This window comes from Mirounga angustirostris, unplaced genomic scaffold (genome assembly GCF_029215605.1).
Source record: "Mirounga angustirostris isolate CCGP_5_RB_7025 unplaced genomic scaffold, mMirAng1.0.hap1 SCAF_8, whole genome shotgun sequence".
NCBI classification, from domain to species: Eukaryota; Metazoa; Chordata; class Mammalia; order Carnivora; family Phocidae; genus Mirounga; species Mirounga angustirostris.
In genome coordinates, this window is record NW_026991716.1 from 85,909,357 (window position 1) to 86,053,535 (window position 144,179).

Sequence of the window (144,179 nt, forward strand, 5' to 3'; positions counted from 1 at the left end):
GAAAATTTTGAGGGAGTACCTACTCCTCAGATTTTAGGATTTTAATAAAATCTCAGATTTAGAGATTTTAATAAAATTAGAATATATGAATTAATATTAAATTTTATACATTTTACAATAAACAGAATAGTTTTTATAAAATTCACTATACTCTTGCAATATTAATATCAATCTTAAAACTTCTAATACATATTAGTGGTAAATTGAGTAAGGTATTAAAATATTACAGACTCACAAACTTACTGTTATCCTGTGGTTATATAGGTAAGATTAGCTATGGTTACTTATTATTTAAGTTATATGAAAATATTCATGTATGGTTACATAGTCATATTTATGTATACATACTTGTCCTATTATTTTCATATAAAGTGTTTCTAGTGAAATCTCAAGACCATTTCGTTACTCATATAATTGCATGTACAGATATTTACTAACAAAACTATTTTTAAGTTTTGGATGATAAAATATGCAATCTTCTTCATAAAAGTCCTAGTGGAGATTGTTTTAATGATGGCCTCTATTATTAAGATCTGGCCATGATTAGTCTAATATTAGAAAAAGTTTTGAGCAACAAAAAGACAAGGATAAAGAATTTCAACAAGGACAATGAGATGAGTGATTCTTACTTCTTAATTTTCTTGTAATATTTGAAATTCCAGAAAATTTTCAACTTTATTTTTATTCCTTTTATTTTATTTATTTATTTATTAATTTTTTATTTGAATTCAATTTAGTTAACATATGTTATATTATTAGTTTCAGGGGTAGAATTTAGTGATTCATCAGTTGCATATAATACCCCACACTCATTATATCAAGTGCCCTCCATAACCCAGCTACCCCATCCCCTTACCCACCTCTCCTCCAGCAACCCTCAGTTTGTTTCCTATAGTTAAGAGTCTCTTATGGTTTGCCTCCCTCTCTGTTTTCATCTTATTTTATTTTTTTCACTTCCTCTTGTTCATCTGTTTTGTTTCTTAAATTCTACACGTGAGTGAAATCATATGGTATTTGTCTGTCTCGGACTGACTTATTTCACTTAGCATAATACCCTCTAGTTCCGTCCACGTCATTGCAAATGGGAAAATTTCATTCTTTTTGATGGCTGAGTAATATTCCATTGTATGTATATGTGTATACATATATGTATATATATACCACATCTTCTTTATCCATTTACCTGTTGAGGAACATCTGGGCTCTTTGCATATTTTGGCCATTGTGGACTTTTCTGCCATAAACATTGGGGTGCATGTGTCCCTTTGAATCACTATGTTTGTATCTTTTGGATAGATACCTAGTAGTGCAATTGCTGGGTCATAGGGTAGCTCTATATTTAACTTTTTGAGGAAACGCCATACTGTTTTCCAGAGTGGCTGCACCCGTTTGTCTTCCCACCAACAGTGAAAGAACGTTCCCCTTTCTCTGCATCTTTGCCAACATCTGTTGTTTCCTGAGTTGTTCATTTTAGCCATTCTGATGGGTATGAGGTGGTATCTCATTGTGGTTTTGATTTGTGTTTCCCTGATGATGAGTGATGTTGAGCATTTTTTCATGTGTCTGTTAGCCGTTTGTATGTCTTCTTTGGAGAAATGTCTGTTCATGTCTCCTGCCCATTTCTTGACTGGATTTTTTGTTGTTTGGGTGTTGAGTTTGATAAGTTCTTTATAGATTTTTGGATACAGGCTCTTTACCCTGATATGTCATTTGCAAATACCTTCTACCATTCCATAGGGTGTCTTTTAATTTTTTTTTATTGTTTCCTTTGCTGTGAAAAAGCTTTTTATCTTATGAAGTCCCAGTAGTTCATTTTTGCTTTTGTTTCCCTTGCCTCTGGAGACACATCTAGCAAGAAGTTGCTGCAGCCAAGGCCAAAGAGGTTGCTGCCTATGTTCTTCTCTAGGATTTTGATGGATTCCTGTCTCACATTTAGGTCTTTCATCCATTTTGAATTTATTTTTGTATATGGTGTAAGCAAATGGTCCAGTTTCATTCTTCTGCATGTGGCTGTCCAATTTTCCCAACACCATTTGTTGAAGAGACTGTCCTTTTTCCATTGGATATTCTTTCCTGCTTTGTCAAAGATTAGTTGACCATATAGTTTGGGTCCATTTCTGGGTTCTCTATTCTGTTCCATTGATCTTTGTGTCTGTTTTTGTGCCGGCACCATACTGTCTTGATGATTACAGCTTTGTAATATAGCTTGAGGTCTGGAATTGTGATGCCTCCAGCTTTGGTTTTCTTTTTCAGTATTCCTTTGGCTATTCGGAGTCTTTTCTGGTTTCAGACAAATTTTAGAATTGTTTGCTCCAACTCTGTGAAAAATGCTGGTGGTATTTTGGTAGGGATTGCATTGAATGTGTAGATTGTTTTGGGTAGCATAGACATTTAAACAATATTTGTTCTTCCAATCCATGAGCATGGAATGTTTTTCCATTTTTTATGTGTTCCTCAATTTCTTTAATAAGTGTTCTATAGTTTTCAGAGTACAGATCTTTCCCTCTTTGGCTAGGTTTATTCCTAGGTATCTTATGGTTTTTGGAGCATGTTCCCTCTATCCCTACATGGCAGAGAGTTTTAATCAAGAAAGGATGCTGTACTTTGTCAAATGCTTTTTTTGCATCTATCAAGAGGATCATATGGTTCTTGTCCTTTCTTTTATTAATGTGGTATATCACATTGATTTGCAGATGTTGAACCACCCCTGCAGTCCAGGAATAAAACCCACTTGGTTGTGGTGAATAATCCTTTCAATGTACTGTTGGGTCCTATTAGCTGGTATCTTGGTGAGAATTTTTGCATCCATGTTCATTAGGGATATTGGTCTGTAATTTTCCTTTTTAGTGAGGTCTTGGTCCAGCTTTGTGACCAAGGTAATGCTGGCCTCATAGAAGGAATTTGGAAGTTTTCCTTGCATTTGTATTTTTTTGGAACAGATTCAGAAGAATAGTTATTAATTCCTCTTTACATGTTTGGTAGAATTCCCCTGGGAAGCCAACCAGCCGTGGACTCTTGTTTGTTGGGAGATTTTTGATTACTGATTCAATTTCTTTGCTGGTTATGGGTCTATTCAGGTTTTCTATTTCTTCCTGTTTCAGATTTGATAGTTTATATGTTTCTAGGAATTTATCCATTTCTTCCAGATTGCCTAATTTGTTGGCATATAATTGCTCATAATATTCTCTTATAATTGTTTGTATTTCTTTGGTGTTATTTTTGATCTCTCCTCTTTCATGCATGATTTTATTTAATTGGGTCCTTTCTCTTTTTGATAAGTGTGGCTAGGGGTTTATCAGTCTTTTTAATTCTTTAAAAGAACCAGCTCCTAGTTTTGTTGATCTGTTCTACTGTTTTTTTTTTTATTTCTATATCATTGATTTCTGCTCTAATCTTTATTGTTTCTCTTCTCCTCCTGGATTTAGGCTTTCTTTGCTGTTCTTTTGCCAGCTCCCTTAAGTGTAAGGTTAAGTTGTGTATTTGAGACTTTTCTTGTTTCTTGAGGAAGGCCTATATTTCTATATACTTCCTTCTTAGGACCACCTTTGCTGCATCCTGAAGGTTTTGAACTGTCCTGTTTTCATTTTTATTTGCTTCCATGTATTTTTTAAAAATTCCTCTTTAATTTCCTACTTGACCTATTCATTCTTCAGTAGGATGTTCTTTAACCTCCATGTGTTTGTGGTCCTTCCAAATTTCGTATTGTGGTTGACTTCAAGTTTCATAGTGTTGCAGTCAGAAAAATATGCGTGGTATGATCTTGATCTTTTTGTACCAGTTGAGACCTGATTTGTGACCCAGTATGTGATCTATTCTGGAAAATGTTCCATGTGCACTTGAGAAGAATGTGTATTCTGCTGCTTTAGGATGAAATGCTGTGAATATATCTGTTAAGTCCATCTAGTCCAGTGTGTCATTCAAAGGCCTTGTTTCCTTGTTAATCTTCTGCTTAGATGATCTGTCCTTTGCTATGAATGGGCTATTAAAATTATTCTTTTGGGGGCACCTGAGTGGCTCAGTCGTTAAGCGTCTGCCTTTGGCTCAGGTCATGATCCCAGCGTTCTGGGATCGAGCCCCGCATCGGGCTCCCTGCTCTGCGGGAAGCCTGTTTCTCCTTCTCCCACTCCCTTTGCTTGTGTTCCCTCTTTTGCTGTGTCTCTCTCTGTCAAATAAATAAATAAATAAAATCTTTAAAAAAAATTATTCTTTTGATTTTAAAAGTAACACAAATTCATGACCTTGTTTTGTTCACTGCTGTATTCCTGGTCCCTAGAAAATTCCTTGAGACATTGTAGGTACTTAATAAATATTGATTGAATGATTGAAGGTATCATAAATGTTCAAACAATATTGGGTAGAATGCTTAAATTTAGTCAGAGAAAATCACTGTTAGTAATATACTGTATATTCCTCTAAATTTTTAACACATTTATTTGTATACTAATTTTTGAAAAGAGACTATTCTCCATATACTTTGTGCAGCTTTATCTTTCACTAAAATATATATATCTGGACGAGTATATATATACCTGCCTTATTCTTTCTAATGGATATATAGTATTTAGTTTTACAAATAAATCATGTTAGTCAATTTTCCATTAGGACATTTGGTTTGTTATTAGTGTTTTTTTCTTTGTTTGCAAATATAGAATATGGTGCAATAAACATCTGTGTATACAAAATTCTGTGTGTATATGTGTGTGTGCCATTGTTCAACTAGAGGATATATTCATGGAAGTGGAGTTGCTGAGTTAAAAAAAAATGACCATTAAAATAACCATTATTGTTAAACTTCCACAATTATTTAACAATATGGGAATTCCTTTTCCCCAACACTTTTGCCAAAAAATGAGTAGAAGTTTATTTATTTATTTATTTATTTATTTTAAAGATTTTATTTATTTATTTGACAGAGAAAGACACAGCGAGAGAGGGAACACAAACGGGGAGTGGGAGAGGGAGAAGAGACTCCCTGCCGAGCAGGGAGCCCGATGTGGGACTCGATCCAGGGACTCCAGGATCATGACCTGAGCTGAAGGCAGTCGCTTAACCAATTGAGCCACCCAGGCGCCCTAGAAGTTTATTTTAACTGAAATAAAAATGAGTGGAATTATTATTACTTAATCTGATGAGTGATATTTCAACTCTGAGTATTCCATCTTAAGAAAAAAATTTCTGACGGCAATTTGCTTAGCCTCCTATATGAGGGTTTGTGAAATTACCAGCATTTCCATGGTAGACTAGCTTTTAAATTTATATTGTAATTAAAATTCCATGTTATCAAATAGTTTTTGATTGTTCAAGTTTTAGTTAATGCAAGTTTTAAAGCTTCAAAATATAAAATAATAATTTGCTGGGCTCACATTGTTTCAAAGAATACAGTAATTAATTTTGCACATCAATTTTTGCAAATTGAAACCTCTCAGCCTAAATGTTATTTTGCAAATGCCATTTACTGAATCCTTAAACTGACTATGCAATTTCTTGGAGAAAAAATTGGCATTTTATAAAAATAGATTAATTATTAAGAAGAAAGTCATCAGTTCTACTTTGCAATCTTGCTAAAAATCCGTAACATAAATAACATTTGCACTTATTATTCCTAATGCCTGTTTTCTAAAACACTGGATAAATATAATAAAGTGTAAGAAAAAGGTAAAGATAAAAAAAGACATTTTTGGTGTGCTTATTTTCTTGGTCTTGCAGTTTGGTGAGAAGCGTGACTGAAACATTTGCATCTTGTATTGCGTAATGAGACCAACGCAAAATGATTGCAGCTCATGTAAAAGACAGGGTGGCATGTTTTCAGTTTTAATGGGGACACTCAGAAAAGTTCCAATTCTTCCTGACATTTCTTATAGCCAAATAAACGTGGTCTAGGTTGGAGTGTCTATTATGAAAATAAGAGGAGAGCAAGTCAATTATATTTCAATGACTGAATAGCCAGGGGTCCTCATTAAAATGATCAGAAAGATTGCAGTGTTGCTTTCTTCTGTGTAGCTGCTGATTAAGTTGTATAAGAATGACATGGCCTTTTGGGGAGCAAGCCAGAGTGTGCCTTAGTATCTGGAGCCAGAAATTGTTGACCTCTCCCAGAGTGAAATGTGTGCTACCTTGAGAAAGAACAATATTTTTCTCTTATTGGATGATGGATTTTGGAACTATATATGTAAGATTTGTTAAGGTTATTGTATAAAAGCTTTAATTTGTGCTTTGCTGCAAGAAAAATGCCCTTTAACATAGTAATGATGAGGGATACTTCTTACATTGACATAAGTTAATTAGATCTAGTTTACATTACATTTATAATGCAAGTAAATTAATGTTTTGAGGGAATATTTAGTTTAAGAATCTACTACTATTCTCTTCTTCTAAAAATTTCTACTCACCAGTTTTTTGGGGGAGAGTGAAGTATAGAATATTACGAAAAATATAAAATATTCTCTGCTCCCCCTTTTCAACTTGCGTGCAGAGACAATATAGCTTAATATAGCAACATAGCTTAAGAAGAGCAAACCCATTGCTTAAGAGAACAGATCCTTGCTTTACTTTTATTTTTTTTAACAGTTAAGAATAACAGCCTCAGGTGCTAAGTCAGATCTCAATAGTTAAGATACAATGTACTCAAAGGCCTCAAGTAGGCATTGCATACATGTTAGGATACATAAGTCCCTGAGCCTTCATTTAGTCAAATTTCTAATATTGTGTGTTTTTTATTTTTTTATTTTTATTTATTTATTTTTAAAGATTTTATTTATTTTTTGACAGAGAGAGACACAGTGAGAGAGGGAACACAAGCTGGGGGAGTGGGAGAGGGAGAAGCAGGCTTCCTGCTGAGCAGGGAGCCCGATTCGGGACTTGATCCCAGGACCCTGGGATCATGACCTGAGCTGAAGGCAGATGCTTAACGACTGAGTCCCCCATGTGCCGCATATTGTGTATTTTTTAAATGAGAGAAGACATACATAATTTATAACAAGACTCAAGCTCATAGTATGAAGAGACTGTTTTTAGTTCTTTAATAGCGATGAAATGAATTATGACTGTGTTCTCTTTTCTTTTTTAAAGATTTATTTATTTATTTGAGAGAGCGAGAGAGGGATGCTTAACCGATTGAGCCACCCAGGCGCCCCTGATTGTATTTTCTAATACTGTCTCTTTTCTCAATCAATGAATTGTACTTTAATTGATTACCTATGATTTGCATAACATCCTATAAAAGAAAGGTGTCAATATTATAAACATAAATAGTACTAAGACATTAAAGCTATATCAATCTCAGCTGGTATGTTTCAAATAAGTGAAAAAACTTTCTATCCGATAGTTACATTAGATAAATAATTAGTTATTATTTATTTATTTTTTGCTAACTTCACTGGTCAACCCAATAAAAAACAATAAAACCCATTTATTAATCTAGAAGTGGCAAAAAAAAAAAGAGAGCTATAGCTGAATTTTGTTCTCAGTCTTCATAGTATCGTTTATCATTAAAATTACCTAAGATAAATGTTCAATATTCAATATTATATTATGAATGTCATCGTTACTTATAATGGGGTCAGGGGGAATTACAGATTTTAAGTGAATTATGTTTTGGGATTGATTTTTCTAATGCTAGTCAATGGGAGTGCAAGTAAGGACTCTTTTATGTTGTAATGTTATAATTTCACTCCTGCTAAGTAACCACACTGTAAAGTTGACTGCACCATCAAGCACATTTCAGAATAACAGTTAGAGAAAAACAGGGTTATCGTGATGCATTTTTTTTTGGTGGCTATTCTGACAGCAATTCACTGTGAGAAAAAGAACACAATGGGTTGCAGCCTGGATTAAAGGAACCCAATTATGTGCCTCTCAAATATACCACAGAATTTAGCAGTGCACAGATTTTATAATGGTATCATTCTGCTTCTAGTTTTGTTCAAATTTATGCCTTGACCACATGAAATTTGAAAAATGTATCCTTTTTTTTTTCAAAGGGAATAAAATATTTATGGAAAGTATTAATGTAGATTCCTTTTCACATCTACATTGTTTCTGGTTTTAGAATACTAATGCTTTTTGTTTTACGGAAATATATTACATAAAATCAAGCAAATTATTGCAGAATCACCCCTCAGGAAAATGCTAGTTTAAGCATGGACAAAGATGCATGCAAGGCTTGTATTTCTGCGAACCACCCACAATGTGTATTATAGACATACACATGGGAGTGAATACAGCTGTATCTGAAGCAGGTCTAGCCTCCTTTGACTGGGGTTCTCAAGCTGTGTCTCACTGCACATTCATGTACCTCAAAACCAAATTTTGATCAGCAGGTGGAATGTATTGTTGAACAAATGAATACACATAAGATGTAATCCTGTGATGCACAGGAAGAAACATTGAATTGAAACAGGATATAGCATGGTAGGCAACTTGCTGTGAATAAGGGCAAGAGGTATCATTTAGGGTCAGGCCAGTGCATGCTCACTGGGACATGTGAGAACTTTGCCTCATGAACATTTGAGAGACAGGTAAGAACAGTAGGTAGCTCCATCACAAAACAAGAGTCTATAATATAATGCAATAATTGTGAATGTATATTTAGACACTACAGATATTATGTTGCATTAGTGAAGGTTTGTAATCATTGGTGTCTTGTTTACTGCTCTGAGTCATTTAATTCCTTCAAGCCTGTTGCTGGGGATTCTAGTACTCAAAAGTGGCCTGTGGACATCCAAAGTTTGAGGGGCATTGCTCTGTGCTGCATTTCATTTTCAAGTATTAGAAGCATTTTGAGGGGAAGCATTCTTTCATAATAATATAGTCAAATAAGTCTTGGGAACAAATAAGTTAAATATGCTTCCTGATTCCATGGTTTCTTAAGTTTTATAGTATTCTAATATGCATTTTGATTCTGGTAAGGTATTTAGATTTTCTGAAATTTATTTAGCCCTAGACTCCTTCTTTTAGGGACAAGTAGTTTTTGGTACACAGTTTGGGAAACTGGCCAGAAATGACTGTGAAGTCTCTCTTTCCCGCTTCCTCCTTCCCACTTAATAAACAGAATTGGTGATGTGGGAAACCTTAACATTCTCTATGTACTTACAAATGGATCTCAACCCTGACTGCACAGTGGAATCACCTGGGAAGATTAAAAAAAATTTGTTTTATTGTGGTAAAAAAACATACCCCAAATTTTACCATCTTAACCATTTTTTAGGGTATAGTTCAGCAGTGTTAAATATATATACACTGTTGGGAAATAGATCTCCATAACCTTTTCATTTTGCAGAACTGAAACATTAAACAGCCCCTCCTTTCCCCCTCCCCTCAGCCCCTGGTATCTGGGAAGATTTTTAAACAAAACAGATCCCAGAGCCTCCCATCCCAGAGATTCTGATTTAAGTGGTGTGGCCATAAGTATTTTAAAAGCTCTGCTGGTAGGGGCACCTGGGTGGCTCATTCGATTAAAGCGTCTGCCTTTGGCTCAGGTCATGATCCCAGGGTCCTGGGATCAAGCCCTGCGATGGGCTCCTAGCTAAGCAGAGAGTCTGCTTCTCCCTCCTTCTGCCTCTTTCTTGGCTTGTGCACACTCTCTCTCTCGTTCACTCTGTCTCTCAAATAAATAAAATCTTAAGGAAAAAAAAAGATCTGCTGGTAATTCTATTGTGTAGCTAGATTTGAGAACCATTGACTATCATGGTTTTTAGGTCTTCATTTTAATGAATCCAATACACACATGTTAAGACTGGGGTCCTGGGGATAGAGCAACAAATAAGCTAGTCATTGCTGTGTGGGATACAGCCCACTGGGAGATGGACAGGAAGGTAGCTGGTGACAATCTGGTGGAGCAGTGAATAGGGACCCCAAGTAGCAGTGGGGAGAGAGTGGCTGTCTGAAACAATTTCTCCCTGAGCTAATATTTTAAATAATTCGATGCCAAATACAGGCAGAACCTAGGGAAGGAATTTAATATACCAGGGCCATTGTGCAGTTTTAATTCTGAGATGAAAGAAGACTGTATTTGCAAATATATGATCTCAGTTTTAGAAATGGCATTTTCTACTCCTGGTACTTATCTTAGGCTTTCTGTATGTGGTAGTTTAGTGCTTGTTCAAATTTGAAAACACTTCCTAAAATTTTTTTAGTATTCTTTTTTTTTTTTGTTAAGATTTTATTTATTTATTTGACAGATACAGACATAGCAAGGGGGAGTGGGAGAGGAAGAAGCAGGCTTCCCGCCAAGCGGGGAGCCTGATGTGGGGCTCGATCCCAGGACTCTGGGACCATGACCTGAGCCAAAGGCAGATGCTTAACGACTAAACCACCCAGGCGCCCCATTTTTTTTTAGTATTTTTTTTTAAAGATTTTATTTATTTGACAGAGAGAGAGACAGCCAGAGAGGGAACACAAGTAGGGGGAGTGGGAGAGGGAGAAGCAGGCTCCTTGCCAAACAAGGAACCCGATGTGGGACTCAATCCCAGGACCCTGGGATCATGACCTGAGCCGAAGGCAGACGCTTAATGACTGAGCCCACCCAGGTGCCCCAATTTTTTAGTATTCTTAATGGATCGTTCTAACATATCTTAAACCCATAAGTTCAATTCCATGTTGAGAAATCAACCATGGATGTGATTATTAAGTTGAAAGAAAACTTACCCTTCAATACCGAGTTTCTTGAGTTATATTGGTGATGGAACTGGAAAAAAAGGAAATAATCTAACTTAATATTTTCTTCTCTATTTTTCTTTTAATATTTTATTTGCATTTTAAAGGTAATATATATCTCTTCAAATGTTAATGATTTAAAATTTGGGGATAAGTTATAGTATATGAAATTATGTGACAAATGTTCTCACTGTGAAATTAATTTACTATAAAAAGGAACCGTAACTATCTCAAAAGACCTAATGCCAGCAATGAGCTTTCCATCCTGGGTATCCTCAGAATAATTGGCCTTTTAGTTGATTTGTGTACCTGACAGCTAAGTCAGTAATAATTACCTATGGCATGCTTTACTTTTGATTTTATATTAGAATACTCTGCTAATGAATGAATATATGGTATCTTTAAATATTATATTTGACTGTATTTGAATGCTTTGCTCTTCATTTAAATAATTCTCTATGGAAATATGTTCACACATCAATAACTACGGAGGAGACTTTTTAATTTAATTAAAAGAAAAGCAGCACACCCACGAGGCCTCTTTATGGTTAAACAATTGTGACTTAAAATTGTGTATTAATTTTGTCAATTTACCAGAATATCATTTCCAGTTTATGACAAGCTTTCAGGTTTATTTAGGGACAGTCACAATCTATAATATTATACTCTTAATAACTTATGCTTTATGGTATTTTCTAGTATATGCGGAATTCTAACCACTGGGAATCTTTTATTCATCTATGATAGGGGTTTTTAGTGGTAATGTTCTCTCAATAATCAGTAGATCTAAGCTGAACCCTGCAGTTGGTTTTCACTCAGTAGAAATGTCCGGCAAGGTAATCTATTATTGTATCGACTAAATCAGGAATGAGGTAAGTTTATTTGAAGAAAAAGAAAATGTTGGGCTCTTATTATTCATAGTAATTCTGTTTTATTTCATTGAAATGTAATTGTAGTTGGATATTTAATAGTGTTTTAATGTTAATTTGTGATAAGTGATTTTTATGTTAAGTATATACTTAGAAAAAATTAGTAACTGGAAAGAAATTTTAAATCTTAGGAAATGTATTGTTTACTTGATTGAAATCTAGTTCCTAGCAGAGTAACTGTGATGGTAGATGAAAAAAAGAACAAAACTTCTTCAGAAATTTGGGTGTTACAGAGAAAGTAAGTAACATAAGATATTTGTTGAGTTAGAAGTCATGGGAGGGTTCTATATAAATGGACACCACATCTGTTTTATCTAGCTTTCCCTTATAAAAGGTCATTTTAAAATTTATGTATTGATCATAACAAAGTGTACAGTATTCTAGAGTCTGAGTGTTAGATGGGAATTAAATGGTCATGTTGTTTTAAGGCATTTGCTGCCAAGAGTATGCATGGATTTATACAAATATTATTTATAGCTATATCTCTATATGTATGTATGTGTGTGTTAATATGCACCTTAATATTTTTAGTATATTACTAGGCTGTGCCTTATGACAACAAATTTTAAACATGTTCACCATATCATCTTATTACAAAATTGTTTTTGAAGATGTGTACAACTAGAAAAATTATGACATTAATTTTTTGTACTTATTTAAGTTGGATATTTAGAATGTGTAACAATGTTTTTTTTAACATATATTTTATATTGTTTTATGAATTATAAGCTCTTGGACTTGGAGGGAAATTCTAATCATTTAATCCAGAGGTTTTCAATGAGGGGTGATTTTTGTCTCCAGAGGATATTTGGTAATGTGTGGAGAGATTTTTGATGGTCAAGTCTGAGGGGGTGTTATGGGCATCTGATAGGCAGAGGCCAAGGTTGCTCCTAAATAACCTGCAATCCACAAGGAAGCCCCCACAACAATTATCCAGCTCAAAATGTCAGTTGTAGCAAGGTTGAGAAACTCTGACCGAGTTCAGTTACCTATCTTTAAAGTAACTCATTCTTAGTGTGAAACAATACATTTCAATGTTTAGAAAATCAACAAAAAAAGTTATAGAAAACACCAGTGGATGTTTATCTCATTCTTTTCCTTTCTTAATATATAAATAAAATGTTATGCATTTGTGAAGTAAGTTGTAAACAAAGATTCCAGATAAATATTTTTGTCAGGGTGACTTTCTTAGGAAGCTAAACACTTATTCCAATGATGCAAATATCTCAAACATTTCTAGAAACGCCTTAAAACATTTTGAGGAAGCACACAAAAATCAATTATATCTTATTTAAATATTTAAAAATTGCTATTGATTTGACAACTTTGGTTGTCAATGATGTATGACTTTCTCTAAATCAGATTTTTGTTCAAAGACTGAGATCTGCCACTATTGGGGAGAGGAAAGAATGTTCCAGTTGTTGTTCCAAAATATTTTGTGCAATAGCAAATCATTGCAGTAAGTGCAACCTTCTCAGACAACTCTGTAATGATAACAGAACTTTGATTACAGAAGTTCTGAATATGATTTGTTTTAAAAAGACTAATGTAATTTTGTACTTTTTATATGGTCAAATTTTTTTATACAAATGCATAAAGCTATATGTATTTGTGCTTATCTTCCATTTTATGCTAACAAATTTAGTGTTGCTTAAAACCTATAATTCATAAATAAGTTATTTTAAAAAACTACAAACTGCGTATGAACCTAACATATGTAATGATTTTTGAAATAAAAATTTAATTGTCAGGATCTCAAAGAATCTCAGAATCTTATGATAGAACTTTTTTCGTAGTGATAATCTTACTTTTTATTTTGATAATCTTACTTTTGAGTTTCATGTATTCTAGTCTTAAATAATATATTATGAAATATATTAAAAAAAAGTAATTTCTTATGGGATACTTGAGAAATGTAGATAAAAATAAAAAATATTAGTTTTTAAATTAATACGGTTTATGTCCTTATTTTATTGGTAACTTGAATATGTTTCTTGAATACAAAATTGTTTTAAAATTTTATTTTCTAAAATTATCAAGTTATGATTGCCTATGATTGATGTTTAAATATCCAAAGAAGGAAATAAAAAATTCTGAATCTTCTGCCTTATAAACCAACCAGGAGATAAATTTTTGAGTTAGGAATGTGTATAAGGAGTATTCAAATTTTCACATAATGGTCAATGTCTTTTGGTATCTGAATGTGACTAAATTTTCCACTTTTCATTAGTAAGCTCTGGCCTTGAATAACAGCCACTGAGTTTCTTGACAACCTTCTAGAAGAAAAAATTTCTATTATAATATTAGTAGGGAATTGAATAATTTTCAAGTAACATAAGATCAGCGTCTGAATATATTGCATTCATGCATATGTTGGTCCTAAATATGAATGTTAACATTTTATCATCAACCTCTTGGTTTTATACCTAAAATTAAAAAAAAAAAGTAAAATGATTTTAAGTTTGTTTAGTGTAGAGTAAAATACATCTAGGATTATCTAAATATATAGCTTTTATTTTTATTTATTTATTTATTTATTTTTAAAAAGATTTATTTATTTATTTGACAGAGAAAGGGAGAGAGAGCACAAGCAGGCAGAAGGGCAGGCAGAGGGAGAGGGAGAAGCAGGCTCCCTGAGGTGGGGCTCGATTCCAGGACCCTGGGATCGTGACCTGAGCCAAAGGCAGATGCTTAACTGACTGAATCACCCAGGTGCCCCAATATATACCTTTTAGATGGTACTATATATATATACATATATATATATGTATGTATATATAAAGAATTCTTAACAGAGAAATAATGAGTATGAAAGAGACATGAAATAAACATTTATTTTTTATTTTTTAAAAAGATTTTATTTATTTGACAGAGAGAGACACAGCGAGAGAGGGAACACAAGCAGGGGGAGTGGGAGAGGGAGAAGCAAGCTTCCCACGGAGCAGGGAGCCCAATGTGGGGCTCGATCCCAGGACCCTGGGATTATGACCTGAGCCGAAGGCAGACGCTTAACGACTGAGCCACCCAGGCACCCCTAAACATTTATTTTTTTGTTTCTATAGAAATAAATGCAATGAACATTTCATGAAGTTAAAATACAAATGTATATTTGCATTTATAACAACTTATTTATAGAGCTATATAGAAGTTATTGGCATTTCATAGCATTTTTATTTTGAAATGAAAATATGAGATATAATAAAAATTTTCATGAAAATTGTCTCTGAGATAAAAATATTGATGAATTGATGAGTGGAAAATGAAACAACCTATGTTGATAGAAAGCCAAACTAAGCAGATTTTTGACACATTTTCTTAAAATTTCAGGTAATTTTGAGTCTTTCATGGAAATGTCAGATATAAAAAATGGCAAATTTGAATTAATTTAGCAGTTTTTGACTTTGGTGTGTGAGATGATTCCAGAAAAAAAATTGAGAGGAAGGTATGATAGAAAATTGGTTCAAAACCAGTAGAGGAAGTAGCCTTCACTTACTTCTCTGTGATAGCAGACCATATATCTCACTCTCCTGTAAATCCACGTAGGTCAGTATCTGCAGTTCAGAGGTCTGCTCTCACAGTGTGTTAATGTATTTCTAACACCATCATAATATGCTATCATTGTGAAATAAGAAACTGTCATATTTATTTTTCCCCAGATGGGTGCAATGAATATCAAGGGCTTACAAGAGAAGACCATTTGAAGATTTATCTTCTTTCCAGAAAAGAAAAACAAGTTAGAAAATTGAGGTAACTTTTACATCTCCTAAAAATGAAAAATATGTAGGGCTTTCAAAACCACAAAAATAGACCTCTTTATATCTTTAAGCCTATAAGAATCATAAGGCAACAGATTTACAGAGTTTTAAGGGACCTGATCCAACCCCCACTCTGGTGCTTACATCCCCACCATAACCCTATAATTAAAGAGGTTGTCTGGTCTTTGCTTGAACACTGCTCATGAAAGGGAATCACAGATTCCTCGTGCAGATCATTTTATTTTGGGACGCTTCTCATCATTACGATTTTTCTGACTAAATCAAATATTATTGAAATGTCAAGACACTCACATTTCTAGACAGAGGTGCTGAGCAAGGGAATGTGATGTATGAACACATATACAAACAGCGGGCAATCAGGCTGCTAGTTATGATTTCCATTCCCAGGAGCTCCGTGAAGGATTTCTATCTAGACTGAGTTATTTTTCTGAACAAAATTATAGAAATGGTGTAAAATTTTTGTGTACTCCCCTGTTCTGCTCTTACATGTAAGAGTTATCTTTGATAATTTAATAAAAAAGATGTGAACATTAATTTATGGAGAATCACATCACCTTGTTTTTAATAATTTATATCACAAAAACAGCATGATACATTTGCTCACTCATTGTAAATTTAGATATTTTAAACAAAATTCAAATTCACTGCACATTAGCCTGATAATTTATGTGAGACTATCGTACAATTTTTATGTTTATACATTTCACAGTGGATGTAGAGAATTTTGGAATACTGTCCTAAAACATTACTCTTCCGACCTTTATGTCCTTGCCCCAAAAGACTATTTTATTCTAATGTATGTCTACTCCTTTAATTGAAATTCATTTTCTATAGTAAAAAGAATTCAGAAACTTGATCCCTGCATTTTTAGATAAACTGGAATAGCTTAAAACACCATGTTTTGGGTAAAACTGTATATACAAAGCAATTATATCTGTATGTACTATTTACCAGCAGCACTGATTACTGTGCAGAAAAGCAATACATACCTTGAGGAATATTTGCATGCACTCATGAATTTTATCTATACATTGACTCTTGTCCTGCTATATAGTTATATAGCTCTATATTGCATTGTGACATAAAAAAGGTGTACAATGTGGATCATTGTGTTTTATGTCTCTCCTCTCCCTTGTGCACTTGTTTAAACTCCTTTGTTTCATAGTTCGATCTAATCCTAATTTTTAGGCTCTTTACTGAAGAACATCTATATGTGGATAATATTGGTTTCTCTTAGAAAGGTTGATCTCTGTTGGACTAGTAGTGTCCTTTAGTATATGATGGTTTCATAGCAAAACTAAAACTAAAATATCAGTACAAAAAATTGTTCACATGACACAGAGGTAAATGGTTACATCAAACTTGGGATTCATTATCAAACTCCGTTGGTGAATGTGTGCGTAGCAGTGTAATACCAGTGCAGCACAGGGGAAACAAAGGGTACAAAATTTTCAACTTCAGATTTTTTAAAAAGATTTATTTATTTTTCGAGAGAGAGGGAGAGAGAGAGAGAGTGCATTCACAAGTGAGTGGGGGAGGGGCAGAGAGAGAGGGAGAGAGAATCTCAAGCAGACTACCCACGGAGCGCAGAGCATAACACAGGGCTTGATCCCACAACTCTGAGATCATGACCTGAGCTGAAATCAAGAATTGGTCACCCAATCAACTGAGCCACCCAGGTGTCCCTCAACCTAAGATTTTTTTCACCAGGCATATCCAGTACTTACCTAGAAAGCATGCAATGAATGTTCATGAATCTCTTCTATTTGTCATTTGAGCAGACTTCTTGTAATCTTTGCCATTCCATTTGAGTTAAAATTAGATGTAATAAAGAATAGAATATTTTTATTTTCCCAACTTTTTAGTTTGAAGATTTTCAAATATAAGGAATAGTTGAAAGAATAGTAGAATGAATATTTGTATTCACCTAAATTCAACAATTGTTCACATTTTGTTACATTTGAGTACTCTGCCTCCCTGTCTTTGTCGCTATGTGTGTGTGTATATATATGTGTGTATATATACATATACATATATTTATACATATATATACAATATAAATATCTCTGTATATATATAATTTTTTTCTGAGCCTTTTAAAGTTAAGCTAGTTGCAGATGTCAGGACACTTGCATTTCCTCAGAATTAGGAAATTCTCCTGAATAACTTGAAAACCATTATCATACTTAAGAAATGAAGAGTAGTTCCATAAAACAATTATCCCATATTTAAATTTTTTTCCATTTAGCTCCAGTATCTAATTTTGTCCTGATCCAAGATACAACCAAGGCTCATGCATTGCAATGATAGGTTTCTTTTTCCTAGGTGATTTTCATTGGGAGGACCAAAATAATTTTATGATAAACTCTGAGGTGATAGTTTGTTCTCAGGTTTTAAACCAATTATGTATTTGTATCTTGATTTTTTTTTAAGATTTTATTTATTTATTCATAAGAGACAGAGAGAGAGAGAGAGGCAGAGGGAGAAGCAGGCTCCCCGCTGAGCAGGGAGCCCGATGTGGGACTCGATCCCAGGACCCTGGGATCATGACCTGAGCCGAAGGCAGACGCTTAACCATCTGAGCCACCCAGGTGCCCTGTATCTTGATTTTTTAATACTTTCTGACCTTTGACAATATACCAAAATTTTGCTATTTTTCATAACATCTTTAGACTGAGAACAAAATTACACAGCAGAAGGGTGACACATATGGAGCTGATCATAGAACAGTGGCTTAATAGAGTTAGTCGTATTGCCTGCCAGAAGTTGACCTCATTTCAGAATTCCATTGGAGCACGATGCATCCAATTCCACGTAGAATTTGAAAATCATGCTAACATTAACGGTAGCTCTCATTTTGGCTTCAGTTCAAAGAATCAGGTATACTGGTTTTATACTTTTCCAAATAGTATTTCTACTTCCACTAATACATGCAGAAAAGAAACTGTTAAACATAAGACTGAAATTGCATTTATTTTGTAATTAATTTTGCCACAGTGTCTGGGTCCCATTCTTCCAGAGATACCACGAAAGGACCTGTACCACCTTTCACTTTCCTAGTTTTCTTAGTATTTTTTTGCACCCTATTACTTCTACATGCCCGTCCTCTATCATGATGGTCTTGAGGACGTATTAGTATATAAGTTTGAATTCCCTTCATGAGAAAGCCATTTTCATCTTTCAAGTGCATTTTCACCTTTCAATACCTGTCTTGAATGTTGCTTCTTTTACCACCTATGGTCGTATGGTGGTATAATTTTACCTTTCTGTGAACTTATGTAGTGCTTGATCTTTATTTCTGTTAGGGCCCCATCACATCCTCTTCCGGTTATGTACATAGACTTTACCATGCTGTTTCCCGCTCTTATCTCCCACATTGCCTAGTGAAAGAATGAGTTCACTGATCACCTGCTCTGAGCTAGCACTGTGTTGGGGGCTTGTATGCATCATCTCATTTAATTCTGACAAAAGTACTGCTTGATAGGTACTATTATCCCCACTTTATAGCTGAAGAAACAGAGAAATAGAGAGGTGAAATGATTTATTTAAGATCGTATAGCTGATCAATGGTGCAGATAATTTGAACTCAGATCTGTTTGACCTGACCAAATTTCACATTCCTTCAGTCACAGAAATTTGCCTAGATCAGGGCCTTACCTATAATTGGTGCTCAGAAAAACTGATGAGATTAACTGATGGATGAATTTTCCCTTGACTTTTTTTCTGATTGCCTTATTATGACCCGTGGCCAATGAAGCAACTCTGTCCCCAAATCTCAAGAGAGGTAGTGGTGGAGACAGGCCTGACAGGAACTGCTTGTGCTCTTTACCAGAAACCATGACTTATTTTCAGGCCACTGACAGCAAGAAATGCAATGTTCTTTCTGCCTGCTTTATATGCCAGGCCTCTGGCAGCCAAGCAACTCTTTATTTAACAAAGATTAACCCATGCTCCTAATTCTCCAAACTAATCATTGAACCAAGTAGAGCCTAAATAATACCTTCTATTTGTATTTCTTTTATAGCTGGCAGTGTACTTTCATACACATTATCTCTTTTGACCCTTGCAACAGCCCAGTAGAGAGTCAAAATGAGTGGTTAACTAAGCTGGTTTGTATTTGTCAATTGATTGTGCATGAGATCACCAGATTGTCTGCTGTTGTGAGGTCATGATTACTTTAAGCCCTGCATGTTTATAGGAGAAAATTGATAAGTTGAAATCATGTAGGACAAAGCACTGAAAACAACTAAAAACATATTGTTGATGCTTTCTTCCCCCCAATCACTAGAAACCTGCTTTAGCTAATTCTTGGATTATTTTTTCTTCTTTTCATTGCCAAAGACCCATCTTTCCTAAGCAACCAGACTACCATTCAGACTCTCAAACATTTTGACTGTTTTCTAGCTGGACCAGTGCCTATATCTTACAGCCTAATCCAACAGCCTAATATCTTAAGAGTAGCTTTTCTTTCCATTTTCTCACCTCTGTTCCTTCCCTGGACCAAGCTAAAACTTCAGCCCCAGAACCCACTAGTTTTTCAATATATAGTTGCCATATCTGAGGGTCTCTGCTCATCCTCTAGCTGATTTTTTCCACAGTATTTGACATTTTTGATTCTTAAAACTCTCTTTGGTTTCTGGAACACAACCATTCATTGTTTTTTGGTTTTTTTGATTATCTGATATTTTTCCCCCCAGGTTCCTTCATTGGTTCCTTTACTTCTTTCTACCCTTGGGAATAAATGTTGATATTTTCTAGAGTTTTATCCTGACATTTATTCTCAATTTAGACTCTTTTCTTTTTTCTAAGATTTTACTTATTTATTTGTCCGAGAGAGAGAGAGCACAAAGCAGGAGAAGTAGCATGCAGAGCAGGCAGAGGGAGAAGCAGGCTCCCCACTGAGCAGGGATCCCGATGTAGGACTCGATCCCAGGACCCTGGGATCATGACCTGAGCCAAAGGCAGATGCTTAACTGACTGGCATGCCAATTTAGACTATTTTCTTAAGAGCTCTAGCTCATTACTTCAGTTAGCACCTATATATGCTGATGAACTTTAACCATATTATCTATCTATCCATCCATCCATCCATCCATCCATCCATCCATCCATCCATCCATATGTATATCTATATCTATCTAGTTCAGACTCTTCACATTTTAAATTGCCCACTTGTTCACCATTCATTTATTCAAGAGAACTTTGGTCACTGATATAGCTTTTAGGATACAGTAGTAGATAAGATGCACAGATTTTGTCTTTCACAGATCTTAGTGGGAGGAGACAGTGAGGAAGAGAGATACAACAAAGCAAGCAAACATATGAGAAATATTTGTCAGTGATAAGTATTGTAAATAAAATATAGCAGAATGATATGGTAGAGAGTTACTGGGGGTTATCTTAACTGGAATTAGGTCTCTTTGAAGAGATAGTCAGTTGAGACTTGAATTGCAAGAAGGAACTAGATGAGCAAAGATTGGAGGGAAAACCATCCCATTTTAGGGGACAGTTAGTGCAAAACCTTTGAGGCAGAAATGACTTGGTGTGCTTAAAGAGCAAAACAGAAGGCCACTATTGCTGGAGCAAAGATATGAGCTGAAAAGAGATAAAGAAGTGAGGTTGTAGATGTAGGCAAGAGCTAGATCAAGCTAAGAAGATGTAATATTAGAGAATTTTATAGAAATTTTGACATTGCTGTGATGTTTTTATTGTATTTTACAAAAGTATCCATCTATAATTGTGGAATGTGGAAAAAACCCTGGTTCTTTATTACAGATATTTTGCTTGAAGTTTTCATTAAGACAAAAGGTCTTCTAAAAAGTGTAAAAGCATGATTCCACATTAGCCTGATATGCTCAAAGCACTAGTGGTTAAGTGCAGAGAGAGAAGGACCTATCTTGAAAAGGAGCGTGAGTGTGGTTTTTGGCACATGGAGTTGACTGGAATCAAATACATATTTGAGAGATTTGTATTGACAAAGTCATATCAATAGTCCCTAGACTACAAGAGACTAAGATTGTCAGAAATGAGCCTCCAACATTCTACAAACAAGATGTTCAGCTGCTCCAAAGGATATATCCTCCAGTGTCCTCCTCAAATTTGCCAAGGAAAATATAGAAGAGGATGTTTTTTCAAAGGTCAAATTGAGAACCATGGAAAATAATGAACAAAGAAGGCTCTCCCAGGGTCAGAGCCTACTCAAGGAACATTCTCAGTCTTCAAGATAAATGAACCTGACAACATTTGCCAAGTGGGATTTCAGGATTTCTATTGTCCAGTGATTGCTATATGTTTTGTATTCATCTTGCTTAAAAGGGAGTATTTAGGTAGATATGTTGTTCCTCTATTGTATGTGGAGTATGTGAAAAAGAAACTTGTCTTTATAATTTGTAGGTCTCCAGAGCAAGAGGAACTGCAACTGAACCTGAGTCAATCATGCAAATCTTGATTATTGAGTCTGATGTCATAATTTGGATAAAACTTTGGGGGTGTTGGATGTGGGAGAAAATATTTTGTATGTGGAAGGGCATAAATTTTACAAAAAAGAGTGTGAACTGCGGTAGATTACTAATACAAGCATTAAAAAATGTCTACTTCATTTCTCCCACTGCCATGGGGGAAGTGTACTTCCCCATCTCTTGACTTTGGACTCAGCATGATTTGCTTTGGCCAATGAGATATTAGTAGATGTGACACAAAAAAGGATTTTTTTAAAAATATTTATTTTAGAGAGAAAGATATAGAGAGCACGTGGGGGGAGGGCAGGGCTCGATCCCAGGACCCTGAGATGATGACCAGAGCCAAAAATCAAGAGTTGGATGCTCAACTGACTGAGCCATCCAGGCACTCCCGAAAAAAAGGATTTTAAATGCCCCCTTGTGTTTCTGCTGTTGTGATGAGAAGAGCTTCCCTTGGATGGTTAACTGCTGCACCTTTATCCTAGGTCCCTGAATAAGTACATGTGGTGCAGACCAGAGCCCAAGTGGGGGAGGTGACATTTCTACTCAGACTTGGAGCTCTTTGTCAGCTTTATTATAATGTAAAAATTGTCATAATAAACTCCATAATATTTTTAGGATACAATCCATAAGAAAACCATAAAAATGTATAATTATAAAAAAGTCTGTTTGAAATATGGATTTATATTTGCTAAAAGATGAATCTTGACCTAAGTGTAGAGAGTTCCTTAAGATATTAATTACAATATATTTTATAGCTTTATTTGAGGTATAATTGGCATAAAATTAACTACATATTAACTGTGCAGTTATTAAATTTTGATATACATTAGCTTAAATTTTCTAGAATTTATATAAATGGAATCATTCAATACTTTTTTCCCTGACATCTTTCACTCAGCATAATTATATTGAGATTCATCCAAATTGTTGCATGCATCAAGAGGTCATTTATTGCTGAGTCCTATTCTATTATGAAGGCTATCATAATTTGTTTATCCATTCACCTGTTGATGGACAGGCATTTGGGTTGTTTCCAGTTTTGATCTATTACCAGTAAAACTTCTATGAATATTCATGGACAAGTCTTGTATATGCTCCTTTTCTCTTGGAGTAAAATTTCTGGATTGTATAGTAGGTGATCAACTTTTTAAGAAACTATTAATCTCGTTTCCAAAGTGGTTAAGCCATTTTACATTCTTACCAGCAGTGTGTGAGAGTTTCCACATTCTTGCCAACATTTGGCATGGTCTGTTTTTATGCCCCCTGTGTGAAAACTTTCTAGTTTATATGGATGTCTTGTAATTTTTTATTGAAAACTATACATTTTAAATAATATAATGTCACAACTTTGGAAATACAATTTTCCTCCTTCCTCCCCACCCTACCCCAAGATTTGTCATTATTACTGTTTAATGGTTTTTATGAACTAATTTTGTAAAGTTTTTATTCTTTGTCATGTGTGGCCACTGAAATTTCTACTCAGTTTAGTGGTCAGCTAATATTGGAATGGTGATTTCCTTAAATGTCTGGAGCCAATAAATCTCCTGTCTTTCCTGAGGAATCCTGTGTACATGTTGAGGCATGCCTTCAACACAGTCAATTTTCAACTTGCCTTAGCCTTTACTTCTTGTGCAGATTCTCAAAGTCTGCTAGGGATGAGAGCTTATAGACTTCTCAGGTCTTTTCTGAACATGCACATGGCTCTGGGCATGGGAACACCTCACACATGTGCATGGCCTTCTAGATTTCCTAGTATTGCAGAACTTTTCAAAGCCCCCTATATTAGTTTGCTAGGGCTGCAATAATGAAACACCACATACTGAGTTGCTTAAACAACAGAAATTTATTTTCTCATAGTTCTGGAGGCTAGAAGTACAAGATCAAGTTGTTGGAAAGTTTGATTTCTCCTGAGGTATCTCTCCTTGTCTTGCGGATGGCTGCCTTCTCATTATGTCCTCATATGGCCTTTTTCTCTGTGTGTGCACCTCCCTGGTATCTCTTGCTCTCATTATAAGGACACCAGTCATATTGGATTATGGTCCCAACCTTTTGACCTCATTTAACCTTAATTACTTCTTTAAAGGCCCTATCTCCAAATACAGTCCCAGTCTAAGGTATTAGGGTTAGGACTTCAACATATGAATTTTGGGGAGATACAGGTCAGTCCATAATGTCCCCTATAGACAACATTCCCCAGCTTTCCTTTTAAGTTTTTTGATTAGCATATTTTTTTTGCCTAACTGTAATCTACTGGATCAGACAGCCATGATGTCAACAATTGCTGCTGATTTTTCTTGACAAATACCTTGGAGAAAAGACTGAGTAAGCTCTGAGTCAGGTCAAATAAAGACCAACCTTGCGAATGGGGTCCTCTAGGGAACCACAAAACAGTTAAAATAATGACAGTTTTCTCAGAGTGGGGATTTGGAGGAGCTCTAAACCTATTCTGTCGTCTCTGGTGACTTTCAGGTGTAATTGTGGGCTGTTAAATTTTCAAGGCTACTGCAGAACTGTGGAAAGGGGGAGAAGGCAAAATAGAGCAAGTTAAAATACCACAAAGCTCATTGTTCTTACTGATATTCAGCCTTTCTTGAGTAAATGTTCTGCAGATTATGATAAGCATTTGGTTATTTCTATAGCACCAACATGATTTTTGCTAGTATTTTTGTAGCTTTTTTAGAGGCAAGAATTTTTTGGAGGTTCACATTCATCCATTCCCATTGATTCCTATTTATTTCTTTGGAGTGAGCTTTTGTAGCTTTTTTAATCAAGTTTTTATTTTAATTCCAATATAGTTACCATATGGTGCTATATTAGTTTCAGGTATATAGTATAGTGATTCAACAATTCCGTATATCATCGTGCTCATTACAAGTGCCCTCCTTGGTTGCCATTACCTATTTCATCCATCCCCCCGCCCACCTCCCTCTGGTAACCATCAGTTTGTTCTCTATAGTTAAGAATCTGTTTCTTGGTTTCTCTCTCTCTTTTCCTTTGCTTGTTTTGTTTCTTAAATTCCACGTATGAGTGAAATCGTATGGTATTTGTCTTTCTCTGACTGACTTATTTTGCTTAACATTATACTCTTTAACTCCATCCATGTCGTTGTAAATGGCAAGATTTCATTCTTTTTTATGGCTGAGTAATATTCCATTGTATATATACATATCACTTCTTCTTTGTCCATTCATCTATCGATGGACACTTGGGTTGCTTCTGTAATTTGACTATTATAAACAATGCTGCTATAAACATTGGAGTGAATGTATCCTTTTGCATTAATGTTTTTGTATTCTTTGGATAAGTACCCAGTAGTGAGGTTACTGGATCATGGGGTAGTTCTATTTTTAATTTTTTTGAGGAAGCTCCATACTGTTTTTCAGAGGCTGTACCAGTTTGCATTCCCACTAATAATGCACTAGGGTTCCATTTTCTCCACATCCTCTCCATCACTTGTTGTTTCTTTTGTGTGTGTGTGTGTGTGTGTGTGTGTGTGTTTATTTTAGCCCTTCTGACAGGTGTGAGATTATATTTCACTATAGTTTTGATTTACATTTCCCTCGAGTGATGTTGATCATCTTTTCCTGTGTCTGTTGGCTATCTGGATGTCTTCTTTGGAGAAATGTGTGCTCATGTCTTCTGTCCATTTTGTAATTGGATTATTATTTTTTTTGGGTGTTGAGTTATATCAGTTCTTTACATATTTTGGATACTAACCCTATATTAGTTGTATCATTTGCAAATATCTTCTCCCTATCAGTAGGTTGTTTTTTTAGTTTTGTTGGCTGTTTCCTTTGCTGTGCAGAAGCTTTTAATTTTGATGTAGTCCCAATAGTTTATTTTTGCTTTTGTTTCCCTTGCTTTAGAAGACATATCTAGAAAAATGTTCCCAGGGCTGATGTCAGAGAAATTACTGCCTGTGCTCTCATCTAGGATTTTTATGGTTTCAGGTCTCACATTTACCATTTTGAATTTATTTTTGTGTATGACATAAGAAAATGGTCCAGTTTCATTCTTTTCATGTAGCTGTCCATTTTTTCCAACACCATTTGTTGAAGAGACTGTCTCTTTCCCATTGCGTATTCTTTCCTATTCTTTTGAAGATTAATTGACCATGTAATTGTGGATTTATTTCTGGGTTTTCTATTCTGTTCCATTGATCTATTTGTTTATTTTTGTGACAGTACATACTGTTTTGATTCCTACAGCTTTGTAATATAACTTGAAGTCTGGTATTATGATACTTCTAGTTGTGTTTTTCTTTTTCAAGACTGTTTTGGCTATTCGGGGTCTTTTGTGGTTCCGTACGTACAAATTTAGGATTGTTTGTTCCAGTTCTGTGAAAAATAATGTTAGTATTTTGATAGAGATTGCATTAAATCTATAGATTTCTTTGGGTAGTATGGACATTTTAACAATATTTGTTCTCCAGTCCATGATCATGGAATGTCTTTCCATTGCTTTGTGTGATCTTCAATTTCTTTCATCAGTGTTTTATAGATTTCAGAGTACAGGTTCTCCTCTTTGGTTAAGTTTATTCCTAGTATTTATTATTTTTGGTACAATTATAAATGGGATTGTTTTCTTAATTTCTCTTTCTGCTGCTTCATTATTAGTATATAGAAATGTAACAGATTTCTATACATTGATTTTGTATCCTGCAACCTTATTGAATTCATTTATCAGTCCTAGTAGATTTTTGGTGGGAGTCTTTAGGGTTTTCTATATATAGTACCATGTCATCTGCAAATAGTGAAAGTTTGACTTCTTCCTTACAAATTTGGATGCCTTTTATTTCTTTTTGTTGTCTGATTGCTGTGACTGGGCCTTCCAGTACTATGTTGAATAAAAGTGGTGAGAGTGGACATCCTTGTCTTGTTCCTGACCTTAGGGGGAAAGATCTCAGTTATTCTCCATTGAGTATGATGTTAGATATGGGTTTTTCATATAAGACCTTTATGATGTTGAGATATGATCCCTCTAAACCTTGTTTGTTGAGGGTTTTTATCGTGAATGGATGTAGTACTTTGTCAAATGCTTTTTCTGCATCTATTGAAATGATCATATGATTTTTATCCTTTCTCTTATTGACGTGATATATCACATTGATTGGTTTGTGAATACTGAACCACCCCTGCATCCCAGGAATAAATCCCACTTGATTGTGGTGAATGATTTTTTTAATGTATTGTTGGATTCTGTTTGGCAATATTTTGTTGAGGAATTTTGCATGTATGTTCATCAGAGATATTGGCCGTAGCTCTCTTTTTTTGTGGTGTCTTTTTTTTTTTTAAATTTATTTGAGAGAGAGAGAGAATGAGATAGAGAGAGCATGAGAGGGGGGAGGGTCAGAGGGAGAAGCAGACTCCCCGATGAGCGGGGAGCCTGATGAGGGACTTGATCCCGGGACTCCAGGATCATGACCTGAGCCGAAGGCAGTTGCTTAACCAACTGAGCCACCCAGGCGCCCTATTTGTGTCTTTATATTTGAACTTTGTTTTTTGTAGGCAGTATATAGTTGAGTTTTATGTTTTTATGTAATTTGACGATCTCTGCTTTTAACTGGGGTTTAGACTATTTACATATAATGTGATTATTGGTATGGTTAGGTTTAAATCTATCTTTTGGTGTTTGTTCTCTATTTATCCCATGTGTTCTTTATTCCCTTTTCCCTTTCTTGCTGCATCCTTTTGGGTTAAATAAATATTTTTTGTGATTCAATTTTGTCTTTTTTGGTTGGTTTATTAGCTATTATTTTTTGTTTTCTTATTTTAGTGGTTGCTTTAGAGTTTATAGTATACTTTTTTTTCTTACCACAGTCTACCTTAAAGTGATATTATACCACTTTACAAATAGTATAAGAACATTACCATAGTATACTTCCATTTCTTCCTTCCCAGTATTTGTGCTATTGTTGTCACACATTTTACTTCTACAAATCTTATAAACCCTACACTACATTGTTATTTTGTTTAAACAATTATCTTTAAAAAAATTTTTTTAAATTTAAAATCAATTAATTAACATATAATGTATTATTAGTTTCAGAGGTAGAGATCAGTGATTCATCAGTCTTATAAAATACCCAGTGCTCATTACATCATGTTGTCCTCCTTAATGCCCATCAACCAGTTACCCCATCCCCCCACTCCCCTCCCCTCCAGGAACCCTCAGTTTTTCCCCATGATTAAGAGTCTCTTATGAACAATCAGTCATCTTTTAGAGAGATTTGAATAATAAGAAAAAAATCTTATATATTTAACATGCAGGTGATATTTCTGCTGTTCTTTATTACTTGGTATAAACCACTATTTCCTTCTGATACCATTTTCCTTCTTTCTGAAGAACATACTTAATATTGCTTGTAATGTGGGTTTGTTGTTGGTGGATTTTTTCAGTTTTAGAATGTCTCAAAAGTCTTTTTAAAAATTTTTTTTTATTTTTTGGAAGATATTTTTACTGGGTATAGAATTCCAAGTTAATAACTTTTCTCTTTCAGTTCTTTAAAGATGCTGTTCTGCTATCTTCTTGCCTTTATTGTTTCTGATGAGAAATCCACTGTCATTCTTATCCTCATTTCTCTCTGTGTAATGTATTTTTATCTCTGATTGCTTTTTTCTGATTTTCTCTTTATTGCTGGTTTTGAGCAATTTGATTATAATGTGCCTTAGTGGAGTTTTCCTTGTTTCTTATGCTTGGAGTTTTTGACATTCTTGGATCTGTGGGCTTATTGTTTTCATTAAATTTGGAAAAATTTTCTGCCATTAGTTCTTCAAATATTTGTTATGCCTTCCACTTTGGAAACTTAAATTACACATATGTGAGGCTTATTGTGATTGTTCCACAGCTCACTGATGTTCTATTCATTTAAACGTTCTCTTTTCTGTGTTTCATTTTTAATTGTTTTTATTGCTATGTCTTTAATTTCTCTAATCTTTTCTTCTATAATGTCTAATTCACTATCATTCCCATCCAATATATTTTTCATCTCACACATTGTAGTTTTCATTTCTAGAAGTTCCATTTGGGCCTTTGACAATATCTTCCATGTCTCAAATTTTTTTGAGTATACAGAATCAGGGTAAGCTATATAATTTGTGGGGCCCAGTGCAAAATGAAAATGTGAGGCCCCTTGTTCAAAAATTATAAAAAGTTTCAAGATGGTGACAGAAGAGCATTAAACCAAGGGGTGGAGTCCTTCTAAGGATGGGGTTCTATGTGACTACAAAGGTCTCATGCTCATGAAGCTTGCCCTGTATGGAATAAAGTCATAATAACTGGTTTAATGTCCTTGTATGCTAATTCTAGTGTCTGTGCCAGTTTTGGGTTGGTTTTAATTAATTTTTCTCTTCATTTGTATATATGACAATTTTTAATTGAGTGCCAGACACTGTAGATATTACCTTATTATGCTGGGCATATTTGTATTCCCATAAATATTCTTGAGTTTTCTCTTTGATACAGTTAATTTACTTGGAAACATTTGATTTTTTTGCACCTTGCCATTAAGATTTGTTTGGTGGGAATGTGGATCTTGCTTGTCAATGGAGGAGTGGTAGCAGATGTCAGGTGCTCTGAGGATACAAACATGAAGAAGACATAGCTCCTGTTCTAATAAGAAGCATAATTAAAATACAAAGCAGAATATAACAAATGGTACAAACAAAATATGGGCGGTCAAATGGTACAAATAGAATACTATAGTGGAATTAATAAAGAGGGGATATTTGATAATTACTTTGAAAGATGATCAGGGTTTAGTCAGATGTTGTGAAGGATAAAGTGTTCCAGATGGAGGAAACATTATAAGCAGACACATTTTTGGGAAATAGTATATTTTTGGAAAATAGTACATTTTTGGGAAATAGTACATAGTTTAATATGGCTAGAGTATGTATATTCATAAATATTAGGGAATAAAGATTCTGATCTTTATCAGCATATCTTTCAGCGAGTGCTGAGGCTAGATTTCAATTTTATCGCTCTCTAGAACTTTAATAAAGGCTAATTTCTGGTAAAAAAAAAATCAAGGTATTATGTCATTATGGCTGAGAGTGAGAGCTCGAGCTGGGTATCCTTGGTTGAATTCAAATCTTAGCTCCACACTCTTAGGCTGAAGTCTGGTTAATTTGCCCTGGCTAGGCCTCAGTTTCCTTACTTGCAAAATGGGTATCATGCATTAACACTCAGGCCTTTTGGAATATGAAGTGAAGTAATGCAATTGAAGAACCTCATACACAGTTAGTAATCATACAAGTAGACTTTCCACAAGTTTGCACCAAATATTCTCTGTAATAGTTATGTGGTAGCACTAATGACAATTATGCCTCAGATGCATGGTGTCAGCTACATGGTGTTAAGCTCATGATTTTCAAAATACCTGTGATAAGAGCACTGGGTCTATTCCTGTGGCCTGATAGTAACTCATGGCCAAGTTTGGTTGTGGCTACTAGTGCTCTGCTGAAGTATTGGTGGAGATCAGTGGAAAAGGTCATAGGAGCATCTGTTAGTCATTTTTATTTCATTTTTTATTACCAAGTATTAGTTATGATAGAGATTTATTAACTGAGCTTATTTTTAACATCATTAAATCATACAATTTAGAAGAGGGTATGTCTAAACTAAATATGTAAAAGCTAGTGTATGTGGTAATTATCTTTGGATTATTTTACTTTTTACTTAATTAATCCTTTCTTATATTTTATTGCCATTGTATTTCAAAATAGTCTCTAATATCTAGTATACTTATTTACTTGTTTAAAAGCTCTCAAAGACACACTCAGCCTTGTCTCCATCTGGCCGTGTTGATGGTGATGGAAAGAGACATTTGATTCCCTTCCTCTGGGCGAGGGAGATAGGCCATCCCACTGGGTGCAGTATGTAGTGAGTCTGCAGTGGCTTGGGTAGGTCAGAACCCTGTCTGCTGTGGCTTGGGTAGGTTAGAACTGCAGGAATGCTCAGCTTCTCTCAGGAGACTGCTGGGATTCAGAGGGGCCAATATCCATTGTTGAGATTCAGAATCATCATGAAGTATTGATGTATATTTAAAAAATTGAACCTCATCACCCTAAAACTACCACTGGTATTTTGGGGATATTGCTTTCTAATATTTTTCTATTCATATTTTAAAATAATTTATTATTTTTTGATTTCAATTCATTGTAGAGAAGTTAGAAAATAAAAGCTCAAATAAAACATAATACACATTTGAAATATAAGTTAAGATCACTAAACATACTAATTTTTATTTATTATTTTATTTATTATTTTTTTAAAGATTTTATTTATTTATTTGACAGAGAGAGAGACAGCGAGAAAGGGAACACAAGCAGGGGAAGTGGGAGAGGGAGAAGCAGGCTTCCCGCTGAGCAGGGAGCCCGATGTGGGGCTCGATCCCAGGACCCTGGGATCATGACCCGAGCCGAAGGCAGACACCTAACGACTGAGCCACCCAGGCACCCCTAAACATACTAATTTATAACCTAATCTTTTTACTTCATATGTCATTTCTCCACTGTGTCATATATCTTTTATGAATTTAATGGAAATGAAAGCAAATATACACTTCTGTATTTTGCTTTTTTCAATCAAACATTCCTGAGTGTCCAGCTTTCTAGCTTATTTTCTTTTTATAAAACATCATTAATGCTAGTAATGCAACAGAATGGTTGTACTATAATATACATAAATATACTCCTACTAGTTAATATTTAGGTTCTTTCTAATTTATTTTATTTAAAATATAGTGGGAATCTAATTTTATGTAAACAGCCTTTTCCATATTTTGGATTATTTTGTAAGATACATTTTTAGAAGTGGAATCATTATACCAAAAATTATATACCCATGAAGTGATTTCAAATATTGTTAATCAATTTCCAAATTGATTATGAGATAGCCAGTTACACCATGTCCTCAAAAATTTTAAAAATAAAATTAATTTAATAGTTTAGAAATAATATCTTCTGGTTTTAATCTATAATTCTTTGATGATTAAATTGACTAGCATAATATGTTTTTAAGCAAGCTGTGTATTTGCTGATGTTAATTATCTGTGTCTTTTGTTCATTTTTCTCTATTGCATTTTTAATATTTTTATTATTAAATTGTATAATTAAGGAAAATATCTCAATGTCATATTGACATTGAGATGACAATAACAATTTTGTCATATTTCCTCTCAATCCCCATCCCTTCTGTATTTTCTTGTATTTCATTTCTTTTAAAAGGAAAATGTATTACAAATAATTTCAATTAAAATACACAATAAGTACTTGATTTCTTATTGAAAAGTGATAGGGTTTTTTTGTAGGGGGGGAATGAAGCATAAAAGTTTAGATTATACCACTGTGACATTTATGCTTTTTATCTCTAGTTCCTTTTTCATATGAAAGGTATGAGAACTTCATAGTTGGTTGCTAATCTGCATTTTAATAGTTTTTATTTTTAAACAGAAAGTATATATGTCAAATGTTATGTTGACAAATTAATTGACCATAATTGTTAAAATTGCTGGTTATTAATTTATTTTCAGTTTTTGTGTGTGAAAATGTAAACCTGCACAAGTGCCATGGTCAATTACGGCACATTTGATGTGACCTAATTAGTATTGTGAAGAACCAACACATGGAAAAACAAATGGGACACATGCTAGGGACAAAATTGAATGTGACATGAATACTAATTTTGGCTTTATATTGTTTTATTCATTAAAATTCCTCTTCTATAAAAGAAGAGAAAATAGAACTAGATAGTTATTGATCTTTGTGTGGTAGGGACTGGGTAAGGTGCATTCATGGACATTTATTTAATTCTCATGTGTCTGTGAAGGAGGAATATTACCCCCATTTTACAGATAAGGAAAAGGATTCAGTGAAGTGAATAAACCACCGCCCCCCCCCCAAACTGTATCCTGTGTGAAACAGCTAAGATTTCATTCCATCTATTCAACTTCAAGGTAACCTCAGTATTTTTTTTTCAATTTTAGTCTTAATTCTATCCCCAAATTAAGAAAAAAAAATAGAGAAGGGATTTTCATAGAAAACACTTTTTTTTTAAAAGATTTTATTTATTTATTTGACAGAGAGAGAAAGAGCGAGAGCAGGAACACAAGCAGGGGGAGTGGGAGAGGGAGAAGCAGGCTTCCTGCCGAGCAGGGAGCCCGATGTGGGACTCGATCCCAGGACCCTGGGATCATGACCTGAGCCGAAGGCAGACGCTTAATGACTGAGCCACCCAGGCGCCCGAAAACACTTTTTTTTTAAGACCTAGATATTAGTGGATGATATTATCCCCAATCCCTAGATGGGATATTATGAGAACAAATCACAGCTCTTTAAGAAAAGCTTCATATTCATCAGACAGTCTCAAGTTTTTATGTGACAAGTCCTAGTATGATACCCCACATTTAGACCTGGGCAAGTGGGGTTCCTGCCCTGGACTGTGGATCTCAGGAGGCCTGCCTTTCTGGAATTTTTCTAAATCTTCCTTTAGTGCCATCTGGGCAGGGTGTCCTTGCCCAGACTGATGCATGGGCCCTGTCCCATTTTTCACTTTAGGACACTCTGTAACCCTCTACTCCCTCTCCCCATACCATCCATATATGAGGTTGACTAGATGTCCAGAGGAGCTCTAGGACTTGAGCCTACTAGGTCATCCCAGGCTCTATTTTTGGGGGGCTTCTGTCTCAGCAGGGAAGAAATTAATTTGCCTTTTCCCTTTAGCTGGTCTGGTATTTCTTTGCAGGGTAGTTCCATATGGACACAGGGTGAGTTCACGATTCTGGACTACTGATAACCCACTGCCAATCTTTAGGCATGTATGGGCCCACGTGTCAGCCCCCATCTGTGTTCTGGTTGCAGGGCTGCCTTCTGGCTGCATCACCTGAAGGTGAGGATGGTGGAGGGGTGGCAATGAATCTTGTATCCTATCTATTCCCTGAGCCTGGCACCCAGGTTGTGACCCTATCTCCTCTGTAGGCTTTATGCTACCTGTCAGGCAGTCCTCTTGGGGTGATCTTGCCTATGTCTTTTCAAGATTGTAACTCTGCAATGCTAATAGGTCCTTCAGTCAATATCCTCTCTTGCCTCTAAGGTTGATTTCATGATGTTGCTCTTCCAAGTTTACTGTAAACCATGCCAAACGATGGACAGATTTCTTTGAGCAAATGGAGCCATTCTTTATGCTTTTTCCAAGTGTCCTTTGCCTATCCTTCTCACAGGTGGTATATATGGGAGGCAGGGGTACAGTTTGAAAGAGATCACACTCTCAGAATGTAGTGATCATGACCTAAAAAGTTAAGAGAAGATGGGATTGGAAGATACGTTGTTTTACATTTATCCTATAAAATTCTGAAGAGTAAATTTTTCATGGTCAGAAGATGAATTTTCTTCTATGTTCTGAGTAAGATTTGCATTTGTGGTTATTGTCAATAAGACATAGTAACAATTTTAAGAGAGTCATTAGAAGCCAGTAGTCACAGGTGGCAGGGTAAATGAAGCACCATCATGTGTGGGGGGTGTAACCAGCATTGGTTAGCAGTATTAGGAAGCTGCAAGGACAAGATCTATATTGTTTCAATGCAAGTATGTTCTGAAGAGCCATGTTATTGTGAGTAATAACAGTGCTGCTAATTTTTTCTCAGTGGGAGACATAAAATTAGTCAGCAATGGTGCATTTGACAATAAAGAACAGAGAGATGGTTCCTGAACCTGAATAAGAAGAGATGTTGACTAGACATTATGAAGACTCTTCTTGTATTAAATGGACAATAAGCAAATATATAAGTACACTTTCTCAGCCCTATTCTAAATCTTCATTTGTAAATCACCATGCCATGAATTTAATTATACTTTTAAAAATCAAATTGATTATATGTATATATAGGTGATTATAAAAAATATTTGGCCAGGGGCCTACACAACCTAGAGGCAGTCTTATAAGATACAGACGTTTAGTTTGAACCATAATAATTACTCTTTGTGGGGTGCCTGGATGGCTCAGTCAGTTAAATGTCTGCCTTCAGCTCAGGTCATAATCCCAGGGTCCTGGGATCGATCCCCACATCGGGCTCCCTGCTCAGTGGGGAGTCTCCTTCTCCCTCTCCCTCTGCCACTCCCCCTGCTTGTGCTCTCTCTCTTTCTGTCAAATACATAAATAAAATCTTAAAAAAAAGTTATTCTTCATGAAACTCTTCCTTGAAGTGAAGATTTCACAGAATATCCATTTTTTGAGGACAAAGAGGAAGTTATCTTCATCTCCATATATTAAGTGTCCTGCACAGTTGTTCATCATACATTTGTTGTATTGAATTGAACTTGCTCTAGGTTGGATCTTCCCCAACATGGAGCTAAATGCTGCCGCTGTTGAGAGAAGATCTCAGCCATGCCTATTGTTGTTCAGTTGTTATAAAAATGTGTTTGCCAGTCTTCATGTTTTCACATTTCACTGTATGATCTTGCAAATCCCAACTCAAGTGCTTCTTCATGGGGGGGAAAACACAGAGAAGGCCCAAGCCTACTGGTGTGAACTTGACAGAGCCAAACAATTTTTTTGGCAGATTTGCCTATTTCTGGTAGGTTGCTGGGCCTCTTCGGTTAACTTATCTGTCTAGATCCCAGGAAGAAGGAAGCACCTCTGGGTAGTCAGAATGTAAAGCTACATAGGTACCTTGGTTCAAGAGTGCGTTCTCTTCTTGGTTCTATCTGCTTAGCCCTGGAGCCCTGTCCTTTCCACTCTGGTTTCTTTTAGTTGTTCCTTTGGCTTAGAATTCTGACTTGACTGCTTATATTTCTGTCCGCAACAGGAGCTAACTTCACATTCAATACAACTCCATGGCATTTATTTTTAGTAGAGTACAGTTTGGCAATTTCAACTTTGGTTTTCCTTTTCTGCATGTTTTCCTATGGGTCTTAAGGATTTCCATCCATCATTAAAATAGCATTTATTGTCTCAGATGGAGGATGGACTCAGCTCAGAACAAAGTAATATTTTCTACCCTTGAGTTCCAAAAAGTTTTTAAAAACCCATAGCAGAGGTAAAAGATGGAAAAGTAAAGTATTATTGCTTTGTAAGAGTCAGATCCTTGAGAGAGGGAAGGTCTTTAGATTTCTGAAAACATAATTTTCAAATTTCTCTAGGGATTGAGTAGGTAAGGTTTTATTTTTTTTTGTCCCTGTTTTTATTTTTTTATGGAGGGAGGGGGTTGTGACTAGACATTAGGTACCAAAGGACAAGAGCTCTGACTCCATAGTTTAGAGGATAAAAGAATGAAAGGAACCCCCTCAGTCATGGGAACTGTTACCTGAACACCCAGGATACTGCCAGTGTCAAAAGAAAATATGATTTGCTTGATATGAATATTTTATTGAGGGAGAAACAAACTATTCATGAACAAGGAGCCTTCAAACCTGAAACTGGTATGGAGCTCAGAGGCATGACAAACAGAATAGCTTACAAAGAGAAAATGAGGGGGGCGTGTGTGTGGCGCAGTCAGTTAAGCATCCAACTCTTGATTTTGGCTCAAGTCATGATCTCAGGGTTGGGAGATTGAGCCCCGAGTTGGGCTCCTTGCTCAGTGTGGAGTCTGCTTGAGATCCTCTCCCTCTCTCTCTGCCCCTCCCCTGCTCTCTCTCTTTCCCTCAAATAAATAAATACATCTTTAAAAAAAAAAAAACAGAGAGAAAATGAGGAAGTTGTTTAACCTTTACAACAACTGGTTATTACCATTACAGTGGGGGTTTCCAGAAGACAAGGATTGGATAAAAGTGATTATCTTATACTGTTTTAGGAAGATGGCTTAAGCTTTGTTTATGATTATTAGAGGCATTTAGAAAAAGTAAGTTTCGCTCATATTCATGTAAAGGAAAAAGCATATATTTTCCTCCCTTCCTATGTAGGGAAAAACCTAGCTGTTTTCTACTGTATGCTTTTTTCATGTCTCTGTCTCTCTCTCTTTTTTTTATTTTTCACACGGAACATGTCACTTCTGACACTTCTGGTCACCAAATGTATTTTTTCCCACACCAAGCAATCCTCAGTGATACCAAATGGGTGTCCTACAAGTTAACTCAATTCTAACACTATCTGCTGAAGATAATGTCAGATCCCATAGGTAAGGACTCGGTCCTATAAGACTGTCTCCCCTGCTCCCAACACACTGTAGATGCCAGTCCCAAGCCCAGCCAGTTATAGATCACAGGTTCCAATGATCTCCTTCTTAGATTCTGTTAATTTGCTAGACAGCTCACAGAACCCTGGGGAACACTTAGTTACACATACCAGTTTACTGAAGTGTGATAAAGGATACAGATGAATAGCCACAGAGAGATACATAGGGTGAGGTCTGAAAGAGCCCTGAGCACAGGAGCTTCTGTGTCTGTGGAATTCTGTGTTTGCCCACATGTAGGCTCTCTGAACCCCACACTATTGGGATTTTATGGGAGCTTTATCACACAGGCAAGATTGACCATTAACTCCATTTTTAGTCTTTCTCCCTTCTTAAGAGAATGGGGGGGTGGGTGGGGCTGAAAATTCCAAGCTGATCATGGCTTGGTTTTTCTAGTGACCAGTCCCCAACAAGATGCCATCCAGGTACCCACCCAGAATCATCTCATTAAAACAAAAGATGTTACCAATGCTCTTATCACTTAGGAAATTACAAAGGTTTTGGGAGCCCTATAATAAGGAAGGGGTCAAAGACAAATATTAGAATAAGAGATGCTCCTACTGCTCTTATCATTAGGAAATTACAAGGGTTTTAGGAGCTCCGTGCCAGGGACTGGGGACAGAGATCAATATATATTTTCTATTATCTCACAGTTCATGAAATAAGCAAAATTAAATTTTGTTTACATGGCTTTACTGGGTTTGTCTGCTTGGGGATCTTCAAATCTGGTCTCTATTTTATTTTATTTTAACACCAGCAAGGGGAAACTTGGTGTATTGAACACCTGAATTTATCTCCATTCCTTCCTGACCACCTTCTTCCTCCCTACCTCCATAACATTAAAGAATAAAAGGGCATAGACCCACAAGGGCAAAAAGACAGAGAGGATAACCACAGTATATTAGAAGATGATAACTAGGAACCTCCAGTGGAATGACCCAGATATTTTGGTGAGGCCTGTCTCCACACATTAGTTTTTAATTTAGTTTTTAAATTCTTCTGTCTTCAATATGGACACCCAGGAATAAGAGTCATTTAAAGAACACCTCTAACATGCATGAAAGGACCAAAACATGAAAAAAAAAAAAAAAACCTCCAAGAAAAAAGAGATAGTGCAGGGAACAGAAGAAAACTTAAAAACATGCTATAATTCATATTCTCAGAGAGATGATACTTCATCACTGAAGCAAGAATGAGAGGCAATTAATAGAAGAGGAAGATTTGGGGGGTAACAAAGAGGTCCTGCCAGTTGAAAATATTCTATAAAAATAAAAATTTCACTAGGGATGACGAAGTTGAGTATGTCTCCCAGTAAGGGGAATAAAAAGACAAAGGGATGGAAAATAAGAGAGGAAAAAAACTTGTAATGGTTGGGAATATGTACAGGCAGATGGTCCAGAGGATCAAATTCCAGTCCCTCAAATACCAGTGTGGGTGGAAAGCAGCTGAGTGTGTTAGTATTCCCCCCTTAACACCAAAGGGTGCTGCATGAGTCAGTGCCTCCTAGTGGGCAGCCATGGGATTGGGAGAAGTTGGATGAAGGCTATGTGGACTGATACCTGAGGTTTATGTCAAAGTTGAGGACATTAGCAAAGATACAACTAACAAAGATGCTGTGCCCTGAATCAAATTAGGATAGAACAGCAGCTGGCACAGAACCAGACACCCTTCTCTCAAGCCCCATATGGTGGTGTCAAGCCACTCCACCACCCAGATGCCAACAAGGAGAAAAGAAGGAACAGGAGCCAAAGACTGAGTGGGAGTGGCAAGAACTTAAGAGACCAAGTTTAAATGGAAGAGCTTGGGTTACTTTGAATTGGTCAGTATATGTTTTTCTGTATGAGGTAGAAATATGGGCTTAAGAACTGTTAATTTAGGTATAGTGGTATAAAGAAAGTTATTTTTTCTCTACCCAACTTCTGCACCTGAAAACCATACCAATGACATAGTCAATAAGGATAAAGAAAATAATACGCATGGCTATCATACATATGTAATTAATAGAAGATAATCTTCCTTTTTTTCTAATAGCAAACATTAACTTTTTTCCTAATCAATGTTCTACCTGAATATTAACCAGTTGAAACAATTTTTTAATATCCAAAGCACATAAAATGTACATACATTGTGTTTCACACATTGCTGATGGTGTAGCTTTTATTGAGTAGTTATTATGTGCATGTTATCATGTAGTTATTGAAAAATGAAATTAAATGATCCTTGGTTTCAGGAAGCTTACAACCAAGAAGACAGGCAGTAAAAACTGTTAAACAAGAGCTGCACATGATAGAAACTTACAGGATGGAGAGCATTTCATGGGCTTGGATATTCAGAGAAACTAAGTAGAAGGCAGGAGACTTGAGCTGGATGTGGAAGGCTAGGGAGGATCCAGCAAGGAAAGACAAATTGACTCCAACCAGCATGGCAGCCTGGAAGGCTTTGTTGAGACACATTTTAAGATGAGTCTAATTTCAGTTGGGAAGGGCAGTGGAGAACTCGTGGTGTCTTCTGTGATTGGGAGAAGGAATAGGGACAGGGTAAGGGAATCTGTTCTTGAGATAGGTAGAGAGGCAGAGAGGTGAAAGGCAAGCATTCTGTGTAAATGATACTGGAATAGCAAATGCTCAGACTGAAGTATATATGGTGTATCCTGGATTCCACAGAGGATTTCCACTGGATGGGAGTAGCTGATGATAATAAGGTTGATAAGTCAGGACCAGGTGGAAGGAGGCTTTGAAAGTAAAGTTATGTAAGAACTTAATCTATAGGTGATGCAGAGCTATTGAGATTTTTTGAATAGATAAATGACATGATCAAAATGGGGGCAAGCAGGATGAATGGAGTTTCAAGATCTGAAAAGACCTTGAAGTAGTAAAAACAGTTAACATGGGGATCAAATATCTGATACATTTGAGTTTGTCTTGTATGTCTTTCTGATCTTCATCGATGAGGTGTTCAAAGTTCTTTAACAACAATTTGCTAAAAGTTCAACTTATCCCTCTTAAGTATTTGGAAACAAAATTCTGCCCCTCACTAGCTGTGTGAACTTAAGAACATTGATTAGTATCTTTGGGGCTTAGGTTTCTCATCTGTATAATAAGCTGGTAAAATATGTTATTTCTAAATCTTCTCCCACTGTTAATATTTTATCCGGTAACACTGATACCTGGTGACTTCATTTTCTTCCTCATCTCTTTCAGAAATAGTTCTTTTAAGAATAAATCTACTCATTATGGCCAGAAGGAGGTAAGTTTATTTACTTGTATGTGCTCATCTCAGTTAGCATTTGTGATATTTATTAATTGAATCCTTCATGGGAATCCAAATATAAAATGTTAGTAAACATGTTTGGTGATAATGTTCCATACATGTGTATATTATTAATTTCATAATTTCCAAGCAAATTTGAGAAACATGATTTATTGAATCCGTGGTCAATGTTCAGTTTCATTTCCTGGCACATGAAATGGGAGACCACATTGTCTCCCCTGCCTTATGTACCCCCTTTTCATTCCTCTATTACTACAAAAGCGGAACCATTTATTTTGCAAAAGGCTTATCAGATAACTAATTATAACATCAAGTGGGGTGGTGTTCAGAACAGTCTGAATGATAAATACTGAGAAAAAATAATCCAATAATTATTTAAAGTAGTGGGTGTTAGCTTCCACTGTGATCTGATGATGGTGGTGGCTGGGAAAAGCTTCAAAGTAACAATACACATCCAGCCATTGATGATATTTTGTTCTTCTATTCATAGTTTATTCCATTACAGGAGTCCAGTGGATTTTGTCTGTTTTTCGATTGCCCTGGCCACTTACTTGTGGGTATTGTGTGTGGTTGCTTCACGTGTGCTGTAGATGCTCTGCACTATTATCTTGGTCAACAAAAGGCAATTATTAAATTCTAAAAAAGCTTTAGATGAAACTGCCATGACAATAGGCATAGGTAATCAGAGGCATAATCATGTTCTGCGGGAAATCTGTGCCCTTGGAAGGAACAGGAACATAGTGTAGTCTTTGAAGTCCATGTTCATGTAAACATCAAATGATGCCGTCAGGTTTTTCGACACAGGTTTGAAGTGTGAATGTGCACCATCAGCTTCTGTTCAAGAAATGACTAATGGTCCTCAGTTTTAGCGTAAATGTATTTGCAAAATACATGATTTTCCAGCTTAGGACAAAATCTACTAGGGACATTGGAATTATGCCTTTTCGGTTTGTAGAGTAGAAAAGCATCATAATATCCCTTGCACAACAGATAGGTTTAGTGTGAAATGAATCACATGCTCAGAAAAATAGCAACTCAGGCAAATAGCCTGATAATAGGCTGGAGCCAGAGGCTGGTGCTGGTCCTGTGTTCAAACATGAGGTGCTACAAAAGGGTTTGTGTCAGTATGTTTCTGAGGAAAAACATTTTTAGAAACAGTTGTATTATGGTATTGTTAATGTCTGGGATGACTCCTGCATTCAGGTAGCCGGTGGGACTATGAGGTATGCTCAGGTGACTCAAAGGCTACTTTTTCATACTGAAAAGCAACAATGGCAGGTTCTGGGCTGTGCCATTATTGAAAGGAGTTCCAGTAGTTCCAGTTAAGTGTTAATTGAAGAATGCCATGAACCTCAATTGCCTTAAAATATTTCTTTTTGCCTGCCTGACACAGTCTTACATCTCTGCTGGGTGAGTTATTCCTTTAAGGCCTGGTACCTGCCTCAGTCTTGTAACTATTGACAATCTGGGCCAGATCCTTTGTTGTGGGGACTGTGCTGCACGTTGTAGAGTATTTGACAGCATTCTTGGCCTCTACTGATAGGCCAGTAGCATCTTGCCGGCCCCCAGTTGTGAACAACCAAATCTCCAGACATTGTTAAAGGTTCCCTGGGAGCAGAATCAGCCTGGTTGAGAAACAGCTTTACAAGAATCTCAGGCACTCTAACCAGTCCCTATGAAAATGCAGATGTTACCTGGTAGAAAATCCACCATTCCAACCAAGAACACCTTAGCCTTCATTAGCCACCTGATTTTCTGGCATGGGAGCAGTGCTGGGGATGGGATATAAGTCAAGCTGATGAGTGGAAGTGGGAGAGTCTTGGGGATGGGAGAAATGTCAAAGGTGAGGAAAGAATGGTGGCGGACTACTGCATCAGGGATCCCTGTGCAGCCTAGAAATTTCATGAGGCTCCGAAGTGAGAGAAGTGTGATGGCCGCAGTGGGGAGAATGGCTGGAAAAGAAGTAAGGAGTCATTCAACATGCCAAGGGGCACTCAGGTACAGTAAGGCCTTCATAGGGAAGAGAATGTTGGTCAATTTGTAAAATTATTTTTTGCTGTAACCCAGCAGACATGTTTATGATGATGATGATGTCTGTCAGTCTAAGACAGCTGAGTGGGTGGAGCAGCCTGCCGTTCCTGAGTGAGAGCTAGGAGGCCTTTGAGTCATGCAGGTGCTAAAGAAAGAACATGCATTGTCAAGGACTTCTTTACCTCTGGAGAATGTAGGAGCCCGGGGCCCAGGTGGGGTCCAGCAGCTAACTTTCACCCTTAAACAATTCCCTCCTTCTGCTCTGGTCAACTGAGCCTGCAGGAACACCCTGGGGGCAGATTCATCCTTTTGAGAATGCTGATTTAAACCATGGTATTTGAAAGCTTTCCAGGGACACACACAAACTCAATAAAGAATGGCAGCCACAGGAATAGGGGCTCCGAAGCAAACGTTGGCTATTTCAAAACATGGCCTGGCTAGCTGTGCATGGGAAATAGACTGGCTTAGAGTTTGAATGAGAACAACTGAAAAATTCTGCATTCCCCCTTCATTTCTCTTCCTTCTAACCCCTATTCTAGTTTTCACTCTATTTTTAATGGTTCCCCCCACCAACCTCATGATTTGGATTATTTTAGAAAATGTAAGAAACAAAAAATGAAAAATATGGACTTGTTGGGCACCTGGGTGGCTCAGTCATTAAGCATATGCCTTCGGCTCAGGTCATGATCCCCGAGTCCTGGGATCGAGTCCTGCATCGGACTCTCTGCTCAGCGGGGAGCCTGCTTCTCCCTCTGCCTCTCTCTCTCTCTCTCTGTCTCTCATGAATAAATAAATAAAATCTTTAAAAAAAAAAAAAGAAAAATATGGACTTGTGTTCTGCTTTACTCTTTTCTTATTCTCACCTCTCCTCTCTTCCTTATTCAGTTTTCCTCTCTGCCCCCATCTCCTCTATGTTGTTCAAATTTTCATTTTCTTCTGCGGTCTCCTTTTTCTCTGTTCTTGGAAAACCTGAAATAATCTAGTCTCCATATGTATGGTAACCTGGTGGCTTTGGAACACTCTCAAGTTCAAACACCGCATTATTCCCATGAAGTGCCTTTGTACCTGACACCCATGGGTCACAAATTTTGTTTGGGATATATTGTTATTGTATCCATCTGAAATGTGAAATACAGGGGAAGGGGGTTGACTGTAAAGTGTCATGAGGAAACTCCTTATGAATGATGGAAATGTTCTATAGCCTGATCGTGGTGCTGCTTACACAACTGTATACGGCTGCCCAAACTCATCAAATGTACATTTAAAATTGATGAGTTTTATTCCATGTCAATTATACTTCGAAAGAAGTGATGAAAAAAGTAAAACTAGGCACGTATTTTTGACAATGGCCACGTTCCCACTGAAGTTGCCATGTGGTGTGATTGTGCCTTACACATTCTCATCCTTTCAGGCTTTCATCTTTTCTAAGAACCGGTGTGTGAGCTGTGGTGTCCTTGTTATTTCCCTCCCATCCCAGAGAGCAGGCCCTAGAGCATCTGCACATCCTGCTCTCAAAAGAAACCACAGTGTATGCATCAAAGTAAAAAAGGATAAAACACAAATGCAGTGGTTTCTAACTAAGGCCTTGTAAATAATAACATATCTTTTAAAAGAGTATCAGTCAAAATGATGAAAGTAATGTCAGTAATCTTGATCTTTTCAACTCAGCTTCACCAACTGCTGAAAGATGGCAGCAGTCCACAGTCATATTGTGCAATCTGAAGGTGCTAGGGTCCCCCTCTGGTGCCAAACATGGCCCTAGCAACTCAGGTCACAGAGCCTTCTTTCTTCCCATTTAGAAGGAAACCTAGAGATCTCCCAACATTAACACTATGGGTCTGTACCAATCCATTCATGCATTCTGAGGTACAAGTGAGCCACACTAAAGGAGAAAAGGGGGGATTACTTAACAACTTTCTATTAGTGAAAGTGGAGTTATAGCAAAGAATGCCCCTTTTCTCTTTTTTTAAAATTATTTTTCCAGCTTTATTGAGATTAAATGACATATAACATTGTATAAATTTAATATGTATAACATGATGATTTGATATATGTGTATATTGCAAAATGGTTACTAAAATAAGGTTAGTTAACACATCCATCACCTCACATAGTTATTGCTTTGTGTGTGTTGAGAAATTTTAAGATCTACTATCTTAATAGCTTTCAAATATATAATACCGTATTATTAACTATGGTCACATTGCTGAACATGCGGTCTCCAGAATTTGGTCATCTTGCATAACTGAAACCGAGGGGGAATGGGGAAATGTTGAAGCTTGAATTTTTATAGTGCCATGAAAAAACAGATCCCAGGGCAGGACTTTAAGTAAGAAGGTCATTGCCTATATCATTTATTATTTTTATATTTATTTACTATTAACGAGATACAACTCTAACGAGAATGCCAATCATATTCTAAATAAAAATTTTCCTTTGATTATCAAAGCAAATTGGTCTTCTTGCAGAGAATTTGGACTTTAAAAGAAAGGTGCAAAAAAATGACAAAAACCACCTGTAATCTCACCATGCAGACGCAATCAATATCAACATGTTGATATATTTCCAGGTTTTTATTCTGTGTGTGTAATTTTTATAAAAATTAGGCAAAATTAATTTTATTGTGTTCTTCCCTGAGCATTTCTCCATATCATTAGAAGAATCTTCAAATATATAAATTTTAGTGGCTTCATATTATTCTATTGTACGAATGTATTGTAATTTATTTAACCAATTTTATATCTTTATATATTTAAATTGTCTCCTTTAAAATGCATAATATATGAATAGTTTTTGGTGAGTTGTTTTCTTTTTATTCATGTACCTTTGATAGGTTTTTATTTTTCTAATACTTCATTTTAATGTCTACCTGGATAGTATACATTCATAAATTATTTAAAAATGTCTACTTGGTTTCAATTTTGATTTTAGAATGCATATAGTTTGTTCTTTTGAACATACAAATTGAGATTAGTACAAGGAACAAAAAGAGTACTATTATAGATTATATGATTTACTATTAGAGCGCCACCTACTGGTGGATTTTAAAATGGCACTCAACAGATTTCAATTAGCTCTTATTATGAAGTTACTGTATTTGAAATATGACTGTTGTTTAAATTCTTTTAGTGGGCATTAAGGGAATTGATAGCAAGAAAAATGTCATAACTTTAACTATTCTTTTTAATTCTTTATGTCAATAAAAATATCAATATTTGCAGTATTTCAACTAAGAAATGGAAAACCTCATTGTTTTTATATATGTTAATTAGTGAATAGACGAACAGGCAAAAAATAAATTGAAAAGTTTGTAAAATATATATGGTGAATGAAGCCACTGGGCCCAGATAATTTTATGGGTAAGTTTTAACAACTTTTTAAGGAATAGATAATTCTATGCTATTTAAACTATTTCATAGCATAGATGTTGGAAATTACCTCTTTGATTTTATGAGTCTAATACACTGTAATATCAAACTAAAGAAAGATATACCACAGCAAGGAAAACTCTGGGCAAATCTCATCTAGGAGCATAGTCCTAAAATATCAAATAAAATATTGACATATTGAATGCAGTAGTATTTAAATAGTAATTGTATCATTAATCTGATATTTCATTTATACCATATCACCCAAATTTTAGAGTCTTAAGTCAATAATCACTCATAAGCCGGTGATTCTGTGGGCTGGCAATCTGTGCCAGGATCAACTGGACAGCTCTCTTGCTAGTCTGGCTATGGTCATTCATGTGGCTGCAGGCTCCTGGTGGCTCACCTGGGGCTAGGAGGCCTAGGATGTTCTCTGTCACCTGTCTGGCAGTTGGTGCTGGCTGTTGGCTGGGTCTCTCTCTCTCATGGGGTTTCTCATCCTTAAGGGTAGGAAGAGAGTGAGAGCAGAAACTGGAAGACCTCTGGAGGCCTAGATTTGGAAGTCACACAACATCCTGTGGCATGTTGATCAAAACAAGTCATAAGGTGGCCGAGTTTTCAAGGGATGGAGAAAGAGACTACCTCTTAATAGAGAGGATGACAGTATCACATTGTAAAGGGATGTACGTACAGGGATGGGAGGAATTGTTGAAGCCATCTTTGAAAGCCATCTAATTGTTAAATGAGTTAATCTTTGTAAAACACTGGTACATAGTGTTATATAAGTGTTTGTCAAAAAAATAATCAATCCAGTTAATTCCAGGAACGCAAAGAGAGTTTACCATTAAAACAATCCACTGATTACGATTTTCTGAAAACAAAAACAAAAACAAAAACAAAAAACCTACCTCTTAGAAAGGAGGCTAATGCAGGTAATACAGATGGGCACCTTTCATTAAGGAATTTCAAAGAGAAAAGAAAATCGACTACTTCCCCATTTTTTTTTTTTGAGCTTTAAAAAGTTATGGCGACTTCCAATTAAGATGGTATATTGCATATCCTCTCCACTCTATTCCACAGACAGAAATACTTAAAAACATGCTTTTAAAATTATAAAGTACATATACAAGCTGAAGAACAAGAGAAGACTCAGGGGACGAGGAATGGACAGTGATGAGTTGGGGGCAAACTGTGCAGCCCTCTGACCTTGGCACTGGACAAGGGCTGTAGCAACCAGAGCTTCCAAGCCTAGTCAAGAACACATCCAAACACTGTCAGGATAACATTGCTGGAAAACTGGAGCTGAACTAATTATGCCACATGACCTAGGTTGCAGCTAGAAGTGGACATCTGCCCGTAGTTCCAGTAGACAAGAGATACATCTGAGTCCACATGGGAAGGATGCCTGTGCTGCTTGTGGACAGAACCTTGGAGGTTGCTTTGCCTATAATGGGCCACAGCCCCAACCCTCTAACCAGATCTGTGCCTGGGTGGCCCCATGGGTAGGCTGAGCCAATCTCAAATCCATGAGAAAGACCTAAATGGGGTAAAAACTCTCATGCAAAACAAGAGCACGAAGCAAAATTTCAAAGCACACAAGGAAATCCATGGTTATAAGGCATTATCACGGCAGTATTTTTTCTTGGGGATAAATTTCTTTCAGATGACATCCTAAGATTATTCATTTACTTACTCAACATATATTATTGAGCATTTACTATGTACCAAGTACTGCTCCAGTGGCTGGGAATAAACAGTGAACAAAACACACAAAAATCCCTCTTTTCATGGAGTTTATATTCTAGTGGGAGGTTGTAAGGGAAGGAATATTTCAGGAGTAATCTGGTTAGGAGGTTAGATAGTTATAGAGGGACAGACAGATGGCTGAGACAGATTCATAGCCCTTAAACCCCTGGATCCTGTCCCGCTCCAGCTGCCCCTCCATTAGAAATATCAAACACCAATCATTTTATCTTTTTTATTGAACTACACAAATACAGTGAAAATGAAAAGAAGTGTAAGGAAAAAATGTGCTTTGTATCTTGATCTCTGTTAGCAGGAACAAGCTGGCAGGACCAAAAGCCAGGAAAGAACATGGTTCATTTTATTTAAAGATGGTTAGGGATCTCCAGGGTGGACCAGAGAAGGAAAAAAAATTAACAACTATTCAAGCAGTTTAGAGATTGGATAGAACTGGGGGCCTAGCAAGCTCAATATAGTCACTTTTGTAGCATCTGCAAATTTTTCTAGTTTTTTTTTTTTTTAAATACGATGTCAGACTTTTCATTTTTAAAGGCAACCCAACCTGTGTTCATGCATTTTTCATTTTGTTCAGACCCAGTCCAAGTGAGTACTGGGCAATCACAGTTTCCTTTTCTAATTATATCTGAACTTGGAGTAGAAAGGTTGCAATGGTAGGAAGCTTCTCTGCTTTTTTTCTTGTCCCTTGTTATCATCTTGCTCTAAAGTTTTTCCATTGGAGGAGTTACAGTTTAATTATCTCCTAAAATTATTTTTTGAGAGAAAAAAGTTGAACTTCTTTGACTACTGTGACCCTTACTACTCTCTCCTTATTCTTCTCCTATGACTCAATCCTCTTGGACAAATAGCTCTTAATTTTTTGTCAGGTCAAATATCCTATTTGGAGAATTTGATTACATCTATGAATTCAGAAAAATACATACATGCACATAAATATACATATTTATGCATATGGTTTTATTGTAACTGCCTAATAAAATACATCCTTGGGACCTAAGGGCATGAACCTCTCTTAGATAGTTTCTCTTCCTTGATTTACATCTTTTAGTCTTGAGGTTCCCAGGGAGTTGCCATTGACTATTTTTATTCTAGACCCTCTACCTATGTGCCTTTATATACTCTCAATGCTTTCAACTCTGTCCCATAATGTAGACTTCCAGATATACACATCCAGTCCTGACATCTTTTACCTACTGCCAAACAAGCATTCTCACCTGGTTGTCCCACTGTGAAGCCTGATGGAATATATCCTGGTTTTTCTAAACTTGTGGGATGGTGTCACTAACCCTTCTGCAGCAGCCCAAGCTGGAAATGTGGACATTACCATTGAATCTCTTCTCTAGCCCCCAGTGTCCAACCAGTTACCAAATTATTAGATTCTGACCCCTAAAGATCTCTCCATCCACTCCCTCCCTTATCTTCTACTGCCCTTGTTTTAGTTCAGGCCCTTAGCATCTCTCCTGAATTGTTGCATTCAGTCTCCCACTGGCCTTCTGACTCTAGTCTGGCCCTGCCTCCTGTTCTCCCTCCACAGTGTTGCGGGAATTGTCTCTAAAATGCAACTCTAGTCAGGTTACTCCTCTGCAGAAAATGCTTAATGGTGCCCTATGACTTTTTGATGAAGGCAGTCAAGGCCCTTCATGATTTGGCTCCTCCTGCCCTCTTCAAGCCCACACATCCTTTCATTCTCTTCCCACCCTGTCTCTCCTGAGTGGCCCCCTTCTTAGTTTTATCCGTGTTGAGTATTTGTAGACTCCTGAACAGGTTGAGCTCTTCCACACCCTTGCGCTTTTATATACTTTGTTCCTTTGCCCAGAATTCCAGCAGCCCCCCAACAAACACACTTATCTATTTTGTAATTTTCTCTTTCAAATTTTCAAGGCTCAACTTAATGTCCTCTGAGCTGCTTCCCTTCTCTCAGGTGGAGTCATAAACCTCTCATCTCTGCTGGCTTTGATCTTGCACATAATTTTACATGTAGTGCATTGTAATTATTTCTTCATTCATTGTCTACGTTACAAGGCTGATGACCTTTTGAGGGCAAGCACTGTGTCCACCCAACCTTCCTTTTCCCCAGGACCTGGCACAGCGCTTGGTGTTTAGGAGGTGTTCAGGAAGTAGGAAATTGAATTGAACGTCCTGCCCTGTAAGATAAAAGTTCCATGGTTTGTCCCTTATATGATGTGGGGAGTGCTGCTTATTCCCCCATAAGAGCAAAACCATTTTCTCTGTAGCCCTATCACTGTTGGTATAAAAACAAATAGCAGAATCACAGACAAATTCAGACACTCCAATCAGCCGCTCTGTGTGTTGCAGACAGGACAACCTGCCCCTTCTTGTTTCATTTTATGGGTGTTGTCATAGCTAAATATTATGCAGTTGAGGAGAAATCACTTCAAATTGCTGGAGAGATGGGGCTTGATCATTGTAGTGAAGGATTTATTACTTGAACTAATACAAAACTGTGAAATTTTAGAAAACAACTAGCCCTCAGGGAGCAATAGTTACTTTCCATCCTACCATTGCAGATGATGTAAAATAAAAGCAACATAAATTGAAGTTTTAGATACTAATATAAGATAAATAGGAAGCGGGGCTAGATAAAAGCAGCCAAACAATTTTCTGTCCTCAAAAACTAACAGGGGGTGATACAGTATTTTGGACTGTGAGCCAATGACTTTTGGCATAACTGCTTGACAAAATTCCACAGTAGAGCGCACCACTTGGAGTGTATTGACCTTTTAATCTATCCCTGTAATCCATTTCTGAAGACACTCTTTAAAAACACTTTATGACCAATTGGATACAAAATGTCACTGTCTTAGTTGAATCTACCCTATCTTACCACCTACCTCCCTTGTTATGTCTGTCTGTACTAAATATTTTGGAGGTGGAGCGGGGTCCTTTTCTAATAGCTCACAGATTTAATAATGAACTGCCCCCCCCGCACCATGGCATATTGGTAGTAAATGAAAGCAGTGCCGGGCTAAATGTGAGTGGAAAGGCCTCTTCATTGATGTCTTACAGAGGACTTGAGCTATTTCCTTTAGAAGACATTTTTTTTTAAATGAAGTGAAAAAGAGGGAGAAAAGCTAAATATTTTAAATTTCTCGGAGTGGGTCACAGAGGTGCTATGAGCTCTTGATAATTTCTACCTCCACATAAAAGGATTCTATTCTAATCCATGAAGGCATTATTGAATTGTTGATGTACTGCAAGAGTCCTCTCTTCTGGAGTCTGGAAGTTTCTATATTTGTAAGACGAAAATTGTAATGAGAATGGAGCATCTGTTGTGTCCTGACTCCTCCGCTCCTATCACAGTAACTCCTTTTTCTAAGGCACTTCTTGTCAATTAGCTCTTTTCTCTCTCAAATAAATAAATAAAATCTTTTAAAAAATTATGCTGAATTCCTTCATTATTGCATTTGCAAATGTGGGTTCTCTTCTTTCCTCTTATATTTTATTTTTTAACAACATTACCACCTATCTACTGATGGAGACTAAAATATTGTTTCTAATTTTTAATTTTCCCAGCTTTATTGAGGTATAATTGATAAATAAAAGTGTATATATTTAAAGTATACAATGTGACATTTTGATGTATGTATACATTGTGAAATGATTACCACAATCAAGCTAATTAACACATCTGTCACCTCATAGTTACATAGTTTGTACATGGTAAGAACGTTTAAGATCTACTCTCTTAGCAAAGTCCAAGTCTACAATACAGTATTATTAACTATGGTCAACATGCTGTACATTAGGTCTCCAGTACTTAGTTACCCTGTATAAATGAAACTTTGTATGCTTTATGTTTCTATGATGGATTATTTGCAGTTGGGGCTGCTGGAGGCCTGGGTGCAAAGAGATGGGCTTGGTCCTGAGCCTTTGGGGGCCAGCCTGATACTGAGGTACACTGGGGTCAGCCTCGTGTCTGGGTCTGCAGGGTTAGGATTGGTGCCTGGGCCTGTGAGGGTATGCTTTGAACCTGTGGCAGGGTGGGGTGGGGGGAGGGTCCTGTCTACTGGGGCAGGCCTGGAGCCTGGATCCACTGGAGCCTGACACATGAAGGCTGGCCTGCTGCTAGGGCAGTTGTGGAGTCTGGGTTCCCAGGGGAGGCTCAGAGCTGGGGTGGGCCTGGATTCTGGGACCCTAGCAACTGGCCTGAAGCCTGGGACTGCAGGGGCTAGCCTGGCACTGGGGTTCACTGGGGAGGGCCTGGAACTAGGGTCTGCAGCAAAGTCTGGTACTCACTTCACTCTCCTTTGCCACGTGGAGACTATCTCTCCCTGAGCTGCTCTGTGCAGGCTTGGAGGAGAGGTGATGTGGGTGATGTGAGACTGACCTTTCCACCATCTTCAATGTGTTGTAGTTTTGTGTTTCAGCCAGGTGCTGTAATCTCTCACCTGGATGCCTTCTTCTTGTGAAGGTATTTTTGAGCATGGGTGATTGTTTAAATTGATGCTCTTGTGAGGGAAAGAGCACTGGCACCTCCCATTCTGCCATCTTGTTCATGTCATTCTGAAGAAGCTTTCTCTGAAGGAGACTTTATCCAGTGTCTAATCAGTGATAAAGCACTTGCCATCCCCGAAGGAACCTGGAATTGACAAATTTCTGCTGCTTTGCATAATGACTTGCAAAGAGAAGGAAACTCTTCTGGAGCTTTCTCTGCAATCCAGTTTCTTTCTTGCTCAGTTATTCTGACGTACTCCTCAGCAGGTGCTTGGAGCCAAGTGCATATACAGAGAAAGATAATATTTCTCCTGCGACTTTCCTCTTTAGGACTTATTTATTTCTCTGGCAGTAGTTACAGAGATTCACAATGTCTAATAGCTGAGTGTGAAAGTAATATTTGGTTGAAACCGGACAGAATGAACTTCTGGGATCCAAAAAAAAATTCTGGAATTTTATAATAAATATAATTACTGTTAAAATTTTATTATTAAATTTTTAGTAATGAAAATGAAAACCTTTGACATTAACATGCAGGAGAGATTGCTCCTGCATATTTCTTTTTTTGTAATACTAAATAGGACTCTCACATCCGAGGAAGGCTGGTAAAGGAGAAGAAATAATTGTGCAATCTCATTTTTCTCCAACACTTTCCTTTTTTTTTCTTCATGCTCTTTATATTCTTCTTTTTTTTTAAAGATTTTATTTATTTATTCATTAGAGACATAGAGAGAGAGGCAGAGGGAGAAGCAGGCTCCCCACCTAGCAGGGAGCCCGATGCGGGACTCGATCCCAGGACCCTGGGATCATGACCTGAGCCGAAGGCAGACGCTTAACCATCTGAGCCACCCAGGCGCCCCATGCTCTTTATATTCTTTATAATATCTGGACCAAAGGTGATTTATCATGGATGTTGTCGTATATGATTTTGCTAGTTTTCCGCTTCATGAAAATTTGAGGTAACAAAGTTGTGTGCTGTTCTTAGTTCATTCTCACAAGATGTACAGAATTCTAAAAGGCACTTTTTGTTAAAAGACTCAAGACCTGAATGACATTTGTAGAAGTGTAAATTAAATATCTAGCATTTATGTTCCATATTATTCATGCTTATATACCAAACAATTAGATTATATCTTATATCTACTCTTCAGTCATTTATTATTATTTAAGTTTTTGAATATTTGTTGGCTCAAAAAAGATATAATATTCTTATTAAATTATTTAGTTCTCACATTTATAATATTTACATTAACTATAAATCAATTTCCTTATCAATTTTGATATTGGAATGTCCTTAATTATTTTTATATGTAATATTACAGCCTACTCAATTATCATTTATTGTAGAATTTTATTTTTGCAGTTACATACATTTTTGAATCAATTAGATAGAATTTCAACATAAAAGCACATAAAGAGATTTTCACTTTAATTTATATCTAAAAGCCTTATCTATATTTGGAAGTAAATATACAGATAATAATGATAAATCAGAATGACATGCCTCATAGCTATTGCTGATGTTGTCATAATGGCTAGATATTTAAACCTATGTCATCTTGTGATTATTGAACAGGCACAAATTCAGGGATAACTGAACTGATGCTCAAATAGGCATTTGGCTCTTCAAACTTCCAAAACCTGAAGCCAAAAAACAGAGTTTTGGCCAAATATCAAGGATGATTGGTGCATCTCTACATATATTACAAATCATATATCTGAATCAGGTATTTCAACATGAAATACTCTGATTGAATTTGTTAAGTAAGCCCCAAATAATTTTTACTTGCTTTAGAATAAAAAGATAAAACACTGTACTCCCCAGAGGAAACTTTAGCAGTAGTTTCTGGGTGAGGTATTACATGAATTTAAACACAGTGTCAAGTTTGAAGATTTGGTGCTCTTATCTCATTCCTCTGACAACTATGCATAATTAAATGCACAGTGATTTTTAAGAATGTGAGACTGACATAAAACTTAAAAACAACTTTTAGTCAGAAAACTTAATGTGGCTTTAAGATTAGACTACTACAGTTAGATATATGGTCTCCTTGTTGTTCAGAAAATTGCATTAAGAATACAAATATTTACCTTAATAAAAAGTCCCACTATTACAAAGTCTTAAAATTATTTATTGAAGTGTGATATAATTAAGATTCTTCTACTGCCAATACAGTTAGCATGTGGGTATACATGACAAAAGGAACAATAACAAATAAAAGTAAATTGATTTTTAGTTTTTTTGCTTTTTAAGTGTGGTATTTAGATAGTGCTATAGGTATTATGCAATACTTAATAAAACAAGTTAAAAGTAAACATTTTTTATGTGACAGATCTCTGGTAGGTCTTTAACAAATATCAAACTGCTAAATCTGACTAGGATCAGTAGGTCAAATGGTCTTTGAAACTACTGTTTCATTGTCTAAAGGTCCACAGAATGGCAACTCCCTTTACCATTTAGTTAATAATAAAAGAAGTTTATTTAAGGGCAACATCTGGATTATTATATAAGAATTAACTTCATGGAATACAAATTTTGATTGAAGTTATTAAGTCATGAAATAAAATAATTAAGGGAATGGTTCAAATTTTTTTTTAAAGTTTTTATTTATTTATTTGACAGAGAGAGACATAGCGAGAGAGGGAACACAAGCAGGGGGAGTGGGAGCGAGAGAAGCAGGCTTCCCGCGGAGCAGGGAGCCCGATGCGGGGCTTGATCCCAGGACCCTGGGATCATGACCTGAGCCGAAGGCAGACGCTTAACGACTGAGCCACCCAGATGCCCTGGGAATGGTTCAGACTTTTAACAATTGCTGTGGTGAGATCATAAATACATAAAATAACTATGGTCTTATTCCTCAAATCATTTTGGCATAAATAAGCCACCTTGAATAAAAATAGCAAAAGCATGTTATATTGATAGAATTTTAATTCATTTCTATCTATGAATCTAGAAATTGGGAAAAACTTCAAATGTCCAACAATAAGATGTGGCAGATATGGCTAACTCTTTACCCAAAATCATCCTCCTCATTCATAGTATAGAATTGACTCTATCCAGGGGCTATATTTCTCAATCTTTTCTGCATTCATCTATTTCCATGTGATCAGTTCTTGCCAATGCTGTATGAATGAAACTGATGTGTGTTACTTCTGGGCCAAGACTATGAAATGGATGTGACTTCTCCACACTCTCTTTTTTCTCCTTCTGCTGGCTGGATGCAGAAAACTTTAAGACATCTGATCCAAGAGACAGTCTATAGCTGGCCACAACCTCTGTTTTGACTTGGTGGAAAAAGATAAACTGGGTCTATCAGATTCTTACTCTTTGGAATCTAAATGGAAAATACAGAATCAGTAATGGACATTAAAAGCTGAAGTTTCTAGAAATAAGTGATTATTAGTACCAGGTGGGTTGGTATCTATCTGAGTCTCTAAGTCTAAGATTGGGGTCCATCTGAGTTAGCTGTGAAAGGTACCAGACCTAGATGTAGCCCTGGAAAAAGAGCAGGCTGAAACTGGAGGCAGGGATGAGGGCTGTGTTCTAAAAGGACGTGGTTCAGGGTCTGAGAAGACAAGGCATCACAATAGAAGGCCATCCAAAACAAGTGGTTACACACAGTGGAGTTTTTATGTAGGGCAAGTGCCATCCAATAAGTGAAAGGTATCCAGGGAGACAGTACAGTATGGCAATAAAGAGCCAAACTGCCTGGCTCTGCAACTTACTAGCAGTGTGATCTTAGTTTACTCAATCTCTGAGTTTCCTCATCAAAGCAAGTGGGGGCCAGATTATATGGAACTTGGTGGGCATGGTGAGGAGTTTGCACTTTTTCTTAGAAGTAATGCAAGACCTGTGGAAGCTTAGGCAGGGGAGCATTATGATGTGACTATGCTTTAGAAAAGTCCTTGGGGATTCTGTGTAGTGGATGGAGAGTAAGGGGAAGCATGCAGTCAGGAAGACCAGTTAGAACAGAGATCCAGATGGCAGAGTATGATGGCTTGGATTTAGGTTGTGATGAAGGAGTTGGTGGGATGTGGTTGCAGTTGGGCTTTCTGGGAGTTAGAGCTGACAAGTGTACAGAATGTGTGAGAGGAAGAGAAATCAAGGATGCATCCTTATTTTGGCCTAATCAACTGGATGAATGTTGTTACCATTTACTAGAGTGTAAGATTTCCTCGTTTTGTACTTCAAGTACCTAGAACATGCCTGGAAAATGGGGGGTACTTAATAAAAATTTGTTTAATGAGTGGGGAAGGCTTGGGGGTGGGAATATGTATATAGATACAGCTTTATCTATGTCTATTTCTTTACCTATATCTGTATCTTTATCTGTATTTGAATCTAGATCTGGTTCTGTGTCTATATTTTGATGTGGGAGAATCAACTTTTCGGTTTTATCAATACTAAGTTTTAGGTACCTACTAGGCATCTGAAGTGATATGTGGAGTAGGCAGTTGAATGTGTAAGTCTGGAGATCAGGAGAGATAGCTGGGGAGGGTGATATAAATAACACACACACACACACACACACACAGAGGCATGGATCCCTCCATACATACACATTAAACTGGTTGTTCTTTGCATCTGTGGATACTGTTCTATCCAGTGCGAGGCCAGTGACTTCACCCTGCTAAACTGAGGATCATTAGCATATAAATGATACCTGAATCCATAAAACTAAAAAGGAAAGTATATCTAGAGAAGTAGCCTGAGACCTGAGCCTTGGGGCTTTCCACCATTTAGAGATCCAGTAGTTGAGCAAAAAAAAAAAAAAAAAAAAAAAGAAAAGAAAAAAAAAGAGAGAAAGATCAGGCAATGAATGAAAGGAATATCAGATCAATGAGGTATCAAAGAAGCCTAGAGAGGGAGTGTTCAACTCTGTTAACTCTTACTGAAAAGTCAGGTCAGTTGAACACTAGAAATTCAACATTGATTTTGACAAGATGAGATCATCAGGGTAGTTGTTAATTGAAACCATCTCATTAGGTTGATGGAGTCAAAAACTGTATTTCCTGATTGGAGTAGATTGAGGAGACAATGGGAGGTTTAGAAGGTAGGGAAACATCTTTGGAAGAGTTTTGTTTTGAATAGACCGCAGAAATGGGATGGTAGCTGGAGGAATATGTGGGACCAAGTGAGATGGTTTTTCATTTATTTTATTTATTTATTTATTTTTAAAAAGACAGAAGTTACATCAGTGTGAATGGTCCAAAGGGAGAAACTGATGACACAGGAAAGAGAGGGAATAACTGAAGCAGCACTGTGTTTGAGCAGACTGGAGGGGACGGGATTGTGTGTTTAGGTGGGGGGGCGGGGCTTGGATTTAGGAGGAGGGACGCTTGCTTCTACTGTAACAGAAGGGAGCATCAGTGCATGGGTTCAGCTATAGAAAGACCGGTGGAATTGGTGAGAATGATTACGAAGTATGGTTAGAGGACTGTTGGCAATTTAAAGGAAGTTGAGGATTGATACAAAGATTTTAGAAAGCAGGAAAGTAAATTACCAGGAAAATGAAGTAGAATTTTCTGGCAGTTTTAAGCCTGTTTGAGATTTGTGGTCAGAAGTCTGAAGTGAGTCCATTCAGCATGATTGTGTGAATCTCCAACAGAGATTTGGCTATTCTGGTTTAGGCAAATCACAGACTCACCAAACTCCAGTCACTACTCAGGAGAGAGCTCCCAAGGTACTGCTAGGCTGGTTACCACTGGCTTAGGATCTGGCTGGGGTTGCCATGATGTTTGATGATGGCTGGGCAGATAGGACCATTGCTAGGTTGGTGACCACTTAGCACAGAGGTCACCAAGCCCCATAATGGAACAATGATGTGATTGAAGTAGTCTGGGTTAAGACAATAGGCAGTAGATATTGTGTTGCAAACTGGAGAGTCCATGACCTCTCTAAGGACTAGTTGCTACTTAGCTGAGCCCATCATTGCTATGTGAGTTTGTGGGGCCAGCAGATGAGATCTTATCATTCAAGAGAAGCTGAAAGTATGGATTTTTATTTGAAATGTTCTTTTTTAAAAAATTTATTAATTTATATGAGAGACAGAGAGAGAGGGAGAGAGTGTGAGGGGAGGGCCAAAGGGAGAGGGAGAGAGAGAGAATCCTCAAGCAGACTCCCTGCTTGAGTGTGGAGTCTGACACGGGGCTTGATCCCAGGATCCTGAGATCATGACCTGGGCCAAAATCAAGAGTCAGATGCTTAACTGAATGAGCCACCCAGGAGCCCCTGAAATGTCCTTAATTTTAAAACCATCTGCATGCCAATAATAAGAAATTCAATGGGCCATCAATTTGTAATCTCTGTCATGTATAACTTTTAAGTCCTCTGTAGATTAATTGTAGTCTTATATTACATCTTATAAAAGTTGTAAAAAGTGCTTTCACATACACTGCTTCCTTTAACCCTTAAGAAAAGCTTAAGAAAATTAGGGAGCAAGTCATTTCTCTTTATAACACCCAGCATCCTTGGAAGTCACTACCCAAAATAGTCAATAATGTTTGTTGAATGAAACTTTCCACCTATTCTCAATGACAGAATTGAAGTTATACAATGTGAATAAAGGCTTAAATTAAATTTAGTGAATGAACTCCCTGAGTCAGCATAATAGGGAAGCACATTTCCATCCGCAGAAAAGGTAAGGACTCAGCCTGTGAGCTAGAGGACAGCTGGAGTGGATCCTCAGAACTAGTATAAATCAGCACCAGATGACCATTAGACCACATCTCATTCACCAGTAGCTGGCTGGTGATTACCACTAACAGATTTTGCCATGGCTTAGTTCTCTTCTTCAAATGTAAATCAAGATTTTCAAAGAGTTTATTAAACAATTTCTTAAAGAGTATACCTTACTTCACAAAGAGGCCCAAGCTGATGGAGCATTTTATTTAAGCTCTTGAGAAGGTAAAGAGGTAAAATGCAGTTAGATGTTTTCTTGCCACTAGTGAATCAGAAAAAATAAGCCACTGTCTAACAGTGGGATGAAAGCGGGTTCATCCATTATCTGGGCTAAGTATGGGGCAGTATTCATTTCCATCAACTCTGATTGAGAATGAGCACAGAGAATGTTCAGAGTTGCATTTCCTACTTACTGCTTTCTTCTCATTTTCAAACTGCTTCTATTCATTTCTATAGGACTGGATATGGAATGCTTTAGGCATGCTAATTTAATGCTTTTTTCCTCAGTCTATTTGATGTCTGCAAAGAACTAAAGATGTATTTTGCATTAATGTTATTAACTTGAACAAGTCAGGAATTAATGAAGAAAGCTGAAAAAAAGGGCAATGTTTTTGTTTTAAATAAATTCATGTTAATGTATGTGCTTCTGGTTAAGGTAAAAGTCCTTAGTTCATGTATGATTAAAATAAAAATTCATGAATCCAACAGAATTTAGATGGATGAGTGGGTGGGAGAGAGGGCAGGAAAGTTGCAGATGTTTATTATAATCAATTTAATATCTTGGGTTGAGAAATAATTTCTGAACAAGTCAATTATTATTAATTAGCTTGTAAATATTTATCTTTTGATCCTTAGCTGTCTTCTGCTCAGCATCTCAGTGGGAACAAGGACATTCCTGGGAGAACAAAGGGCTCTCCAGCTATTAGCTTAATTGGTAGCAATAGCTGGCTTTGGAATTAGCTTCCAATCATACAGTTAACAAAAATTAAGTGTATCTAATGTAGCCAAACTTTTTGGAGAGTGGTAAATTACAGGAGCCAGAGATAATAAATCAGTAGAACATCTAATACTTTTTAAAATAAGATTTATAGTTAACAGACAGTATAATATTAGTTTCACGTGTACAATATAGTGATTCAACACTTCCATACAACACCTGGTGCTCATCACAACAAGTACACTCCTTAATCCCCATCACCTATTTCACCCATCCCCCCAGCCACCTCCCCTCTGGTAACCATCAGTTTGTTCTCAATAGTTAAAAGTTTGTTTCTTGGTTGTCTCTTTCTTTCCCTCTTTTTTTCTTTGCTTATTTGTTTTTTCTCTTAAATTCCACCTATGAGTGAAATCATGTGGTATTTGTCTTTCTCTGACTTATTTTGCCTAGGATTATACTCTCTAACTCCATCCGTGTCATTGCAAATGGCAAGATTTCATTCTTTTTCATGGCTGAATAATATTCCATTGGATATATATACCACATTTTTTAAAGATTTATTTATTTGGGGGGGCGTGGTGGGGGAGGGACAGAAGGAGAAAGAGAATCCTCAAGCAGACTCCCCGTGGAGTGCAATACCCCCTCCCCTCTCCAACTTGGGGCTTGATAAAGACTCAGTCCCAGGACCCTGAGGTCATGACCTGAGCCAAAATCAAGAGTCAGACACTTAACTGACTGAGCCACCCAGGTGCCCCAATATACCACTTCTTCTTTATCCATTCATCTATCGATGGACACTGGGCTGCTTCCATAATTTTGCTATTATACATAGTGCTGCTATAAACATTAGGGTGTATGTATCCCTCTGAATTAGTATTTTTGTATTCTTCGGGTAAATAGCCACTAGTGCAGTTGCTATATCATAGGGTAGTCCTATTTTTAATTTTTTGAGGAAGCTCCATACTGTTTTCCAGAATGACTGCACCAGTTTGCATTTCCACCAACATTGCAAGAGGGTTCCTTTTTCTCCACATCCTCACCAACACCAACATTGTGTATTGTGTTGTTGATTTTAGCCATTCTGACAGGTGTGAGGTGATACCTCATTGTAGTTTTGATTTGTATTTACCTGATGATGAGTGATGTTGAGCATCCTTCCTGTGTCAGCCATCTGCATGTCTTCTTTGGAGAAATGTCTTTTCATGTCTGTCTTCTGCCCATTTTGTAATTGGATTATTTATTTTTTGGGTGTTGAGTTGTATCAGTTCTTTACACATTTTGGATACTAACCCTTTATTGGACATGTCATTTGCAGATTTCTTTTCCATTCAGTAGGTTTATTTTTGTTGATTGTTTCCTTTGCTGTGCAGAAGCTTTTTACTTTGATGTAGTCCCAATAGTTTACTTTTGCCTTTGTTTCCCTCGCCTCAGGAGATATATTTAGAAAAATGTTGGTACAGCTGACGTCAGAAAGCTTACTGCCTATGCTCTCTTCCAGGATTTTTATGGTGTCAGGTCTCACATTTAGGTCTTTAATCCATTTTGAATTCATTTTTGTGTATGGTGTAAGAAAACAGTCCAGTTTCATTCTTTTGCATGTAGCTGACCAGGTTTCCCAACAACATTTGTTGAAGAGACTTTTTCCTATTGTATATTCTTCCCTGCTTTGTCAAAGATCAGTTGACCGTATAATTGTGGGCTTATTTCTGGGTTTTCTATTCTGTTCTATTGATCTATGTGTCTGTTTTTGTGCAGTACCATACTGTTTTGATTCCTGCAGCTTTGTAATATAGCTTGAAGTCCAGAAATGTGGTGCCTCCAGCTTTGCTTTTCTTTTTCAAAATTGCTTTGGCTGTTTGGGGTCTTTTGTAGTTCCATACAAATTTTAGGATTTTTTTGTTGCGGTTCTGTGAAAAATGCTGTTGGTATTTTGTAGAGATTGCATTAAATCTATAGATTGCCTTGGGTAGTATGGACATTTTAATGATACTTGTTCTTCTAATCCATGAGCATGAAATGTCTTTCTATTTCTTTGTGTCATCTTCAATTTCTTTCATCAATATTTTATAGTTTTCAGAGTACAGATCTTTCACCTCTTTGGTTACAAGTTTATTTCTAGGTATTCATTATTTTTGGTATAATTATAAATGGGGTTGTTTTCTTAATTTCTCTTTCTGATACTTCATTATTAGTGTATAGAAATACACAGATTTCTGCACATTGATTTTGTATCCTGAATTCATTTACCTGTTCTAGTAGTTTTTGGTGGAGTCTTTCAGGTTTTTTATATATAGTATCATGTCATCAGCAAATAGTGAAAGTTTGACTTCTTCCTTTCCAATTTGGATGTCTTTTATTTCTTTTTGTTGTCTGATTGCTATGCCTAGGAATTCTAGCACTGTGTTGAATAAAAGTGGTGAGAGTGGACATCCTTTTCTTTTTCCTGACCTTAGGGGGAAAGCTCTCAGCTTTTCTGCCATTGAGTATGATGTTTATTGTGTGTTTTTCATATAAGGCCTTTATTATATTGAGGTATGTTCCCTCTAAACCTACTTTGTTGAGGGTTTTTTTTTAATCATAAGTGGATGTTGTACTTTGTCAGATGTTCTTCTGCATCTATTGAAATGATCATATGGTTTTTATCCTTTCTCTTATCAATGTAATGTATCACATTGATTGATTTTTGTGAATATTGAACCACCCTTGCATACCAGGAATAAATCCCACTTGATTGTGGTGAATGATTTTTTTTTTAATGTGTTACTGAATCCCATTTGCTAGTATTTTGTTGAAGAGTTTTGTATTTATGTTCATCAAAGATGTTGGCCTGTAGTTCTTTTTTTGTGTGTGTGGTTTCTTTATCCGGTTTTGGCATCAGAATAACACTGGCCTCATAGAATGAATTTGGAAATTTTCTTTCCTCTTTTACTTTTTGGAATAGTTTGAGAAGAATAGGTATTAACTCTTCTTTAAATGTTTGGTAAAATTTGCCTATGAAGCCATCTGGTCCTGGACTTTTGTTCGTCGGGAGTTTTTTGATTACTGATCCATCTCCTTGCTAGTAATCAATCTATTCAAATCTTCTATTTCTTCCTGCTCCAGTTTTGGTGGGGTTCTATGTTTCTAGGAATTTACCCATTTCTTCTAGGTTGTCCAATTTGTTGCATATAATTTTTCATAGTATTCTCTTAAAATTGTTCGTATTTCTTGAGGTGTTGGTTGTTATTACTCCTCTTTCATTTGTAATTATATCTATTGAGTCCTTTCTCTTTGTTTTTTGATGAGTCTGGCTAGAGGTTTATGAATTTTGTTGATCTTTTCAAAGAACAGCTCCTGGTTTCATTTATCTGTTCCACTGTGGTTTTTCTTTAGTTTCTTTATCACTTATCTCTGCTCTAATCTTTATTATCTCCTTCCTTCTGTTGTTTGGGGGTTTTGTTTGTTGTTCATTTTCTAGCTCCTCTAGGTGTAAGGTTAGGTTGTTTATTTGAGATTTTTCTTGCTTCTTGGGGTGGGCCTGTATTACTATAAATTACTATGAACTATAAACTTTTGCTGCATCCCAAAGGGTTTGGACTGTTCTGTTTGCATTTTCATTTGTTTTCATGTATTTTTGGATCTCTTCTTTGATTTTTTGGTTAACCCATTCATTGTTTAGTAGTGTGTTTTTTAACCTCCATGTATTTGTACTGTTTCTGGATTTTTTTCTTGTGCTTGATTTCTGATTTCATAGCATTGTGGTCTGAAAAGATACATTGTATGACTTTGATCCTTTTGAATTTGTTGAGACTTGTTTTGTGGCGTAATATGTGATCTTTTTTGGAGAATGTTCTACGTGCATCTGAAAAGAATGTGTGTTCTGTTTTAGGATGAAATGTTCTGAATATATCTGTTAAACCCACTTGGTTCAATGTGTCATTCAAAGCCATTTTTCCTTATTGTTTTTCTGATTGGGTGATCTGTCCATTGATGTAAGTGGGGTGTTAAAGTCCCTTACTATTATTGTGTTATTTTTGATTAGTTCCTTTATATTTATTATTAACTGTTTTATGTATTTGGATGCTCCTATGTTAGGTGCATAAATATTTATGATTATTATATCTTCTTATTGGATTGTCCCCTTTATTATTATATAGTGTCCTTCTTTGTCTCTTGTTATAGTCTTGGTTTTATTTTATTTATTTATTTTTTAAAGATTTTATTTATTTATTTGACAGAGAGAGAGAGAGAGACAGCGAGAGAGAGAACACAAGCAGGGGGAGTGGAAGAGGGAGAAGCAGGCTTCCCGCCGAGCAGGGAGCCCGATGCGGGGCTCGATCCCAGGACCCTGGGATCATGACCTGAGCTGAAGGCAGATGCTTAACGACTGAGCCACCCAGGCGCCCCTATAGACTTTGTTTTAAAATCTGTCTTGTCTGATATAAATATTGCTACTCTGGCTTTCCTTTGATATCCATTTGCATGATGAATGTTCTCCATTCTCTCACTTTCAATCTGCAAATGTCTTTAGGTCTGAAATGAGTCTCCTGTAAGTGGCATAAATGGGTCTTGTTTTTTTAATCCATTCTGTCACCCTGTGTCTTTTTTTTTTTAACATTTATGCATTTATTTTAGGGAAAGAGAGAGAGAGCAAGTGTGTGTGAGTGGGGGGAGGGTCAGAGGGAGAGGGAAAATCCTCGAGCAGACTCCCTGCTGAGCAGGGAGCCCAACATGGGAGTGATCCCTGGACCCTGAGATCATGACATGAGCTGAAACCTAGGGTGAGCCACCCAACCAACTGAGCCACCCAGGTGCCCCCACCCTGTGTCTTTTGATTGGAGTGTTTAGTTCATTTGCATTCAAAGTATTTATTGATAGATAGGTGTTTATTACCATTTTATTACTTGTTTTGTGGTTGTTTCTGAAGATTTTCTCTGATCCTTTCTTCTCTTTCTCTTTTCCATGGTTTGCTGATTCTCTTTAGTGATATATTTAGATTTCTTTCTCTTTATTCTTTGCATATTTATTAGTGGTTTTTGAATTGTGGTTACCACTAGGTTTGTATATAACACCTTCTGCACATAGCAGTCTATATTAAGTTGATGGCTGCTTACGTTTATACTCATTCTTTATTCCTCTCCTCTCCATGTTTTAGGTAGATGGTGTCATATTTTATATCCTTTTATTTTGTGAATTCCTTGACTGACTTTTTATAGAAATATTTGCTTTTACTGCTCTTGTGTTTCCTACTTTCATACTGTCACTTTTGGTCTTTTTTGTTTTTTTTCCACTCAAAGAGTCCTATTCAATATTTCTTGCAGGGCTGGTTTTGTGGTCATGAATTCCTTTAGTTTTTGTTTGTCCGGGAAACTCTTTATTTCTCCTTCTATTCTGAATGATAGCCTTGCTGGATAGAATATTCTTGGTTGCAGATTTTTCCCATTCAGCACTTTGAATATATCATGCCACTTTCTTCTGGCTTGCTAAATTTCTGCTGAAAAAAAATCTGCTGAGAGCCTATGGGGTTTCTGTCTTCTATTGTCTTGCTGCTTAAAAATTTTTTTTTCTTTATCACTGTAATTTACCAATTTAATTACAATATGTCTTGGTGTGGATCTGCTTTTGTTTACTTTGCTGCAGATACCCTGGATCTGGATATCTGTTTCCTTCCCCAGATTAGGGAAATTTTCAGCTATTATTTCTCCAAATAAATTTTCTCCCCCTTTTCTCTCTCTTGTTCTCGGCCTCCTATAATACAAATGTTATTATGTTTGATGGAGTCACTGAATTCTGTAAGTCTATTCTCATTTTGCATAATTCTTTTTTCTCTCTTTTGTTTGGCTTGATTACTTTCCATTACTCTGTCTTCTAGGTCAGTAATTCATTACTCTGCTTCTTCCAGCCTGCTGTTCACTCCAAGTCTGTTTCTCATTTTGTCTATTGAACACTTTATCTCTGCTGTTATTCCTTGTCTTATTAAGGGTCTCCCTGATGCCTTCTGCCCTTTTCTCAAGTCCAGTAGGTATCTTTATGATTGTTACTTTAAGTTCTTTATCAGGCTTGTTACTTGTATCTATTTTACTTAGGTTTCTGGCCGTGGCCTGGACATCTAATAATTTTGGATCAGTGCCTATTCACTAAACAAGTTAATAAAGAAAATGGTCTATTTCATTTAACTAAAGGTTTGTATTTATTCAACACAATCCTTTAAAAAATTGCTCTTTCTTTCTCCTTCCAAAAGTAATACATATATTTAAGTGTGGGGGCTTGTGAGGCTGATAGACTGGCATTCGGATACCTCTCTGTCTTCACCAGCTGAAGAGTCAGGGCTAATTACTGGTCCAAGTTTTCATTTTTTCTCAGGTAAAATGGTACTACTGAGACCTCAGAGGTCTCAATAGTAGATGAGACCTGGCATATAGGATGCACTCCACAGAGAGCTATATTATTATTACACTGCTGCTTTCAATATATAAATAAGAAAAGATAAAAGAGTAAAAATTAATCTCTTAATACTGGTATATTTTTTCTGGTCTTTTTTTTACATATATTTGCACAAAAAAAAATGAGTTTGTATTGTATCCATTGCTTTTTTCTCTCACTTAAAATATTGGCAATATCTTTTAATGTTATATAGTAGAAGAAGTTTTAAAAAAGATTATACTCATTATGTTTTTGTGAGATGAGTTTGTGATAACTTGTCAGGGTTTTAGAACTTCCAACCTTTTGGATGACAAAAATTTCTACCCACAGTACTAACTAGGTAGGGGGCTGCCACTATAGACAGCAGCCCCGTCAAGAGCATCCATTTCTTTCATCAATAAACATTTATAAAAAATATGGGGGAAGAGTGATTCTTGAGAACCAAGAACATTTTTTTTTTTTCAGTAGCCTGGAAACCAATTTTTATAAACAACCAAATCCTAATGAAAATTTAAGTTATTGGGTTCTCCTTAAACCAGACACAGAGTTAAGTGGAAAAGTCTAAGGCAAATGTTAAAGATGAAAACAATGTTTCACAGCAATCCCATCCCAGGATAGCACTTCTATTTATGATAAGGTAATATCTCACCTTCCTTTATCCCTTCCTTGAGCTGTTTTTGCATAGGAGGATGCACATGTTTTGTTGCAATAATATAATCACATTGGAAACTTTCTACAAGCAGAAGAAATAAGGTTAAGCATATTAGAATCCTTTAAAAATGTGGGACAAGACTGGGCTGGTACATTGTCACTGGCCTTTAATCCTACTCTTCTAAACTTTGCTTTGTGATGTTAGGGCTCAGTCCCTGCAAACTTCTCCTTTGTCAGCTGGATCTGTTACACTCTATCTAAAGGGGCCACCAGAAGAGACTGGAAGTGGGGACTTGCTTCTTGCTGTTCCTGTCAGCATCACCACGACCACTCATTCCAGTAGTAAGCAGTTCGTTCAGAACCAGCCTCAGTGCACTCCCTTAGGGAAGACAGCTCAGCCAGGCAGCATCCCCTCCTTGGAGATCTGGGTGCCAGCTCTGTGGGGTCCCTCCTGCAGGCTTCTGAGTTTTAAGACTTTTGAACTCTTTCCTTTGTTGCCCTAGCCCCAGGGGTGGGAGCTGCTCTTTGCAGTTACATCTCTGTGTTACCTCAGGGTGGACCCTGCTGCATTTCCAGCTCTCCAATACCTGGTTAACTATTCCTTATGTTAAATGCTCCTTGCTAAAATATCTGGTGTATTTCTGTTTCCTGACTGGACCCTGGCTAATACAGGAACCAACAGTAGGCTGTCTTTGTTATTTCATTCACACTCTTATTCCACGTGGCTGTTCATTTCTCCAGTGCTTCTCAGCTGGTGGTGGATGGCCACTGGTGGACTGATAGGCTAGCATAACATTTACTAAGAATTTAAAATATAATTTATTCTCAACAATACTCTAGCAATTTGTATTCCTGTGAGGTTTTTCTATATATGTAAACTTGTATATTGTATATAACAATACAATACCTGTGAACAAGAGTGTCTTAGGAATAGCAGATGTTTCTTTTCCAGTATAACTCCATATAATAATATACATGGTTTGATTCATGTTTTATTTATATGTCTATAAAAACAATTTAAAGAATTGCTTGCTGCATTTTCATATGGAAAACAGTAAACTAGCCTAAAACAAGAAGTTGTACTTTCTCATGTGATTTAAATAGAACATTCTGTCCATTTGACTTCTTTGACCTAAACTTATCTAAAAATGCTAAACTGGCTCCTTCAGAGTGCTCAATTCATTTTACCTAGGAAACAGCTCTCCTTGAGTACAGAGAGGAGACAAAGCTCTAATTACTCCTGAAAGAATCTCTGAAGAGCTAAGTTCAACAAATTGGATGAGAATGCTTCCTCTTCTTCTATCTGCCATAGGAAAAACAAAAGCAGTTCTTCCCTCTTTTTTTCCAATACTCTCTCTGAGTCTTTCTCTGAGTCCTCCCATCCCTCTCTCTCCTGACTGCTTGATTCTAAAGCAGATGAAGATAAAAGGAAGCCATGGATAAGAACAAAACTAGTTTGACTTTCATTCAGTAGCAGTTCTGTTGGTAAATGTGGGCTAGGGCTACAACAGCTTGAAATGATTCCTGTGCCTTTTTCTCATCTTCTCCAGGGATTTCCAAAGTGTGCTATCCTTCAGGTGCCATGTAAACCAGGTTTGTTGTTTCCTGACAACTGGGTTGGAGCTGAAGCTGCAGACTGTCAGACAGCATGAGCAGTTGTCCTGGGATGGACATTGCAGGGAGAAGAAGAGAGAGACATATGGTGGATGGGAAGATAAGGCAGAGAGGTTAGGGTTGCAAGTGAGTATTTCCAACTTGTCTTTTGGTTATTTGGAACCATCCCCTCTTCCAGCTAATATTGACGGGCTAAGCCCAACTTGAGGGACATGTGTGTAATTCAGAGGCTTTCTCTGGGACACTGCTATCTACAGGCAAGGCTTTCAGATGAGGTGAACTTCCTTCAAGGCTTTAAGACACTGAGTTAAAAAAAAAAGTGTGCCTTTGAGTACTTTCCATAGCTTGGGCCTGTTATTATTGTCCTCTCTAAAATGAAGTTGGTAGCACTGAATGTGGTCACCAGATTGATGTCTTTCTTTAGTGCAAGGGCCTGCATTGTCTCTGCCATTTTGTTTCCATTTATTTGTTTCTGATAGTTTCCTTTCTATTCTAATTCAAGGTGGAGGCTATTTTTTAATAATCATTTTCTTACATGTGCACATATAACATATATGTTCACTAAGACCCATCTCTTTCCTGCCATCCCACTTTGTGTTATTTTAAATGCTTATTTGGGATATAATGGGACTGGTGAGAAGAGAGGTCACAGTTTGCATTGAATGGGATCCAGTTTTGTCCATGTTAATCTGATAGGGGTTGGGGGTGGATATGATCATACCAGAGGTCTATTTACATGAGAACTGAAGTTCCTCTTGGGTGTGAGAACTCATTCTAAGGAGACCTAATAAGAAAGCTTGAGTTGTCAAGGGCTTCAGCTTGATGGCAGCTTGGGCATCACGTCAAGCCACTGTGTGGTTACATGAGGATTTAGTTCATCCCTGGAGTGTTCATGAGAGCAGTAGAGCCCTGCAGGGATAGACACATCGTGAGCACATGTGAGCCACCCCTGGGCAGCTCCATGAATAACAAAGGGAAACTTTGCCCAGGGCTGAGCTCTTGTTTGAGCAGGTGGGGAAACCAGTGACACTGGCGATATTACTCTTTTGTGTGTGATCTTTATATGACCTACAAATTGTAAAGCCTGAGACACTCAGGTTGTGTTTTATGTTATGTTTTGTCTTTCCACCAACATGGTAAATGTCCTCAAAAACAGGGGACAGGACACTTGGGTGGCTCAGTCGTTAAGCGTCTGCCTTCGGCTCAGGTCATGATCTCAGCATCCTGGGATTGAGCCCAAGTTGGGCTTCCTGCTCAGCAGGGAGTCTGCTTGTCCCTCTCCAGTGGCTTCTTCTCCCGCCTGCTTCTCCCTCTCCCACTCCCCCTGCTTGTGCTCCCTCTCTTGCTATCTCTCTCTGTCAAATAAGTAAAATCTTTAAATGAACAAACAAAAAAACCAGGGGACAGTATGTTCCCTCATATCCATCCCACTGATGTGGCTGTAATTCTGACTTTTGCTGTTTCTCATCTGGATTATCACAGTAGTCCCCATTTCCCGATGTCCAGCCTTACGTTCCAGCCCCTCATTCTCACTGCTGCCTGGGCGCTCTCTCAGTGACTGTCCCCCCAAATCAGCGGGCAAAGCCTGCACTTACCCCTTCTCCCCCAACAATTACCTTTGAAACAATGGAAAAAAGATACAATTAAAACAAATTCGTCACAGCCATGGCCATAGAAAAAATGTCAGAAGAGAAAAAACACTGAGGAATTTCTGGGACATGAAAGACAATCCATTCATAACTGAGATATTCATGATACAACACAAGCAAAAGAAGGGATTCCTGGGAAACTGTGATTGTGACGGAGGAGGAATTTTCTGAAAAACATGATTTTTTTTTTTTTAGGATAAAAATTAAAAGTCACAGAGAATTTATTCCGTTTAGGATGTGCTGTTTTTGAAAAAATGAATTACAGATAATTTTGTACTGGTCATCATAACCTGGTCACATATAATATTTTGATTCCTAGCATTATTTTAACTTTGCTTCCCTAAGTAAAACAAAGCAGTTAACTTAATAATATTAATCAAGCCCGTTTTTTTTTTCTTTTTTTTTGGGGGGGGGGAGGATATGTCTTAGAAATCCAAGTACCAAAAAAAGTCAGCTTCCAGTCTAACATGGAGCTTGGAGAGAGGTGCCTGCAGAGAAGTTGGGGGGAAGGCATATGGAACTGTGGAAAAGGACTGAGTTCTCTTACAGGGGAGACTGCTGTGGCAGTTGGTGTCTTGGGGTTCAGCCCAACCCTTCAGCCTTTCCCTAGCTGAGGAGAGAGATGCCTGGGATCTGAGGGTGTCCTGTCTTGGGAACCAAAGATTGGAAGTGAGAGGTAACAGGTGCCACTTCATTTCCAATCTTCCATGCTTCATGAAGAGTCCCTTTAATTTTTTTTTTACAGTGATGAATATTTGAGGGGTAAATGGAAACGTTTAAAATTAAGTGAATTGAGCATAGTACAGACAGTATAAAATTTCAAGATATATAATCTCATGATTTAGCTGGGATTATGACTGTAATACATTATTGGATTGTGCTTTCTCTACCTAACATTTGATTATATGCTTTGTACAAAAGTATAAAATACAGGTGACTTTTCTTTTATTTATTACTGCATTTCACAAATTTTCTAAAATAGCATAAAGTATTTTCTATGGGTAAAAACTTTTTTATTTAAAAAACAATTTTTGGTGTCTCACTCCTTGACTATAGAGTTTTTGTTTATTTTCACTTTTAGTTTTCATTTTTTAGCTTTTGGTAGTATTTGAAAAAAATTTTATTATGTGCATAATGTTTTTAAAAAAATAAGAAATATTGCCCTCCATCTCACGTGTAATTATGTGTATGTGTGTATATATATATATATAATATATATATATACATACATACATATATGGAGGTATTGTGCCCTTTGCTTTTTTGTTTTTGTTTTTAGCCAACTTTTAATTTTAGAACAGTATTAAACTAAGAGAAGAATTGCAAAGTTAGTACACAAAGTTCTTACATACCTCATTCCTAGCCTCTCTAATTAACATGTTATGTTCATATATTTGTCACAATTAATGACAGTTTTTGAACTTGTCTGCACATTAGAATCATCTGGGGAGTTTTGAAATACCTCATTGTTCCAGCCACACTGAATACCAATTAGGTCAGTATCTCTGGAGGTAGGAACCAAGAATCAGTATTTTTTTTTTTTTACAGTGCTCCAGGTGATTACAATGTACAGTTAAGGTTGATGACTATTACTCTAAGGGAAATAGGATGGGAGAAGCATTTTTTTAAAAAAATATTTTATTTATTTATTTGAGAGAGAGAGACAGAGAGCTCCAGAAGGAGTGAGCGTGAGCTGGGGGGAAGGGCAGAGGGAGAGGGAGAAGCAGACTCCCCACTGAGCAGGGAGCACTTCGGGGCTCCATCCGAGGACCCGGGGATCATGACCTGAGCCGAAGGCAGACATTTAACCAACTGAGCCACCCAGGTGCCCCGAAGCATTTTTATCTGACTGAAAATGAGATTTTTTGAGAGCTGAGAAGGGAGAAGCCTATGGTTCCCAGAGAAGCAGGTAATTTGGCTGTGCTTCTGGCAACACCCCAGAGAAGGATGGCTGCATGCTGCCCCCTTTGGGGATGTAAGACCAGATGGGCCTTAAAAGGTTTCCAGACTCACAGATGATTCCTATATTCCACATTTGGTTTAGGAGGAGCAGAGAAGGACCCAGTAAGACACATCTTGCTTGGTATCTTGGCCAAAGAGATGGCCATTGACCACAGGCACACCCTCCCCTCCATGCCTTCTCTTCCTTTGAAATTGTGTAAGCCCTGGAATCTTTATAGGATCCTGAATTTGGGCGTTCAGGAACCTCTACTTATTATGGAATTTCCCCACAGCATGATTAGATGGGGCGCCAAAACGATACCAGGTTGATTTAAAGAAAACAAACATACGTGATATTTCTGACAACACATGCAGGTCTTAATATTTCTGGAATGAATGAATTAAAGCACTATTTTCACACACTTGAAGACAATACAAGGACAATACATCAGATATTGTCTCCAATACTAAGAGAACTCATCTTAATTTTTCTATCATTCACTTGTAGAAATATAGTTCTTGGATGCTTCCATACAAAATACAGTAATGAGCTAATCCCAACAATGACAGGAATTCAGTATGAGCCATAAAAATTGAGAATGCAACTATTACAGGCAATTGAAGCCAGACCTAGAATGATTGTTGAATTAGCAAAGAGCTCCATCTGCTGATGGTTTATGTACACAAGAGCTGGGTAAGGGTTCATGCTGGTTGCCTTTTAGGCAACATTCCTTAAGTATGGTTTGCTGCTCTCCCTATGCCTTCCTTAGGGAAGATCATGGAGCGCTCAAGGGGTTCACTGGAGAGAGTGGGGGGCGGTCGTATGAGGGGAAAAGTTCTGTAAGTTAGGAGTAGCATTTCTGTCTTGCTCTGTGGAGTTTCCTACGAAAGGCCATGGGCCGTGGTGGGTGCTGTGGATTCCAAATGTAAAGCCTCTTTTTAGGAGGCTTATCATAAGGAAAATGGGATGCATCATTGGCCTTTCAATGTCTGGTGAGAATCTCTTCCTCTGGGGGAGTCTAATGTGCTGAAGGAAAAAGTTTTTTCTTTCAAATATCTTTATATGCTTTCAATGGTTCTTCACTTTTTCACTCCAATTTAGGAGGCTTTATCTATCATACAATGATCATTTGTTTTTTCATTTTTCGTTTTTTTTTTTTTTAAAGATTTTATTTATTTATTTGAAAAAGAGAGAGAGAGCATGAGCCAGGGAAGGGCACGGGGGGGGAGGGAGAGGGAGAGCGAATCTTAAGCAGATTCCACTCCAAGTCCTGAGCCCCATGCAGAACTCAGTCCCATGACCCTGAAAGCATGACCTGGGCCAAAACCAAGAGTTGAAGGCTCAACCGACCGAGCCACCCAAGTGCCCCTACAGTGATCATTTGTGATGTAATTAGCTCATTGGTCAATTTTTAAAAATTTCTCAAAAATGGTTTTCAATTAGAAAAACTGGAATATCTTGAGATAACTAAAATGACCAGATTGAATTGATAAAAGCAAAAGCAAAACAACAACAACAAAAAACAAAGCTTTATTTAGCCTGTGTGATCTTATTGGAAATTAATATATTATTTATATTAGACCTTTTGAATATTGGAAATAGCCTTTATATCCCCATATCTTTACTACTCCTCCTGTGAGCTTTTGGGGAATGAGGATTGCAGCTTGGGGTCTGTTGATGGATGTAGGAAAGGAAAGTGAGACCTAGTCACATTTGCACTGTGCTGGGGCTGGAATAAGTAACCTTGAGTCTACAGGGCCCAGGCAGTGTGGTACTAGGACGAGATGGGGCCAGGGACTGCCTCTGCTCAGGTCGTTCTCTGCTTTGAGCTACATTTTACAACTTATTAGAGGACAGCGGAGAATAATGTCATTACACATGATACTGGTCACCTTCATTAGCACAGGTATATATGGATTATTCATATTTGAATTTGACATTAAGGAAGATAATTACTATGGCATTCTGTTTGGCTCAAAGTCTTGCCACCTTTTGATCTCTTCTACTTCTGCTTTTTGGTGAAGACTCGAGTCAGTGGTGTGCTGATATCCTGGCTCTCTGGAAAAAAACAAAACAAAACAAAACCCACAAATTCCCTGCTTTGCAGTGTTTACTGATTTCCATTGTGTAAATGCTTCCATCATGGCAGATTACAAGCTACCGACACGATATCACTGAATGTGGAGTTGGAAAGAGATATAAAAAGTTGGCTTTTGTGGGCTGGATTGGGCCAGCTCCAGCACACCAGGGACTACTCCAGCCAGTTGCATCCTCTGAGGTTGACAGGCATTGGGTTTGACCAGGATATTGCTTAGCATATGGCTGTGATCAAGAGGCCTCTATGACCTCAGTGCATATCCCTGCAGTCATGGAGAGGCAAAGGTTTAAAGAGCAGGCTTAGAAACAGTTAGCCTAGCCATAAGCCCCTTATATATTTTTTTTGAGAAATGGTCTTTTCTTTTGCTTCTTTACCACCACTTACTACTTTATTCTGCCTTCTATTTTTTTCTAGTAGGTAGTGTAGCATAGAGAAGACATACTTGAGTCAAGACACATGTAGTTTTAATTTTCAGGTCTGCCATGTGTGAGCTATGTGATTTTGGGAAATCCACTTAATCTTTCTGAGCCCCAATTTTCTTGTCTTTAAAATGGAGAAAAGATTTACACCAAAGTGTTGTTGGAAGTATTGACTGGGGTAACACACAAAATATTGAGCATGTAGGAGGGACTAAATAAATGGTAGTTCTTATTGTTGATAATCCTAATTTGTCCCTATTTACTCCCAGCCCTGATCATCTTTCCATTCTTCCCTTTACTTGGTGTGCCTCCTGGTTGGTTTCCATGATTTTCATGTGAGCTTCTTTATCCTACCTTATGGAACAGGATCTCCCTGAAGAAGGTCTTAAAGCATCATTTGCCAAAGTGTTTCCATAGCACGTTAGCCCTAAGAGATGCTTAGTGACAGAAAGGTCATAATCTTAATAAACAAGGCTGATTATATTCTATTTGTGGAGACTCATATGACACATTAGCATATTAAAATCTCTGAGAAGTCCTGCAGGAAAATTATAATCCCATTTAACTCTTTGATCTAACATTTCTTGGAATTGTTTGGCTACACTCGTTTATGTGTATGTATGTGGGTGTATGGAAGACCCCTGTTAATATCCTGAAGCACCAGAGTTCTGTGGAATGCACTTCAAGGAATGCCCTTCTGGATGATTCAGAGCAGGGTGAATGTCTTCCCCGCAAGTAGGAAATGCAATGAGATATAATGAGTTTCTCACTGAGAAAACTTCTATTCCTGAGAGGGGCTGCAGAAGTATTAGAAGGATGCATGACATGGAGAGAAACCATGGTATGCCCCATGGGTTTGCCTTTATTAGAACCAAGAGAAGCATTTTTATTAGGTTATCTAACTGAACTATTATGTACTAAAATATGTGTAATACCAAGGAAACTTATATTTAATTTGTAGCTATCTCTTTGGAGCTCCAAACACCATAATCATGACTTGATTAAGGAATCTAAATGCCATTGAATAATTATTTCCCAAAAGTGAGCTTCCAAACACATCAGTTAAGACCTACAGAGGCAAGAAGTCACTTGATACTAATTTCTTAAATTTATAGGCAACTGCCTCAATTTCAGTTTTTTCAATTGTCAGTGAGTTGTCCTTTTTGAATTTCATTGATGATATATGCAGTCTGATGGTTCCTGTCCAAGTTCCTTTTTACTAGGCACAATTCCAATGCACCTGTGAAGGAGTTTTTATTTCCATAAACTGAAAAGTAATTAAAAATTAGAAAGCCGTAAAATTGGGAGTTTGAAGAAGTGGTCTTTGCTTGGAGTGCTGTTGCTAGGAAGTGAACATTCCATGAGAGGAACAATTTGGGAGGGAGTTGATTACCATATTCTTTAAGGTATGAGAAAACACTAAGCAGGTGATTTTTTTTTTCTTAGAAAATATATTGGAGTATATCATTCTTATGTATGAAATTTGAAAATGTTTGCTAATAAGCTTTTTGATTTCTGACTCAATACACTTAAAAAAATAATGCCTACATTCTCCTTCATGGTTTTCTGTTTCATTAATGTAAAATAATTAATGTGACTTTTCTTGCTTGGAAGATCCATCAATGCTATTCAAGGTAAGATCAAAGGTCAAACTTCAGCTGGAAATTGTGCTAAGCAGTTTGGAACAATTTTGAAGAAGTGAATGGTCCTCATTTTAATGTGTAATTAGTGGATTTATCACAGTCCAGACTCTAGTCTAGTTTTGAAAGTAAATAAATTATTCATTAAGTGCAAATGGTTATATTTTGCTACTTTTTTTTCCTACTGTGCCCTGGTGAGGGAGAGGAAGCATTATTTTTTATTTCAGTTACTTATGAATATTTCCAAAATGTCAGCCTCTGAGTGATGTGTACTGGTGGCATGCTTAGAATTAACATGGAGCTGTGACTGTCTCCGTTGCCAACAACTTAAATCTAGATTGAAATACTTGTAGGCATGGCCCACAGAGGAGGGCCTTCTGGGAATCGATGACTAGGTAGAACCAGAGTCTGGAGCCATGTGAGTTCCTCAAAGTGAAGCAAGTCAAACAGGGAGGGAGTTGTGGTGGGGACAGGAGTCAGTAAGATACGGCACCTGCAGCAAACAAAGGCAGTACAAGGCAGCGGGTCGGAATGTAGGTAGGGAGATTGATCACAGGGCAGGAGGGGCACTTGGGTGGGGGCCTGGAAATCAAGAATCCTGGATTGGATGGGTCACTTGCCTGTGTGCTGTTGAATCCATCCCTGCCTTTCTCCAACTCTGCTCTATGTCACGGGGTCTGCTCCCTCACACTGCATGTCTTAGATTTCCTTACTCATTGGCTTCCGGTTAGGCTTGGCCCATGGAGGAAGGGGTGGGAGGTTGGAGGAAGAGAGGAGGAAAAAAAGCCACTGGTTGTCTCCTTTGTAGTTCCAGCTTCTGCTGGTGCCCCGCCCCCGACCCATAGGTTCAGCTCCCGCACCCAGACCCTGGGGTTCTAATAACACCTTCCTTTGCTCTCAGCTGAAGGGTAGAAACAGCTTCCTGTAGTTCTTAATTTCTGGGTTGCCTCTCCACCCCATGTTTCAATACTTCCTACTGTTTACATCTGGCTTGCTTCAATCATTTTTATTATCTACCTGGATTTCAAAGGCATTTGAGTTTGAGATTCCTGGTCCAAGTTCATAGAAATGTTTGAAGGGCCTATGTATGTCTTACTTATTTTTTAAAAATTCCTTCCTTAGCAGGGCCTGGTACACACATGAGCTCACAAATGTTTATTCAATGAACAAATGGATGAAATGGGATGTGGGTGGAGGAGCCCTCCCAACCTCTGACCGTCAGGTTGGGTCTGGGGTTTGGGAATGCTCGGGATCAGAATGGGGCGTGCTGACAAGCGGGCTTTGATAGTGGCTTGAGGGCTCTTTGGACTGATGCTGGAGTGGGCAGCTGGAGCACTGCCTGCTTAGCAACTGCATCATTCTTTCCTCTGAGGCACCTCAGGAGAACCTCTGGGGGATCATGAAATGGTAGTTCAAATGACAGGTACAGAGGCTATGTTGTCACATGAGTGTGGTGACAAAGACTGGCTCAAATCCCAGCTTATCCATAGCTGCTACATGACTTACTTTAGTTTCCTCATCTGTAAAATGTGCACCATACTGCCCAGCTAGTAGAGCTGTTTTTAACATGTATGCAAAGTGCTTGAGGCAGGTCAGGTGTTTAATAGGTGGGAGTTATTATTTGTTATCCTCTTTCAGAATAAATTGAAGGTGTCAGGGCGCCTGGGTGGCTCAGTTGGTTAAGTGTCCATCTCTTGGTTTCAGCTCAGGTCATGACTTTAGGGTCCTGAGATCGAGCCCTGTGTCTGGCTTTGCGCTGAATGCAGAGTCTGCTTGTGTTTCTCTCTCCCTCTCCTTCTGCCCCTCCCCCTGTGCTCTCTCTCTCTCAAATAAATAAAAATAAATCTTAAAAAAAATAAAATGAAGGTGTCAACATGAATTAGTGGCTTGTTACAAAGGTAAAATTTAAGAGAAGGCAAATGTTTCATGGAGTAATTTCAGTATTTTTATTTCTGGTATTATCAGAGATGATAGTATTATTCTAAAATATTAAGGTATATGCATGTACATGAGCTTGATTACCTATAAATAGAGCTTCATTTGGTTAGGAATGTTCCAAATTACTATATAATGCATTCATTTTAACAGCTAGACATGAGATTGTGAAAATTCACCTTAAAACAAATCTGGCAATCTCATTCAAATTTTAAGTTATTCTTTATCTTATTATTTTTGATATTGTTTATTTCAATTTTTTTTCACAGAAAATCAAAGTGGTTTACAAGTAGTATCTTCTTTTAGTGAGTCTTATATACTATCCAGTCTGTATAATGAGGCTATTTCTATATTTTTAGCTACAATGATAATTTGTTTATATGAGTTAGGACTAAAATGTTTCCTCACCAAAACTTGTATGAGAGTGAACATGCTAATTCTTATCATTTTAGAAATCTATTCATTTAGCAAATGCTTTTGTCATAAATCTTTTCATGCATGTGCATATATACGCATATATAATTTTATGTATATTGTGCTATATGTATATATTTAAAACAACATACGTATATAGTTAACACTGGCATGTTTATCTGAATGCTGAGACAGTATGTTTTTGTTTCAAGGAGATTTGAAAAAAACACTTGGTTATGTGAATGGTAGGAGGTCCCTTCTTCCTTTTACAACTTATTTTCTATTTCTCCATAACCCCCCAAAGGGGGTGCTAATCTGACCAGATTTCAGGACTCTGATAAGCTGCATTTACTAGGGGTGAGGCAGGCATGCAGTATGGAAAGGGAATGCCTCCCTGTTCAGCCCTTCCTTTTTTCCTGGTTCCTCCAAGGATATGCAAGATGAACTATGGAGTCCTTTGGGCCTAGCTATTGTGCTTTTATCCCCCCTCTCACAAAAGCCCTTAAGTGCTTGGGAATTCTGGTTGTTTCAGGTTGTGGTGGATGATAATATTGACATTTAATAGGGACAGCGAGGTCCTGTTTTGGCTCCAGGCTGAAGCTAGGCACTGTAGTCCAGATTTGTCACAGATCCCTGTGCTTGAAGCCTTGCACACCTAGCTAACAAGACAGTGGCAATTCAGTTTTCCATGAGTCATGACATTACGTGATAGCTCTCAGGAATCTGGGTGAGAAGGGGTGACCTGGTCAAGGCAGAATTTGGCTCTTACCCTTGCTGTATAATCCTGTAGAAGCTTCACTTGTGCTTTCAGATAAGCAAATTACTTTTGTTATTCTGCTAAAATTAAATTCTAAGTGCCAGTTATGGCGAAAAATTTGATTGGTTCTTTTTTTATGGATTATCATAGTAGCTTAAATGAAGTATGTCAGATAGATATTGAGTAGTACTAAGTATTAAATCGATATGTACTTAATTACTGGGGTAGATGTGCTCAGATTCATCACTTGACATTGAACAATTATTTTTTAAATCTTGTTGCAAATGTCTGAGATATTGTGCTACAGAGATGCATTGGCTTGGATGCTGTTTGTAGCATTGTTTCCGATGCGTTTATTATCCATAATCAGTGGATAAATATTTTTAAAAGTATCACAATAACTTCTAATTCTGACAATATGATGAAAGAGCCTGTGAAATTCTTTAAAATACTGTAAACACTGGATAAAATATAAGAATGGTAATTTGAATGCATGGCTGAGATAGTAAAGAATTAAGAGAAATTCTCAGAGTGAAAGCTTGAATCCCAAGAGGTATATGACTGCTGAAGCTGGCGGTTGCTGTAAGGGCATTTGCTGGTCCTGAATGACCAAAGGCTTTGGGCTTAGCCATAGTGAGCAGCTGAAGGCCAGCGGTCAATCCAGAGCTCAGCTTATGCAGGCCAGGTGCCCAGTCTTGCTTTTTTCAACTTTCTCTTGCCCATTTGTCCTTTTCATAGGCAGTGTCATTGTACACTGATTCTAGATTATTAGCACTCAAAGGATCTTCGATATTGTTTAATCTTAGTCTTCTGTTATGTAGGAGGGGACATCGGGGCTTGTAGAGTTTTAGTGACTTCATTAGTGGCAGAACCAGGACAAGAGCCAATTTTCTCCTATTTCAGAGTCTATTCTATTCTACTACCTTGTTTCTCTCTATTATTCTTTTCATTCAAAAATGAAATTATGGACGTGTGTGTATGTATGTGTGTGTGTACAGATGAGTCTTTTTTGGATAGAAAGCTTGGATAGATGATATAGTACACATTTAATATATTTTGGGCTCAGAGTTGCTGTGGAGGAGGGAGACCTTAGAGGAGGGCTTTAGGCTCTTCTTAGGCTGCTGAGGCTGTTGCCCCCTTCCCCAGTTCTACCATGTTTATGGAAGATGCCCCCTCAACTGGTCTCCTGGAGCTACAGATTGCAAGAGCTGGTGCTACTCCTTTTGTCAATGTGCTTTGGAGTGCAGTGGAGTTCTGGGCATCTATTCATAGTTTATAAAATACCATGAGATCATAAGGCCCAATAACAAGCTGTGGTCACCTCTTACCAGGACCATCCCTTTTTTGGAGGGGTCTGGATTAAGTATGAAAGATCCCTAGTAGTACACTCTAACTTTCAGGGGAGTGGAGGATTCCAGGTGTTAGGATATGGGTCAAGCAGGGCTAGACAGAGACATTTGAGCCTTCTGGGCAGACTAGTCATTTGATGTCCCTTCCAACTGAGATTTTAAAAAGTCATTCAATATTTATTTAGTGGGAATAAGAAAAAGCAGACTTTCTATATAAAAATATATCAGTAGCGGACACTCTAATTTATTTCCGCTGACTAAAGCAGAGTCAATATTGTTAAAATATTTGGCCAAATGTTTAGTTTTTTTCTCCCTCATTTTCTGTTGCAGCTTTCTGAATGGGACAGCTTTTGGGGAAGCATATTAAAGGGATTTCAAATTGGGTGAAGTAGGTTGCTTGTTCTTGATGAGTAGCTCTACAATGTGCAATATTTGTTTTGGGATTTTTTTTTTTACCTGAATATTGACTTTTAATAAAGCATGACTCTTTGAGTGTACCACAAAATTACCCAACAGTAGTTTGATTCAGCATGGTCTGTTTTAATTTATAATTTCAAATATGCATTTAAATTATTTTACCACATTTTTTGGTGCTGCCTATTCTCTGTGGGAACTAATGCAGAGCAACAGAGGAAGAAAATGAGGCAAAGGAAAAGCGGGCTTTAAAACTGTCCCTAGGTGGTATTTGAGGGATGAAGGGTATAAGAAAAGTTCAAAGGGCCTAGCCAGATGGGTTTCATCAAGGTGGAACCTGAGGTATGAGGAGATTCCAGGAACCAGGGGAGATCTATCAGGCAAGAAAGATAGGATACCATGATAGATTACATATTTCTTCTTGACACAAACTTTTTCCTGATAGTAAACTTTAAAAGAAATGGTTTCTTTTACAGGGACAGTGAAGTCAATATTTTTTTAAAATATAATGAACACACAAAGCTTTTTAAATACAATATTAAAGAAAACTCAGAAACTTTTTTATACGGCCATTTCTTGTATTACTCAGACAAAAACTGAAAGCAAAGCATTAAAATGTAATTTGTTGAAGATGTTTTCTTGTGGGAACAATTTTAGAAATTCCCGTGTATAGAGCTTATAGTAACCTATCTGGTATGAATATAGCTTTAGAGAAATGGATGGATGGTCCTTTATATTTTGTCCTTAAATATTGCTGTCTTTGAACAGGACCTGGTATTTATAGAGGTTCATCTTTCTGGGGTGATCTTGGAGCACTAGTGTAGGATATAAAACTCTATAAAATACTCTTGTAGAACATTTATTTAATTTTGTACTTACCGCATTGTCAAACTTATGCATAACATACAAATATTTAAGAGGTTACTAATATGGAATTTGGGATAATTTGGACAAGGGCAGGACAAATTATCACCTAAAATGGTATAACCTCATAGTTTTAAGAGTGGTGGGCATATTTTAAATAATAAGAGAATAAATTATCAATTACCTTTGAAGTTTATATACCTACATTTTATACCAATAATTGACATACCTTTCCCCTACCTCCTTCTTGGAAGTAAACCATCTACAAATCAGAAATTATTGGTTAATATGAAAATTACCCATTTATCTTATCTTTTCATTAAACAGGTTCTTAACAGACATTTATTAGGCAACATCATGGAGTAAAGTATTTTCTTTAACAAATGACTGTAAATACTTCGAACTACAAAATTGGTGTTTAAAAAATACAATTCAGAGTTTTTACTTTTTCACATACTTTTTTTCTTAATTAAAATTCCCCTTAGCAGTGTTTTAGTTCTGCCCTAGAAAATTTATTACCTGATTTTTTAGATTAGCCTCCCATCGAATCTCTCTAACTACACTGTCTATCCCAATTTAATCCATCGCAATACTACTTGGAGATTATTACTCACAGATTTTCCTTATTTCATAGCTTTATTGAAAAGTAATTGAAGGGGCGCCTGGGTGGCTCAGTCGTTAAGCGTCTGCCTTTGGCTCAGGTCATGATCCCAGGGTCCTGGGATCGAGCCCCGCATCGGGCTCCCTGCTCTGCGGGAAGCCTGCTTCTCCCTCTCCCATTCCCCCTGCTTGTGTTCCCTCTCTCGCTGTGTCTCTCTCTGTCAAATAAATAAATAAAATCTTTTAAAAAAAAGTAATTGAAGTACAAAATACTACCCATGTTTAGCGTGCAGTTTCATGAGTTTTGACATATCTGTACATAAGTGGAACCATCACTACAGTCAAGATAATCAACATATTCATTACCCCCTAAGATTCCTCATGCCTTTATAATCACTCCTTCCTGCCTTCCCCAGTCCTCAACTCCCTGCTGCCCAATGTTTGTCCCCACCAGCAAGGCAGCCATTGATTTGCTTTTTGTCTTTTCATTATAGATTGGTTTTCATTTTCTAGACTGTATAAGAATAGAATCATATGGTATGTACTTTTTTTGATCCGAATTCTTACACTCAGCCTAATTATTTTGAGATTCATTCATGGTGTTGCTTGTATCAATAGATTATTCCCTTTTCATGGCTGATTAGTATTCTATTAGATGGATATACCACCATTTGTCTATCTAGTCACCTGTTGCTAATCATTTGAGTTGTTTCTAATTTTTGGCTATTACAAATAAAGCTGCCTTCAACATTTGTGTACAAAATTTTTGATGGACATTTGCTACCTTTCTTTCCTCTATTTTGTTCCCATTTTACTTCTAAACAAAAAGGGATACATACATTTAAAAGAATTACTTCACTAGTAATTTATCCTGTTGTTGGAATTATTTAATTGATGGAAATGGACTGTTTAATTCTTATGAAAGAGACTTATAAGGATAAAAAGACTAAGCTGCCAAGCTCTAGCTGCCAACCCTATGAAATCTGTGAATGCAGCTTCTGGCAGAGAAAATTGATTTACTACTCTTGCACAGAATTTATGTATGTTTTCTTCTTTATGAATCTTTTACATAATTAGTATCTAAATTACCTTTTGTCAGGAAAACCTTTTACATGCAAAGTTATTATTTTTTTTAATTTTAAAGAAATATGTTTTGATTTTGAAATGGAATAATCCCTCTAGCTAAATGTTAGGCGTATTATTTTTACATATTTGTGAATCTGTTTTTTTTCTTTTTCATAGCAAAGACCTACAGAATTTCTAACATTGATTTTGCTAATGCATATTTAATAAATATCTTCAATCTCTTAAGTAATGTTAAATCTCAGCCTTTGGTTATATTTCACAAGGGAATGATACTTCGATGGATTATGTCTACTTAACAAATGGCTGCCAAGATAGTTTAGCATATGCCTTTTAACTAAAAGCAATTACATTTGGAGATTTTAAGATAGCATTTGAATTTAAGTGACATGTAATTAAGTTAATTAATAATTTAAAAACCCGCAACATTTACATATGCAGTGACTTTATTTGTAAATTATATTTGTGATTCTGCAAAATTTGAGTTGCCAAGAAGAAAAGTTCAAACCAACTGGCACAGTATTTTATTTCAATATATATTTTAAAATGCAGTATTTTAAATATTGTGCAAATATAAATGAAGGTAGAAAGGAGATAAACATGGATTCAGTCTATAGATCTATTCTGTCCTTCAGTTCTCAGCTCAACCATTTCCTTCTGAGATTTTGCCTGAGTCTCTGAAGTAGGTCTCTTCCTTTATTCTACACCACAACTCTATTCACTGCATTCATAGCATTTTTTTTTCAACTTGCAATTATACAGTTTTTAATTTTTTGCCTTCCTTATTAGATAAAATCTCACCCTAGGGTTTTGGGGGTATAATAGACAAAGGTTTGTCAATTAATCCAAATTATATTGGCACCCAACGTGGGTGAGGCATATACATATACATATGTATATGGGCATATACATAAGAATGAGCATTTGGGATCAAAGAGTCAAAGAGATCAGGGCTCTTGGCACAGCATAGGCACTTGGCATTGTAAATGCTACTGATGTGTAGATTATTGGAAAAGGGATTGTACAAGTAGTATATAAGCCTTTTCTTTTTTTTTCTTTTTCAAAAGGCATTTGGGAATGGAACAAATTTTCATACTAAAGTTAGGATGAAAAAAACCAGGCTTTCAAACTGTATAACAGCTAGATTCCTTGTGTATGAGCAAGCACCACTGTGTGACATAGTTCACCTTTAGTCATGGGCTTAGGCAGGCATAGTGAGCCATGGGTAGGCAGTGCTAGACTGACTTTTCCAAATTGCTCTTCTTTATCTTAGTTTAAACAAATTTCAGGCCAAAGAGCGACTTGGGTTCTGATCTGTCCAAAGACTTCTAAAGTTGACCTGCCTTCCAAACCCATATGTTCTTATATTGGCTCTGAAGTGGATCTTAGCTGGGTTGTAGATTTTGGGAACGCAGTCTGTAGATTTAATCATTGAAGCATGGTGGAATCTTATTAATGAAGAGATAAAAAGGAAAGGGGAGCCTTATTACAAAGCACAGATGTTATATTCTTGGGTTGTGATAGACAAAAATCGCAAAGAATTTTATGAACCTGAGAGTTAAGAGGAAATTAAAATGGCCTGTGCTTGAAACATCTGTAGGAGTCAGGTTTAGTGAGAGACAGTGGGAATAATGGCACACTTATAAAGAAACAACAGATTTAGATATCGCATCAAGAAAAAGTGGAAGGTGGAAGAGAAATGTGCATTGATTGGGAAAAAAATAAAACAAGAGGGACTTTCCATGAGAAGGATTGTGACTTTAGAGGCCAGGGTAGTCACAGAGGGAAAGGAAAAGAAAATGTATGCATATTTAAATGCTCTTAAATGCAACACTGGGTGGTGCAATCGGTTGAGCATCAGACTCTTGGTTTTGGCTCAGGTCATGATCTCTGGGTCTGAGATTGAGCCCCACATTGAGCTCCATGCTCAGTGGGGAGTCTGCTTGAGATGCTCTCCCCCCAAATAAATAAATAAATCTTTTAAAAAATGTTCTTAAATAGAACTAGGAAAGAAGATTCAAGATTTTAGAGAATGAACTAAGAAGACTTCTCCCCATCCCCTCCCACACAGAGGCCAGAACCCAAGAAATTATTGAAAAGTGCCCTTGAAAGCTGCAGGCAGGGAGTCAATAATAATAACTGGAGAACCTACCATTGGTGACTGGAACAGCCACTGAAGTTATATAAGACTTGGAAAGTTTGATATTAGAAGGCTGGCAAAGTCATAAATTAGGGAGTTTTATGGTGGTGTGGATAGGTATGGGGGTCAGATTTGGCTTATACTATGAGGGAACATATTTGACAAATTCATGGTGATAGGACTCTTAGAAAAAGACAATGAGATGTATTTAATGTGAGTCAGATAGCATTCTGACACATTGAGTTGAGGCATGGATTCAGGGTGGGACTAATGGGTGGTTTACTTCTATGTGAGAATTATCCTTTTCAAGGAAGGGAAGGTAGATAGGATTTGTTTTGTCAGATGTGCAACCATTCATCTCATATCACTCTCTACAAGAAATTGAAAAAGAGTTAGATATCAGGAAATAAAACATTCTGGGTCAGAAGGCAAAGATCACAGAGAAGGAAGGAAGAAAGGTATTCTGGTCAAACAAGCAATGAGAGGTCTGCATAAATCAAGATCAGTTGCCAACAGATGATTTAAAAATATTTAAAATTCTGCTAGATGTGCTTGAAAGGACTCTGAGAACACAAGAAAAAGAGACACCAAAGGGAAGCGGTGGCAGAAATCAATTAAAATGTAGCCATTGAAAGAGAGTGAGGTGTTCTGGGCTCAGAATATTGAAGAATGATAGGAAGTCCTCCTGGACTTTACTGGCATACAAACCCAGGCTATGATAGTTACATTGTTGGTCAGAAATATGTCGGCTTCCATAATTGTTTCATGTGGCTGCCATAAAAAATTACCACAAACCGGGTAGCTTAAAACAATGGAAACTTGTTCTCACAGGTCTGGAGGCCAGAACTTAGCTTGATTATATCTGCAGCGATCATATTTCCAAATAAGGTAACATTCAGAGTTTCCAGGGATTAGAAAGTGGACATGTCCTTTTGGGGGCCACCATTTAACCTACTATATAGGCATGAAGAACGCTTGTGCTTCTCAAATTTATGTTGTAGGCTTTTTCTTGTTGTTAGTACCTTCTCTAGTGTGGTAGGTTGGCACATCTGATGAGGGTCTGCTTTCTTGTGGTAAATTTAGCTATTTTCCACTCTCTTTGTTTTTATTTATTTATTCTTGAGTCTTCATGGGGGTGACAAGTCAGGTCAGCTTTTTTTTTTTTTGTAACTTTATATTCAATTTAGTTAACATATACTGTATTATTAGTTTCAGGGGTAGAATTTAGTGATTTATCAATTGCACATAACACCCAGTGCTCATTACATCCCATGCCCTCCTTAATGCCCATCAACCAGTTACTCCATTCCCCCACCCACCTCTCCTCCAGCAACCCTCAGTTTGTTTCCTATGATTAAGAGTTTCTTATGGTTTGCCTCCCTCTCTGTTTTTATCTTATTTTATTTTTCTTTTCTTCCCCTTGTTCATCTGTTTTGTTTCTTAAATTTCACATATGAGTGAAATCATATGGTATTTGTGTTTCTCTGACTGTCAGGTCAGCTTTTGTACCACCAAATGGACCATCTTAAAATTGGAGGGTGGGAGGAGTAGGTAGCCCCCCTTGGGAGACAACTCTACAGGGGTCTCTTGTGTGTCTGCAAGAAGATGCATTGACTATATTACAAAGGATATTTGCATAGTGAAAAGCCTTGGAAGATAGAGATAGAATCTTCCTCTGGAGTAGGGGGAAGGTTTATTTATTCTCCAGCATAATACAGATCATCTCTCTTGGGGCAAATTTCAAGCAGGCTTACTTGCCACCCATTATGAAAGTTGAGGTCCCCTAAACTTGAGTTTCCTCAGCTGTGATGTAACCCATGGTGTGAACAGCATCTACCTGGGCTGCTTTGTGTTGTCCTGTGGGACCTGGACAAGGGCAATTGGCATGACATGAAGTTCATGCTGTTTGCTAAGCAGTAGAGTAATAGATCTTTTGCCTCTGACATGGAGTCTCATATATTCTGCCAGCATCCATGATACCGTAACAGGTTAACTTATTAGCTTGCAGGTTGGGTAAAATCCCAGAGTCACAGTTATTAACCTCCTTGAGGCCTCCTGGCTTAAGATGAATTCACTTACTTGACTCTTATCAGAGAGCCAGGCACTGAGTGCTGATCCAGCTATTGACATAGTCAGATTCTGGTTCCTATTTGGCTATCATTCCTACTTGTGTGCTTTTCCTATAGCACTCCAGGAGAAGAAGGGGTTAGTGGTAGAGTTTTGGGTAGTGACATCTGCTGTGGCAGTGTGGTTGGAGCTAGGAGAGTGGGCAGAAGATTAATCATAGCAAGTTTAAGGCTGAACAAGGATTTTATGCAACATAAATAAAAGCGTGAATATGCGAAGACATATGTATGACTGAGTTTATTGCAATATGGTTACAATAGTGGAAATCTGGAAGCAACCTGAATGTCCATCAGGGAGTTTGTATAAAATATAGTACATCCATGGTATGGAATATTATGTAGTTATTAAAAAGAAAGGAGCAAATCTGTATGTTTGGTCTCAAAAGATATCCTCAACACATTATTAAATTAAAAAAAGTACAGTATAATAAGAATAGCTGTTTCTTTAAAAAATACACAACTCTATGTATTTTTTTAGACTTTTAAAAAAATTTTTATTTTTTTATTATGTTATGTTAGTCACCATACAATACATCATTAGTTTTTGATGTAGTGATCCACGATTCATTATTTTTGTGTAACACCCAGTGCTCCATGCAGTATGCACCCTCCTTAATACCCATCACTGGGCTAACCCATCCCCCCACCCCCTCCCCTCTAAAACTCTCAGTTTGTTTCTCAGAGTCCATAGTCTCTCATGGTTCATCTCCCCATCCGATTTCCCCCCCTTCATTTTTCCCTTCCTTCTCCTAATGTCCTCCATGCTATTCCTTATGTTCCTCAAATAAGTGAAACCATATGATAACTGACTTTCTCTGCTTGACTTATTTCACTTAGCATAATCTCCTCCAGTCCCAACCATGTTGATGTAAAAGTTGGGTATTCATCCTTTCTGATGGCTGAGTAATATTCCATTGTCTATTTGGGCCATATCTTCTTTATCCATTCATCTGTTGAAGGGCATCTTGGCTCTTTCCACAGTTTGGCTATTGTGGACATTGCTGCTATGAACATTGGGGTGCATATGGCCCTTCTTTTCACACATCTGTGTCTTTGGGGTAAATACCCAGTAGGGCAATTGCTGGGTCAAAGGGTAGCTCTATTTTTAATTTTTTGAGGCACCTCCACACTGTTTTCCAAAGTGGCTGTACCAACTGGCATTCCACCAACAGTTTAAGAGGGTTCCCCTTTCTCCACAACCTCTCCAACATTTGTTGTTTCTTGCCTTGTCAATTTTTGCCATTCTAACTGGTGTAAGGTGGTATCTCAGTGTGGTTTTGATTTGAATTTCCCTGATGGCTAATGATGATGAACATTTTTTCATGTGTCTGTTAACTCTATGTATTTATATTTGTATAACCAAGTAAAAACTTTGGGAACATACATACCAAATTGTTATAGTTAGCATTTATTACTTTTATAATCACATTACTAAATAAAAGTATATGAATAAAGAGTTAATAGTTTTAAGTGAATGGAGGCTCTTACTAAGAGAGCTTAGTTATAAAGAGAAAGAAAGAAATAGGGCAGTATATAGAGTTTGGGAAGTTGGTGATTTTATATTTTTAAAGATGGGAGAAAGAAGTTACTGATGGAGAAGGAACCATAGGAAGAGGAAATCCATTCTTCTGTCTATTCCTTCATGGACAATTCATTCATCTTTCACCCTCTCCACCTCTGCTTTCATCCTTCCTCCCTTCTTCCCAGGGCATTTAAGGAGTGTGAAAAAGGTGCAGGGGACACAGTGATGGAAACACTGCTCTTGGAGCTCCATTCCAGTTGGGAAGACAGAAGATAAACAAGTTACCAGATAACTGATACAACTGGAGGTAGTAACAAGGGTTGAAAAGAGACAATGAAACTGGGTGAGGGGGTCAGTTTATGACAGGAAGGGCAGGGTGGGGTATTTTAGATAGGGTGGTTGAGAAAGACCTTTCTGAGGAGCTAGAATTTGAGCAGAGGCCTGAATGACATGATATGCAAAATATGACAGAAGAGGTTTCAGAGAGAGGGTATAAGGACCCTGACATAAAAACAAGCTTGTCATGGACAATGACGGCAGAGAGAGTTGCAGAGGTAGGTGGCTGCTCCACGGGTGGGGGATCCAGGTTGTGTTACAAGAGCTGTTCTCCTTAGAATGGAGTGAGGTAAGGAGGGAAAACTGTAACAGGGTGTAGTCAACACTGCTTACTCATTCCATGGGGATCTTCTGTTAACAGGTGATAAAGTTTTGGAAATGGGTTAAAAGTACATCCTGTTTCCATAGCACATTCTCTCTATGTGATCAAAGTAAACTTTCTATCTTGGCAGCTCTTTTTTCTTTTGCTTTATGAGTGTTGAAAGTGAACTGTATAAATAATATTGTGTCAATTTTATTTTGGTCATCTCATCAGGATTGTCTTTTTTTTTTTCCTAGAGTAATTGATGTGAAAAGCATGTACTATAATTTAAATGCAAATATCTCCTTGGGTCCTGATACATTTTCAAAGTTTGAAGGTGGAAATTGCTTCCCAAACAAAGCCAAAAGTGTATTTAGGATTAATGTGCACATCCGGAGCTCATGCAACGGTAACAGCATCATTGCTTTGAGCTTCATTAAAAATGGATTAATCTTCCAGGGTGTTTGAAATTAGTTTCTACTGAAGGTCTGCATGGTTCATGGTGTTATGCACTCACCTTTGAAAAATCTGATTTTCTTTTTTGCTGACACTTAAAAAAATTGCATTTTCCAAGTGGTCATCACTAGAACAGTGCCTTATAAAGGGTAGTCTTCCACAATGCTCCTTTTTAAACCAGGAGGTTCCTGTTGGAAGGTAGGACACCTAACAGTGCACCCAGTGCCAGGAATGATACACAGCAAGGCAGCAGGCTGGGACAACCTTAACATGAAAACATTGAGACTACAAAGTATCAACTTACCCAGGGATGCTTGTGGGAATGTTATGGACCTTCCAAATGCCTGGCTGTTGGGATTTTTCCTTTCGGTTGAGGTGCTGGTGCTGTCCATAGTTACTTTTAAGGAGTATTTACTGTTACCTATAATATTTCCTCAAGTATTCTTATTTCAAGCACTCTTGTAACAAAATGGTAAACTTATGATGAGAAATCACTTTAAGATGAGCTCTGGTTTTTAGTCCCTTTCCAGGTGAGCAATCCCAAGTGCATTCTCAGTATAATGCCATTTGGACTTAAAACATTCCAGATGCTGCCACTGGAGATAACATTGGTAATTATCTTGCTTTTTGACCAAGACCAGTACTAGGCAAAATGTGTATACCTTTTTTTTTCTTTCTTCCTCATATGCAACCATGCTCTGTGGTGCTACTACCTGGTACCATATGCTTTATAACTCTTGGTGGGAAGAGCTAAATTCCATTTGAAGACCACCTGCAAAACTTCACTCTGCTATGCAAACGCCTCCACTGCCTAGCAGCCTATCAGCAGGGTCTCTCTCACACCCCAGAGCTGCTCTAGCCAGGCAGGGGTGTACTACAGCGACACAGAAATTTCATAGTCTGGGAGAGAACCCAGACAAGAAGCTCCCCTTTCCTTCCAAAACCCCAGGGTTTTATGGAACTTCCACTGAAACACAGTGAAGACCAGGGAACTCACAAAATAATGTACTGAGTCCAGTACCGCACACCCAGAGTACCAGAAGGTGCAGCAGACATTTTATAGATTCCTACCAGAGAAAATATGAACTATAGAACCCCTCTGAACTTAAAGGTGAACTCTGAACAAATGTTGGAAATTCATATTCTTACATATGAATTCTTAATGAGATGAGAATTCTTATATTGTACAAATTCTTATTCATAATAATTGCTGAAATATCCATGACAGAGTACCCACTGCATTGCAAACCAGAGCAGATCATGGAATGCCTCCAAACATGGAAGATCAGTGGAAAATGCAGAATTAGAATGGCAAAGTAAGTGAAAATCTGGATAAGACCAGAAAAGAAACATTTCCTCAGTTATTTGGCTAAGAGTTTTGCAAATCCCTCCTGTATGTTTTGTTTTATGTATAATTGTGCCGAAGTTCACTTTTTAGTACACTACTGTACTGAATTCTTCCAGAGTGTGTATGTTTTTAGAGATTCCTCTGTTGTCTTTATACAATGTCAAGTTAAAGCACCATTTTTAAGTTCATTAAAGAATTTGAATTAGGTGAATTTTTAGGTTCAGGTGTGCAGAGTGGGCCTGCATTTCTACTTAATTAACTGAAAGCAAGTCTATTGAAATTAATTGGTTAAAAATTCGTTTATCGGGACGCCTGCGTGGCTCAGTTGTTAAGCGTCTGCCTTCGGCTCAGGTCATGATCCCAGGTCCTGGGATCAAGCCCCGCATCGGGCTCCCTGCTCAGTGGGAGGCCTGCTTCTCCCTCTCCCACTCCCCCTGCTTGTGTTCCCTCTCTCGCTGTGTCTCTCTCTGTCAAATAAATAAATAAAATCTTTAAAAAAATTAGTTTATCAAATGACATTTCACCAAATGATTAATTGGCAGGGAAAGAATGTCAAAGATTGTATAAAAGATAGGATGTTTTATTTCAATTTTTAAAAATCCATTATGTGTCATAGTTCACAGATTTTTCAAATGCCTTAATCAAATGAATTTAACCAAATGAATGTTTTGCATATGTTTCAGCTTTTTGAAAGTATTCGCTGTTTGAAATGTCAGCCATACACCTAATTGCCATCCCATAGGCATCCACAGGTCCTGGACTGGGTGACAAGGTGGGGGTGTCATAACTGGGGCAGGGAAGCTGAGCAGAGGTTGGTGGGTGAGATTAAGGAGCTGGGTTCATGGGTTCATGGTGTAATGAATTAGGGTTTGTAATGAAGAAGTTTGTTTTATGCTATTACTGAGTAGGGCCTTTTCACTTTATTTTGCACTAAGGAAATACAAAAATGTAATTTTCAAAATCCTGTGTAATTTGATGCCTTCTGTACAGAAGAGAAAGAAATTACATTTTCCTTTTTTTGGGGAAATTCTGGAATTTATCATTTGTATTTTCACTTTCTTTTTTCTCATACAAAGAGCTATCAATCTTAAGGAGTAATCCCAAATGTATATAACATCGCATTGGTATCCACCAGATTTTGCCTGAAATATTGGAATGTATATTCTCATTTTGTTCTCTTTGTACTTGTGTAGAAGTGCTTAGTAAACTGTAAAGTACTGTACAAATATGATCTATAATTACCTTAAATGTTATCCAGATTTACAAGTTAGCAGTCCATCAGGAAATAACAAGCATTTGCTGAATTTTCTCTAAGTACAGAACATGATATTAGGTAGTTGGGGGTTCCGAGGAAGAGACCTAGCACAAGATCTCAAAGATCTCAAAGGGGACAGAATAGACAAACTTGTAATCAACATAAATTACTCTGTGTCTACTGAGGACTGAGATCATTTAAGTCCTGGTTATGGTCACCAGGTAAGACATCTACTCAAAATAGAGTTCTGGGAGCACTCTCTCTCCTTTTAACATTCAGAGCCAAACATTCAGCTGCAGAACAACAGCTGGAAGGTCACTGAACTTGGTTACCTGTGGGATGGTATGGCTGGATGGGAATTAAAATTTTGCTAGACCCCACAGATTATCATGGTAGACCCCCTTAGGCATCTGACTGAAGCCACAGTAGAGGCACTAATCTTTAAATCCCCCTTGTGGACAAATTTTCCTCAGAGCCACCAGATACCTCTATAGGATGATTACACATCTACTGGTAAAAATAAATAAAGACTCTGAAAATCATATTAAATTTGGCGTCTGTCTAGCTGGTCAATGCAAACTTCTAAAATGAGATGACATTATGATAAGTGGCCACTGTGCCCTTATGAAGAGTCACATACTGTAGTATGAAGATCACTTGGAAGGACTTCTGCTGGACCTCGGGCAAATGTCTTCCAGGAAAAGATTTTTATTTATTTGAGTTGAGGATCTATTATGTGCTCAGTAGTGGGGCTCTGAAGATGAATATGATGCATTCTTGCTATCTGGAGGTCAGTCTTTTGGGGGCAGCCACTAATAAAAATAAGTACAAAACACGATGAACAGTGCTGTCCCCCGGACATGGGACTGCAGAAGCATGGAGACTGGAAAGACTGCCTGAGATATTTGAGAAGTCCACGAGGGAATGATATTAAAAAGATGAAGTTCTAGGGGTGTCTGGGTGGCTCAATTGGTTAAGCATCTGCCTTCAGCTCAGGTCATGATCCTAGGGTCCTGGGATCTAGCCCTCATTGGGCTCCCTGCTGAGCTTCTCCTTTTCCCTCTACAGCTCCCCCTGCTTGTGCTCTCTCTCACTCTCAAATAAATTAATAAAATCTTAAAAAAAAACCCACAACAACAAACCCATGAAGTTCTAATGATTTACTTAACTAATTTCCTCTGTTGCTTCATAGGTTGTTTCTGAAGTCTCATATAATAAAGAAACATTTCATTAAATTTATTTATGCATAGCCTTTTTATATATTTTGGACTATTATTATTTTTTTAGAAAATATCCCCAGAAGCAAAAATTACCAGATTAAAAGGGAATGAGAAAACATCAAGTTTCTTGATAGACATGTACAAATTACTTTAAACAGGGGTCCTATCAATTATTTTTTTCTAATTTTTTTTTTTAAAGATTTAATTTATTTTTCAACAGAGAGAGAGAGAGACAGTGAGAGAGGGAACACAAGCAGGGGGAGGGGGAGAGGGAGAAGCAGGCTTCCCGCGAAGCAGGCAGCCCGATGCAGGGTCCTGGGATCATGACCTGAGCCGAAGGCAGACGCTTAACGACTGAGCCACCCAGGTGCCCCTCTAATTTTTTTTAAAGATTTTATTTATTTATTTGAGAGAGACATGGAGAGATGGAGAGAGATCATGAGCAGGGGGAAGAGTAAAGGGAGAAACAGACACCCTGCTAAGTAGGGAGCCTGTTGTGGGACTCCATCCCAGGACCCTGAGATCATGACCTGAGCCAAAGGCAGACACTTAACCGACTGAGCCACCCAGGCACCCCAGGTCCTATCAATTATTATTCCCATGCAGTCATGTAGGAAAATACACATTTGAATGAATTCTTACCTATACTGGGTAGTCTAAATTTTAAGCTCTGAAACTTAATAGTGAAATTTTTAGTTCAACATTGTTTTCAAAGTGTTTCTTTAAAGTTTGGATACAGGAGTATTTTTATCTTTATTAAAGTCTAATTTTTATATCAAAAATTCACCAATTTTAAATGTATAGCTTAATGAATTTTAAAAAATGTATACAGTCCTATAACTACCCCAACATAGACTGAAAACATTTCTGGTTACCCTCAACAAGGCGCCTGAGTCTCAGACAGCCTGGCCCCTACTCCTGGTCCCAGACAACCTTTGCTCTCTTTTCTGTCACTCATTTTGCCATTTCTAGTATTTCATGTAAATGGGTTCTTATTGTATGTAGCCTCGTGTACCTGTTTCTTTCACTTAGCATGATGTTTTTGAGCCAATATGATTTTACTGTGTATTTCTTTATTTTTGGAGTTGAATTCTTCTTCATGTACTTTTAAATCAGTTGTTTGGAGGAGATAATACTTTGATCTGAGTATTAATGAATGATTTAGAAATTCCTAAGTGAATATTGGGGGAGAGAATCCAAAGTGGTGGAAACTATATTCTCCAAAAGCAAACCTCATAAAAGACTTGACATAACCAGGGAATGGTAAAAAGTTCAGTGTCCAGGGGGCGCCTGGGTGGCTCAGTCGTTAAGCGTCTGCCTTCAGCTCAGGTCATGATCCCAGGGTTCTGGGATCGAGCCCCGCATCGGGCTCCCTGCTCCGCGGGAAGCCTGCTTCTCCCTCTCCCGCTCCCCCTGCTTGTGTACTCTCTCTCACTGTGTCTCTCTCTGTCAAATAAATAAATAAAATCTTTAAAAAAAAAAGTTCAGTGTCCAGGAGTTTAGGGGGTGCCTACGGACAGTTGGAAGAGGAGGTTACAGTGGATAGGAATGGATTGTGAAGAGCCTTAAGATGATGCTGGCTTTCGTTTTGTTTTGTTTTCCTGTACGCCATTGAGATTTCACAGAGCACTTAAAGAGGGCACTAACATTTCCTCTTGGTTTGAGGAAGACCATTCCAGTGACAATGGAGGTAGAAATGGATAGGGAGAAACTTGAGTCATGCAGAACATATTGGAGGCTATGTGGAAGAGGAACATTTGAGGAATATTTATTTGAGGAACGTTTAGGAAATCGAATCAACAGGATTTGGAAATCGAATGAATATTCATTTTTTAAGTAGTCTTTATGCCCAACATAGGGCTCGAACTCACAACCCTGAGATCAAGAGTCACACATTCTTACTGAGCCAGCTAGGCACCCCCTTGGCAATCGAATGAATGTATAAGAAGAAAGAGAGAAATTAAGAATGATATTGAATTCTCTAGCTTGGTAGACTGGTTCCATAGCTAATTTATTAGTTGTGATAAAGAATATTGGATGCAGGCCACATTTAGGAGAAAAGATAATTAGTTCCATTTATATGTTAAGTTTGTAGAATCTGTAGTAGTTGGCAGTTTGAAGTTTGAGTCTAAATCTTGGGCTACAGTTGTGGGCTGGAGATATAAATTTGAGAGTCACTGGTAAATAGGTAGCAGGGATATATGTAAAATCATACAATCTAGACAGTGAAAATAGAAGGAAACAGGATAAAATCTTGGGCAACTCCATTGCTGAAGAGCCTTACTGAGTTAGTGTAAGCTTTTTCCTTGCTGGGAGATCCTGATTTTGTTTTCCAGGGCAGTCTCCCTCATGTGACCCAAGAGTAAATCTGGTACAATCTAAGCTTAGCTTGGTGGTCCCATTCCCTATACCAGTGACTGCTTTTGGGTAGAGCCAATGAGATATGAAAGGTAACTGGATGGGAACTTCTGGAAAATATTTTCTCATTATTATAAAGAGACATAAGGAAAGGATAGATCTTTGCTAGATACTGCTCTTTGTGGATATAATGATCAGAACAGTAGCAGCCATCTTGTGATCCTGAGGAGAGATAGCAGAGACACAGCTGACATATAAACGATGCAGAACAGAAAGATAAAAAGAATTTGGGTGTTTATGACCTCACTTGCATCAACCAATTCTGGAGCTGTCCAACCTCAGGACTTGTTTGAGATAGTTGACTTTCCTGTTTCTTTAAGCCAGTTGAATTGGGATTTCTATTATATGAAGTTGAAACCATTCCAAGTGATAGGTTATTCTAGGCAATTACATATTTATTATGTTTGTAAGAATCTATATCACTAACACACAGTGCTCAGAATATAGATAAACATCTTGCAAGTAAGATAATTCTGTGAAACGTCAGGACCAGGAGTAAATCAAGGCATACTACTTGGCAACTTTACTTCTTTAAAATTACATACATAAAGTTATTTTTAAACTGCAATTACTTTAAATTAATGACATTATCTACATGTATAAATTAATTACATTTCTTAATAGAAGAGGTAATTTCTGGGGAAGCCTTTGCATTATTAAGGAAAGGAATGAAACCATTCACTAACGTACCATTATAATTCTTGTTTTGTTCCCCTGACGAGGTACTCTCAAGACTGGGGTGTGTGTATGTGCAATCACTGCTTGAGTTAAAAGTACCATACTATAGATTTCATTCCTTTTATGTAGAATTAGAGTTTTTTTGGTGAATAGGTAGTATCAATGTTGTTGTGGAAGACTCTAGAGTGCACACCCGGGACCTTCTCAAAGAAGTTTCCTAGCTGGTATGAAATAAAGAAAGGGGTGGAATAGGACATGAGGATACAATGGATAGCACAGGGCATACAGTTAATAATATTGTAACAACTTTGTATGTGACAAATTGTAGCTAGATTTATCATGGTGATCACTTTGAAATGTATATAAATGTTGAATCACTATGCTGTACACCTGAAACTAATATAATACTGTATGTCAACTACACTTCAATAGTAATAAAAAATATCTGGGTGAAGAAGATTATCCACAGCAGCTGTGATGTAATGTTAAGTCTCCAAAACAGTTCTTGTACTGAACAGGCTGAAGGAAGTTGACTTGATGATTCTGTAAATGTGGCTGCAGGAAAGACTGAGATTTCTTCAGTAAGCACAAAAGTTCTGAAGCTATGAGCATCTCTCAATAACATCTATGGTAATGTACTTTTTACTAGAAACTTTCCCACTTTGTAGACATCAAATCAGAGAGATATTAGGACATTGAAGCAGTTCAGCACTCCAGATGGTTGATAAAGTCTGAATGCAGTCTTTTTTACCCTGTAGTGCAATTTTCTGAAACGAGCCCTAACTTAACAGCTGTACATGCTCAAGGCAACAGAAGGGACTACTTGACATATTTATAAACAGAAAGAAAATATTTCTGAATGCCCAGGGGTACAAATGAGCATCAGAAAATTAGTGTAATATCAGATACCAGGACAAGAGCTAATGCCAGGCATTCTATTTGGGCATGCTTACTCTTATATACACAGCATTATTTTGTAACTGCACAGTACTTTTTAATCAGTGATATGCTCTGAAGGTAAGGAAATCAGATTACCGCAGAGGTAAGATACCCATAAGATCTGGATGGATCTTACTGGTCATGGTATAATCCCTCAGATGCCACCACTTTCTCTCATCTCCCTCTGTAGTGTTCAGACCAATTAAGCTATTGGTTGTCAAATAAGGGATTCTGAAGAAAGCCCTTGTTACAAATGAGTTTTCTCAGATTTCTGTGCAGAGGTGGCCAGGGAAATTGTGCCTAAATGCAAAATTAATTTCAGTGTATCAAAAATGATAAAGATTATTAGCTCAGACTTTAACTGATTTTTGGGGTCGTTCAGAAGAAATACTCATAGGAGGAAACTGGGACATGAAAGATTTGGAGCAGGTGGAAAAGAGCAAATTAGGTCCAGAGAAATGTGACAAAGAGAACGTGGTTATAGGCAGAGCACAAAGGAAGGAGCAGGAACCCTGGACCTGTTGCTCAAATCTTGGCATCAGCATTCCAGAGCCTAACTACCTTTTTCTCTTTCCAACTCATCTGACTCTAATAATTTTTTTTTTTTAAATTATAACAACTCCTCCAATCTGTGGTATTCTGGTAAATGTTTAACAACTGGCTTTCAAATAAAAATAAAAGTGCCTGCATTTGTATTTTTTGCCAATTTCCATCATGTAAATACTTCCTGCATGGCCAATTTCAGCTACCAACCTGAAGTCACTGAAGACAGAGTTGGGAAGAGATGTGGCCCTTGAGCCGGAATGAGTCAGTTCAGCCCATGGCTGCCAATGACCCAGTTCCCTTTTCAGTGTCTGTCACCTCTCTGGGCCCCCTGGACCTCACTGCCTCCCTTACCTGGGTTAAATTTGGAGAGCCATCAACATAGTAATTCCACTTCCATGACAGTTTGCACATTCCCCTTTACTAAACAAAGCTCTTTGTATTGTAGTTGTTTGTGTGTCTATTTTCTCATTAGACAATACATTTTGAAGAATGTGTCTTTTAATCTTTGATGTCTCATTGCTTATTTAGCATATAGTAATTGCTGAATATATTTTTATGGAATAAACAAATGACTGAAGTAGCAAGGTAGCCCAGGAGGGAAAGCAATGCTCAAAAAATGAAAACCTGGCAGTAAAACGCAAAAAAAATTTAATTAGAAGAACAAGAGAATATGCGTATAGGCAAAGGGGGAGGATGAGAAGAGGGAAGAGATGGAAGGATGCTCACAAAACTCATTGAAAACATGTTGATAAGAGCTTGTAGGAGCACTAAGAATCTGAAAAAAAAAAGAAGGGAAATTTACATTGTTTGAGGTGGAAAGCATCATGTTAAAAATGATAAAAAATGAGAGCAAAACTTTTGATTTTTAATCTGCCTTCATATGACCTCTTGGTAATTCACAATTTTAAAAGGTGTTAACAGTGTCATTGTGATGACTAAGTTTGCAGATGACGTGAAGAGAGAATGGGTTGGAAGATAGAATTAAAAATGATTTCAACATGTTTGCTGAGTGGGCTGATCCAAATAGCTAGAAATTTAACATGACATCTGTAAAGTCTTCGACTAAGGTCTAAATAGCAAACCACACAAGGATAGGATGACTTAAAGAGCAGCATATGTTTTTAAAAAAGGAGGATTAGTTAGCCCTTCAGTATATGCCAATAGTGTGATCTGGCAGCCTAAAAAGTCATTGCAATCTGGAATTACATTTGTAGGGGTTAGTCATTTCTATTTGGCTCGTTATAGCTTATTGTACTCCATTCTGGTTGTCACATTTCAAGGGATGCTCCTTCTTCATTCTCTTCCTCACTGAAAGTCCCCTCTCTTCAGAGGCAACCACTATGAGTAGGTTGGGAAAACCTTTTGACTTTTCTGTTGTAATTACATTACAATAATTACAATTTATTGTAAGTAAATCTTTTAAAATATTTCTAATTAGTACAGGAAAGCTATTGATTATACAAATTTAAATATTCTGAAATCTAGCCATTTTATTGAACTATTACTATTTCCAGTAGTTTTTCAGTTGATTGCATTGGATTTTTAAAATATAGGATCATATCATTTGCAAATAATGACAGTTTTGCCCTATCCTTTCAGTATTTATAAATACTATTTTAAAAATGTCATTGTAAAGAAGATGTGGTATATCTGTATCTATATCATCTATGTCTATATATGTATACAATGAAATACTGCTGAGCCATCAAAAAGGAGGAAATCTTGCCATTTGCAATGATGTGGATGGAGCTAGAGTGTATTATGCTAAGTGAAATAAGTCAATCAGAGAAAGACATATACCATGTAATTTCACTCATATGTGGAATTTAAGAAACAAGATGGATGAACATTCAGGACAGGAGAAAAAGAGAGGGAAATAAATCAAGAGAGTCTCTTAACTATAGAGAACAAACTGGGGGTTGATGGAGGGAGGTGGATGGGGGATGGGATATATGGGTGATGGGTATTAAGGAGGACACTTGTTAAGAAGAGCACTGGGTGTTGTATGTAAATGATGAACCACTGAACTCTACTCCTGAAAGCAATATTGAACTATATATCAACTAGCTAGAATTTAAATAAAAAAATTAAAATATTATTATATTGGTTAGAATCCTTAAAACCATGTTGAATGGTGGTAGCAGGCACCTTTTTACCCCCTGACTTGATATACTTCTAACATTTCGTCATTAAGTATGAAGTGTGGAGTATTAATATGTGTGACTTAAACACTCCCCTCAACATTTAGGTTGTTTCCAACTTTTGAATGTTACAGATAATAAAGAATAAAACTTTATGCTCATATCTTAATACACATGTGCAAGCCTTTTTATAAAACACATTCCAAATTTCTATGTCTAAGAGTATGAAAATTTCAAAGTTTGATACACATTGTCAGTTGTTTGCTGTCACCATTCACATTGCTCTGGAGGTTATAACCAGTGTAATAAGATTTGAAACATTAAAAAAAATTGTGTCAGTCATCTGTTGCTGCATAATCAACCATCTCCAAATTTCTTGGCCTAAAACAATAATTTATCCATTCTTGCAATTGTATCAGTTGGATGGGCAGTCTTTCTATTGGTCTTGGGCAGAGAGGTGACTCTATGTCACAGGTTAGCGGTAGGACAGCGTGGGTCAGGATGTCTCAGTGTTTGTAGGATGCTTCTTCACAGGGAGAGAGCATCTACTTCCCTATACTTGGGAGGAGAGGTGGATTGCCTGAGGGATGAAATACTTTATAATTTTTTTGAGCCTTTACTACCATACTTTCTTTTTCCATAAACAACCATTCTAGAATGTGCCACACAAAATTCATCACTGATGCAGTCTGTGACCCAAATTATGATCCCAAAGAGACTGGAGTTAAAACCTAAAGAAGTGGCTGCTAGTGTTTCACAAAATGCAAACTGAGCATGGCTGGAATGACTTGAAATGTTCTGACTTGCTACTAGCACAAGGGGGAAATTCTGTAATGATCGGCAAAGATTCATCTCCCTTTCCACCCAAACTTTGCAGCTGTTAGTCATTATGTCTTGGTCAGATCCTGTGACAGTAAAACTTTAACATTTTTCCCCAGCTGGCTTCCGTAAGTTTGGGTTGAAGAACGCTACCTCTTTAAATTCTGCTCAAAGTCAGTGCAGCAGTGAAGGATGTCCAAACCCTCTCGTTACTATTCTAAATCCTATTGTTCTTCAGACTCCAACTTGGAAATAAGCTATCCTCTATTAATTCATTAGCTTACTTACTCAACATGTATTTATCAATTGTCTACTTTGTGCCAGGCAATGGTGTTAAACATGGGGAATATGATGTCAGCAAAAACAAATTTAATCTCTGGAGCTTACGCTTTAGTGGAGGAGACAGATAGCGGCTCAAATACATTTTACTCAGGCAAAATTACAAAGAGCATGCTAAGAAATCTTCTTTAAGGAAGCAGCCCTCTGTTGAGCCATAGGGAAGCTTAAGGGTGAACTATGCAGAAAGAAGAGCGAAGAGGGTCTCAGACCTAAGTGCAAAGTTCCCATGGTTGGGGGATGGCAGTACCAATGTGGAACCCATTCAAGGTTGAAATGGAGGAATCAAGGCAGAGTGACCTTGGTATGGAATGATGCTGGAGAGGCACTGGGGCCTGAGTATGTGGGGCTTTACCCATTAGGTTAAGTGGTATTGCCTTTATTCTAAAAAATAACAGAAAGCTATTCTTAGGCAAGATTAGAATCCTTTGATCTTGCATTGTAATTGTCTTTTAATTATCGTTCTGCTCTTTCTAGAGTGTATGCTCCATCAGGACAGGCTCTATGCTTTGTTTCATACTGTAACTCAGATACCTGGAACACCGCTAGGCACAAAGTCATTGTTCAATGGTTTTGCTGAATTAATGAATTATTAGCAAGACCTTCTTGGTGTGTGATCTGAAACAGGGCTTTATGGTTAGGAAGATGTGTAAGACTGATGAATGTGATTATCAAAGCAGTTCAGGGATTGGCCACCCGTGTGAGTGAGTCCGAGGGCATGATAAGAAGGCTGAAGATCAGCTACTGGGTTGGGCAGTACAAGGAATTCCAAGTAAGGCTTCGTGCAGCCCTGGCTCTTGGATGAATGAAAGAGTTATTCTAGAAACTTCCTCCAGATTCTATAAAGCTGTAGAAAAGGAGTTTTACCTTCCACCTCGGTAAGAAGGTACTCTGCCAGCTTGCTTACAGGGTTGGACATCTACTTAAGGCTTGACAAGTTAGGCGCATTGTTAAATCATCACTGCAGGGTAAGACAGGCAATCTTCCCCATTTTTTTCACTAGTTTTGAAATTATTTACCTTTGGTGTTAATATGGCTGAAGGAGACCATTTCAAAACCACTTGGTGACTCTGCATTATTCAGCTCTTATTTATCATCTGCACAGGTAATCATGGGCTTGGTGTATTACAGGGGTTATTATTGTTAGGAGAATGGTCATAGTAGTAGTAGCAGGAGTAGTATGGCTGTAAGAAACTAAGATGAACTTATGTAACTATAGACCTAATTTGGGTTATAAACAGAGACTCCTAGCTGTGAGTCCCCCTTGACCAGCTGGACAGTGAATCTCACCAGGCCTCTCCAGTTCAGAAGTTGCGGGTAAAGAACTTCCCAAGGTGGGGTTGTCATCTTCCAGAGAGCCAGAAAGCAGTGCCCAGACAGAGAACAATGGGTTGGAGGCAGTCTGTGGCAGTCTGTGGACTTAACTACATCTCTTGTCCAGAAGGTTGGAAATGGTGAGGTGTTAGGTGGGATGTGTACAAGCTTCCTGAGACTGGGAGCAGCCTGTAGACAAGCTTTCCCAGACTGCAGCTACCCCCAAGTTCTTGGTGGGGCCCACCTGAAGGGGAAGCCACCCAGAGCACACTCAGAAGTGTAGGAGAAATTATATCAGGTAGGATGCTTTGCCTAAATGTAATAGAAACCCTAAGCAAAGCAAACCCCCGAAGTAAAGATTAAATACTAAGGACATTTTTGATCTTTCATAGGATGAATTCAGAAGCAACCTCCACATATTGACTGATCAGGCCTCTGACTGCCTCTTGTGGCAGTTTTCTCTGCTCCTTCTCCTCTGGCTTTGTCCTTAGGTTCCTCTTGGTTGTTAAAGATCTGTTAATAGGAAGGCTTTCAAGTTCACACAGCAGGAAGGAGAGAACAACAGTTATCACCCACGGAATAAAAATTCTTTGGTTGGTCTAATCGGGCCAGCTCAGTTTAAAGGCCCATCTAGGACTTCTAACAATTTCTAGGAAAATACCATAGGCTTTTTGGAAGAAATCTGGATTCTTGAGTCAGTAATTAGCAAAAGGGATCGTATTACCATGATTGGATTAGATTGGTCCAGATCCATGATTGGAGCTAAAGACAGGCTCTGCTGTCCCTGAATTACACAGTTGGCATGGGGAGAAGTGTATACTTGAACAAAATGTGGCTCTGTTAGGGAAAACAAAGAGGCGAACGAATGCAGAACGAGCAACAGTGGTAATACATCTACCATTCATGCCGCCTCAAGTTGTTTGAACACACTACTCATTTGGGTTGTTCTCCACTTTGCGAAATTTCTGCTTGGCGAGTTAGAATTGAAAAATGACATGTCCTAGCATCCCACGCTCTAGCGAGGGCATATATAACTTCCTCCAAGCTAATGCACCTGTGCGAGATTTGAAAAGAGGTCAAATGTGTGCGAGATTTGAAAAGAGTGGCTGAGGATTTGCGTTTCTGGCAAGGGCTGTGTTGTTTTATAACCCTGGTAGTTTCCCCGGGTGAAATCTGAAACTGACTGCCTTGCACAGAGGGCAGGGAGAGCTGAAGAAAGAGGCAGAGCACCCCAGAATGGTAGGTGACAGCTTTAGTAGGCAAGGGCACTTATTTGGGAAACTTGTCTCTGACGCAAGAGGAGTAGGTCTCTGTACCTGCTCGCCAGAATCTTAAAAGTTTAAAGAGAGGTCTTAGCAAGGTTCAGTTGCATTCTGCCATCCAGATGGTCTCAACAACACATTGCTCTCTCAAGACCAGGTCCTTGAAAATGATTCCCACTGTGAAAATGGGGGGCAGAACATGTTCCCCAAGGACGAAGTAGGGGGTGGTGAGTAGCTTCCTATTGGTTGAGTCCATCTTGCAGGTCAACTGGAGGTCACATCCTCTTCATGACCTCCTCCAACAGACTGTCATGGAGCCTTTGGGGATATGTGGAAGCTTTAGAGAGAGGTATCTGATCTAAGCTTTGTGGGTAACTCAAGGCAGTGGTGGGAGCAGCGGGATTTCTGCTGTAGTGGTTGCATATGTGGGTGAGACTGATTGCATTGCTTCCGGCTGTGAGACATCAAATCTAATTCCCAGAACCTCTTAGAAATTCTGCCAGCACATTGTAATAAATCTCTTGAATGTGAAAACACACTAGATTCTACCATCTGTGTTCAACCCATCATTCAACACCAAAATGGGGGACTTGTTTGTTTCTTAGCAGTCCTTGTACAGTTAGACAAACAATCCCAAATAAGAGTTTGTCACTACTCTTTTCATGATTAGTTATTAATGAAAACTCCACTTTCAGGGACAGGAAGAAGTTTCAGAGCTCAGATTGGGGCTTCCAATGGGAAATAACTTATTTTTTAAAATTTTTTATTTTAGAGAAAGAGAGGGAGATAGCATGAGTGGGAGGGGCAGAGGGAGAGGGAGAGAGAATCGCAAGCAGATGCTGCGCTGAACTTGGAGCGCGATGCAGGGTTTGATCTCATGACCGTGAGATCACAACCTGAGTTGAAACCAGGTTGTCAGTCACTTAACTGACTATGACACGCAGGCGCCCTAGGAAGTAACTTATTGACCACATGAAACTTACTGACCACATGAAACCACACGATGAAGGATTTTAGGAATACCTTTGTCAAAAAATAATAAGAATGGAAACAAAATCCATAAAAAATACCATTCATGGTGTGCCTGGTGCACTGGCTACAAGATGGGACATTATTTATTTAGCTTTTTCTAACACACCTAAGTGTTGATTACATTTCTAGTAAAGAGAAAAACTCAAAAGTCACGTGTATGCTTTTCCTAAGTGCATTTGATATATTAAACATGACATGAAATTAAACATAGGTAAAAATTGAATGAATAATTTTAATGTTTAATGAAATGTTAGAGTCTCTAGCTTAAGATGGCAGAGTAAAGCCTGACCAGGAAACCTTCCTTCCAGCAAACCCAGCAGTTGAAATAATATGTAAATATATCAACCCACCAACCAAGCAAACACACCGAAGGTGAAGTCAGCAAATCGCTCTAACAGCTAAGATTTTTATATTTAGCAAACAAAAATATAGGATGCCCAATTAAATTTGAATGTTAGGTAAAGGATAAAATTTTTAGTACAGTTATTTCCCAAATATTGGGATTTTTTGGTATTTTTCCTGTCTATAATTACAGTAAATTATTATACTGTACTTTTCTGGCAACCCTACCAATAGCAGTCAAGAGGAGGAATAGGCTGGTGATTGTGAAAGAGTAGGACCAAGGTTTCTGAGAATTAGCAGACTTCCCTGCAACTCCTAACTCATCTTTCTCAGAGCCATCATAGGGAGAAAGACGAACAAAATTCTAGATAATCCCACTAATAATCCTCAGCTTGACAAAAGGCAGAAAGAAAGGTGTAGGCAGCTTAGAAATGAAACAGAAAATTTCAAAGAGGTGGGATCCCTTCTGAACATCTCCATGACCCCCTATAGAGAGAATAACCACTGGAGTTCACCATGCTGGAGCCCCTGCTGGCTGGAGAGCAGGGGAATGCCTGGTGCTCCCTCAGTGAGAAATAACTTGGCCAAAAAATGAAATGGTCTGAGACCTGGGATTCAGCCAGTGTCTTGATGTGAGGGGTGGGGGTAAGTGGGTAGTAGGTGGAGACATAGATGAAACAAGGACAGCCATGTGTTTGTCAGTAGTAGTTGAAGTTGGATGATGGGTACATGGGGTTCACTATTCTAGTCTTTATTTTTGGATGTGTTTTAAAACTTCCATTATAAAATTTAAAACCTTAGGAAAATAGAGGACAACGTACACCCATTGGGAAGAAGATGGAAGTAAGATAATTTCCTGGTCTTAGCAGAATTCAGTAGATCTTGCCTACAGAACAATGTTAGACATTTTACTTAAAGTTATCAAGGTATTCTTCAAAATAAAGAAAATGATAATCAAGTCAGGAGAGAGAAATGGGGAGAAGAAATGGGAAGAAGAATAATTTATAGTGGGGGGTTGATAGATACTGTAGAATATTGTAAAATAAGAAATAGAGGTCTAAGTATAAGACTGAAAAAGACAGACTATAAGCAGACTATAAACTTAAGAAGGAACCCAGATAAATAAACCTTTAGTGATAGTCATTTCGCTGAGTGGGAGTAGGTGATGACAGCCTGATCACTCTTTGGTCAAGTTCCCCATCAACTTTTATCTTGTGATACAATGGAGATTTTCTAACTCTATCATTTCTTCTATTTTTATTAGATGCCACTCTTCCGTAAAGAAGAATGTCCTTTATCAAATAGAGCTCCATTTATGCTGAAGTACAGTTCATTCATGAAAGGCCGGATACGTATTTACTTCTTTCCTTTAGTTGCCAGTTTTCAGAGTAAGGAGTTTGTGGCTTAGTTACTTTAATGTTGTCTAATAAGAAATGGTTTTTTCCTTCCCTACTTCTCTCTGTCATTGCCTTTATTCGTCCTTCCTTCTCTCCTTCCCTCCCTTCTTTTCTTCTTTCCCTCTTTCTAGCAGCAGACTTCCTCTTCTTTTTTTGGATGTGTATGAACTCATGGATTTAAAATGTATTTAATTGGATAAAATCCTTGTTGTGGTTTTAGTTAGAACAAACCAATAGTACAAAAACTTTTTTTTTAAATCACCAGGGAAATCTGTGGATTGGGCATTCGCGAATAACAAAGAATTATTAATAATTTTGTTAATAAGTGTGACAGTGATACTGTGTTTATGAGAAAAAGGTCCCATTTTTAAAAGAGATCAATAACTGAAGTTTGAATACTTGGTATTTGCCTAATTACTTCAGCAAGGTTTCTGGGATAAAAGGGGAAATAGAGAAGCAAACGTGGCAAAATTTTGACAATTTTTAAATATGAGGGAAAGGTATATGGAGAATTGTACCATTCTCTCTTCTTTTGTGTATACTTGGAAGGTTTCATAATATAATTTTTTAGAAGCTTAGATTAAAAAAAAGCATGCACTTAATCCATGTTATTAACAAAGATCACCATTATATACTAAGGGAGAAAAGAAATCAGTGTACATTTCTTAAAAAAGGAAATAAATATTTTTTTGTGTTTGGGTTGTCACCAACAAGAAATGAGCTGCTTTAAGTAATGGGTTGTCACCAACAAGAAATGAGCTGCTTTAAGTAAAATGAGTCAGACAGAGAAGGACAAATACCATATGATTTCATTTATATGTGGAATCTGAAAACAAAACAAACACAAAACACCTAGATAGACTCTTAAATACAAAGGACAAACTGGTAGTTGCCAGAGGTAAGATGGGTGGGGAGAATGGGTGAAATAGATGAAGAGGAAGTATAAAAGTCCAGTTATGAAATGAATATGTCAGGGAGATGAAAAGTGCAGCACAGGGAATATAGTCAGTAATATTGGAATAACATTGTATGATGACAGAGGGTGACTACCCTTATCATGGCGAGCACTGAGTAATGTATAGAATTGTTGAATTAATGTGTTGTCCACCTGAAACTAACATACCATTGTATGCCAGTTATACTTCAATAATAGTAATTAAAAAAATGAGCTGCTTAAAGCAGCTCTCACTCAATTGTGGCACGTAGCCTGAAGTCCAGACATCCAGCAGATGGCGTCCTGTGCGCATTTTTCGTGGTGAAGGCTGTGCCCCACAAGGTCTGCTTCCCAGTGTAGGCGCAAACCGTAAGCATTCTAGTGTGAAAATCAACACTTTGTTTTCAAAATGTGCATCCGCCTTAGAAGTGGCCCAAACTGTCCTTTTGGATTTGGACTTTTTCTTTCCATTGTGGCAGGTTTTGGGTCTAATTCTATAACATGCTTCACCTGAAATTGGGCAGGCGTGAGACACGGTGGCAAGAACACTGGGTTGTGCGTCCACGGTTCTGTACTTAGGTGACTTCTGGCAAGGCTCTTAGAGCCTCAAGTTCCTTGTCTGTAGACCAAGGTTGTTGGACCAGACGATCAGGAAGATCCATTTCTTCTCTCACTTTCTGTGATTCTGGGGTTCTGCTTCCCATCTTCAGCCTTCCCTGGAAAGGGACATGAAAGACACCAAAGAAGTGTCTTTTTTTTTTTTTAATTTTATTTTATTGTGTTATGTTAGTCACCATACAATACATCATTAGTTTCTGATGTAGTGATCCACGATTCATTGTTTTCGTGTAACACCCAGTGCTCCATGCAGAACGTGCCCTCCTTAATAAAGCCAAGTTAGGGAGAGGCTAGAGAACCAGGTGGGTTGAACAGAAAGAGGGCACAATTAAGAGAGAGGCTGGGGAAGCAACAGGGAAAGGGAGAAGGTGGTGCAAGCCCCAGAGATTAGTCTCTGAACTTTAAGCACCTGCAGAGCCCTCTATGGTTTTATTTAGTGAGTGGCTGGGGAGAGATTCAAGACCATTTCTGTCTCTAAGGCCCGTGGCTTTTCCCTACAGCACAAAGCTGCCCCCTGCCTCCCTCCAGGGAATGCACGTTTTGTAAAGTGAACTAAGGCAGTGGGGACCAAGAGGCCACACAGCTCTTTGTTTTACTCCCAGCCACTCTACTCCCCTCTGCAACTCAGAGTCTAGCTTCAACTCTCTCCTCTAGTGTTTTCTACTATTGACCCCTCATCCAACCTCTGTGCCCCTTTCCTTCACAGAATAGTTCAGGTTTAATTCTCAGATCCTTCTGATAAATGTCGTTCCTCCTTTGGCTTACTCTTCTCCTCCTCTCGTTGACATGGAATGCCATAACGGATTAAATTGGTATGTACCAGATCAGGGATGGGTGGTAGAGAGGGATACTTATGGGTGTCAGTAGAGTGTCGTGATGACTGCCTGCCCATATATGGTGGTGGCTGGTGTCTAGGCACAAGCTAGGTGGCGGCTCAAAGTATTTGAAATCTGTCTACACATGTTTCACTGATCAGACTGATCCCACTTTCTCAACATCTATGATGTTTACCATCTGAAAGAACCCTTGGTAATTATTTTATTTATTTATTTATTTATTTATTTATTTATTTATTTATTTATTTATTTTTATTAAAGATTTTATTTATTTATTTGAGAGAGAGAGAATGAGAGACAGAGAGCATGAGAGGGAGGAGGGTCAGAGGGAGCAGCAGACTCCCTGCCGAGCAGGGAGCCCGATGCGGGACTCAATCCTGGGACTCCAGGATCATGACCTGAGCCGAAGGCAGTCGCTTAACCAACTGAGCCACCCAGGCGCCCCTCTTGGTAATTATTTTTAAATATTGTTTGTTATCTTCTCATGTTCATGTCTCATGCCATCAGCTATTCTGTATACACCTTGGGGATGGAGACTGTCTTGTTTATTTAAAAAAATTGTTTTAAGATTTATTTATTTTTGAGAGAGAGAGAGAAAGAGAGAGCACGCAGGCATATGTAAGAGAGCACAAGCAGTGGGGGGGAGGGGGCAGAGGGAGAAGGAGAATCCCCGCTGAGTAGGGTGCACCATCTCAGGACCCTTAGATCATGACCTGAGCTGAAGGCAGATGCTTGACTGACTGAGCCAACCAGGTGCCTGAAACTGTCTTGTTTAGATCTACCATGTCATTTAGCACAGTTTTTGCACCCTGCAGTGCCTTTCACTTTCAGGCAAACAAGCCAGCATACTTGGATTTGCTCACCTCTAAATCTCTTTGAGTGTACTTTTCCACTTGGGGGAGTCACTTCAAATTCCTGGTTATTCTAGGACTGATTTCAGTTTGGCTTTTTAAATCCTTGGTTCTTTTTCTCCCAAATTTTCATTGTTTGCCTTTTAACCATTTTGCAGCTTTCCCCAATTTTCTTCACATGATGATGTTGGCTATACAAGGAGATGATACTAGCTCAGTTCTGTTTTGCTGCTTCTAACTAGTAGAGTTTATAGGGTTGAAGTAGAGGGGAAGGCTGGAGAAGGAGGTGGCAGCTAGTGAAAATGAAGTTTCTGAATTATTTGGGGTTTGTTATTCATGTCCTTTTATGTGGCAGATGAATAAATTAAGATTTGAAAAACAGAGCATTTTATGATTCTATTGTTTCTCATTAAATATGAGGCATATCTGCACGCAAATGCAAAAGGTGTCATTCCTTCATTGTCATTCTTCGCTGAAAGAAGAGGCCAACCTCTGAGCCATATTGCACAGAGAACACTCAGCACTTTAGTGGGAGGTAGGGGTGCAGGGTGATCAGCACTGTTCAGAATGGCTCATGAGGCTGGGCAGCAAAGGAGGCAGTTGGCTAGATGTAGTCTGTGTGGTATTAGATTGTGGCCTCTGTGTTCTGAATCTCTGCAGCAAGCTGTCTTGAAAAGGTTCTCAGTAAGTAGCAGTCAGAGGCCAAGAAAGGTGCCTCATGGGTTTCACTGCTGATGGAGTCACAGACATTAGCCATTCCAGCTAGGGTGACAGAACGCAGAATGCTGGGGCCATTACTCTTCATCCTTTTTCTCTTCCATTCAGCAAATATTTGCATAATGATGAAATCCAAGAGTCACTCCTTCTAGCACATTGGGAACAGAATGTCTCTTGTCCATTCCTGAGTCAGTTCTGTAAACTTGAAAATACTGCCTACTCACAGCTTTGTTTGGAGCTGATTTTATTGGGGGTTTTGAAGTCACTGAGGTAGTTACAGAACAGAACAGGATGTCTGAGCACACAGCCACAAAGAAGCTCATTTTGAAATTGAAGCCTAAATACACTGTCCTTTGCTCACTCATTTCCCCTTGGTACTCTTTCTTCACAGACCCCCTACCTGCTACTAGACTCTCATCTTTTCTTTGGATCCTCCCATTTCTGGGTTGTGACCTGGCATTCCAACATACCTTTCATTTTGTAGAGCAATTTCATTCTCCTTGTTTCCAACTTTGTGGAAGCTCATCTTTCTGTGAACAAATGGTGCAGGGAAGTGCTTTGTTAATAAAATGCCATCCCCCTCAGAGAAAGATGTAAGGAGACAGAAATCGATGCCATTAGTAGAGCACGGGTGTGTGGGCATGTGCCCATGGTCCCACTCTGCCATAATCGCTGTGTATAAGGTCTTGTGATAGATAGATATTTTAGAATAATATTTCCTAAGCTTTTTTGAAAGACATATGGAAACCAAAGTAAGAACATATTTTACTTCACAACTCATGAAGTAAATATATAAATATAGGTATGCATATATTTACATACATAGGTATATATGTACACATATATTTTGCATGAAACAATGCCTTTGTTGAAAGGGCTATGTTCTAATATTTTCTGTTCTATTTTTTTAATTATGTTATGTTAATCACCATACATTACATCATTAGTTTTTGATGTAGTGTTTTATTTATTTAAAAAAATGTAGTCCTGATCCCCTCACTTGATTTCGGAACCCATAATGGTCATTATCTGAAGTTTGAGAAACACTGCCTTGAGATACATTAAGGTCTGTAAAACTGGGATTTCTGCTCTCAGAATCCCCACAACAACTGCATTACGCATTACGAGCCTCCATGCTATAATTCGGTAGGAATAAACTTCCATATCCTGCTTTTAGCAACTAATCCTAAAGAGCTAGTACAGCTCTAACCTTAAGTCACTCTACCAGGACTCTCCTCATACATAACATAAATCAGCATTTGAAAACTTCAGTGGGAGCTTTTATTCTGGAATTTCTCAAACCAATGTTTAAAAAAATATATGATTTAGTATAACATGACAGAAAATGTGGAAAGCAGAGGCAGCAAGTATTTCTCATCATAGACTTACTTTGTTAACATTTTGTGGTATTTCACTACAGCCTTTCTTGCTATGCATGTCCAAACGAACTTGTTATTGTGGACCTTTTAAAAAAACCTGGAAAACTTGTTATTTTTGTTCCCATCTCAGGCAGGAATAAGAATCCACATGTAGGGACTCCCCTGTATGTGGAGGAGCACACTTGCACATACACTAACACACACTCACACTCACATACACACACACTCTCGCAGAGTGGAAGAGGAAAACATTTCACTGCTTGCCTTTAATATTAAATCTCACTTTTCTCACATTTCTTATGTTTTCACACCTAGAGTCTGGCTCATCTATTTCTAGGCAGTTCTCAGCAGAAAAATTGTGAAAGTGATAGCTGGATGGTAACGTGTGAAAAGGCTCTTAGCACAGATTTGAATACATTTGGGAGGGGTAAGAGTATCCTAGATTGTCAGAAAATAAAGAGACGTGTTTTAAATAATGACTTCCACATACCAGCCTTTGAGAGCATCTTCCATAACTATTATAATGGCTCAACTATAAAGTGGGGGGAAGTATTAATGTTACTTCTGAGGATAGTGTAAGTCAGAATTAAGTGAGATTTCTAGGCTCTGTGTAAAAATTGAAGCCTGAGTTAGTTGCTTTAGTATTGTATAATGTTACAGTCATGTGCCCAGTATTTCTTTTTCTAATGAACAGAACCACTTACCACTCCTATTTTATGGACTATTTTTCACTTTTCACTTTGTTGATAAGTATGTTCTTTGTCATTTGAGGCATTGGTCTTGGCGATCTTTTATACTAAATAGGGGAGAGGGACTTTATTTCTGAGGAGTGATGCTCACTGCTTGGAGCTTTTTTTTTTTTAATTTAATTTTATTATGTTATGTTAGTCACCATTCATTATATCATTAGTTTTTGATGCAGTGTTCCATGGTTCATTGTTTGCATATAACACCCAGTGCTCCATTCAGTACATGCCCTCCTTAATACCCATCACAGGCTAACCCATCTCTCAATCCCCCTCCCCTCTAAAACCCTCATTTCGGTTTTCAGAGTCCATGGTCTCTCATGGTTCGTCTCCCCCTCTGATTTCTCGTCCTTCATTTTTCCCTTCTTACTATCTTCTTCTTCTTCTTTTTTTAAACATATAATGTATTATTTGTTTCAGAGGTACAGCTCTGTGACTCATCAGTCTTACACAATTCATAGCGCTCACCATAGCACATACCCTCCCCAATGTCTATCACCCAGCCACTCCATCCTTCCCACCCCCCACCACTCCAGCAACACTCATTTTGTTTCCTGAGATTAAGAATTCCTCATATCAGTGAGATCATATGATACTTGTCTTTCTCTGATTGACTTATTTCACTTAGCATAATACCCTCTAGTTCCATCCATGTCGTTACAAATGGCAAGATTTCTTTTTTTTTATGACTGCATAATATTCCATTATATATATATACCACATCTTCTTTATCCATTCATCTGTTGATGGACATCTAGGCTCTTTCCATAGTTTGGCTATTGTAGACATTGCTGCTATAAACATCGGGGTGCACGTACCCCTTTGGATCCCTACATTTGTATCTTTGGGGTAAATACCCAGTAATGAAATTGCTGGGTCATAGGGTAGCTCTATTTTCAACTTTTTGAGGAACCTCCATACTGTTTTCCAGAGTGGCTGCACCAGCTTGCATCCCCACCAACAGTGTAGGAGGGTTCCCTTTTCTCCGCATCCTCGCCAACACCTGTTGTTTCCTGACTTGTTAATTTTAGCCATTCTGACTGGTGTGAGGTGGTATCTCTTTGAGGTTTTGATTTGGGTTTCCCTGATGCCAAGTGATACTGAGCACTTTTTCATGTATCTGTTGGCCATTTGGATGTCTTCTTCTGCCCATTTCTTGATTGGATTATTTGTTCTTTGGGTGTTGAGTTTCATAAGTTCTTTATAGATTTTGGATACTAGCCTTTACCTGATATGTCATTTGCAAATATCTTCTCCCATTCTGTCAGTTGTCTTTTCGTTTTGTTGACTGTTTCTTTTGCTGTGCAAAAGCTTTTTATCTTGATGAAGTCCCAGTAGTTCATTTTTGCCCTTGCTTCCCTTGCCTTTGGTGATGTTTCTAGGAAGAAGTTGCTGCGGCTGAGGTCAAAGAGGTTGCTGCCTGTGTTCTCCTCAAGGATTTGGATGGATTCCTGTTTCACATTTAAGTCTTTCATCCATTTTGAGTCTATTTTTGTGTGTGATGTAAGGAAATGGTCCAGTTTCATTCTTCTGCATGTGGCTGTCCAATTTCCCCAACACCATTTGTTGAAGAGTCTGTCTTTTTTCCATTGGACATTCTTTCTTGCTTTGTCGAAGATTAGTTGACCATAGTGTTGAGGGTCCATTTCTGGGCTCTCTATTCTGTTCCATTGATCTATGTGTCTGTTTTTGTGCCAGCACTGTACTGTCTTGATGATGACAGCTTTGTAATAGAGCTTGAACTCTGGAATTGTGATGCCACCGGCTTTGCTTTTCTTTTTCAACATTCCTCTGGCTATTCGGGGTCTTTTCTTGTTCCATACAAATTTTAGGATTATTTGTTCTATTTCCTTGAAAAAAGTTGATGGTATTTTGACTGCTTGGAGCTTTTGAGGAAAATAAAAAGGGATCCCGATCTTAAGACACATACCTATGGGTTAAGGTTGAAGATAGCAATCACAAGCTGATATAAAAGGGATAATATTTTTGCAAATGTAAAATGATTAGTTTAAATTTCCTACTTAAATTATCTTTTTGTTCCCTTCCCTTTTTAGTCTAAGCCATGAAGCTTACTCTTCCATGACAGGAGAGGATGATGCAATACACAAGAAAGAAAACTAGAGATTAGTTATTGAAAGAGTGATATAGGGGGCTGGGTGGGGGGAGAGAAAGAAAAGGAGAGAGAGAGAAAGAAGAAATAGAAAGTATCTCTCTCTCTCTCTTGCCAGGCTTGGAGAACTTGAACATAGAATTTTAGAACAGTGTTATAAGAGTAAACAGGAAGAGAAAGTGGGAAAGCCTCTCCTCTTGGACCCAAGGGGTGGTGAGAAAGAGACAGAGAAAGGAGACAAGAGAAGGAAGGAAGACAGCTCTCTGTTCCAGGCTTTCAGCCAGAGTACAGATGATGTTCTTAAAAATTTGAGAGAGAGTTAGAGGTGGTATGTTCAGCTTCTTATTTGGGTATGAAGGATGCTCTCTACCTGTTTGTGACAGCCTAACAGAACAGTGTGGCCAGACAGCAAATCTAGTTGGGCTCTTGTCTCTCAATTCCCATCTGGCGTAGATGTTAGACTGAAAGTCAGAAAACCTGCCTTGGGCAACCCTACACCCCTGCAGGGTCAAGGTGACTTTACAGTAGAAGCTGAAGGTGGAATACCCAAGGCTGGGGGACCACATGGAGGATGTACCAGAGACTTAGAATTATCTCTAGCCATTAAAAACCAAGAGCAAGGAAGCTGAGTATTTTAAAATGTAGCATATTAATACAAAGTTTGAGGTATAGTAAGGTCAACAGGATAGCCATTGAAAAGATCGTTTGTTACTCCCGGTTTCTAAGAGGAGGGGCATGTCCTGCCATTGGAGGCCACACAGGAAAGCAATGAGGTTAGTCAGGAGGCAGAGGGGAAGAGAACTATGGGCAAGAACCTTTGTTGTGGTTTCTGTGGGAAGGGTCAGGCTAAATAGGCTCGGAATTGGCTGTTTGAGTAATTTCAGCAGGCTCTGGGGCATTTGGGGCTCTCCCTAGTTGTCTGGGACCTGGCCCTGTTATGATTAGGTTAGGTGTATAGTGGCTCAGAGTGTGAGAACCCAATAAAGGAGATGGTTGGGGGTGTCCACCCTGGGTTTTGTATTTGAATACCCCCAGTCCCCAAGAGGAGGACTCCTCTCTGCAGGGGTCGGGGTGGGGCAACAAGGTAGTCAGAAGGTCATGGCAGGATAACTCAGGCTTATTATTGGGTTGTCTAGAACAAGATGTTTTGGCATATGCACATAGGATAGATGTTAAAGCATCAAGTTTGTAGAAGCTAGAAATGTGATTGGGTAATATACTGAGCCAGCAGTAATGTTCCACCAGACCCTGGCCAAGTCAAGAAAAAAAGGTCACAAATTTACAGCTGTGAATAGCAACAGTGGATGGCAGCAGAATGCTAGATGACGGTCAGGGTCAGGTCAGCTGTGTTCCATATCTATGCCAGACCAGCCATTCCACAGTGGGTTCTGCAAGTATTTGGAGGTTACCATGAGAATGTGAGGGCTCTTTCATCCTGCCTGCATGCAGTTCTTCATTCACTCATTAACTCAACAACTACTTGTGAACCCAGACATCAACCTGGAGTGCAGTCGTGAATGTAAATAAGAGAAAATGCAAGGTTAAGATAGACTGAGTGCTTTTATCCAAAAGGTGAATGATACCTAGTAAAAGATTGCTTTATTTATTAGATTGGATGCTATATTAACTGAAAGTAGACTATGCCCCAGTACACTGGGGTTTATGAGGGAGATCATGTCAGTTGGAAACAACACATACTGTGCTTTTGCTGAGTAGTGGAGGTTGTTGTGAGTGAATTTGCAGTCCCATTACAATGACGACATTTCTTTCTCCTAACCCCTTGTAGTATGAGGGTGGTTTATTATGCTGCGAGAAAATTGGAACTAGAAAAAAATGAAATCTGGGGCTAGACAAAGAGGTCTTCCTCCTTTCTTATTCATAAAGGATCATTTTAGAGTTAGGCAGATGATATTCATACCTAGCTCTCATTGTGTTATGGGGCTCATGATACCAATGAACTCTTCTAAAGTTCTGTGAGCTTGACTAATCCTTGGCCTTCTTTTAAGTAACACAAGACCCCCAAAGACCCTATATACTAAAAAGAGGCTTGGGGCCTCTTTACATTATTACTCTTTACATTATTAACTAGTACTCATTACATTAACTCCATTCCAGTCTTCGGGAATCATTAACCACTTTATTATTTGGGTTATTAATATTTTGCACAGGTACTGAGATTAAAACACATTACCTCTGGGGCGCCTGGGTGGCTGCTCAGTCGTTAAGCGTCTGCCTTCGGCTCAGGTCATGATCCCGGGGTCCTGGGATCGAGCCCCGCATTGGACTCTCTGCTCAGCGGGGAGCCTGCTTCTCCCTCTGCCTCTGCCCCTGCCCCTGCTTGTGCTCTCTCTCTCACAAATAAATAAAATCTTAAAAAAAAAAAAACATACATTACCTCCTTTCTTAACTACCTTCAACAAATGTGAGTTCCTATTATGGGCTAGTCATTGTGTTAGGCACTGAAGATATGAGGGCAGAGGAGACCCAGACTTGCCCTTAAGGAGTATAATGAAGAAAACATAAAAAGCAATTATCAAAATGGTGACAGAGACTACTGGATTCTATGGGGTATGTTTTTGGAAACTTGGGAATGACTTTCTGGAAGAAAGGCTATTTAAGCTGAGTCATAAAGGGACAGTAGGAATTAGCCAGGTGAAGAGTGAATGGAAGAATGTGGAAAGATCTAAGGAGAAAGCATTTAGTTCTTTAGGAGAAGTAAAAGGAACACTACTGCAACTTGTATCACTACTACACTAGTTCTGGTATAAATCAGCTTCCATGGGTGATCATATTGCCAAAAATATTCCCCAAATCTTGTGTGAGACTCACCCAACTGTCTGTAATTTGGGCACTGATAGACCTAGGCACATACTTTAGCTTTGAGACATTAAACAATTTATTTAATGTCTATGATCTTCTGTTTCTTCAACTGTAAAATGAGGATTATAACTTCTTTGAAGAATTATGAAGATTGAGGTAAGTATCATGCATATTTCTCCTCTTTCTGTATTTCAAACAGTTGATGGAGTTCCTTGGCTTTGATGACATTTTTCCTAATTACGAGATATTACTAGATTTTATCCTACTTTTGAAGCTTATAACATTTAATGGGAGAGGTTTTCTTTTTTTTTTCTTTTTTCTTTTTTCTTTTCCTGTATGAAAGCCAAAGTAAACTTTAAGAGTAGGGACAAAAGGAGTGATAATTTTCTTTTTTTCACAAGTGATTCTTAGCAGCTAACACAAGAAAATGTTACCTCTGAGGGTTGTCATCAAAGGGCAGAAGAGTTACTTTGGAAGAGGATCAGAAATGTTATAATGGGCAGAACTCTTATTTGTCACAGTCTTGGTGTTTCATGACACAGGGAGACAGTGACAATTAGTTATAGCACTCTCCCTGCAACCTGAGATGAGGCTGCAGAATCCTTCTCAACACTGCATTTTCTAGGGAGAAACTAAGGAAGGAAAGACTTCCTGGGGGGGAAGAAAGAGATTTCTGTTTCTACCCAGAGGTGTTGTCTTTAGATTAGAGTCAGTTTCTGTGAAACACCAGCTATGCGGTCTTCTGGGTTGAGTTGCTATTGGGTTGGGTTCCCACCTTGATCAGATCAATACTTGGAGTGCTTAAGAAGATCGTGGAGCATGTAATGGGGATTTTGTTGTTGTTGTTGTTGTAGTTGTTGTTTGTTTATTTATTTTTAAATTCTGAAGCCTAATTTTTCTGGGGCCTACTAAATCAGAACCTAATTTATAAGTAAAGCCTCAAGCAAATGTCAGGAAGTTATGACAAGTTACAGTATTGATACCACATTTCAAATTCTAACTTTATTAGAAGAAAAGTTCATAAACCAAGATTCCATTTTTCTTTCCTCTTAAACTAGTCATGAAGGTAATAATCTTATGATTGCATTTTTTATTCTTCCATGAGTGATTAGAACAGATGGCAAAGCCTTCACAGCCTGATACAGATTTATCACCTCTAGTTTCAAGTGAATGTGGATCAAAATAATTGAATGATTATTACACTACTCTTCCTTGCCAGGCAACTACCAAGAAATTCTATGAAAGTGATAGAAACTCTTTCTAATTGTTTAAAGTCTTCATTTGGAAGACTTTAACTTCACCCTAAATTATTATTCGCAAGTTTATACATTGAGCAATGTTCACACGAACTAAATCAGGAACCTGAGCCACTCAGAGGAAGTGCTGATGATTTTTTCTATTCATCATGGCGTTCGTTATGATTTAATATTTTTATGTATTTGGGGACAAGTGTAACACACCCTGTAATATTCTAAAGATATGCGTTGTACATTGTCATATTCCCAGAAGCCATGATTTGCCTAATCCTCAGCTTGCCATGTCTGGGATGGGGCAGAATTTTTGTAACAGGTGCCCATTAAAGCACGCATGCTCTCAGTGGATCTTACCTGTTTAGTGTCATGGTCAAACTAGGCAACTTGCCGTGGAAAAGGTAGTTTCTAGCCTACACATTCATATTAAATAAGATACGTCACTCACTTGGCAAAACTGAAAATGGGGAAGGTAAGTTTTATTTTTGAGGATGTTGGAACATTTACAAAATCAACTTGATAATTACATATTTCACACCCACCAGTTACAAAATGTTGATGTACAATGAAGGAATATCTGTGTATATATAGTGAGTATTCATACTACCTTCTGTGTGTTAATTATATCCTAACTAGGTTTATAACTGTTTTAGAATAGAAATACTGATATTATTTGATTTTTTATTTTTGCTGTTTTTTTCCTGAAAATGACCCTCCCTGTTGTTATACTAATTTTTTTTCTTGTTTGCCTCTAACTGTGGGAATATTTGCTCTCTCTTTCTTTTTCTGTTTCTATCAACAGAGATTTATTTAGATAAGTGCTTCAAGGTGAGGCTACAAAGATGAGTAAGTTCATGGACACAGACAGCTGTAATGTAAGCCATAACATGAAGATTGCTTTGAAAGGGTTAATCTAATGTGGGATTTTCAGTATGGCAGGGCTCTTTTAAAATAAGCTCCAAACCACTGTGACTTAGATTATTGTCCTGGTGCCAGATATGTTGCCCTACGAGTTATGTGACACTTCCTCCAATTTAATCATGCTCCAGAAGGAAGGCTGATAGACTAGCTGCATGGGTCCTGGTGTGTGCAGAGCAGTTGTGGGTAGGGGTCCTCCCACAGAGGGGGCAGCAGGCTACTACTCGTGGAGTGGGGGGGCGCTGCTTGGGAAAGGCCAGCTACAACCATAATGCTATGAAGCAGATCATGCACTCATGGAGGCAGGATGCCAGAACATTGCTTAATCTCTCAGACCCTTATTTTCTTCATCTCTCAACAAGATATACTTTTCCTTCATATCACTTATCACAGCTATACATTTAACTGTGTGATATTTAATACTGTTGGTCACTTTCATAAGCTCCAGATGTACAGGGATTGTGTGTGTTTTATTCACCTTATGTAACCCAGTTCCTAGCACAGAGCCTTACATAGAGTAGGTGATCAATAAATATTTACTGAGAGCACAAAAAAATAAACAATGGAAAAGTAATAACAAAAAGTTTTTTATTTTTTAAATTTTTATTTTTTTTTAAGATTTATTTATTTGTCAGAGACAGAGAGAGAGAGAAAGCAAGAGCGAGAGAGAACGCACAAGCTGGGGAAGCTGCAAGCAGAGGGAGAAGATGCTCAGGGCTGAGCAAGGAGCCTGATGCGGGGCTCAGTCACAGGACCCTGGGATCATGACCTGAGCTGAAGGCAAACGCTTAACCGACTGAGCCACCCAGGCATTCCAATAACCAAAAGTTTTTTAAATGAAGATTAAGAAGTAATAACTATTTTTAAATGGATGCATGCATAAATATAAAATGCCTGGATGATCCCTGGCTCAGAGTGGGTACTTCATAAATGGTCATAAGTTTCAGGTTAAATCACGCATGAGTTGCTTAAGGGTAAATATATTAGTTAAAGACTTTTAAAACTTTTTGTTTTTTGATTATTTTTTGTCTAATATCATTCAGTGACATATCAATGCCACATAAGTCAACATTTTTACATGTGTTATCATTAGAACAGTGTTTATCCTGAAAAATTAGGGAGAGTTTTTAGGGATATTTGGCCTTTAGCAGGCACAGAAGTTATCTGGTATTAGAAATAGAAATGCTTCTCTTATGAAGACATAGACTGAGGTCAAATATTCTGAAAGTGAATCATTTTACATTTCTGGTTAAACAACATAAAGCATATGAAAGCCCCGATTCCTGTTGTATGACTTAGCAATCAGCTGGAAAATCTGTGTTCTAATGCAAATTTGGGGCATCAACTTCTACTCACCAAATCCCATGCACTTAGACTGAAAAATCAATTCAAAGACAGAACCATCACACAGAGCACTGAAGCATTCTCTAATTGGTCTAGCAACCTTTCAGTAATAATGATTGCATAGAAAATTCCAAAGAGGGCTCTCTGCTGAGGATTTTCAGCTGTCAGGACTCTCAGCAGCTGGGGAATAAGCCCTTCAATCCTCCAGCAGAGTCTGGGTTACTATAGAAAGGTAGGATGGCAAGACTGAGGGTGGTTGAGTGGTGTGCCTGGTGGGCAGGTGGTGACTGGCAGTGGCTGGTGGCTGATGATGGGAGGGACACACTCAGCCGCTAAATCTCTGCTCAGCAGTAATGTAAGAGAAATTAGAGAAAGTTTGTTTTGGAAAGATGTAGACCTAGGCATCAAGTCTCAAAATAGCCATCTTTTTATGACAGTAATCATTATATATCTTTCAGTGAGTGCGCGGAATGGAGGCTGGTCTCAGTCTGCACACCATTTGACCTATCCTTTACTTTCTCCGTCTCTCTCACAGTTAGTTTCCTTTGTTGTGGCTTCTTTTTCCTCTTGAGTTACAAAGGATTTCCAAGTGATCTTTTCTCTGTTGATTCTCTTCTGCATTTTTCCCTTTTGGGGGAAAGTATTATTTATTCAGGGACTCTTGATTCAGTCAGAGTCCCAAGAGAAAACCAAAGGCATACTCAAATTAGGATAATTCTAGGAGAGTTTACTTATGAAAGAACTCATATAGGTGTAAGTGGATCCTAGGGGAACTTCAAGGGGTGGTGCAGGGCTAGTATAAGTGTCACTGTAACCCCTCAAGTCTGAAGAGACAGAGGTGGGAGAGGTTATTGGAATCCAGAAAGAGAGAAGGGAATAGATAAAGTAGCGGTGACCTTCTGTCAGGGGCATGGCCCATCTGAAGCAACCGTACAGGGAGGGAACCTAGGGAATAAACACTCTGACATCACTTTCTTATCTCCCTCCAATCTCCTGTTGACAGAACCCAAGGTGAAGCCAAAGGGTGCCATGATTCACGTTCATCTGCACAGGTCAGGCTCCTAGAGCTGACAGCAGGGTGAAAAAAGGTGGAGAGTAGATTTGGAGGGGTGAGTAAGGTATCTGGCAAAATTCCCATGTCTATAGTTCTAGCTCAATGCTGTTACTTGAAGCTTGAAACCCAGGACACTCAAAATATCTTCCTTCCAAACCTAATCCTACTTAAAGTCTTGTTTCTATTAATAAAGTTAATTTCTGTAATTCCTTAGGTTTGTAACACCAAAGACTTTTTTGAGGTCAACTCATCTCTTTCATTAAATGCTGGACTTGAGGGCACAAGCTGTGCTTTATCTGCCTTTGTATCTTCTTCCATCATATGGAACAATGTTTGCAAATAGTGTCTAAGGCATATTTGTTGAATTTTCTTGAATTGGCTCAGTTTATTGCTAAGTAAAATAACTGTAACCCTAGAGGTTTTTATTTTTCACTTGATTGTTGCAAGGTTGCAAAACTGGCAGTTGCAACAGAAGGCAGCCAATGGGTAATAGTATCAGGGGTAACAGAGAGGACTCCTGCTCCCTCAGGGTAGAGAGTGGGGAGGGGAGAGTGAGCAGGCCTCAGGTACTCAGTAAGGAGCTGGCAAATGAGTTTCTCCTGGCTGGTTACACAGGACGGAGACTATTTGCTCTTTCAAAATGATTTTTTTGTGTATCACCTTATCTTTTATTAATTTTCTTTAAAGATTTATTTATATATTGGAGGGGAGGAGCAGAGGGAGAGAAATCCTCGAGCAGACTCCCCACTGAGTGTGGAGCCTGGGGAGGGGGCTTGACCCCAGGACCCTGAGATCGTGATGTGAGCTGAAATCAAGAGTCAGATGCTCAACTGACTAAGCCACCCAGGCTCCCCTCTTTTATTAATTTTTAAAGTACATTTAAAAGCGGAGATCTCTCATGTCTGTGACCCCAGGACAGTTTTGAGAGACTTAGCTATCTACTTTTCTTGTGTCTCATCTCTCTTCCTGATGTCCACATTCCCTCAGAATGTTCACACTGCCCAGCCCACTGTTGAACCCTCTTTGGATCAGTATCCTGAGCCATAAATTGTTTTCTCCATGGATAGAGGTATAGGTTCAGTGACCAATTCCAATGGAGGCTTTAACACACAGGTGGGAAAGTAATTTCACCCAGAGGTGTATAAAGCCTTAAAGAACCTCTTAAAAATTAATAAGTGTTATTTTTTAAAAAATGGCTTTAGATTTATAGAAAAGTTGAGCAGAAAGTATGGAGAGTTCCCATATATTCCCTTCTTCCTGCACAGAGTTTCCCTATTAACATCTAGTATTAGTGTGGTACATTTGTTGCAGTTAATCAACCAACATTAATACATCATTATAATACTGACACATTGATCCAATATTGATACATTATTACATTACAATTAATGAAAAAATATAGATATATTGAACCAATATTGATACATTGAACAATATTGATACAGCAATATATTGTCCATTGTTTATTCAGATTTCATTCAGTTTTTTTTAAAGATTTATTTATTTATTTCAGAGAGAGAGAGCAGGGAGAAGGGCAGAGGGAGATGGAGAGAGAGAATGCTCAAGCAGACTCCCCGCTGAGGGTGGAGTCAGACATGGGGCTTGATCACAGGACCCTGAGATCATGACCTGAGGTGAAACCAAGAGCCGGCCATTTAACTGATTGAGCCACCCAGGTGCCCCAGATTTCATTCAGTTTTTACTCAATGTCCTTTTTCTGTTCCAGGATCCCATCCCATGCAGGATACCACATTACATTTTCTTGTTATGTCTCCCTAGTCTCCTGTTGGCTGTGATAGCTTCTCATATTTTCCTCTTTTGATAATCTTCACAGTTTTGAGGAGTACTGGTCATATGTATTATAGGATTCCTCTCTTGAGCATCTGTTTTTCCCATGATTCAACTGGGATTATGAGTTTTGAGGAGGAAGATCACAAAGGTAAAGTCTCATTTCCTCGCCTCCTTCATGGAGACATTATGATGTTGGTGTGGAACTTGATCACTAGTTTATCAGGTCTCTCTGCTATACAGTTAGTCTCCTTTCTCCCCTTCCCATGCTGTAGTCTTTGGAAGGAAGTCACTATGTGCAGCCCACACTTAAGAAGTTATGCTCCTCCTTGTTTAAGGTGAAGTATTGACATAATTTATTTGGAATTCTTTTGCGTGGGAGATTTACCTCTTCTCCTTCATTTATTAGTTTATTCAATTATTTCTGTTGGTATAGACTTATGATTTTTAAAATATTTTAGGTTATAATCCAATACTACTTTATTTTTGTTCAAATTGTTCCAGCTTTGGATGTTGAGAACTCTTTCAGTTGGCTCCTGTGTCCTTTTAACTTAACCCCATCATTGTGTGTGTTTGACCACTTTCTTACTTTATGTCACTACAAGATATTCCAGGCCCATCTTGTAAGTTTTCTACCTTAGATTGGCCATTTCTTAAGAAACCCTGGCTCATCTGGGAACTAGGTATATTCTTTGCTACAAGAGTATCTTTTCTTTTATGCCCTTTCAGCTGACAAGCAAAGAAATATATGTGTGTATACTAACCCATGTATATCCACATATCTATAAATAGTTCTATGTGTAACTATCTATATCTATATTAAGTTAAGTGTGAGTTCTTACTGGTGTTTCAGACCCTAACCCATGATCACATGGATTATTCTAGCCTCCTCCCCTTGCTTAAATTCCTACTTTAATAGTGAAAAATGTGTCTTCAACCATCCCCCATCCATTTACTTAATTGTTAAATTCCAGTATACATAGATAGCAGTATCAGAATTATTAGTGCTATACATGAGAAACAACTTTATCAACTAGAGTAAAGTGCTTATTTGCAGTTATTTTTACCTTTATTCTTGCAGACTTCATTTATTTCCAAAGTTACTTGCATCAGAACCTCTCCCTCCACCCCCTTCAGTGAGGTTGTTTTATACATTTGTAATATGGTTAGATTCTTTTGTCCCAGTCTGCTTTCCTTCCTGCAAAGGAGTTCTATAAACTTTGACAGATGCATAATGTCATGTATCCACCATTACAGTGGTGGATCATACAGGATAGTCTCACCATTCTACCGCTCTACCAATCCCTTGTGCTCCCCCCATCTACCCTCCACCCTCTTCTAATCCCTGGCAACTACTTTTTACTGTCTCTATAGTATTGTCTTTTCCAGAATGTCACACAATTGGAATGATACAGTATGTAGCCTTTTCAGACTGGCTTCTTTCACTTAGTAATATGCATTTAAGTTTCCTCCATGCCTTTTCATGTCTTGATAGCTTATTTTTCTTTTTGTTGCATAATGTTGTATTGCATTGACGTGTCACAGTTGTACCTATTGAAAGACATGCTTGGTGGCCTCCAGTCTGTGATGACTATGAATAATGCAACTATAAATATAGTAGCATTAATATAAATATAGCAGTGCAGCTCCATCAACTTCACATCCACACTCAGGAGGCTAGATGCTGAAGGAAGGAGAGAAGCTTCTCTTTATGTAACATTTAAAGGTTTTCCCTTCTCTCTGTCCTGTCTTTAGCCAGTAAAATAATAGTGTCTCTCTTTTTTTAAAGATGAATATGTAAGAATCACATAGTAATATTCCAAAGTTGAAGCCTAAGTGTCTGTTTGACTTATCATTGACATGATTGTGAATATGATGTTCATAACTAAATGTATCATGACAGCAAGTAACATCAGTGAAAAATGACACATGAAGGACTTACTTAGAATACAGATGTCCTGGGCGCCTGGGTGGCTCAGTTGGTTAAGCGACTGCCTTCGGCTCAGGTCATGATCCTGGAGTCCCTGGATCGAGTCCCGCATCAGGCTCCCTGCTCAGCGGGGAGCCTGCTTCTGCCTCTGACCCTCCCCCCTCTTATGTGCTCTCTCTCTCTCATTCTCTCTGTCTCAAATAAATAAATAAAATCTTAAAAAAAAAAAAAAAAAAAAAGAATACAGATGTCCTGTGCAAGGTACAGTTACTGCCTTCCATTGTTTATCATCATACTGGAAAAGAGTGAAATAATAATCTTTCTAGATTTTCTGTAAGTAAAACTAGATAAAATGAAAGATGAAATTTAAATAAATGATTTTATTGGTGGCCCTTTTCAGTACTAGGCCTCTTCTAATGGCCTCTGAGGAGGGCTGTGTATCATTTAACTACTACATTTGAGTTCTTGGAGGGCTGAGACTGTGTCTTGTTCAGTTTTGAATGCCCCACAGTGCCTAGTAACAGTATTTATTGACTGTGTATGCACGACGCCATTAATTCTGAATAATTTTTTTCTAAGTTTGAAGTAAAACTCTCCATCTTTCAGTACCTAAAATGGCCTTCCAGAACATTTTTTTGAACCAGTCATTGTTGTATTGTTTTGCAGTGCTAATATTCTAGGGATGAGGCCATAGTCTTAATGATATAACTGTGATTCATCCTCCACTACAGATTAATTCCTTTTAGAAGATGATGGATGGGTGTTTATTGTTGGAGAGAGGGGAGACATTGGGAGGGGGGTCGGATGAGAATATATTTATTAAGATAAATAAACATCAAATTGTACAGGCTCTCAATACATGCTTTCTGAAAAGGACCTTGCTGGGATCGTTTCTCCATTCATTTTCGGCTTCTGTACTTTAATTTATTGAAAATTTTGCTAGCCAAAATCTGTTTCTACCCACTGGAAAAACATTAGCTTTATAATGAAGAAAATTTATTGCTAACTGTGCCCTTCGAATTTTATGCATGCTGTTCATTTTGATGCCCAGGGTTGAATTGGTTTTTAGCTTTTATTTGAGTTTGTACTGTTGTATAATTTATCTTTTTAAAAAAATTATAATTTTGTTTTCTAAGAAAGCCACTAGTGGGAGGGAAGCTGCTTTGTAAGTATTTTGATGTGAGTGTAGGTTTTGTAAATAACTTGTCTGAATAAAAATGTATATTATTAGGCCTTCTTCCTCCTATGTTTAAATAATCATTTGTGTTCTATATTATCTGTGTACTTTTAACCTAATGTTGAAGAGCAGTGGTTCACAAAAACCAGACTATAACAAAGTTTCCATTGGCTATCAGTAAATTTAGCGACTATAGACAATATTGCTTCTTCCCCTTAAGGCTAAATTTAGTCATTTTAAAGGAGTAACCTTCATTCTATGATCCTGTTTAATTATCTTTTCTTTCACAAAATATAGTCATAGGAGAATGGCAGCTATTTTACAAATTGTTCTTATTTAATAAAATAAAAAGTTGGAAACCCTATAAAAGATATGTTTTTGTTTGTTTGTGTTCTAAGCCATGAGAACTCATGGAAATTACAGTAATAAGAGTGGCAAAGACTACTTCTGATCCCCAAATTAGCAGTTGCAATGTACAAACATTATTCTCTGAAAGAAGTGCTTCAACTAACCATATTAGCCTTGGATAAGCCGGAAGAATGGGTGGCAACTTAATTCTTCCTGTATGCCAGAAATCTCCCCAAAGAGAATTAGACCCTTGAGGACATAAGCCCTGGCCCAGGCTGATGGAAAGCTCAGATCCAGCTGGAAACATGCTCAGGATTACCTGGTGTTGGGAAAGCAGAAAAATGGGCTCATATGTGCAGCACAGGATCCCCTACTGGGGAAAGATGAGAACCTCCTTGGGGGGTAAATCGAGTTATTGGCAGTAGACTGATACCGGAGAAGACAAACTACAACTTTGTGAGCTGGATCTAATTTCACGTTGGCCCGGGACCTGGGCTGATGAATTCCCTCCATGTGACACTTCTATGGGCAGCCCACTGGCCTTAACATTAAACACAACAGTGGTAGGCCCCAACCAGCATTATCCATGGAGGACAATCTCCTGCAGCCAATTCATTTTCCACTGCAATTTAATTCCCCCCCTGGGGGCTGATAGCTAAGTAGGTGAGTAAGAGGGTAGAAACATTGCATCAATAAGAAATCATCCAAGCTTTTAATATTTCTGATAAGGACTTTGTTAGCATTGTTCACTTGTTAATTTTCTTGCTTCATCTGGATTTGTGGCTAATTCTTAGCACAAAGCCTGCTCCCACAGAAGGAACAGGCATCTTTCCAAACACATGCCAAGACCGTCACCCTCATCAGACACTCACACAAGCCCATTGTTCCTTGACAACAGTAGTGAGGAGGAGTCAAAGGGTAGCCCCTGAGAAAAAGCCCAGCAGTTAACATCTGGTTGGTGTCATGCTGGGGTGGGGATGACAGGGGACATGGGGGATGTTTGGCGCTTCTGTGGTTCCTCTATCCACTTTTCAAATGTTCCCCTTGTGGACCTACTGATAAAATATCAGCTGTTCCAGTGGCCTATGGTTGTCTAGGAAGCCTTTTATATAAACACATTTCCCTTTGGCTCCACTTCTGGTTTTCTCTAAGCCAATTACCCATTTATGATACAGACTAATGCATTGATATAAGCGTATGTTCTTCCCTGTCTTAAGAAACTTTGTCAGTTGGCCAACTATTTGCTTGTGCTAACTCTTGGTAAAATGAAATCGAGCTGATTATGTTGAGAACGAAATCCTGGCCATGAAGCCCTGTTATTATTCCCTGTAAGGATCTGACTTTGAACTTTTTCCATATTGTAGGGACAGTGCCTTCCCCACCAACACCCTTCCCTGCCATAATAGTCAACAGAGGAGTAGCCACTTAAACTCCATTGCCAAAAGGAGTTTCCAATATAGCTTCCTCACCTACTCCTGTCTGAGGCAGGGTGAGTGACTTATCTGATTGGTGAGTCTAGGGGAAGAAGTGAAAATCAGTTCCTTTAAACCTCCTGAGCTATCTCAAAACTGCTGACCTACGTAGAGGGCATATTTGGGCTTTTCCCAGGAATGTGGAAAGATTACTGGGCAGGCTTTGCTTTTAAAGGGGTGGTCTGTGGTTTCCAGTTCAATGTATGGTGGGGCAGGTAAGAATATTTCTGAAGTTGACTCAGGATGCCCACAAAACCCACCGATTTAAAGCCGTATTTACCAAAAGTAAAACTGACATATTAATCTCCATATATCTGTTTCTTGGTTCTTATTTCTCAATTAGTTCCAAACGTGACAAAGGAATGTTATTTAATTTGGCCTTTAAATCCCAACATATACTCCCAAGCAACTTAGCTAGTGATGGGTGCAGAAACCATTGTTATTCATATGGTTCAATTTTCATGTCATCCATGTCCTGGAAACCTTATTTAAAACCTTCTGGACATATATCCTTACCTTTAACCATCCTGTGGGGATTCTGGGTCTGCTTTCTCCAACTAAGCTACTGTGTGACCTAGATCAGTGTAAATTAATATTGACACGTTTAACCTGAAGGCCTAGAGCTGTTTCTAGGGAAACTGGTCCAGACCACAGATGACCTAGAAGCCCCCTTCCTCTGTGAAATCTTCAGATTTTACAGCCTCCCAGATGAGGTAATATTGGGGTCCAGAGGTCATGGGGGTCAGTTTCTGGAGTGCCCCCTTCAATATCTCTATTTTAAAATGCACCAGATGTGTTTCATGTGACTTAGCTTCTCAGTACATCTGCTTGCCACCTTAAATTCAGCAGAAAAACCAGAGAACCCTAAATGTAAGTAACTTTGTGAGACTATGCTAAAGTCTGCCCCTACCTCTAACATCCCATCTCATTGACAATAAGGATTTTTGTCTTTGAGATTTTTCCTCTCCATTTTCCATTCCTATCTACTGTACCCTGGTGGAGCTCTGTACTAGCCCCAATCCAGGCTACCCTCTACCAAGCAAAGGACCTTGATTGGACTACATTCATGGATTTTTCAATTAGGGTGTGTTTGGAAACCTAACTTTGGTTTTAAGAAATAAGAATTTATTTGTGTTGTATGATAAAATGTTTGGAGATAATTGGCTATGCCCATTTTGTACCTTTCCCTGCCCTTCTTTGTGCCCTGGGAGGCTGATCTCTGAGGACTGTGTCACCTAGTGTGATGAGAAAATGGTTATATTGAGTTGCTGGCTAGGAATTTTATAGCATGACAACCCTGCTCACAACCAGAGTTTGGACATTTAGGTAAAGACCTGAACTTAAAATTCCAACCCCAAGTTCCTGCTTTGCTTTTCCTGGGACACCTTTTAAAATAACCACTTAGGGTTGAAGCTTCACTCCCTGCCCCCCCACTAAATTTAGTGACCTTTGTCTCAACCTCATTATAAGGAATAGGTGCCTGCTACCCTGCTCTGCTAGGATGAAGGACTGCTCTTCCCCCTGCTTGTTATGTCCCCACCCTCCCCTGCCCTGTTTCTGGAAGTTGCAAGTGATAAATCTTAATACTTGACCTCCTTTGTGTGAGTGTATTCAGATGCTGAGGAAGCTACCTGCCAACCCTGTGTGTGTGGCTTGTGCCTACTCATTCAGGATGTCATAATTTGCATATTCTTAATTAATACACCAGATCTGACTGCTCAACACATCTGTGTTCTTTTACCCTTGGACTTCAGGCTGAGTTTGGCTGAAGGGTGGCAACAGCTGGAAATACCAAGCAAGTAGGACGGAGAAGTTGGGATATTTCTTTTCCTGGCTTCTTCCATGCTGAGCTAAGTTGGATTGAGACTTGGATCTTTTACCTAATACCACAACTCCTGTGGGCAGCCCCTCTCCCTTCTCTTCTGATTCCAGGCCTATTGCCTTTTTCTCTTTCCCTGTCAAGCTTCAGGTCATGATGGCTTTTCACTGTTGCTGGGTCCTGGGGTTTCCTTATTCCTTTTTTTTTCATTTTTTGAAGGGCAGTTTTACGAGGTATAATCTTGGTTAGCAGGTTTTTTTTTTTCCAGCACTTTGAATATCATCCCACTCCCTTTGGACTGAAAGGCTTCTGCTGAAAAGTCCACTCAGTGTCTTATGTGGATTCCTTTGTGTATGAGGAATTGCTTTTCTTTTGGCGATTTCAAAATTCTCTGTCTTCGACTTTTGACAATCTGATTATGGTGTGTCTTGGTACGAAGCACCATCTTTGTTCTTAGTGGCCCCCAAGAATCTAGAGTATGCTTGGTCCCAAAAGTGCTCTGAGACAGGCAAGAAAGAAGTCAGTCTTCTGGGCAACCCCTAGAAAATTGGGAATGTTATGTGTGGTCCAACTCATTTCCTCCACTAGAGAAGCTGGAAGCTGTTTTTTTCCCCCTGCCCACTTGTGCTGCACTGAGCTGGTGGGGAGACATTGTGGTGAGTGCTCACATGCTAGTTCAAACTGTTGTTTTTCTGTCTATAGTCTCCAGGGTCTAGCATCTGCTAGGTCCCATCAGTGCTCTGAGATAGGCAAAATAGAAGCCAGTCCCTTGGGCAGTACTCAGAAAAGCTGGGATGTTGGCTGTGTGGTCCAGCCTTTTCCGTCCTCAGGGAGAAACTTGCAGCTAGAGTTCTGATCATGTGCTGTGCTGGGAAGGGGGATTATGGAAGGAGGGCATCTCCACTTTTTCTACCAGTTTCAGTGTGGCTGGTTTTGCACTTGTACAGGATGTAGTAGCCTCTTAACTAGTTCCTGGCTTTTTCACAAAGGAAATTCATCCATTTTTGATGTTGAACTTGTGTGTCCATTGGGTAAAGAAGAATCCAGTGCTTCCTATTCCACCATCTTGCTGACATCACTCTGCCTCATGTTTTATTTTTGCAGTGTTCTTTGAACATATTGATGATTTTCCCCCCAGATATTCTAGTATATCTATAACTGTTTTGTGTTTGTTGTACTTGTTTTTTGTTTTCTTTTATGGGATGTCTTCCTCTCTTTCCCTTCCTTGTCTGCTTTTAATTGACGATTTTATATATGATTCCTTTTTCTCCTCTTTTGGCATATCAATTATACTCCTTTAAAACTCTTCTTTTAGTGGTTGCTCTAGAGTTTGCAATATACGTTTTCAGTAATTCTAAGTTGACTTTCAAATAACTCTTGACTCTTTATGGGTAAGACATGTACCTTATAACAGATTATTCCCAATTTCTTCATCCCATGATGTATAACATTGCTGTATTCATCTCGCTTATGTAATAGTTGCTGTTATAACTTTATTTATTTATTTATTTATTTTAAGATTTTATTTATTTGTGAGAGAGAGAATGAGAGACAGAGAACATGAGAGGGAGGAGGGTCAGAGGGAGAAGCAGATTCCCTGCTGAGCAGGGAGACCGATGAGGGACTCGATCCCGGGACTCCAGGATCATGACCTGAGCTGAAGGCAGTTGCTTAACCAACTGAGCCACCCAGGCACCCAGTTGCTGTTATAACTTTAAACAAATATTTATTAGATCAGGAAGGAAGAAGAAAAATAAAAATTTATTTTACTTTCACTTACACCTTTGGTACTCTTCCTTTATTTATATAGATCTGATTTTAAAACTATGTCATTTTTCTTTTCTCTGAAGAACTACTTTTAAGATTTTTTTCAAGCCAGGTCAACTAGCAATACATTGCCTCAGTTCTGTTTATCTAAAGGAGTCTATTTCTCCTTCATTTTTGAAGGATAATTTTGCTTGGTACAGAATTTTAAAGTTTTTTTCTACCAACATTTTAAATATTTCACTTTACTCTCTTCTTACTTGCATGTTTTTTTGACAAGAAGTCCTGTTCTTATTTCTATAAAGTTAAGGTGTTTTTCTCTTATGGCTTCCTGTATTTTGAATACGGTATGTCTAAGTGTAGATTTTATGGATATCGATCCTGTGTGGTGTTCTCTGTGCTTCTTGGATCTGTGATTTGATATCTGCCTTTAATTATGGAAAATTCTCAGCCATTATTACTTCAGTGTTTCTTCTGCTTCTTTCTCTATTTCTACTGCTTCTGGTATTCGCATGATACATATGTTATACTTCCTTGTAGTTGTCCCACAGTTCTTGGATAATCAGTTCCCCCCTTTTCCTTCCCTTTTCTCTTTGCATTTCAGTTTTGGAGGTTTCTATTGACATAGCTTCAAGATAACTGATTCTTTCCTTGTCTACATCCAATTTACTGATGAGCCCAACAAAGGTATTTTTTCATTTCTGTTACAATGGATTTCTAGCATTTCTTTTTAATTTGTTCTTAGAGTTTCTAGCTCTCTGCTTACATTACCCATCTGTTCTTGTGTTTTACCATTATATCTCTTGGCATATTAACCATAATTATTTTAAATTGCTGGTCTGGGGTGCCTGGGTGGCTCAGTTGGTTAAGCAACTGCCTTCGGCTCAAGTCATGATCCTGGAGTCCCTGGATCGAGTCCCACATCGGGCTCCCTGCTTGACAAGGAGTCTGCTTCTCCCTCTGACCCTCCCCCCTCTCATGTGCTCTCTCTCATTCTCTCTCTCTCAAATAAATAAATAAAATCTTTAAAAAAAAATTGCTGGTCTGATAATTCCAAAATCTCTAACATATCTGAGTCTTGTTTTGATGTTTGTCTCTTCAGATTATGTTTTTTTTTCTTGTATTATTAAACATGCCTTGTGTTTTTTTTTTTTTTTTTGCATTTTACCGTGCCTTCCTTTTTTTTTTTCATTGAAAACTGGACATGATGTAGTAGATGATAGGAGCTGAGATAGGTCTTTAGTGCAAGGTTTTATGTCTGTTTGGCTAGGAGCTAGGCTATGTTTATTGTTTGCTTTAGCTGTTAAGTAACAGAGCCTTTAGTTTCCTTTAGTGTCCTAATTTTTGTCTCTTCTCTTCTCTGGTTTTCTCTAGAGACTCCTTAAGAAGAACCCTGATTGATGTGCTAGTAAGATATAGGAGGAAGGGAAGCATTCTATATTTCTGTGATTAAGTCTCAGGTTTTTAGTGGGCCTGTACCTCTGGGATGTGACTTTCATAGTATTTTTCAGCTTCTACTACCTCCCCCTGCCTTAGATGAGACAGGAAGCCTAGAGGGGGCTAGAGTTGGGTAATTTCTTTTATCCAAGTCTGATAAAGCTCTGATGAAATATATTTCCTGCCAGGTAGGCCTTTGTTGGGGAGAATGCTTGTGGTTTATTTCAAAATGGTTACTTTTCCACTCCCAGGTAAATATGGGATTTTTCTCTGCTCTTTACCATAGGAACCTGGTGAAGCTCCTGGAGGTAAAACCCATATAAATGTGACTCTGCCAAGATTGGAGCCCTAGTAATTTAAAACTCTCAAGCTAGTCTACTCTTATCTCCTATCAGTTCATTGAAGTTACCATTTAAGTGTTTGAATGGCTCCTGGTACTGGTGGCTCCTGCCTTAGGTAAACTAATCTGTATCCTCTGTATTCACCTCTCTGTCCAGTTTTGGGGGTGGTGGTTTGTCCTGTGATTTCAATTTTCTGAATGATCTAAGAAAAGTAATTGATTTTCAAATTTTCAGGCTTTTCCTTGTTGTAACGGTGGGAGTGATGACTTCTAAGCTCTTTACATGTCAAATTAGAGAATGTCTTGTACTACTATTTTCCACGTGTTCAAATACATCTAGTAATCCATCAATTATTATTATTATTATTATTATTATTATTATTATTTTGCTGGAGACCTCCTTCCTGGAATCTTCCATTATCCAGACTGAAACAGTCTAAGGCCTACTTCAGTGTTGTTGTCTATTGTCTTTACCACTGTCTGGAGATTTCCTTTGCCCCTCTCCTTCATTGGATATTTTTCTTTTGGTTCCTATGTCTTATTTTTTCTTGATTTACTTTCTCAATTTTGGTAAAGTAGATTCTCCAGAATCTTCCTGGAAAAGGGTACATAGGACATAAAATTTCTGGGTCACTACAAGTTTTAAAATGTCTTTTATTTTATTTTTCTCTTATACTTGATTGGTGATTAGGTACAAGATTATGAATTAGAAATCATTTTTCCTTAACATTTAGGATACATTGCTAAATATTAATAATTTTAAAAATTTTAATACCAGCATGATTCCTCATCTTTTTTTCTCTCTAATTTGGAATTTGTTGGGATTTTTCTTTATCTCTAATACTGTGAAAATTCACGATAATGTGCCCTGGTGTAGGTCTTTATTCATTTATTGTACTGGGCCTTTGGAGGCCCTTTCAGTTTGGAAATTCATGTACTTCAGTTTTGAGAAATAAGTTTTGTAATTCTTTTGATAATTTACTTCCCTTTGTTGTTGTTGTTGTTGTTTTTTCCAGAAACAGTTACTCATCAGATATTGGATCTCCTGGATTGATCCTCTAACTCTTATTTTTTTCCATTTTCAATTAAAAATTTTTTTCTTGGATATTTTTGACTTTTATCATTCAACAATTCTTTTGAATTTTAGCTGGAGCATCATTATTTTAATTTCTAAGAGGTCTTTTTTATTTGTTGATCTGTTTTTATCTTCATAGTCTATTTTTATATAAAAATGCAGTATTTTCACTTTTATCTGAGGATAGTATTTGTAGGTATTTAAGATTTTTTTTCTTTTCCCTGTATTGTCTGTATTTCCTTTTGGTCATTTTTTCCCCTGTGTATTCACATTGTCTCTGTTTTCCATGTTGGAAGATTTTCCTGGACATTGTTTTAAAATGTACCCACAATTTTATTTTTATTCACATAGGGTGAGTTCTAACAGAGCAGGAGATAATTACCATTGAAAAGATAGTTGATTATTCATAATTTCCAAGAGGAGGGGGCATGCCATGGTATGTAGGGCCACATGAAGAAGCACCAGTGTCAGCCAGGAGGCAGAATGAGTGAGAGGAAAGTGTAGGCAAAAGCCTTAATTGTGGCCCTTGGATGCCATACATTCTGGATGTTTAGACACAATATAGAGAAAGACAACTTGGCATGCTTCAGACAGTGATGAGTAAGAAATACACTATTTAAAGCATTCATTATTTATTGCATCAAGGCCTACCCTTTCCTGACATTATAGACTAAATATCTCCAGTAAATAATTGTCTAGGTCCCTGACTAAGATGAATATACCTGGTTGCTAGCATTTGATAGCAAGAGTGTGGAGGAATGGGTGAGGGATCTTCTCTTACTGCAGAGGTGACAAAGGGGGTTAGAGGTGTGTAATTATGTAGTATAAAGATGTGCATCACCTCTTTTATTCAGGCTCATGCCTCCCTCTATTATCCCCAATACTTGGCCTTTTCTGTGTTCTGCTGGGTTTGCTTCTCCTTGTCATCTCTCTGTGTAAGCACTTAGATTTCAACTTCGACTCTTCCATCAGTTACCACTTTTCTATTTGCTTTCAATTTTCCTTTTTTGGGTATTGCTCACTTACTTTGTATTCTCTTTGCCTTGTGGATTACACGTTTTCTCCTTTTTACTGACTTTTTGGTGCAGAAGAGAGAGACCAGAAAAATGCATGCGGAATTAACCATATTTATCTGGAAGTTTGCTTTCATTTTCAATACTCAGGTTACTATTTTTGATTTCAGAAGGGATTTCTTGCTCTAGATATCATATTTCTGGTGATCTTTGTGGCTATTACTGACCCTCATGATAACTTTCAGGTCTTGGACAAATTCTGATGCCTGAATGTACATATCTCTTTGCCAATCAGATGTGTCTGTGGGGAAGGCTATCCTATTGAGGGCGATGGCCTAGCCTATGAACCTAGTATCGCCCAACATTCCAACATCTGCCTATTGGTCCAGCACCTATCTGAGTTCTCTCTAACCCTTCTGACCCATTAGGCTGGTCCATATTCCAGTAAATCTGACACAAAATACTTTCCAAAACTTCCACATGCATGAAATGCCCCCTGCCTGGCTTGTCTTGCCCTATTTTATATACCTGGTGAGGTTTTACTCAGCTATCAAGAGTAACCCAAATGTTCCCACTTGTTTTGTTTTTGCTGATTCCTTTCCTGCTCTTACCCTTAGGTAGAGGCAGAATTTATCTTCTATGCTACATATCACCTTGCATTTATTTCCAATATGTAGCACTGATTGACTGATTGATTAATTTTTACTGGTCTGTTTTGACTTTGAGGGCAGTGAGTTATTTATCTTTGGATGCTAGTGCTTAGAATTGTCCTTGCCACCCAATAAGCACTCAGGACATGTTTGCTGAAAGTACTTAGGACACATTTTTTTTCCCATTCTTCTGCTACTTCAGAAAGGAAAGTCTGAAACATCCAGAACCCATGTCTCTTGGCATTTCTCTTGGAGAGATCTGGGAAAGGAGAAATTGTGATTCTCATTAGAAGCCATTTACTTTCAACTGGCAAGTTTTCCCTAATTAAGTTCTTTCAAGCTAAAAGGAAATATATATTCCAACCCCAATATATTCCCCCTGAAGCACATTTCCCCTTCTCCTTGCTTCTCCCTCCTCATTTTTTCTTTTCTTTTTGTTATTTTCTGAACCCTATAAAATAGTATTGTTAAGGTGAGTGAAAAAAAAAAAAGCGAACCTAATCCTCTCTCTTGTTGGAGAAATGGCTGTATGTAACACTGGGGTCAATCCTCTGTGGTTTATGCAGGGTAAGGGGATTACCCAGTCTCTTGACTAGCATAGAGAATGGTGGATAGCACTTTTTCCCAGAGTAAATACTCCAAATGAGTGCAGAGGGGACGTTGTCTCAGCAGGATGCTAACTGCTTCAGCGTACCTGCTATGTCATCTTCTTTGCTTCAGAGAACAATGTCTGATAGTTCAAGCCAGAGGGATTTAATATTGCAGAGATAAACTCAGCTACTCTAAACCCGAGTCAAGGTGAAATCAGAATCCTGTGCCTGTCAGCTTGCTTTTGGTGTTTAAGAGAATGTCAGTGAATGCATTAGAGAGGGCCACTCTTTAAAAAAACAAAACAAAATAAATGAAAACAAAGCAAAAAAAAAAAAAAAAAAAAAAAACCCCAAAAAACCCCAACCCTTCCTTGAATGCTAAATGTATTGCAAAAAGAGAAGATTCTATTTTATCTATTCTACTTAATCTTTTTTATCTCTAATTTTTAATAGCATAAAGTGTAAAACAAACACTTAAACCCTACTAAGAGCCTATGATTACAGATTTATTATAACCATATATACAAAATGCACTTGAAACCTAAATGGATAACTTTCAGTTTATAGTTTTAAATAACATGAGAAAGTAAATCAGTATAATAGATTTTGTGTTGATAATAATACCTAAACATGGGCCTTAAAATCATATAAAAACCTTTTCAGTGGCTTTTTAAATTTATTTTTTAAATTGAAGTGTAGTTGACACTCAATGTCACATTATTTTCAGGTGTACGACATAGTGATTGGACAACTGTATATGTTATGCTGTGCTCACCACAGGTGTAGCTGCCATCTGTCACCATACAACACTATTACAATACCATTGACTGTATTCCTATGCTGTACCTTTCATCCCCGTGACTTATTTATCCTATAACTAAAAGCCTGTAACTCCCACTCGATTTCACCTATTTTGCCCACCACCCCCCTTCTGGCAACCACCAGTTTGTTCTCTGTATTTGTGGGTCTTTTCCCATTCATTTGTTTTGTGTTTTAGATTCCATATATAAGTGAAATCATAATCCATATTGTTGCAAATGACAAAAATCTCATTCTTTTTTATGGCTGAGTAATATTCCTGTGTGTGAGTGTGTGTGTGTGTGTTTGTGTGTGTGTATGTGTATCTCACATCTTTATCCATTCATCCACTGATGGACACAGGTTGCTTCTATATCTTCACTATTGTAAATAATGCTGCAGTAGGACACCTGGGTGGCTTAGTCAGTTAAGTGACTGCCTTCAGCTCAGGTCATGATCCCAGGGTCCTGGGATGGAGTCCTACATTGGGCTCCTTGCTTGACGGGGAGCCTGCTTCTCCCTCTACCCCTCCCCTTGCTTGTGCATGCTCTCCCGCATGCTCTCTCTCTCTCTCTTAAATAAATAAAATCTTTAAAAAAATAATGCTGCAGTAAACATAGGGGTGCATATATCATTTTGAATTAGTATTTTTGGTTTTTTGGCTAAATACTAGTGGAATTACTGGATTGTACGGTAGTTCTATTTTTAATTTTTTGAGGAACTTTCATACTGTTTTCCATAGTGGTTGCACCAATTTACATTCTCACCAACAGTGCATGAAGGTTCCCTTTTTTCCACATCCTTGCCAACACTGGTTATTTCTCATCTTTTTGATGATAGCCATTCTAACAGGTGTGAGGTGATATCTCATTGTGGTTTTGCATTTCCCTGATGATTATATCCTACTTATTCTTAATGAATTGAAGTTTTATGTGAAAGAGGAAACATGAATATAGATAGTAACTAAAGCAGAATTCACAAACTCAGATGCCTTCAGATGACAGACATGACAGACAAGTGACTTAAAGGCATGAAGCCCCAACATATAATACTAGCAAGGGGTGGGCTCTGAGGGAATTGGTGAGTGTGTGTTTCACTTAAAGACATTCAATTCAAACTTTTGAAAAGCACTTTGTGGGCTATAGCCCATATTCTGTGAGTTTGGGATTTCTGAACTAAGATGATGCTATCGAATCAGGCACATGATCATAAGTATTACTGAGGTCTGGTTAAAAGCAAGAATCCCAGGGATATCCCCAGAACTTCTAAGCCAGAATCTTCAGGAAAAGGTTCTGTGAATAGCTATCATCTATCTATCTGTCTATCTATCTATCTATCTATCTATCTATCTATCTATCTATCTATCTCTCTATCATCTATCATCTACCTATCTCTATCTACTATTTAATTATCCACTACCCAAGTGATACTTTTGATTGGGAAATCTTGGGATGCTTTGAAATACAATGCATAGCCTCGTGCTTCATAACCAAATGCAGAGCCATCAGATTGGGGAAGAATAGATGCAGAATGATGGGCTGACTTGGGATGAGTGTTAAGAGATGGCAATGAGGTCAGGGAGGATATCCTGAGTGAGAGATGTGGATGCTGTAAATACCTTGAATACAGTCAAGGAAACTGATAGGGCTATGGTGAGATTATGCATGTGAGCCAGTGGGTTTGCTAATATTTCCACAGTCATAGGGAGTGGTTTGAGATGTTTAGAACATGATGAGTAGAACTGCCTTTGAATGTGTTTTGTCCCTACCAGAAACATGCTTGGGACATGGAAATGGAGGCTTCTGCTAATAGACCAACTTGTTTTTTGGATGCCTCAGTTGTCATAAGGTCTATTTGCCATTTTCTGGATAAAAAGATTCCAAAAGTTGTCTAATTTTTACATTTCATTTATAAAGGTCCTTGGCAATAGATCACTTAATCTGCCAACTTTTGAAGGCAAAATAAAATTCCATCATGAAAAATCGATGGCTTTCCCTGTGCCTTACTGAAATGTCATGTAGGTGTTAAGACCAAGATTAAAAAATGACCCTACTACAACTTGGCATATCAAAGGTAGAACAGTTGTCAAGCTATAATCACTTGTTACTTTGCTGCAGAAAAATAAGGTAAGATTTTGATAAATGTAAGGGAAAATTAGACAACATAGTACGGTAAGTAAACATATTAAAAATACTTGCTTTATAGATTCCATAGATAAAGTGCATAAATACAGATACTATGTGATCAAGCTTGAAAAGTTCAACACTTTGTTTTGATAACAACCTAAGAATTGGATAGTGGGAATAGACAGAATTAAAGAGATTCAAGCTCTGGTTTGTTATTAATAATGACTAATTGATAGTACTACTCATAACAATATGGTTATTAATAATGCTATACAGGCTTTTGTTCATTACCAAAACTACTGCTATTGAGCACTAAATATATGTCAGCTACTATTCTAGCAAATACCACTTTTGTATTACTCTATTTTTTTTTTTTTACAGCAACCATCAGGGTAGGTCTTATTATTTTCATGTTGAGGAAAACTGTGACCCAGAAGGGTGGAGCTAGGGTTTGCAAGAATCAGTCTGACCCCAAAGCTCCTATTTTTTACCAACTGACTGCCAAAATCAGCAAGTAATCTATTAATTGCCTACTATGAGCAGGTCACTAGGCAAGGTATCAGAATATAAAATAAGGATCTGGGAATATGAATGGGAATGATGATGAATAATAACTTAAAATGGCATACAAAAGCCATGTGAGCTGTAAAGACAATATATGACAGGAAAAGTCAGTGGAAGGAGTTATCATTGAGGAGTAAGGACAGACTTCATGATCCATCCTGGAGGGAAACACAGGATTTGGACAAGTAAAAAAACAAGAGGGGTGAGTGGGACTGTGGTGTAGTTTTTGAGGATTAACCTGACTTCAGTGAGAGAATGGATTTTTCTTGGAGCAGGTGAGCAGGCCGATGCCTGAAGGAGTTTATTGCTACAGCCTCCTTCCTATGTCCACATCTTGTGGTAATGATGATCTAGAAAAGTGAAAATGAAAAGAGAGGTTGTGGAAACATAAAATTATAAGCCTTGCATACTTTACCTCAGCTTAGTCAAAAGCATATGTTAGAGCAGAAATTACTATCCTTAGTTAATGGCTATAAATTAAGAACCTTGAGAAAAGGGGGACTATGGACACAGGTGCTTTGGGAGGACAAGCATGCAGCTAGCCATTACTTATTGTTAGATAAGAACAATATTAGTATTTGACTACCTGTCACTAAAAAATTTAAATTTGATAAATATTTATTTGTATCCTATCACTGTGAAGTTATAATTCTCTCTAGGACACTTTGCTAATCAAGGGGAAGACTTTTCTTACAACAAAGAAAAATTTTAAATACTTCTCCAAACTGTACATACATTACTTTTAGACTAGAATGTTTATTGTAAGAAACGACATTTACAAGAACATTGCTATATAAAATTGTGTTCACTTAAGGTTATAAGCTGTATCAGTATACCAACTTTGGCATTTATTGATTTACTATAGAATTAGCTGCTTTATTATGATTTAGCTTTGATAACTCAACCTGGATAAAAGCCTGTGAAAATTTTCTTAAAAATAGACAGACAGCTGAAGGCATATATTCCCCTTGAAAACAAATTCACAAGTAAAATACAGTTTCTTACAGACTGATTTTTTAACCACAACTTAGCATTTGTTGTTGGAGTGGAATGGATTCTGAAGACCTAGGAAGGGCGAATGAATGTGTGATTCACTGACTTTAAGCAGAACGTGCTCCGAGTTTCCTGCACATGGTGACACATTCCCAAGATCTTGATCCATGCACTTGAGGCAAAATGACCTGTATAGGGGCTCAAGTTCTTATCCTGACTGCTCAACTCATCAATGTGGATAAATCTTTGGATAAACCTTTGTATAAATCTTGTAATATCTTGAAAAGTTTTCTGAGGTCTGATGAAGTTCTAAAATGCCATAATTCTTTGATTTTATCATTTTCTTGGGGCCAGTAGAATGTATTTGAAGGGTAATTGTTTGGGGTTTGAGAGCAGCCCAATGGCATGAAACCAAGTAGAACTAACTGGCACTTAAGAGAAGGAGACCATGGTTCTGTCACCATGCTTAACTGATTGCTTTCAACTATATCTGACAGTTCAAAAAAAGACATTACGTGGTTCTTTTTTTTTTTTATTTTTTTTTAAAGATTTTATTTATTTATTTGAGCCAGAGAGAATGAGAGAGAGGGAGAATGCACATGAGAGGGGGGAGGGTCAGAGGGAGAAGCAGGCTCCCTGCCGAGCAGGGAGCCCGATGCGGGACTCGATCCAGGGACTCCAGGATCATGACCTGAGCCGAAGGCAGTCGCTTAACCAACTGAGCCACCCAGGCGCCCCGACATTACGTGATTCTTAAGACTTTTAACAAAATCTCTGATTGCTCAGGCAACAATACTATTAGCTGCTAGTTAGTTTAAAATCACGGTAGATAAAAAATGCCTTTGGAAAGGGTAGTACTGTCACTTTATCAAACTTAAAAGGATCTTTTTTGGTATTATATTTACCAAACTGAACATTTCATGCTCAACTCCAAACACATTTAGACTCAGTTTCAGTAGTTTCGGGGCCCACATGTGTCTCAGAGATAATTTAATACCATATTTCATTTAATGTTCACTTACATGGTCTGTTTTTGCCACACTTTGTTCTAAATTGATTCAGAAGAGTTAATCTTCAAACACTCTTATCTTCTTCTGCCGGCTGGTCTCATTGTAGGTTCTTTAGACGATATTGGACTGGTAAAAATATTATTTCGTTAAGTGGCTATTCTATCATCAGAAGATCAAAACAGACTCTAGTACATTTTCGACCAATCAGTTAAATCTTCTTGTGTATATATGGGCAATGTGACAGCTATCCGAGAGTTCTAAAACTCAAGAATAATTTATTTGGTTAAAGTTTCCTTACCTGTAAAAAGTAAAGTATTTATAAGTACATAGCATATTTATAGCATTTAATTTTATAGTATTTGTAAATTAATAAAATATAAGGAATAAGTGGAGAAACATGGGCAATGAAGGTAAATATGGTCTCTATTAGTGAGGATTCAGTCAGGAAAATAGAAAGCAC